The 144,179-nt window shown below is 37.5% G+C and overlaps 5 protein-coding genes and 2 long non-coding RNA genes across 42 annotated transcripts; 3 read left to right on the forward strand and 4 right to left on the reverse strand.

Annotated features, from left to right (window-relative positions):
- Nucleotides 1-2,082: 2,082 nt before the first annotated feature.
- On the reverse strand, nt 2,083-5,035 carry LOC108174853 (uncharacterized). Of its 4 annotated transcripts, none has more exons than XR_011583862.1 (6): nt 4,812-5,035; nt 4,560-4,671; nt 3,679-3,848; nt 3,056-3,174; nt 2,342-2,894; nt 2,083-2,256 (listed from the first exon to the last, which is right to left on the reverse strand). It is a non-coding gene; the product is annotated as an uncharacterized lncRNA (long non-coding RNA). The 4 variants fall into 4 exon arrangements; XR_011583861.1 differs by having other exon boundaries at nt 3,056-3,188; XR_011583860.1 differs by having other exon boundaries at nt 2,342-2,752; nt 2,832-2,894; nt 3,056-3,848.
- An 8,658-nt stretch (nt 5,036-13,693) lies between these two features.
- LOC139198036 (uncharacterized) lies at nt 13,694-15,415 on the forward strand. Its single transcript, XM_070826275.1, has 4 exons — nt 13,694-14,364; nt 14,465-14,696; nt 15,093-15,166; nt 15,271-15,415. The coding sequence occupies exons 1-4, from the start codon at nt 13,694-13,696 to the stop codon at nt 15,413-15,415; spliced, it is 1,122 nt and encodes a 373-aa protein (XP_070682376.1).
- Nucleotides 15,416-30,236: 14,821 nt separating this feature from the next.
- Nucleotides 30,237-32,773, reverse strand: LOC103414477 (uncharacterized). Of its 15 annotated transcripts, none has more exons than XR_011583727.1 (8): nt 32,523-32,773; nt 32,385-32,415; nt 32,230-32,293; nt 31,995-32,063; nt 31,820-31,863; nt 31,566-31,647; nt 31,035-31,194; nt 30,237-30,394 (listed from the first exon to the last, which is right to left on the reverse strand). XR_011583727.1 is itself a non-coding variant. In XM_070826891.1 (6 exons), exons 1-5 carry the CDS (start codon nt 32,748-32,750, stop codon nt 31,574-31,576), a joined length of 441 nt encoding a protein of 146 aa, XP_070682992.1. In that variant the 5' UTR covers nt 32,751-32,773; the 3' UTR covers nt 31,128-31,194; nt 31,544-31,573. The 15 variants fall into 15 exon arrangements, 1 of the variants encoding a protein (XP_070682992.1); XR_011583731.1 differs by having other exon boundaries at nt 31,995-32,097; XR_011583722.1 differs by lacking the exon at nt 31,995-32,063.
- Nucleotides 32,774-55,247: 22,474 nt separating this feature from the next.
- On the forward strand, nt 55,248-56,768 carry LOC139198037 (uncharacterized). The gene is made up of 3 exons (XM_070826276.1): nt 55,248-55,743; nt 55,900-56,058; nt 56,401-56,768. The coding sequence occupies exons 1-3, from the start codon at nt 55,248-55,250 to the stop codon at nt 56,766-56,768; spliced, it is 1,023 nt and encodes a 340-aa protein (XP_070682377.1).
- A 6,909-nt stretch (nt 56,769-63,677) lies between these two features.
- LOC139198334 (transcriptional corepressor LEUNIG-like) lies at nt 63,678-67,802 on the reverse strand. Of its 12 annotated transcripts, none has more exons than XR_011583741.1 (8): nt 67,568-67,800; nt 67,447-67,474; nt 67,292-67,360; nt 66,610-66,887; nt 66,461-66,508; nt 64,987-65,139; nt 64,318-64,528; nt 63,817-64,136 (listed from the first exon to the last, which is right to left on the reverse strand). XR_011583741.1 is itself a non-coding variant. In XM_070826899.1 (7 exons), the coding sequence occupies exons 4-7, from the start codon at nt 66,718-66,720 to the stop codon at nt 64,427-64,429; spliced, it is 414 nt and encodes a 137-aa protein (XP_070683000.1). In that variant the 5' UTR covers nt 66,721-66,887; nt 67,292-67,360; nt 67,447-67,474; nt 67,568-67,800; the 3' UTR covers nt 63,678-64,426. The 12 variants fall into 12 exon arrangements, 2 of the variants coding, with proteins under 2 accessions (XP_070683000.1, XP_070683001.1); XR_011583742.1 differs by having other exon boundaries at nt 63,989-64,211; nt 64,322-64,528; nt 67,292-67,351; nt 67,447-67,471; nt 67,568-67,802; XR_011583739.1 differs by having other exon boundaries at nt 63,989-64,211; nt 64,322-64,528; nt 67,292-67,354; nt 67,447-67,471; nt 67,568-67,802.
- Nucleotides 67,803-75,224: 7,422 nt separating this feature from the next.
- LOC103423317 (transcriptional corepressor LEUNIG-like) lies at nt 75,225-86,795 on the reverse strand. Of its 8 annotated transcripts, XM_070826893.1 has the most exons (20): nt 85,669-86,795; nt 84,785-85,020; nt 84,462-84,577; nt 83,893-83,990; nt 83,605-83,714; nt 81,881-82,300; nt 81,717-81,805; nt 81,262-81,340; nt 81,107-81,182; nt 80,836-80,885; nt 80,214-80,516; nt 79,856-80,059; nt 79,440-79,685; nt 79,213-79,357; nt 78,511-78,620; nt 78,163-78,312; nt 77,722-77,877; nt 77,501-77,617; nt 75,900-76,106; nt 75,225-75,651 (listed from the first exon to the last, which is right to left on the reverse strand). In XM_070826893.1, the coding sequence occupies exons 3-20, from the start codon at nt 84,491-84,493 to the stop codon at nt 75,508-75,510; spliced, it is 2,736 nt and encodes a 911-aa protein (XP_070682994.1). In that variant the 5' UTR covers nt 84,494-84,577; nt 84,785-85,020; nt 85,669-86,795; the 3' UTR covers nt 75,225-75,507. The 8 variants fall into 8 exon arrangements, 7 of the variants coding, with proteins under 7 accessions (XP_070682994.1, XP_070682999.1, XP_070682998.1 ...); XM_070826898.1 differs by lacking the exon at nt 85,669-86,795 and having other exon boundaries at nt 79,213-79,330; nt 81,717-81,818; nt 81,942-82,300; nt 84,785-85,157; XM_070826897.1 differs by lacking the exon at nt 85,669-86,795 and having other exon boundaries at nt 81,717-81,818; nt 81,942-82,300; nt 84,785-85,157.
- LOC114826547 (uncharacterized) lies at nt 86,448-87,192 on the forward strand. The gene is made up of 2 exons (XR_011583746.1): nt 86,448-86,590; nt 86,798-87,192. It is a non-coding gene; the product is annotated as an uncharacterized lncRNA (long non-coding RNA).
- Nucleotides 87,193-144,179: the final 56,987 nt, after the last annotated feature.

The raw sequence follows: 144,179 nt of genomic DNA on the forward strand, positions 1-144,179 counted from the left end.
CCACTCATTGTACAATGTGTTTATATGCCAACTCACTTGAATGTATATAAAAGCAAAATTGCTTATCTTATCGACCTCATTCACTCATGTATCCCTCTATTTGTTCAAAATTGTGTTGAATTTAATCAACTTAAATGTGTTTTATTCATCCGATTACGCCTTAAACAGCTGGTTCCTGCAACAACATGCAGGCGTATTTTCTAGTTCATCCTAAACCAAGCGTAAGTAGCTAATATTTGTCAAACTAAGCACCACCTTTAGTTTTGCAGTTCATAAACATCCTAGACCAAGCATGAACAGAAAATACTAGAAATTTGTACCCGTGCGTTGATGCGAGATTGAAAATTGTATGAAAGATTGTATTGCAAAGTTAAATTCCTTAGTTTAACTTGCTTGAAGTAAAAGACATCAAAATCTGAATCAAAAGGAAGGGAAATTCTTATGTAAAACAACCCAGAAAAGATACCATCTTTAGAATCAATTCAAGTATATTAGCAACGCGTTTGCACTCAATAAAGGAAACTAAACGAAAGCAAACCGCAATTCTTCTAGCTCTATTCTTTGGCCTAAAGAGAATTTGTGGGCAACAACCCCACAAAAAAACCCTTTCTTTATTTTGTTAAAAAAGAGCAAACTTTGAATCAATTGACATTTCAAATTCCAGTATATGATAACCAAAACAATAGGAAGCAACTTCATCAAATTAACACACCATGAATTCTAAAATTTTGTTAATCAGTAAGCTAAACTCACATGTCAAAATTAAAATTATAAGAATAATTATATCGTCAAAATTCAGAGCTGCACGTATGGTTGCACTTATTAAATGACAAACTAATGAATTGCATTGTATCATAAGAAAGACAACTGAACTTGTGCAAATGTGAAAACAATTATATAGAAATTAGAGAGAATGACTTATTGGAAAATGGCGAAAAGAGTGGTTACAATAGATTATTAGCAACAAAACTATTGGAAAAAATTGCAAGTTACATAGAGAATTAACATGTAACCTTACAAAATCTAATAACTATTTCATTTGGTTGAAAGCATAAAGATATAGTAAAAGGCACTAACATGAAGTGAGTCTTCCTCTCTTCTCTCTTCGTCTCTTTGACTCTCCCCATGTTCACTCATGCGTCAAAACAAACAAAATTCTTAATATAGAAATTAATCTCTTGAAAACCCAAAACTCTAATGTGTTTATTTATTCTACTATATAATTTCCCTTCTTTGGAAACAAACAAAAGCAGAATTGGATAAATTTTTGTGGAAATTCATAGTTGTACTATGGAAGACGAACATGGGACAAATTGGGCAATAATAATCCATCAAACAAAATGTACACCACGAAATCAAGATTCAATATGACACAAAAGGAATGTCAATGTTTTAAAAGGCTCGCCTCACTGTGCACCTAAGCATCCTCTGAGGCTGGGCGTGGGGGTTGTCGTCTCTGTTTTGAGGGAGTGGGCGGAAGGCGTCGCCGGAGCCGCCTAGGCGCACCTCAGAGGCTTCTTTTTTCTTTTTTTATTTTTATTTTTATTTTTAACTCCCAAACCCAAATTTTGGGTAGGTTTAATTGCCTTATACTTCTTCCTTGCACTATTGTCTCTCTGCCTTTTTTTTTTATTTTGATTTTTTTATATAATGGATGTGTGCGCTGTCTGCATGCATTGCTATATGTGTGCTCATTGTGCTTTTCATCATCTATTTTTTATATGTATATATAATATATATATATATATATATAATATATATGTATGTGTGTGTGTGTATATATATATATATATATATATATAAAATATATGTATATATATATATATATAATATGTATGTATATATATAATGTGTGTATGTGTGTGTATATATATATAATGTGTACAATGTGTGTATGTATATATGTATATATATATATATATATATATATATATATATATAATGTGTACATATATATTTATAATATATGTGTACGCTCAGTGTATATAATAAAAAATTTAGGCCTCGTGAGACTTCGCCTCACGCCTCCCGATGCCGGGCTATCCCTCGGACGCCTCGCTCACACCTCACACTTTTAATACATTGCACAAAAGCAACCATACTTATTCATAATCAGTGGATTTATGTTCAATTATCAATTAACAATTTTATACCTTTTATGTCACGGGTATGGGACAATAGAAATTCCTATGTCTCTTTGTCCATCTATTTTCCAATCTATGATTTCCTTTTCTTCTTAATCATCCTTTGAGCTTCCTGCAAAAAAACACATACATGCAAATGTTTTGAGGTAATAATAACAACCACTGAAGAAAGGAGGAGCACTTTTGTTGTAATTCACCTTTTGGGAAATCGGAGAAAGTGCTAGAAGAATTTGATTCTGATTCCGTCCTGAATAAAGTTGCAGTCTTTTAACTTCTTTTAGGACCCAATCATACCTAAAGAGACATTTAACTAATCAGATTGATTGACAAAATGAATTTTCACATAATCTCAAAAAGGTTTCTTTTAACCACAATTTTAAGAAACAGATCAATCAATATATACGCAATCACAAAGCTTGATCACTTAAAAAATGTAACCACAGTAGAGCAACAAAAATGAGAGAGAACAAAAATCGGGAGTTCCATTTAAATTTTAATAGCACGGTCAATGATAGCTAATTATAAATTATCGAACTCTGTAATACGATGGATACTTGGAAAACTAAGAGCAAGACCAGTGCAACATCCAGCTACTCCAGCATTAATGACTGCATAGGAAGAAAAAGTGAACACGATATAGTGAAGGAATAACGTAAAAGTACTATTTCTGCATTCAAGTTCCCATACCATCATCCTTTCCTCGCAACCTCTTCAAATTGCATACAACCAAAATGTGCACTCCAGACAAAACTGCAAATGTTCAAAAAGGGAAAAATATAAAAAGAAACCTTTACAACTGAATTCAAAGAAACATTCTGACATTATAAATAGCATTTCACATAAAAAAAAAAAAACTAAACTAATTACACTCAGATTGCAATGATATCATTTAATAATAGGAATTCCCATACCTTGGCAGAAGATCCTGCATTTGCAAAGGATCCTTTAAAATCTTTTTTCTTGAACAGCCCTGCACTTGCAACATATCCAGGCCAGGTAAACCAACAGCACCCTCATGTTGAGCTCTCCTCTGCATATGTATCCCTTGTAAGCAATCTTAATCAGTCAGTTATCATGAATATACAACTTATATTAATTTTCTACAATATAACAGAAGAGGAAACTTTTACTTAAGCAGCACAAAATGATATCATCTGCATTTCTTTCCAAAATCCACCACTCTTATGCCTTTGCCTGCACAGTTTTTTCTCCAACATAGCCTTCCATGATGATAGCACTATCAATAGTTAAGACATAAAGAAAGGCTATCCTAGCTAGGCATTATCGTTGGAGTAAACCAACAACACCTAAGTAAAGTAGCAGACCAAGTTTTTTTTAGAATTGATATCTTAACATGTTTAAGTAGCGAAGCGAAAAGATTACAACACATTGGATGCGTTAACACATCCATAAGCTAATGACTCCCTCTCCGATTTACCCCATCATTCTTAATATATTCAAAAATGCAGTTGCAATTAAAAGTCCTTGGAAAATGCCAAGCTACTATAAAGACATGATGAAAACTATATCTCACCTTACCCTCTTGTTGGCATAGACAGTATATCCGTCCTTGTTGTTCGAGGTGAATGATAATCCTGAACTCCATTATCATCATCGTCGAGAATGTCTTTGGCTTTTCTAGCAAGAACACCCCAAAACCCATGTTTGGATTCATTAACATTCTTCAATGATGTATACTCGTGGCTAAAAATCGAATGGAAAGCAGCAAAATTTAAGTAATGGGTAGAACAAAAATCAGAATTAGATACAACAAAACATACAATTCACGAATGAAATAGCACAAAACAAACCCCTAAAAAATTTAATGAAGAATTCTTTATAACAGGCATGTTGATAATACCACGAAAAATTCCACTTCATTATACATGCCTATTGTTTTCTCTGTCCAAATATGAAATTGCCATCATCTTTTTCAAAAGCACCAACCAAAATCACTTTTCAAAGAGTTTATACACAGAAGAGAGTGGAAGCTTATCCAAAGCCAATTTCATGTTGTTCACTCCTTCTTCTTCTTCTTTTGGACCCAACAATCTGTGGGTTTGATTGCAGCATAGTGATTTAGTTTAAAATTTCAAAATTGATTATATATATGTAGATAATCCTAAACACTTAAATTAAACATGAAATTGAAAAGAACACTTCAATCTGACTAAAACTACACAAAGGAAAAAACAAAGACAGCAAAATGTTCAAACCAATCTATAAGCCAAAATGATCCCCCAACATCAATAAATTAACAATAAAAATCTAAACCTATATAAATTCACAGGAAAATCAAAACGCGCGAAAAAATAATTGGATCACAACCGGTCAGGTACAAAAGGATAAATTACAAATCCAAAAGAAAAAAAAATTCACAAACAAACTAAAACTTCAAATCGGTGATGACCGTACCTTGAAAAGGGTATACGCACAAAGCTCTTCGAGACTGATCCCAATTCCGACGTCGGAGACTAAAATAGAGTCCGATTATAAAGGTTTTGCAGCAATGATCGTATAGATCACCCTGTAAGTTAAAAAAAAAATAAAAAAATAAAAACAGATCACCCTGTAAATTATAAATAAATAAAAAAAACACAAAAATCAAGCAAAACCCAATAGGCTAATCGGATTAAAAAGCTACAAAATGTTGGGAATTTTACAAACCAGGACAAAATTGAAGTCCCGATCCTTGAAGTTCTCGAGGATTTCGGACTTTGCTGGGCTGGAGAGGGTAGTTTCTCGGACCAAAAAGTAGGTGCGATGGCTGGCCTTGGCACTGGCCTAGATGATGAACTTTTCGGTGCTGCCGATGAAGAGGATTTTGGACCTGGATCGAAACCTTCTTCTCAATAGTGTTTGACAAAAAAATATAAATATATAAAAAGCAATTAAAAAAAGTGGACGTCAAATACGTTCATTGTTGAAATTTTAAGATGTAGAATACATACCTTGTTGAAATTCTAACCAACAAAAATGAATACATACTACTAAAAAGGTTGGTGTGGAAAATATGAATTATTAAAACAACCCTACAACCAATTTTGTCTAGGTTATTGAGAGTGTGAATCTTATACCGGAAATAAGGGATTTTGCATGTTGTTATAAGTAGTGAGGCTACTTCTCATATTGTCCATTATTTTTATGGAGGAACTTTAACTCTCTTCATAGTATGACAGTAGGTTAATCCACTTGTTGAGCTTCCACATGTCCTCACGTCAGTCAATATGTATTATCAACGTTGTGGCTTAAATGACTCCAGACGTGAGGGAGCGTACTGAAAACGTGAATCTCACATTAGAGAATTAAATGACTCTACATGTGCTTATATAAAATTGAATTACCCCATATATTATCAATTGATTTTATGAAAGAATCTCAAATTCCTTCGTAACCTTCACGTCTTTGTTAAGAGTTCTTATAGTTATGATAAAGTATAAGTAGATATAAGCCTATTGGTGTTATCTCAATTTGTGAAGGTGAGTGGGAAAATGGGTTATGACTAAGTTAGCACTTCAAAAAGTTAGTAGAATTACGTACAAAGAAAAATTAACTACAAAGAAAGAATTACTAGATCGATGGTTAAATTTCCAGTTATGCAATTAAGTACAAAGAAAGAATTACGTACAATTCACAGTTCTCTAAGTTGAATTGTTGAAAAGTAAAGAGTTGTTTTTTTTTTCTTTTTTTTTTTTTTTGCAACGGATCATATCATAAACAAAGCCAGAAGGCAGAGGAAACATGGAAAGCTGGCAACCGGCAAGCAAAAGTACACAACCATGAGGAGATGGGGCCTATTTACCCAGACAGAGTTGCGCATCTCCGGAACCTGGTGCGATGCAAAAAAAACCGCCTATTCATTTCCCGATCTTGGTATCCAGGACCATTTGCATGTAACTATTGAGGCACCAATGTCTACCACACGGGTTAGCACAGGGAAAGCCTCCCAAGTTGCTTTGCTAATCGATTCCTTTAACCAAGTGATGATAGACAGAGAGTCGGATTCCATAACAACCTGGGTAAAATTTTCTTATTTAGCTAGAAGACAACCCTCAAGCACAGCGAGAGCCTTAGCAGCCTTCACACTTGACGCAGAAACCTCCCTCCTCTTGACCGCAAGACATCATCCAAATGAGTCTCGAATCACCACTCCAACTACACCCATTAATTCCCCCTGCCTCCAGCATGCATCAACATTAACTTTTGCCATTTGGGAAGGTGGGTGTCGCCGCACTGGGGTTGGCCATACCACACAAACCCACATCCAACGCAATTGAATTGACCGTTAGTCCTGGATCAGGTGGCTTATGGTTAAAAACAGCTCAACAACGACCCTTCCAAATATGCCAGCATGTGTATGCTACTCTTGTAAAGAACAACTTCCTCTCATCCTTGTTTATTGGGCATGCAAGCCCCACCATTTTAATCCAATCCGCTAGAGTCGATACCTCGGATCTTTGCACCCTATAGTTCAGAGGGCCCCCCAAACCAAATACGATTAAGCCACAGACAGAGTAGTAAGAGATGTTCAATTGATTGCTCACCACAAATAGGACAGATTGGGGACTGAGCATATCGCCATCTAAATAGACTTAATTGTGTAGCCAAAGCCCCCCGTAACCCCTGCCACAAGAAATTTTGAATCTTGGAAGGGGCATCAATACTCCAATAGCTGGAAGAAGAAGAAGGTCGGCACGACCTTGACCGATGAGAATTAGCATGCAGCCACCAATAGCTGGATTTGACGGTATAAAGGCCCCTAGGATGAGCCTGCCAAATAAGGCGATTGGGGCAACTGGGTATCCCCACATGAGTGGCAGCAATGGCGTCGCAATCCTCATCAGAGATAGTAGACCTGATACTATCTAATTGCCACCACCGAGTCTCCAAATATGATGGTAGTGACCTTTTGATTAGCATCATAGCTGGTACCATTTGTTGGTGTAAGGTGACCCCTTGGGTGTTGCGGCAGCCATCGATCACACCACAACCTGGTTTGATCACCACTTAGGATTTGCCACTAAGTCCCCTTTAAAATTAAATCCCTGCCTTCCAGAAGACTAGACCAAGCCCAGGAGGCTCGGCCCCCTTTTTTTGCTTCCAAAAATGAGACATTTGGGAAGCATCTTTCCTTTATCACCCTAGCCCACAACGATAAAGGTTCATTGATTAAGTGCCAACATTGCTTGGCTAGTAATGCCATGTTAAACTCCTTCAAATTTTGAAACCCCATACCACCCTCATGCTTTGCCGCACCCATAGCCTCCCAATTGACCCAATGAATTCTTCTTTCGTTCTCCTTTTGGCCCCACCAAAATTGAGCAATGGCAGCGTCAATTTCATTGCAAAGATTATTTGGTAGCTTAAAAATGTTCATCGGATAAGTTGGGACCGCCTGCGCCACTTCCTTAATTAAGATTTCCTTCCCGGCATGTGACAGAAATTGCTGCTTCCATCCATGAAGTTTTGCCATAACTTTGCCTTTCACATTGGCAAGCGTATTTCTCTTTGACCTTCCCCATATTGTCGGGATGCCCATTTAATTCCTAGGGTCCTCCACATTTTCCATGTTCAGAATGGAACATAATTCGTCACAAAGCATCGTCGGGGTATTTGCGCTGAAGAACACCTTGGATTTTTTTAGGCTAACTTCTTGCCCCTAAGGCCTGGCAATACGCCTCCAGCAACTTGACAACATTGATGCAACTGCTCATATTGGCATTCAGAAATATAAGGGTGTCATCGGCAAAAAGGAGGTGGGAAAGAGTTGGACCATTTTTACTGATTTTTACGCCCTTCAAGAAGCCCAAATCTGCAACATTTCACATGAGTAGCGACAAAAGTAGGGTAACAGAGGGTCTCCCTGTCTTAGACCCCGGGTCAGCTTAAAATGCCTTCCAAGTTTGCCATTAATTAAGACCACAAAATTCACAGTTGAAACGCAGTGCATTACCATGCTAATCCACTTTGTATCGAACCCCATTTTTGTCATAGCTGCCTAAAGGAAGTCCCACTCCACCCAGTCATAAGCCTTGTTCATATCTAGTTTAATGCCCAGCTCAAATTTCGTCTTCGTCTTCCTCATCTTTAAAAAATGAAATGCCTCATGAGTGATTATGATGTTGTCCTGGATCAGTTTCCCTTCTACAAAAGCGTTATGGCAAGGTGAAATAATGGCTGGGAGATATGGTTTTAACCGATTTGCCAGAATTTTTTATAACACCTTGTAGGAGTAATTACACAAGCTTATGGGCTGGAACTGATTCACAGTATCAGGGTGATGGGTCTTCGGGATAAGGATGATGTGGGTGTCATTTAAGTCAATCGGGCTAGTACTTCCATTGACAAAGTTTACAGCCAATCCCCTAACCTCTGGAGAAATAATTTCCCAGAATGATTGAAAAAAGACACCCTGAAATCCATCAAGGCCCGGGGCTTTGAGGTTGCCCATCTGGAACACGGCGCTCATCATCATCGACTGGCCATGTGAGAACTTCATTCATCTCTGCTGTAACCACTTGTTTTACACAATCAAGAAGACAACCCCAGTCACGATGTCCCCTTGTGGTGAAAAGATTCCTGAAGTATTCCTCAATTGTGGATCGAATTCCACTTTCACCTTCCACCCAATTCTCATTAGATATCTTGAGCTTCTTGATTGTGTTGTGTCTACTTCGCTGCACCGTTGAGTGATGAAAGAATGCCGTGTTTGAGTCTCCCACTTGGTGCCACTTGATCGTCGATTGTTGCTTCCAGAATTTTTCCTCTTGAGCCTCAAGTCGATCTATTTCAGCAGTGGTCTCCCGAATTTGATCCGCATTGTTTGCCCAATCCATTTGCAGATTGTCAAGGGCCTTGGTCAAATTCGATATTTCAATTTTTCTCCCTCTAGACTTGCCTCTACTCCATTCCTGCAAGTTCCTTTTGCGGTTATGAATTATCCTCCGCCACCTTACATATGAACTCACATGAGCACAGGGTAGGGTGCAGATCCTCAAATAAAAGATAGGAGAAAGATTTTCTTCCTTCTTAATCTCTCTTTCATTCTCTTTCTTTATACTTGAATGGTTACGATTAAACCACATCAACATCTTATTTTGATTTTTTTTTATAAAGACAATAAGACAAAAAGTAAAGTGTGATGGTTGAAGGGGAGAAAATGTGATGAAAATAGAAAGGGAGAAAATCCTATTAAAAAAGTTGTCCCAATTTAGTTTAAAGTAAATTCTATCATTTAAAAATGCATCAGTAAAATAATTTGAAAAAATAAAACCATTTTACAATCAATGCTTAATTTGTTCTTATGAACTATGAAGTGGCTCCTCCCTTCCGCTCTTTCGTCTATAATTTCTTTTGGAAAATTTGAAAATGATTAGTGAAATGAATGCGATGTACTATAAGTTGGAATATATATGAATAGAATGAAGATATGAATATCCGAATTAGAACCCACAACACCACACAAAAAAACTTCAAAGTTTCCTGATTGATAATATGAAAGATAACAAACCTAATGTCCTAGAGGTCCTATTCTAAATAGAAAAGATTTTAAAAATTAACAAAATACTATTAGCGTCTCTAAAATTAATTTTTTTTTAACAAAATACTTAAACGATGGTATTTGATCAAAAAAGCCATACATCACGTCAAATCGGTGAGTTTAATATCCATCAACATTTTCTTCCAAATAGTGGGTCATGAATTCAATTCGAACACCCGAGCCCAAATCAGCACTGGCTGATATATTTTGGAAACAGTGAAAATGATTAGTGAGTTTAACGTGATGTACGTACTATAAGTTGGAAATGATACGTATGAATAGATTAAAGATGCATAGTAGATTCAGATGATTCGACATGCACCAAGAACTATATATGTATGCATGACTCAACATTCGACAAGTCGGCAAGTTACACATAGTTGTGTATGCAACATAAATTGCTCTATTAAGGCTAATTGACACAATGAATTTGGTTTTCAATTCGGTCCAACCACCATGTGCTATGGAGCTCACTAAATTTATAGGTAATAGATTCATTTTAGAAAGTCCATTCAATTTGTGGACTAAATTGAGATTTAGCTTCCAGGTCAATCAATCAAGGTATTATTCTTGAAAATCCTTGAGCTGTGAACTAAATGATGGAACCTAAGTATTCCTTGGTGCGTTCACTTTTTGTTAGGGTTCTTGGTCATTTAATGTTACAATTAAATGACATTGATATCTCCCTCATATATTCTAGATCAACAACTCAATTTGCTGACATGCATGTTAGGCCATTTCTAATATATTAAAAAATTTAGACTCAAATCTTATTTAGTTTAACCGTTTAAATATACAAGTTCAAACATTTTCAATGCTACAAGGCCGGTACTACGGACAATCAGATAAGGCGACTGCTTAGGACCTTCGATCTCCCGCGGGGCTGTACGTATAACATAAATAAATATAAAAAATTAGCCATATTTAACAAACAAGTAGTGGTTGACAAAAAAAAAAAAAAACAAGTAGTTGGGGTGGTGGAAATAAAGTGTGTAATATTTCTTGATGTTTGTAGTTTGAAACCCAGGGTTGTGCTCTACTTTATTATATATATATATATATATATATATATATATTTCAAATTTATGACATACAAAATAAAAGATCCAACTTTAACGAATCGAGCCTATCCAACTATAATTAGGAAGCGTAATCCATCGAAATACACTTAAACCTCCATAAATTATTAGCATGGAGAATAAAGAAAATCGGTTAATTTAGCTAATATTAAATAATTGATAAATTAATAGTTTATTAATTTTTCGATTAATTCATAACTTATTATTTTATCAAGGAAAATAAGTTACTATTTTATCAAGGTATTCTTTATTTTCTTAAATATTGTACATTGTATATACTCATTTTGTTTTACTGTCACAGCCCGTCCCGAGATTTTTTTTATCTAGGTTGTGAAATGACGAAATTATCCTTGACGGGTGCTAAGGTATGTCTGTGACATATTATTGAACAACGCATATTTCCCTAAGTTTTGGAAAGTTTGAATTTTGATTAAAGGTTGTATGTATTTTGTGTGGTTAGGGACTTAAGAAAACTTGATGGTGATTGTTTTGGGATGGACCACACACACGGGACGCTTTCTCCTTCCCCGTGCCCTCTCTCTCTCCTCCTTCTCTGTCACTCTTATCTCTCTCTTCCTTCGAAATTGAACGAACCACTCCCAAGGACCATCAAAACTTCATGGATCGAAGTGGAGATTAGCACCATTGTGTTCGTGAGTGCCCTACGAACTCAAAGGTACCATTTTCAGGTAAGAAACCCTTCGTTTTCACGTTCAAAACTCAAGGTCCGAATTGAGTACTATTCATGAACTTTGTAATGGTTGGTTTTTAGGACAATCCAAGCTCATAGTGAGCTCTAGGAAGTTCCCACGAACCTCAGGGATGTTCGTTTGTAAGTTTTGGACGTCGGGACACCCTAGTTCGAAGGTGGCCGGTTTTGGTGAAGTTTCCCGACATGATTTTCGAAGGTTTTGAGGCTCCAAAAAGGTATAGCCTTCTTCCCCTCGTGATGTAGGACATTTTGGTAAAAATTTCATGGAAAATGGTTGAGAAATGGCGGAGAACAAGGAGATTGAAAAGTCTCCAGTTTCTGGCGACCGAAAAAACCAGTCCGGCACTGGAGGAAGAAGATGACGCGCGTGGGGCGCGTGGGTCCGTGCCTCTCCTGGGGCGTGAGGGCGCGTGTAGCCTCGAAATTTTTTTCTAAAAATACCTCAACGTCCATAACGTCGAGTAGGTCACTGTGGTATATTCATATACCCAAATTGAGCATCGTATGAGAAGTTATTACAAATTGTTGGTTATGTGCTTTAAATAACGTTGTTTTAGTTGTTTCGCATATAGGTGATACCTATCCTGAGGACGAGCGCATTCAAGGACGTCACAGGGGTTATAACCATTCGACTTATCAGTGAGTGGGCAGTTATTTTCTGTTATTACCTATATACTACTAAATTTCCCAGAAATTGAATTTAAAAGAAAGTGTGTTTTTAAAATGCCATGCATGCATATTATGAATTATATGAATTAGTAATTGATGCATATATATATGAAATGGTGCTGTGGACGCACATGTGAGTATCAGGTGAGTTTTATGTTATTGATATGATTTATTGTTGAGGTGAATTGTGTTGAGAGCTCATAACCTGCATCCCTGGTGTTAGTGCTTATAGTATTCATCGCACCGCATGCTTACCTTGGATCCAAGTAGGTGTATGTCGTACAGACAATGAGAGGGTTCCGACATGCTAGTCGTACAGATCATTAGAGGTGGTTCTGACTGGTAGTGACCTTAGATTATGTGCACAAATGATTGATGAGAGAAGCACTAGAGCGTATTATTACACCATTCTTGTCGTACAGACTATTTCAGGTCGTTCCGACTTATGTGTAGAGTAGTGTCGTACAGGTCACCGTGGTGACTCCGGTTGGTTTGGATATTGAGCTATGGAATTAACCGTACAGGACCAACTGCAGGGTCTCCGGTTGATTCATTATGTCACCTGTTATATTGATGCATTCTTAATTTGTTATTGACATTTATGGCATGGCATATTTTCTGAGTTTTGTTAAAGATTGGTGATTTGAAATATTTGAAGAAGTATATGCATATTATGTTATTTTCTGGGAAAGTATACAGGTTTTACAGCGAGGGGTTAGAAATGTTTTAAATGAAATGTTTTTGAAAAACTTTGGTTTTACTGACCCACTCAATTTTGTTTTGCGCCCTTCCAGGTTCTAGTTAGCAGCGTTGGTGGCCCACGAGGATTCCCACGGCGTACTGACAGACTACATAAATGTAGGACTCACCTGCGGGTGTTGTAATTTAGTTATGGTCCTACTGGACTGCACCTAGTACTTATGCTCTGAATTTGTGTGTTTCACACTTAAACTTACTCTAGCATGTTACTTGGTTATTATTGCTAGTATTTGGTTTTTGTTTGTTCGTATTTCTCTTATCTATTGCTTCCACGTCGCACTTTTAGTTACGTCACACCCACATGACGGCCAGCACGCCTTGATTCTAGGATCGGGGTGTGTCAGTTTGGTATCAGAGCCTAGGTTGCAATCCTGTATAAATTGTTAATGCTCTAATGATCTTTTGGTGTCTTTTGTCTAATGATCTTTGGGTGTCTTCTGTCAGAACTATGCTGCCTCGTAGGGAAACACGCCGTGCTTTTGAGTCTAATTTCCCTGATATAACTCAATTAGGGGAAGCGATGGCCCATATTTTTCAGAATGCAATCCGTCATCCTCATTCTCAGAGAACACCCTTGGAGACTATGTATAATCTGAAATTGGACCGTTTCATGGGTAATGAGGGTCATGAAGGGGTAGAAAAGTGGTTAGACCATATTGAGAAGACTTTCCAGGTGATGTAGAGTCAAGGGAATTTTCCTGCTAATAGATGGGTTGAGACCACTACTTGGTTTTTAGGATGAGAGCCAGCAGCTTGGTGGGTAAATCAGACTAAGTTTATGTCACCTGAGATGGCAGCTGACTGGGAAGTATTCAAAGAGAATTTTATGAAAATATTTGTTCCTCCGGAGTACATTGATCGTAAGAAGCAGGAGTTCGCTCAATTAAAGCAAAAGAATATGTCGGTGCATGAGTATTACAGGAAATTTATAGACTTATCTCGTTATGATCCTGATACAGCTGGTAATCAGGCAGAGATGCTTCGCCGTTTTAAGCTGGGAACTAAGAGGAAATGGCGGACTTTTGGTAGTGCGCTTCCTTGCACCACTTATCATGAGTTTTATGAGATTTTGGTTTGGATGGAGGATTCTGACAACCTTCCTAGTAACAGTGAGGATGATGAAGATAAGAATGATAATCAGAAGAAAGATGATAGGGGTAAAGGTATCTCCACTCAGGGACCCCGTAAGACACAGAATTTCAAGAAAAGTGGAGCGAGCTCGAGTTTTTCTAGTGGAGGATTTAGTGTCACAGGCCCGAGGAGAGGTGGAAGATTTGCTGGTGGACCCAGGTTTCAGAGACAGAGAGATTTTGGTGGTGCTGGTGGTTCTGGTGCTCCATTGTGCCGCCTTTGTAACTTCAGACATCATGGAGAGTGTAGGAGAAGTGGTGGTGGTGGTGCTTGCTACACTTGTGGACAGTTGGGACATAAGGCTGCTCAGTGTCCCCAGAGTCAGCAGAGGTCTCAGTAGTCTACTATGCCACCTTCAGCGCCGATTCAGCAGAACTTTGGATCAGGCAGTTGTGGTCAGACGGGTCGTGGTGGTGCTTACCACTATCAGGGTGATGCTGCTCCCTATGCTTCCGGACAGTATTAGTATTCCCAAGATCCTTATTCTCAGACTGGGTATTCCCAAGACCCTGGAGGTTATACTTCTTATTCTTCCATGCCAGCTAGTGGATCTCAGTGGCATCAGGGAGGTCAGCCCCAACAGGGAGAGGTTGCTGCTAGCAGTGCAGGACCGTCTAGGCAATCTAGCCAGTCAGGATAGGGACGTACTTCTCAGGGGTGAGGTAACCAAGGCAACAGAAGTCGTGGTGGACGATAGCAAGCTCATGGACGTGTTAATCACATATCACTGCAAGATGCTCAGAACCATCCGGATTTGATTATGGGTACGTTAAATATTCTTGGTTACTTTGCTAGAGTATTGATTGGTTATGGTGCTACACATTCTGTGATTTCTCATACGTTTGCTCAAATGACACAGCCTCACCCTACACCTCTAGGATTTGATTTAGAGTTTGCTATGCCTAGAGGAGACAAATGTTATGTTGATAGTGTTTATCCAGGGTGTCCAGTGATGGTAGATGGTGTAGTTATGCCAGCTAATCTTATCCCGTTAGATATTGTGGATTTTGATGTGATTTTAGGGGCAGATTGATTGCATTATAATCGTGCCCATATAGATTGTTACGGGAAATCTGTTACTTTTCATTGTCCTGGATTACCAGAGGTTACTTTTGTGGGTGAAAGCAGTGGGGTGAGACATGGTGTTATTTCTACCATGAGAGCAAATAAGTTGTTATCGAAAGGTTGTCAAGGATACTTAGCATATGTGGTATTAAATGATGTTGTTCCTAGCAGTGTGGAGGAAGTTGGAGTAGTCAGGCACTATCCTGATGTATTCCTAGAAGATTTTCCTAGATTGCTGTCAGACAGAGATGTGGAGTTTTCGATTGATTTGCTTCCAGGTACGGATCCTATATCTTTGACTCATGGCTCCAGTTGAATTGAGAGAATTGAAAATTCAGTTACAGGAATTAACTGATAAAGGTTTCATTCAACCTAGTACTTCACCTTGGGGAGCTCCGGTGTTATTTGTAAGAAAGAAAGATGGAACCTTGAGATTATGTATTGATTACAGGCAATTGAATCGGGTGACGATTAAAAACCGTTATCCATTGCCTCGTATCGATGATTTGTTTGATCAGCTTAAAAGTGCGTGTGTGTTCTCTAAGATTGATTTGAGATCTGGCTATTATCAGTTGAAGATTAAAGAGGATGATGTACCTAAGACGACTTTCAGGACCCGTTATGGACATTATGAGTTTTTGGTGATGCCATTTGGATTAACTAATGCACCTGCAGCTTTCATGAGGCTAATGAATGAGGTATTCCAGCAATATCTTGATAGATTTGTCATTGTTTTTATCAATGATATTCTGGTATACTCTAAGTCGAAAGCAAATCATATTCGACATCTTAACTTGGTATTAAAGAAATTGAGGGAGCATCGGTTGCATGCCAAGTTCAGTAAATGTCAATTTTGGTTGAATCAAGTGGCATTTTTGGGGCATGTAGTATCGGCACAAGGAATTCAAGTAGATTCTCAAAAGATAGCAGCAGTGGAGAATTGGGAATAACCACAAACCGTCACTGAGGTAAGGAGTTTTCTGGGTCTAGCAGGTTATTATCTACGGTTTGTTCAAGATTTTTCTATGACTGCTTTGCCACTAACGAAATTAACCAGGAAGGATGTTAAGTTTGAGTGGGACGAGAATTGTGAGCAAAGTTTCCAGCAGTTGAAATATTGCCTCACTCATGCTCCAGTATTGGTACTTCCTGATGATAACAGTAGCTTTGAGATTTACAGTGATACTTCTTTGAATGGTTTAAGATGTGTTTTGATGCAGCATAATAGAGTGATTGCCTATGCTTCTCGACAGTTGAAGATTCATGAAAGGAATTATCCTACTCACGATCTTGAGTTGGCAGCTATTGTCTTTGCTTTGAAAATTTGGAGGCATTATCTCTATGGTGAGAAGTGTAAGATCTTCACAGATTATAAGAGTCTCCAGTATCTTTTCACTCAGCATGATCTTAATCTTCGTCAGCGAAGGTGGATGGAGTTACTAAGTGATTATGATTGCATTATTGAGTATCATCCGGGTCGTGCAAATGTGGTAGCTGATGCACTGAGTAGGAAACCTCAAGGTCGACTCAATGCTTTGTATGCTTGTCGTGTTCCTCTTCTTGCAGATTTGAGAGCTACTGGAGTAAAGTTGGAGTTAGAAGAACGAAGAGAAGCTTTTCTTACTAGTTTCCAAGTCAGGCCAGTTTTAGTCCATCGTGTACTTGAAGCTCAGATGGTTGATGAAGAAATCCAAGAAATGATTCAATTGAGAAATAAGGGAAAAAGAAAGACCTTAGGATTCGAGAATCAGATGGCATGCTTATGCAGGAGAATAGAATATAAGTGTCGAATAATGAGGAATTAAAGAAGGAAATTTTGGATGAAGCACATTGTTCGACTTATGCGATGCATCCAAGAGGGACTAAGATGTACCATACCATTCGACCATTTTATTATTGGCCGGGTATGAAGAGGGAAATTGCAGAATATGTAAGTAGGTGCATTGTTTGCCAGCAAGTTAAAACTGAAAGAAAGAAGCCTTTTGGTGGGATGCAACCGTTTCCTGTTCCTCAATGGAAATGGGAAAATATAACTATGGATTTCGTGTATAAGCTTCCGCATACACAAAATGGATTTGATGATGTTTGGGTGATTGTAGATCGACTTACTAAGTCAACACACTTCATTCCAGTGAGGGAAAAGTATCCTCTGAATAAATTGGCCAAGTTGTTCATCACGAAGATTGTGAAGTATCATGGAGTTCCAGTGAATATTATTTCTGATCGAGATCCAAGATTTACTTCTAAGTTTTGGATAGCTTTTCAGGAAGCTTTTGGTACAAAACTACTTTACAGCACTACTTATCATCCTCAAACCGATGGGCAATCAGAGAGGACTATTCAGACGTTAGAGGATATGCTGAGATCTTCAGTGTTACAGTTTGGTGATTCTTGGCATGATCGCCTAGACTTGATGGAATTTGCCTACAATAATAGTTTTCATTCGAGCATTGGTATGTCACCATTTGAGGCACTTTATGGTAGAGTTTGTCGTACACCATTGTGTTGATCAGAGGTTGGCAAAAGAGTGTTAGAAGGCCCAGAGATTGTGGATGAGACTACTCAAAATGTTTAGGTGATTAAGTCTAACCTGAAAGCGGCCTAGGATCGACAAAAGAGTTTAGCAGATAGACATGCTACTGATCGAGTATATGATGTGGGTAATTTGGTATTCTTGAAATTGTCACCTTGGAGAGGTGTAGTGCGGTTTGGAAAGAAGGGCAAGCTAAGTCCTAGGTACATAGGACCTTATGAGATCACTGAGAGGATTGGTGAAGTTGCTTACAGATTGGAGTTGCCTCCGGAATTATCTAAGGTATATAATGTGTTTCATGTCTCGATGCTTTGACATTATGTTTCAGATCCTTCACATGTGATTCCTCCTCAACCTTTGGAGATTAATCCGGATTTGACGCATGATGAATAACCAATGAATATCTTGGATTGGAAAGACAAAGTTCTAAGGAATACGACAGTGAGCTTGGTAAAAGTATTGTGGAGGAACCACTCAGTAGAAGAAGCTACTTGGGAGACAGAAGATCGAATGAGAGAGATGTATCCGAGGTTGTTTTATGAGTATGAGTGTGGTGACTGATTGCATGAATTTCGAGGACGAAATTCTATAAGGAAGGTAGATTGTCACAGCCCGTCCCGAGATTCTTTTTATCTAGGTTGTGAAATGACGAAATTATCCTTGACGGGTGCTAAGGTATGTCTGTGACATATTATTGAACAATGCATATTTCCCTAAGTTTTGGAAAGTTTGAATTTTGATTAAAGGTTGTATGTATTTTGTGTGGTTAGGGACTTAAGAAAAATTGATGGTGATTGTTTTGGGATGGACCACACACACGGGACACTTTTTCCTTCCCCGTGCCCTCTCTCTCTCTCCTCTTTCTCTGCCACTCTTCTCTCTCTCTTCCTTCGAAATTGTACGGACCACACCCAAGGACCATCAAAACTTCATGGATCGAAGTGGAGATTAGCACCAATATGTTCGTAAGTGCCCTACGAACTCAAAGGTACCATTTTCAGGTAAGAAACCCTTCGTTTTCGCGTTGAAAACTCAAGGTCCGAATTGAGTACTATTCATGAACTTTGTAATGGTTGGTTTTTAGGACAATCCAAGCTCATAGTGAGCTCTAGGAAGTTCCCACAAACCTCGGGGACGTTCGTTTGTAAGTTTTGGACGTCGGGACACCCTAGTTCGAAGGTGGTCGGTTTTGGTGAAGTTTCCCGAAGTGATTTTCGAAGATTTAGAGGCTCAAAAAAGGTATAGCCTTCTTCCCCTCGTGATGTAGGACATTTTGGTGAAAATTTCATAGAAAATGGTTGAGAAATGGCGGAGAACAAGGAGATTGAAAAATCTCCAGTTTCCGGCGACTGGAAAAACCAGTCCGGCGACTGGAGGAAGAAGATGACGCGCATGGGGCGCGTGGGTCCGTGCCCCTCCCGGTGCGTGGGGGCGCGTGCAGCCTCGAAATTTTTTTCTAGAAATACCTCGATGTCCATGACGTCGAGTAGGTCACTGTGGTATATTCATATACCCAAATTGAGCATCGTATGAGAAGTTATTACGAATTGTCGATTATGTGCTTTAAATAACGTTGTTTTAGTTGTTTCGCATATAGGTGATACCTATCCCGAGGACGAGCGCATTCAAAGATGTCACAGGGGTTACAACCCTTCGACTTATCAGTGAATGGGCAGTTATTTTCTGTTATTACCTATATACTACTGAATTTTCCAGAAATTGAATTTAAAAGAAAGTATGTTTTTAAATTGCCATGCATGCATATTATGAATTATATGAATTAGTAATTGATGCATATATATATGAAAAGGTGTTGTGGACGCACAGGTGAGTATCAGGTGAGTTTTATGTTATTGATATGATTTATTGTTGAGGTGAATTGTGTTGAGAGCTCATAACCTGCATCCCTGGTGTTAGTGCTTATAGTATTCACTGCAACGCACGCTCACCTTGGATCCAAGTAGGTGCATGTCGTACAGACCATGAGAGGGTTCCGATATGCTAGTCGTACAGATCACTAGAGGTGGTTCTGACTGGTAGGTGACTTTAGATTATGTTCACAGATGATTGATGAGAGAAGCACTAGAGCGTATTATTACACCATTCTTGTCGTACAGACTACTTCAGGTAGTTCTGACTTATGTGCAGAGTAGTGCCGTACAGGTCACCGTGGTGACTCCGGTTGGTTTGGATATTGAGCTATGGAATTAACCGTACATGACCAACTACAGGGTCTCCGGTTGATTCATTATGTCACTTGTTATATTGATGCATTCTTAATCTGCTATTGACATTTATGGCATGGCATATTTTCTGAGTTTTGTTAAAGATTGGTGATTTGAAATATTTGAAGAAGTATAAGCATATTATGTTATTTTCTGGGAAAGTATACAAGTTTTACAGCGAGGGGTTAGAAATGTTTTAAATGAAATATTTTTGAAAAACTTTGGTTTTACTGACCCACTCAATTTTGTTTTGCGCCCCTCCAGGTTCTAGTTAGCAGCGTTGGTGGCCCACGAGGATTCCCATGGCGTACTGACAGACTACATAAATGTAGGACTCACCTGTGGGTGTTGTAATTTAGTTATGGTCCTACTTGACTGCACCTAGTACTTATGCTCTGAATTTGTGTGTTTCACACTTAAACTTACTCTAGCATGTTACTTGGTTATTATTGCTAGTATTTGGTTTTTGTTTGTTCGTATTTCTCTTATCTATTGCTTCCGCGTCGCACTTTTGGTTACGTCACGCCCATGTGACGGCCAGCACGCATTGATTTTAGGATCGGGGTGTGTCATTTACGAACTAACACTTCTATGTATTTGTTTAACTAAGTAAAATTCATGAATCTACTATTTTCTCAAAAATAGATTGTACATTATTTAATGTACCACACTATATTATTTTATGAACATTTAACCCAGTAAAAACACTATGTATCAAGAAATTATTAATTTATATATTACGTGAGACGGATTTCTTATAATGTATTATCTTATAAATTTAATGAATTATTAATTTATCACATTATCCCCAAATCAGGACAGGCCAAAAATATTATTTATGCGAGGTTATTAATTTATCGGGTTTTAAATATAGAGGTTCTACGATACATCTAGGAAAAGGAGACGTGTTTTCCTTTATCTCTCCCTTTTTTAATTCTTTTAAATCTTGCCTTTTTTACTTAACAATTAGGTTTCTTGAATGCATACATTGCTTATAGAATATTGTTGACCATATCAATTACGTACAAGTGCCTCTAGAAAGAAGCTTTACAAAGTTGGAGTTCATCAAATCCTACCTTTGGTCAACTATGTTACAAAAAAAAAATAAAAAATTAAACAAGAGCTAGCTGATAACCTTGACTTTGTAAACTTAATTAGTACTTTTGTGGCTAAAAACGCAAGGCAAATAATATTTCAGTGATGTGATACAATTATCAAATTTATATTTTCATGAAATTTATGTTTGGTGTTTTATTCTTTGTTACATTCTTGCATTATCCCAGCGTGATATAATAATCAATTAGTAATTATTTATCCAAAAAAAAATATCTATATGAATGTACAATGCATTATAATGCCTAAGAGCTCAAGGGTCATTTTTTAGGTCCCTTTTTAATGGCTCGCATTGGGCACTGAAATTTCAGGGTTGGTCGTGTTAATGCACCGCAGACTTAAAACTCATATATAAATCTTAAAAAGTGAAACTCAAATTTGGATTTCAATATGAAATTGAGGCCCGAGTAGAGGTCAAACAAGAAAAATATGGCTTTTAGATGACGAGAGCAATGATGCTGAAATTGCTATTGACCTAACGACTCAAATGTTTATAATGTATTGACTCAAATTTTAAAATTCAAAATATAAGAATACAAGTCTAAAAGTATAATAAGTGTTCGCATTAGAAGAGAAACCCAAAAACTCAAACCTACCACCTTTTCTGAACTCAATTATAAATTTAAAAATATAAATCTTGCACTGTTGGCTTGTTGGCTTGTCAGATATATATTAGTATTACTCGCAATTTGTAAAATTTATGTAAATTTATTTTTCTTTTATTATTTATTGGGAATAGTTTTGGATACACTTGACAATTTTTTACACAATCCATTAATACGACATATAAATGATACGAAATAACGGGGTTTGGGTTGACACAATAGCTAATTAGGTCGTTATCGGATCACACGATAAGGACCCGTTAATAACGAGTCCTTAACAGATTTACATAAGGATGACACGCGAGTAATCAGTTTCGACACGTTAAAAAAAATTGCAATTTGATGATTTTGACATTTTAAACTACTACAAAAAATTTACTATAAAATACAATAGCCATAGTGTATATGTATATATTATATTTTAAATATGTATTATTGTATTATTATTCTATATAAATTTAAAAATTTTAAGTTTTATTTATTTATTTATTTTTATAGTATACTATAGGCAAAGAATGAGATTTAAAAAATTATAAAACACATTAAAGATAAAAATATCAAGTAATTTTAAAGTACCAATCACATTAAGAATTATAATAATTAATTTACAAGGGCGAAAAATGTGTAAAATTAGGCAAACGCTCGTAATCGCATCCTCTACACTTTGAGGATGGGTACATCACCGTTTGCATTTTTTGGAACCATAAAAACCCACATGATTCGTATTTTTATGGGAGTTCAGAATAAATAAAATTCATAATCATTAATGTACAAGTCTAAAAAATGTGAAGTATATATAAACACTCATGATTGCATCCTCAACATTGAAACGCAGCTTCCTGCATTTTGCATATCCTTGAACATTAATGTACTAATGTTTTTTTTTTTTCATTAGGCTCTTTATTTTAGGGTATGTAATACTTGAAAGACAATTTATTTTATTTTATTTTTATTTTTATGTTTTTCATTTTCATTCGAATCAAATACTAATGAGTGTTGTGAATAATGAGTTCAGTGTGTTGGTTGACAGGGTAATTGATTCGTCGGTAGTGCATCATGGACAGTTAGAGACAAATGCAGACGTGTTGATTCTAGAGTTACAACCAAACAACAACAACAACAACAACAACAAAGCCTTTTCCCACTAAGTGGGGTCGGCTATATGAATCCTAGAACGCCATTGCGCTCATTTGTGTCATGTCCTCCGTTAAATCCAAGTACTCAAGTCTTTTCATAGGGTCTCTTCCAAAGTTTTCCTAGGTCTTCCTCTACTCCTTCGGCCCCGAACCTCTGTCCCGTAGTCACATTTTCGAACCGGAGCGTCAGTAGGCCTTCTTTGCACATGTCCAAACCACCGGAACCGATTTTCTCTCATATTTCCTTCAATTTTGGCTACTCCTACTTTACCTCGGATATCCTAATTCCCAATCTTATCCTTTCTCGTGTGCCCATACATCCCACGAAGCATCCTCATCTCCGCTACACCCATTTTGTGTACGTTGATGCTTCACCGCCCAACATTCTGTGCCATACAACATCGCTGGCCTTATTGCCGTCCTATAAAATTTTCCCTTGAGCTTCAGTGGCCTACGACGGTCACACAACACGCCGGATGCACTCTTACACTTCATCCATCCAGCTTGTATTCTATGGTTGAGATCTCCATCTAATTCTCCGTTCTCTTGCAAGATAGATCCTAGGTAGCGAAAACGGTCACTTTTTGTGATCTTCGCTAGATTGCTCCGGTCATTAGTGTGGATAAGTACATAAATGGATAGAGATAGGAAAGCAAACACAAGATGTACGTGGTTCACCCAGATTGGCTACGTCCACGGAATAGAGGAGTTCTCATTAATTGTGAAGGGTTTACACAAGTACATAGGTTCAAGCTCTCCTTTAGTGAGTACAAGTGAATGATTTAGTACAAATGATATTGGTAATACCTCTGTTTCCCCACCTTGCAATTTGAATAATACTCTTACAGGTGAGATTGGAGATAAGGCTAGTGAAGGAAATAATACTGACCTTGTTGATTCTGATGATGATGAGGATACCCTACGTGGTTTTGGCTTGACGACAGAGGTTAATGTAGTGGATACAGGTAAGGATCCTAATGACTTTACCCTAGTTCTTAGTAAATCACAGCAGAAGAAACAAAAGAAAAAAATAAAAATAAAAAGCTGATGCAGCTAGGCAAGAAGAACCTTATGTTACTACGGCAAGAAGACAAAGTTCTTTCAACCTCCAAATGGAGCCAATTTACTGGAATATTCATGGTATTGGTAATTTTGATATGCGTACGGAGCTTTCCAATGTTCCCATCATCCGAATTTGGTTTGCATTTCTGAACCTATGGTTACTTTTAATTCTATTCCTTCTATTTATTGGAATTCATTAGATCTTTCTTTGCTTACTGCTAATAATAGGGGTGATTTACTGCCTAATAACATGGGTGAGTTACATGGAAAGGCGTCTTGACCACTCTCTTTGTGACACACGTTGGTTACAGTCTTGGCCTTATATGAGTTGTTCAGCTTTGCCCATGGTAGTTTATGATTACAATTGTCTTGTTTTCTCAGCTTATGCTACTCTTCTTGTTTACATTAAGGCTTTTTTGATTTGGTTGCTAAGTGCTGGCAGTCAACTATTGCATACGGGTGTCCCATGTTTGTTATGTTGGAAAAGCTCAAGGTTATTAAGCATTGTCTTCAAGATTGGAACTCTAATGTTTTTGGTGAAGTCCATAGAAATGTCACTATTACTAAGGAAAGACTTCATAATATCCAAAATATTATTTCTTTTAATTGGAATTCTCAAGAGAGGTTTAATAAGGAAGTTGCGGCTAAGGCAAGTGTCCTAGATGCTCTTCATATGCACGAAGCCTTTAGGTGCGATCATGCTCATGTTAATTGGCTTACAGAAGGTGATCGTAGTGTTTTTTTCCATGCTTATGCTCAAGGTAGGCTTTCTTCTTCTAGGATTGTTACTCTTTTGGATGGTGAAAATGTGCTCTCTTCTCCTATTGATATTGTTGGTCATATGGTAAACTTTTATCGGTCTTTATACAACTATATGTTCACTCCAAGTGGAATCGAGGATGTTTGTGGTGTAATTCCACCTATGGTTACTGAAAAGGAAAAATTTGCTCTTTCTTAGTTTACCTTCTCCTGATGAAATTAAAAATGATGTTTTATTTATTTATTTTTTTCATGGGTCCCTCGAGTGCTTCGGGACTTGACGGCTTTCTAGGTTCTTTCTATCAGTCATGCTAGGATATAGTGGTTTAGATGTTATTACATTTGTATAAGATATTTCTAAGCGAGGCTGGCTTTATCCAAATGCTAATTGCAATTTTGTGGCCCTTATCCCTAAAGTAAAAAGGGCTGCCACAATTGCTCAGTATTGGCCCATTGCTCTTGCTAACTTTATGTTCAAAATTATTCCTAAGATTCTCGCTGTAACAACCCGTCCCGGATTTTATGGTTTTATAATTTTTAAAGCGTGAATTTACAAAAATGCCCTTCGAGGCAAAAACATTGACTTTTGTTGATCGTCACATTGTGTTGCATAAGGCTCTTTTCCTTAAATGATAAGGGCATTTTGGTAATTTTACAATTTGATATATTTCTCCATCATGGACCATTAGGGGCCGACACATGGCAAATTACCCCCATTTTTTGGGGTGTTCCATTTTGTCCTGTGACCCTCCCCCTCTCTTATTTCTCATTTTATTTTTCTTCTTTCTTTTTCCTTTCTTCTTTTCTTCACTCTCGTCTCTTCCTCTTTTGCTGAGACACACACACACACACCCATATACACTTACAACCCCTGCAAGATAGCACCCCCACCATCATCCCTTGTAATCCTTGTGAGCCATTGGACCTGGAAATTGGAGCAAAACACCTTGAAAACTCCCTCTCTGCGCTGCACAATGCCATCACTATGCAACAATTTTCTCCGGCGAATTCTCACCCTTTTTTACCAAGGTAAGCCTTAAAATTGGTCCTCATCATTGTAGATCATGCCTAGGTTCACGATTAGTAAGTTTTTATGTGATTTTGGTGGTGTAGGAACTGGGAAAACACAAGGGAAGTCAATGTGCAAAATCTGGAATGTCAAAACCACGGTCGTTTGGCCACCTTCCAACCATTTTTTTTTACTAACTCTAATCTCTGCTGGGCCTCCTAACTATATTTTGGCTTTTGAATCACTCTATTTAGACTTGTATCGAGCTCGGAATGAGCTCTTGAAGTTTGACGAAAAATCTGGAAAATTTCCAAAAATTCGAAGGTGGCGAGTACGAGCATACTCGTGGTGTGTGGGCCACGTGTGGGTTATCTTGGGCTGATGAGTGGAACGCAAGCGCCTCCATCGGAGGCACTGTGCTTCGCCGCTATCCACAATGGTGCCGGTGACTTTTCCGACGACCCATCTTGACACATGGTAATGTGTGGGCGTGGCTTCTTAGGTCGCTGCCCCGTGGCGGCGCGTGGGGGAACCCAAGGTCTCTCCTTAGGTTTTTCAATGTGCCAAATTCGAATCCACTATCCATTGTCCTAAATCTGCTGCGTTTAGGTGCGTCGGTTGGAAGTGATCCCGTCCTCCCTAGTTTGAGCGACTCCTTGGAAGCAGAATATTTGTGAGTGGACCCCATCTCAAATTGCATATTTTATAAAATATTAGGCTTGCATGCATTTCATATTTCATGAATTGAGCATGTTTTATATTATGTTTTACGGATTTCTATATTTAAGGTTTACGGAGAATTTATGATTTATTTAAATTGCTTTTATGAAGTATTTATGGTTTATCTATTTATTGTTTATAAAATGGCATGTTTATAGAAATCACGTTTATGGATTTATTATGATTTCGGATGATGAGGTTTCGGTATTCTACACTTGGTATGAGATTTTGGCTACGTTTTTCAATGTTTATCTAGTGGTTTATCATACAACACATACATACAACACAAGTATGTAGACGTCTATGGCCATATGACACAGTTGAGGATATTTACAACATACTCCCAGCTTCACTGGCAAAACTAGTGTTAGACAACTTTACTAGCCATGGCTAGTGTCAATGTGTTATGTATATGTTTCTTCTCTGCTTAACCCAAAGTCGTATAACTTCACCTTCGGGTGATAAGACCTACCATATTTCTTTAGTAGCGTAACCTAGTGTCGTACAACTTTACCTTTGGGTAATGGTTATGCCTTCGAGTGTCTATGATACCCTTAGTTGAATACATCATTGATGTGATTTACGTAGGTGTTATGGATTTGCCTTCGATCGGCCATATTACCATTAATGAGCATTAGTTTATACGTACGTGTTTTATGAATGTTTTTCATGGCATGCTAGAGTTTTCAGAAAACCGACTATGTAGTACTATATGAGTTTTCAAAACAGGGGGTTAGTATGTTCTGAAAGAAAATGGTTTTCTTATTATTAGTATTATTATTATAAACTTTGGTCTACTCACCCTTTGTTTTGTGCCCCCTTCAGGAGTTAGAATCGAGGCATATGACCCCGACATCAGGGCATTTCTACATAGCTATCTTCGAGTCTTCTCAGTGTAGGACCCATTCCTTTGTTCATACCTTTTTATAATAATTCTTTCACATTATTCTTGATTAGTTGTATGCTCTGAACACATTTCTGCATTAGTATATTTCTTTCTAATTACATATTTTATTTGTATGCATGTTTGAAATGGCTTCATCACTATCGGATGTCGGCCAATACGTGCTTGTCCTTGTATCTGGGGATATCAGGGTTGGGGCGTGCAGTTTGGTATCATAGCATGGTTTGTTCAGATATACTTAGGATCTTTTTCTACTCTAGTAGTGTGTCACATCTTATTTGAAGCATAAGAAATTCGTGTTGAGATTGTGCCTCAACAGTGACGTTTTGGAATGATTGACGACTCTCAACAATGGACCGATACTCTATGTCATGCGCTCTCTAGGAATGGCGGGCATAGTTGGATTTATATAGAAGTGACGTGAAATAGAGAAATCTTAGTGGGATGAAGTCTAGTTGGGACCAGCTAAAGATCTAAAACGATGATGGTACTCTGGGACTTGCATTCCCTTGGAATGGCAGGCAGAGTTATACCTATTGGGAAATTACTCAAAACGTCGAAGGTTTGTATTGGAGAAATTGGGGAAACACTAGTGGTAGGCGAAGTTAACAAGTGTTTGTTGGGTAGATTGAATCAACTTCCTTGGACTTGTTGTTTCCATTGAGGGAATTCACGTAAACCCTCAGAAAAATTTCTCATTGATTGTTTTACCGATAATATCCTTGTATACTCCAACCACAAGGTCAATTTATTAAACATCAACAACCAACTTTATACCAAATTCCTCAAATGTCGACCTTGCTTAGATTACATACCTTTCTTGGGAGATGTGAGCATAGCAGAAGATATTCTTACCAAATCCAAGGTTGTGACAGTTGAAAATCAAAAAATCCTCTCGAGTGTCGTGAACTACGAAATACCATTAGTCGTGTTGATTTTATCGGCAGTGATTAACAATTCTTTGACCATTGTCCTATTTCCATTTCCTTTGGCTAGGAAAAAGTCAGTTTTGTTACGATGTCGCATGTGAACGAAGTTCCTGACAACTAAAGTGTTGTCTCACTTGTCCATTGTTCTTACACCTTTCGATGATGTCAATTAACTTTAAATCTTGCAGTGATGTCTTACTGAATTTATAGTTGTACGCTAACGCAACATGATTGAATGATGCTTATACCTTTAGATGATCGAGACCACAAGATGTGAACCATCCTATCTACTACCTAGAGTCAACGGCTACCATCCTGACTTGAAAACTGAATGGCACCCTCTCCGGGAAGTAATGTGTTAAATCCTTTTCAACCTCACAAACTTCTTAATTATCTTCACTCAAAACTAGCTAAATCTCAAAGAGCGGTTGGTATAGTATATCAATGTCTACGATTGCACCATTGCATACCACGCCGATTGTGCAATTGTAGTTACTAAAGACCGCAGTAGAAAACACAAAAGTACCTGAATGCTCTTCAATTTGTTATATTTCCACATTATGCTGAACTCCCAAATACTGTTGTAATGTTATTTCTCAATCATTAGGAAACTGAATTAGCCAATTTTCAAGTTCAACCATTTTAATTGTTGTTACCCAATCAAGTTAGGTACTTGTATGTACTAAAGCATCAGAGTTGTATATTCAATCTAGATATCTTGTACTCTAGATTTAATGGAATTATTTTGATACTTAAACTCTTGATTGTTCTTTTAGCCTTCTCGACATGGTTTCTCGCTAAATCTGTGAGGAATTCACGATGGATCTACTTGGATGAAATGTGTGCCCAAATTCATATCGGTACCAACAGGAACATTAGGAGCATAACATTTTCACAAGCCTACCAGACTTACCAGGAATAGTTCCAAGTGGTCTTGAGGATTGTGCAGTATTTTAGTAAGGAATTGGTGAAGGTAGAACTGTAGGTTCCGAGCCTAGTGATTATGGGGTCCGTTTCTGTGAATGGTTTGAAACAATAACCATTATTTGAAGGAAGTTGTCAAAGTGATAGTTCTTCTAATATAGGTTTTGAATCTTATACCTAGACCTGTAAACGGATCGGGTTTATTGGGTTTCGGTCGGGTTCAACCCGACCCGTTAAGTTAACGGGTCACCCGAACCCAACCCGTTAAGCTAACGGGTCACCCGAACCCGACCCGTTAAGCTAACGGGTCACCCGTTTCACCCGTTAACACCTGTTAACAATTATTTTTTTTTTTTTTTTGCATAAAGTTTATTTTTTGTTATTAAGACTTTACTAAAATTACTAAAATATCCTCAACTAACGGGTGTTAACGGGTCCTAACAGGTCTAACGGGTTGACCCAAAGTGACCCGTTATTTAACGGGTTGTTAACGGGTTCATCCGTTAGCGACCCGACCCGTTAAGCATCCATCCAAATACAAATATTAACGGGTTGGGTCGGGTCGGGTTAACGGGTTGGGTCCAAAATGCCAGGCCTACTTATACCTCTCGATCAGGAGAGCAACCATAGTAGTTAGTCATGGAGGAAATGTTTTACGACAAATATTCACCTCTACGCATCTTTCAAGTATTTTGCTATAGGACCTTATTGTTTGTATGTATGTGGATGTCGAAACACTTCTAACAGCTTTGATTGGTGCGGTTTAGGGTAGTGCGGAAGTGCGATAGAGGCATGAATCAGACAATCTAGGTACATTCTCACATTGAGGGGCAAAATGGTAATTTTTGCACAATTGGGAATTTCTTACTTGCTTACTAAGACAACGAGTTATCGGCATTACGGATTGCAAACTGTAATATCAATAGCTTATTTGTTGGGTTTGCCAAGCAAGTGAGCAAGTCGGCCATCTACTACAGTAGTTACTAATTATTTATAGCTTGGACGCGACCCAAGACACACACACACACCCATTCTTGAAGTAGGTGACGTTACAAATGCTTGAGCAAGGCCCATCTTCATTTTCGGTTTTGATTTTCAGTTCAAACTAGCTAGTAATGCCCGCGCGTTGCTGCGGGATTACAAATTGATCTTATAGCAGTGTATAAATTTGAGTTAGTATCAGTGTAACATTAATTAATCTAAACAAAATTACCATAGTGAAGGAAAAAAATTATTTGCTATAGAAAAATTATAGTTTTGATACCTTACAAAGGTAATTTGTTTTAAAAGATTGAAAGCCAGCGGTTTTCAATCTTGAAATTCCACAGCATCCTTTGAAAAATAGCGACCATCATCGGATAGAACTATTGTACCACCTACAGGAAAGAAAAAACAATGAGTACCTGAGATATTCTCATACACAAAAAGAAAACACTTGACACTGAATGAACAAAATATTCAAACATGGAAAGCACATCATGAGGGATAATCTATCGTTTTTGGCCAAGTGAGGAATGATATGTTGAGTACCGAGAGAGAGAAAAAAGTAGTTCTACATTATTTTATAATACCTGTTGGGTTAGTCTTGTATTTCACTTTATTTATAAAATCGACTACTGATATGGTTACAACCCTGACAACATCACCCGTAGTATTGGATGTCCATCTAATTTAACTTAAATTTCTTCTTTAATCTTGGATATACATAATGTTTCAGTTTATGTTTTACCACACAAAAAAATTGTGAGTCTAAATGGGTTTTATAAATAGATGATAAAACTGTAACTCAGTAGAATCTAAGACAATGAAAATTGAATATTATTTACCATAAACTGACATGCAAATTTAAATGTAAGAATGCAAATGAAGAGATTCACTTCATCATGTTCAGCAAGGAAATAAATAGCAACGAAAATAGTATGATTTGGTGACCCTTACCTTTAACTTATTCCGACAATTTTCAATGGGCAAAACTAATGGTTTATTAATTAAAATCATTACATAATGATTGCTCACCTTTTGTCAACCAGTTTACAGTGCAGACTTGTAATTTTATTAGTCATTCATGAAATTCTCGGTCTCCACATTCTACACACGTGGACTTTAATCTTTGTTGCCTTTTTAAACGGTTGTACCTGATTGATAGGTGTTGGAATTGCGTCTTCCATTCAAGCTACTGAAATTAAACACAAATTTTGTAAATTTGCAAACAGTGATTGCAGTAAGTTTAAAATAAACGCTGGAACAACCTTTCAATCCCAAGTAGTCATTGCATAGAAATCCCCATTAATGAAACCTTTATACACAAACCCTTCAATAAAATTATGTGCAAAATAATATGAAAATATCCTCTAATGTAGAGGGAATTGCACGTATAGAGATTAAAAAAAATATATTCTCTCTGAACCCATATGTGGCCTCTCCCAACCTTTCAATCCCAAACACCCTGTACTTGTCCAAGCAATCCTTTATAAACTCAGTCAAAAACAAAACATCGATTCCACGAAAAATTAAAAAATTCCTACTTCTAAACAGAAGAATCCTCACCGACAGCTTCAAAGGTGTTTTGTAAACCTCTCAGCATATCTTTCCCAATTGTATTTCTCACCTCCATCCTCTCCTACGTAACCTGAGCAATCCATGTTACCATACAAACAAAACCGAATTTGATACCTGGGTGAAAGCAAAAGCAAGCACTAATACATTCAAGTAAAATAAGGAATTTCAAAACATTATAGCAGAAAATCAATTACATACAATTTTTCTTTAAACACTCTTTAAATGCAGAAAAGAAAACTAACCTCTTGTAGAAGTGATGAGAAGGAATGACAAACCAGAACACCACCTGTTCAAAAATACAAAAATCAAAAATCAAAATGAAAAAAGAAAAGAAATCAACTTTCAAAACTCTGTGCAAAATAGTGAATTTGTGTTATCATCATAGTATCCCCACCATTATCATTTATCACTACCCACCTGCAATTCCTTGCTCTCCGTTTTCAAATCACTCTAATTCTCATCCCAGTTAACGGTTTCAAATCGCCACTATCCCAAATCATAAAATTCTAGTAAGGGTATGCTGAAACACAAAATTCAATTTCATTGTGTATAGATCAACATAGAGATTGAGACAGGCTTTAACTTCTACAATTCTACACATTTTCAAGCCCTAAATTTTCCCAGAAACAAAAGAAAATGAAAGAAGTTGTACCTGGTTTGAAAGAGCGGACGCAAGTTTGGTGGAGCAGCCATGGCAGAGATCTCTAGTGAGAAAGCTAAGAAGATGGAGCAAACCATTGAACAAAAAAACCCAGATTTTTAAAATTAAAATCACAAAAATTTCAACAAATATGTCGTAGAACTCACCAGGAAACCAAGCTTTCGAATTGGCGATTTCCTGAAAATCAAGCTTTTCTAGGTTAAAATTTCTTCCCAAAGGCAACAGATCCAACATTCATTCAAACAAAATTCGAATTGAATAAAAAAAAAGTGAGAGACAAATACCTTCTTGCGGAGGCCAGCGATTCGGAGCTTGAGAGAGAGCTCGAGAAATCTGTGGAAGCAAATGGAAGAGCCCACTTTTCCATGTTTCTTCCCTTCCACGATGAGCAACACGTGTATAACACTATAGGAGGAAGAAAATCCAACGAAAAGTTGCACGATGAGGACGCGGGGAGCAGCAAGGGAAATCGATATAAAACGGAGGGGCAAAACAGTCCGCCCACTGGTCATCCACAGTGACCAGGGGGGTTGAGTTTTAGTATATATGATATTTTAAATTACATTATTATATGTATTTTTGCCATTACAAATTTTGGGTGAGTCATTTCTAGTTTCTATTTTAAACTTAGTAAAAGTATTTGAATCCTACGTTAGTATATATCTATTTTTGTCGTCATCTTATTATACGCATATATTTTTTACCTTAGGTTATTACATAAGAATATGTATGTTCAACTTTATACTTTTATATAAGTATTATGCTATACTATATTATTGAGGAAGGAAGAAGGTATGAGCTTGGAGGCATAGAAAATGAATCATTGCAATCCGATCGCGACGGAATGGCATTCTCTTTTATGCAACTCTAACTTGATTTCTTCTTTATATATTTCTTCCTATTTTCTAGTATTTTTATGTATAGCAAGTTAGTTCAAATTTCGGGGATGAAATTTTCTTAACGGGGGTAGATTGTAACGACCTGTCCCAGATTTTACGGTTTTTATAATTTTAAAGCATGAATTTACGAAAAATTCCCTTCAAGGCAAAAACATTGACTTTTGTTGATCGTCTTGTTGTGTCGTGTAAGGCCTTTTCCTTGACATATCCTTGTAGTACTTGTTGTTACAAATGCGTGGGCGTAAGCGGAATTGAATTTAGAGCTAAAACAAAGAATTTACAGGATTCAAAACGATAAGGGCATTTTGGTAATTTTACAATTGAAGATATTTCTCCATCATAGACCATTAGGAGGGCGACACATAGCAGGTTGCCCCCATTTTCTGGGGTGTTCCTCTTTGTCTCGTGACCCTCTCCCTCTCTTATTTCTCATTTTATTTTTCTTCTTTCTTCTTCCCTTTTTCTTTTCTTCACTCCTTTCTCTTCCCTTCTTGCCGAGACATACACACACAAACACACACACACACACACCTACAAACCTACAACCCTAGTAAGGCAGCACCCCACCATCATCCCTTGTAATCCTTGTGAGCCATTGGAACTAGAAATAGGAGAAAAACACCTTGAAAACTCCATTCCCGCACTGCACAGTGCCATCACGGTGCAACACTCTTCTCTGGTGAATTCTCACCATTTTCGGCCAAGGTAAGCTTCAAAATTGGTCCCCATCATTGTAGATCATGTCTAGGTTCACGATTAGTAAGTTGTTGGGTGGTTTTGGTGGTGTAGGAACTTGGAAAATGCAAGAGAAGTCACTGTGCAAAATCTGGAATGTCGAAACCGTGGTCGTTTGGCTCATTTCCAGCCATTTTCTGGCCAACTCCAATCTCTATTGGGCCCCTTAAGAGTATGAACTCTTATCCACATTCCTAACTACATTTTGGCTTTTGAATCACTCGATTTGGACTTATATTGAGCTCGGAATAAGCTCTTGAAGTTTGAAGAAAAATTTGGAAATTTTCCATAAATTCGAAGGTCGCGAGTACAAGCACACTTGCTACTCATGGACCGAACGTGGGTTATCTTGGGCCGGCAAGTGGAGTGCACATGCATTTGTCAAAGGCACCGTGCTCTGCCCGGTCCAAGGTGGGAACTACGACGGTGCCGGTGACTTTTCCAACAATATTGCCCTCGACCTATCTCGGCGTGTGGGGTGGCACATGCGGTGGAGTGTAGGGGAACCCAAGGTCCCTCCCTGGGTTTTTTGACGTGCCGAATCCAAATCCGCTATCTGTTTTCTTAAATTCGATCGTTTTAGTAGAGTTTTATTAAATGATCTCTATTTGTGTTTAGGTGCATTGGTTAGAAGTGACCCTCATCCTCCCTAGTTCGAGCGGCTCCTTGGTAGCGGAATATTTATGAATGGACGCCTTCTCAAATTGCATGTTTTTTTATAAAATATTAGGCTTGCATGCATTTCATATTTCATGAATTGAGAATTTTTTATATTATATTTTACGGATTTCTATATTTATGGTTTACGGAGAATTTATGATTTATTTAAATTGCTTTTACGAAGTATTTATGGTTTATCTATTTACGGTTTATAAAATGAAATGTTTATAGAAATCACATTTATGGATTTATTATAATTTCGGATGATGAGGTTTTGGTATTCTACACTTGGTATGAAATTTTGGTTACATTTTTTGGTTCTTATCTAGTGGTTTATCATACAATAGATACACACAACACGCGTATGTAGATATCTATGGCCATAAGACATAGTTGAGGATATTTATGACATACTCCCAACTTCACTGGCAAAACCAGTGTCGGACAGCTTCACTAGCCACGGCTAGTGTCAGTGTGTTATGTATATGTTTCTTCTTTGGAGTAACCCAGAGTTGTACTGCTTTACCTTCGGGTGATGGGACCTCCTGTATTTCTTCATTGGCATAACCCAGTGTTGTACAACTTCACCTTTAGGTGATGGTTATGCTTTTGGGCGACTATGATACCTCTAGTTGAGTACATCATTGATGTGATTTACATAGGTGTTATGGATTTGCCTTCGGGCGGCTATATTACCATTAATAAGCATTGGTTTATATGCATGTGTTTTACCAACGTTTTTTATGGCATGCTAGAGTTTTCAGAAAACCTACTATGTAGTTCTATATGAGTTTCCAAAAAGAGGGGTTAATATGTTCATAAAGAAAATGATTTTCTTATTATTAGTATTAGTATTATAAACTTTGGTCCACTTACACTTTGTTTTGCGCCCTTTCTGGAGTTAGAATCGAGGCATACTATCCCAGCGTCAGGGCACTTCCGCATAGGTATCTTCGAGTCTTATCAATGTAGGACCTATTCCTTGTTCTTACCTTTTTTCTAATAACTCTTTCACATTATTCTTGATTAGTTGTATGCTCTGAACACATTTCTGCATTGGCATATTTCTTTCTAATTACATTTTTTTTTTGTATGTATGTTTAAAATGGCTTCGTCACCCTTGGGTGTCGGCTAGCACGTGCATGTCCTTGTATCTGGGGATATTGGGGTCAGGCCATATCACTAGCTGATCTACTTGGCCCTATTGCCACTCACATAATTTCACCTCATTAATCGGCATTTTTGAAGGGTAGACGTATTTCTAATTGCATTGGCCTAGTTTCAGAAGGGTTTAATTTTATGGATGAAAAAGTATTTTATGGTAATGTGTGCAAAAAAGTTGATATTGCTAAAGCTTTTGATACTTTGAATTGGAATTTTCTTCTTCATGTGCTTTCTAGCTTTGGGTTTTCTCATATTTTTGTGGATTTGGTGCATGTTTGTTTTATTACAGTCAGCTCGCCTTTCAATTTTGGTAAATGGCATGCCACATGGGTTTTTCTCCTGCTCACAAGGTGTCCATCAGGGAGACCCTTTTTCTCCACTTTTTTTTTTTTTTTGGATTAGCAGAGGAAGCTCTGAGTAGAGGTTTATATTTGCTTTTCTCTATTGGACGAATTACTGCTATTTCAGCTGCCCAAGGTTGTTGCCCTCCAACTCATTTGTTATATGCTGATGATCTTTTTATTTTTTTATCGTGGGAATGTTCGATCTCTTTGTTCTCTTCAAAAAATTTTGGATAATTATGGTTGTGCATCGAGACATCTTGTTAATGCAACTAAGAGTACTTTTTATCTCGATTCAACCTCTGCCCATCATAGAGTGCATATCTCAAGATATCTTGGCTTTCATATGGGTGTTTTTCCTTTTACTTATCTTGGGGTTCCCCTTGTTTTGTGATAAGTCAAGGAGAATTCATTTCCAAGCTTTGGTGGATAAGGCTATAGCTTGTTTTTCAGGTTAGTCACTGTTGATTGGAGTATAATGTGTGTGGACCTAAGTATGAAGGTGAGCTTGGCCTTCGTGATTTGGCTTCTTTGAACTTAACAACTTTACTTAGTTTTGGCTAGGATGCTTTACAATCTTCTTCTTTGTGGGGTTCTTTCGCTCGTCAACGTTTTCCTCTTATGCCTTACAAAAACCAAGATATCTATTTCCGGTCTTCTGTGTGGCATGGTTTGAAGCGTGCTTTGCCTATTCTAAATAATAATAGTTGTTGGATTAATTGGTGATGGAAGGTCAGTCTCTTTTTGGTTCCACAAATGGTTGGATGGACTGATTATTGGCCCTTCATTATCTTCGGTCATTTCACCTACAATTCTTCCTCGGGTTTCAAATGCTATTAAAGCTCAAAGGTGGCCTTTATTCCTTTCTATGGTCTAACAGATTCTTCATTTACATTTGCCTTTAAATGTAGAGAATGACAAACTAATATAGGAGCCTTCGTCGTCTGGGAAATTTTTCTTTTCTTCTGGTTATCATCTTATTCGGAAAAAAAACATAACGATTGTGCTTAAGCTAAGGTTAATTGGCAACTGTTTATTCTGCCTCAATTATCTATTTTGGCTTGGCAGCTTTTCCATGACAAACTTCCTACCGAAGGTGCACTACAAGGATGTGGTATCTTTCTAGCATCCCTTTGTTGCTTAGGTCATAGTTATGAGGAATCTACTTTTCATTTTTTCTTTGGGTGACAGATATCTAGGTAGCTTTGGAGGTGCTTAGCAAGTTAATTTGGTACCTCTTTGCCTTTTTAGATTACCTAGCTGCTTTTTGATATGCTTACGCATGAAAGCCCTTTTCCCAATAGTTGCACAATCTCTGGATTATTGGAGCTCTTTCTACTATTTAAGCTATTTGGAAATCTCGAAATAAGTTTATTTTTTAGGGCTGCCCAATATATTTTCGTCGTCTTTGCATGTCTATCAATTATGGGATCGTTCATGGTGGGAAGTTTATTCCTGGCTATTTTCACGGTTTTGATGCTAGTATGATTTCTTCTCTGGGAATCCAACCTATCCATTGCAAGGCACCAATTATTCTTCCTGTGCTTTGGTCTTCTCTCGGTTTCCTTGGATTAAACTTAACATAAATGGTTTGTCTAAAGGAAATCCTGGTCCTACTGCTTGTGGAAGAGTTTTTCAGGATTGCCATGGTCAATTTCTTGGTGGTTTCTGCCAAGGAATTGGTCTTCCCAACACTTTTTATGCAAAATTATCAACAGTTATTATTGGTGTATAGTTTGCATATCATTGGGGTTGACATAGCCTTTGGCTGGAAAGTGACTCTTCTAGTGTTATTTCTACTCTCCAATCGACTGATTTTCATCCCCCTTGGCCTCTTCGTACACAATGGTCTATCTGTTTGGACCGCATTCAAAAGATGACTTTCTATGCCTCTCATATATATTGCGAAGGAAATGTAGTTGCAGACAATTTTGCTAACATATGCTTGTCTTCTCTAACTTTGGTATGGCATGATTCCACTTCTATGGTTGTTCATGTCACTTTATTTGCATCTTTGCATACAAGTTTGTCTCGCTTTCTTGTTTTATTTCTTCTTAACTTTGTGATGTTACTTGTTTCTGTTTTGCAGGTTTAGACCTTTAGGTTTGGGTTTAGAGGGGTTAGGTTTCATGTCCCCCTTCTTTTTCTTGTATCTTTGTTGTTTACCATTGAGGTTTTCTACAAATAAAATAAAATAAAATCCTTTAACTGGTAACGGATCAGGTCATAATACCTGATAATATTAACAGGTCGATTTCGGGTTGGGAAATATTGCTCGTTTATTTTAACAAGTGTTTCATGACACAACCTATTAAGATATTGAATATGTCATGAAAACGATACAAACATGAAAAAACACGACACGAATGCCATGTCTAATTTTGGAGTAGAGTATTAGGATTTACTAGAAAACAAGCCTGCACATTGCGGCGGGAACCAACTATTTCAGGTGTAACTGCATGAATAAGACACATTTAACCTGAATAAATTCAACAATCATGAATGAACAGAGGGACACATAAGTGAATGAGGTCGATATGATAAACAGCTTGGCTTTTATATACATTCAACTTAGCTGACATGTAAAGACATTGCATAGGAAGAAACTGAACGTTCTTGATCACAAAGACATGGTTGCCAAAAAAGTTTTGTTTCCATAAGAAACAAAATAAACAGAAGCAACATGCAGTTCACACATATTTTCCCTTGTAGTTAAGACGGCAAACTATGTGTCCTGCACGGCAGGCACCGATTTGTCACTCACAATTTTCTTTTCTCTTATCTTCCTCACTCACAATTTTAACCTAACTATAAAATGGAGCCTTATAACACCACAATTAATATCATTTTAACCCAACTAAAAAGAAATTAATTCCATGTCATAAGTTTATAAACACGCATAAAATATATAACCTTTCATAAGTAATCAAAAGCTTACAAATGCCAAGTAAGAACATAGTCACAATAATTTATTTCGCAGTACATATTTCAATTAACAAATCACAAATAAAGTGGATTTCAAATTGATAAATCGGCAGAGGAAAATGCATTAACATTCCATGCTATCCGCCTTGATGACAATATTCATGAGTATGAGATATTATAGAAATAGATAATGAAATGAGCGAGAGAATAACAAAGAATGTTCATCCTTTTTCAACCAGAAGAGCAATCCAAAAACAAAAACAAAAAACAGAACTAGAAAATAACCTATCCTTCAATTTTAGCTCTTTGACACCTGTAGACATGTAAATTTCATTGCATGCAAATGATGCATCACAAAGCTCCATGTGGCAGATGACTTATAACAAATGGACAAGTCATCAATCACATGTGGCACAAATCAAAGGAAGCTTAAAACTTCCCCAAAATTCAGCCAAAAGGAAGAAATCTCCTTAAAATCGGCAAGGGGCCCAAATTGCTCCCAAAATTGGAAAGAAAGCTAAAGCATCTTCACAAAACAAGCAAGAATTGAAGATTGCTAACAAAATAGGCAAGAAAGTCCTATAATTCGGCAAAGCAAGGGAAAGTGGCTAAAATTAAGACACCAAACATGCCTAAATTCTCCCATGGGCGAATCAAGACACAAATCAAAGCCAAATCCATCCAAAAGCAAGCTTTGAGAAGTCTATAAATACAAGGTCTCAAGACAAGCATAAGGTCGACAAATTTTACATTGAAAGGCCGAAATTCTCATAAAAGGAGAACCTCTGCCAAATTTTTGAAGACTAATACGCTGCCAAAGCTTTCTTTAAAGAACGTACAACCAAAGCCGAACCTTTCTTTCGACCAAAGATGAAGCATTCCCTTGAAAAATCAATAAGCATTTGTGCTGATTCCTTCAAGACTTTGTTGCAAGCTCAAAACTTGTAATGACGTTTGTTTCAAGATCAAGTCGCCAAGACCCTTGAATTAATGAAATCCTACACCAACACTACCTTTGCTGCAGCTTTGAGATGAAGACCATCCAAGCATCGTTTCAAGCTCAATAACTTGAAGTAATCATTCAATGTTTCGTCCGAGATCAAGTTATTGCGACCTTTGGATCAACAACCTACTCATCTACATCAAATTTGAAGATTGAATCATAGGAAAATTGTAAACAGAGATTGTAACCTACAAATTCATTAATACAAATCTACTTTGTATACGTGTTCTCATTTCATTCATTATAAAAAAATTTGTGTTTACAAATTTGGCACGCCCGGTGGGATCTCTCTGCCTTTCATCTTTGTCTTCAAATCCACAAGAAACACATATGGCATCAAGAAATGATCAAGCTATTCCCACAACCAACATGAAGAACAAGAACACCTTTGCTACAAGTGGTGGCACTTTGGGCAGCACAACCCGAAGCAAGGTAATAGCTCTCTTTACCGTGCCTACCACCCCTTCATCAACTCTACCGAATAAGTAAGAACATCCAGGGCTTGAGCCTGTGATCACCGTAGCCTTGCTAAGAGAACTAAGGGAAGAAAGCCCAATGAGGTACTCCGAGTCGTTGACTTTCGATGCCAACTCAAGTAGCAGCTCGTGTCTTGTAGCCATGCAAGTCATGACTACTGGTGCGAATTTAATCAAGAAGCAGCTGGCACAAATAAGTGAAGCAATTGCAAGGCTGACAAGGATCGTGGAGGAAAATGACTTGTAGATTGCTACACTCGTCAACCATCTGGAGGCACAGCATGACGAGAAAGTTGGCTCAAAGGTTGATCTAGCAAAGGAGGAAACCAACGAGGATAAGGAGCCTCCGATGGAAAAAGTCGAGGAGAAGCCGAACCAAGCAACGACGCTCATGGGATCTCTCTCTATCCATCAGCTGCAGGAGATGATCACTAGCACGATCAAGGCACAGTACGAAAGAAGCTCACATGACTCCGTGCTATACTCAAAACCCTACTCCAAAAAGATTAATGCCTTAAGGATGCCAAGGGGTTATCAGTCACCTAAATTTATGCAATTCGATGGAATGGGCAATCCTAAACAACATATTGCCCATTTCATTGAAACCTGTAATAATGCTGGGATGGAGAGAGACTACTTCATCAAGTAGTTCATGTGCTCACTGAAGGGTAACGTCTTTGACTAGTACACCAACCTCGAGCCCGAGTCCATCAACAACTAGGACCAATTTGAAAGGGGATTCATCAACTGCTTCTACAGCACCCGCCGCACCGTAAACATGTTGGAGCTGACAAGTACCAAGCAGTGGAATTATGAACCTGTCGTCGACTACATCAATAGATGGCGTTCATTAAGTCTGGATTGCAAAGATTTCTTTCTGAAACCTCTGCCATTAAGATGTGCATTCAAGGCATGCATTGGGTGTTACATTACATCCTCCAAGGCATAAAGCCGAGAACATTTAAGGAGTTGGCAACTCGTTCCTACGACATGGAGCTGAGTATCGCCAATCATGGGAAGAATGAGCTAATCACCGACTTTAAGAAGGATAAGGTGTTTGCTCCAAAGGTAGACAAGACTAGGAAAAGGCCCACCAATGAAGCTTTTACTGTCAACACTACTCCCATCAAGACCTCATATGCGCCCGTCAAGATTTCCTCCAAGAACAAAGCAAATGAGATGAAGAGAGGTGAGCCTTCTCGCACCCAAGATAGGTACAAAAACACCTTGAGGGACCTGGAGCAGAAAACGTACACTTTTCCTTACTGTGACGGGGTGTTCTAAAAAACAGCTTAAGCGGCGCCTAGGCGCTAGACGGTGGTGACCCGAGGCGATTTCTTGCAAATCAGTTGGAAAAGTCAGTCAGGCTCTAGGCGGGCGCCTAGATGGCCCTAGGCAGCCTAGGCGGTGCTAGGCAGTTCCTGACCCTCATACATATATAAAATAAAAAATAAAATAAAAAAAGCATGTGTTAGTCTTCTTATTTTTTCTGTCTCAAATCATCAATTGGACACATATTCAACAATGGTAGGGGCGATGTTTACCTCTGTGGGAAGATTGGAACTTCATTGTGCCATAATTTCCATGGTAAGACTCACTGGTTTTGGTTTTTGCAGAGAAGATTGACTATTGTGAGCAGCTAAAGATGAGTGGGTGTATTGAAATGAGAGAGAAGGGTCAAGCATTGGAGCGAAAATGGTATATGAGGAGCAGCTAGGCTTCTTCATTAAAGAGAAATAAGAGCTATTTGTTTTTTTTTTTCTAATCTTAAAAGAGAAAGAGATGTCTGAGAGAAATGGGAGAAAAAGTCGAGTGAAATCTGAAATGAGAGGGGTCCTGCAATTAAATTGAGAGATATCTCTCATATTCTAGAAAAAGAGGTCTAGAATTTCTAAAAAGCAATCAGAAATGTGGGCACATCTTAGCCTTTATTTTGGAATCTTAAGAAATTCACCACATGGATGCATGACACATGTGCATGCCATGTCTGTTGAAATGAACGTTTTGACATGAAGAGACAGGGAGCCGTTTGGGGCTCTGGGCTTGAGGCAAGACAGAAAGTGTCGCAGATGTTAGGGTTTTTTTTTTAAAAGAACATGAAGCTGCTAAATTAGCATATATGATAGCTGTTGCTAAAAATTGACATTAGTGTGGACTTGGACGTGTTGGTCGGTGCATCCTCACTAGCTCCCAGGTCTCCAGTTCGAACCTTGCGCCCATCATATTTTTCTTTCTTTTTAACGAGCCTTTCTCATGGCTCCAGGTCTTGGTTTCGAATCTAGGTGCGCCCTTTCCTTTTTCTTCTTTTCTTTTTGTTTTATTATTTGTTTATTTTTATTTGTTTGTGTTTTTATTAAAGTAGGACATAAAATCAATTATCTCAAATTTCTATTTTACAATAATTAATTGGAATTTGGTTTACTTCACATTATTTAATAATTCATGTGGAGAACGACCTTGCGAGATCCGTTTATACTACAATAACCTTGTCATTCTTGCAAGTATTATAGGAGTTTTTAACACTTTTGCATATCTTGTAAAAGTTACATTACTATATTTCTTTATTTTCCTCCTATTTTTCATTTTATGTGGTTTTAAATTGTGAACTTGTTGTACATGTATCATCCTACAAATACTCCTTACTATGGTTATATGGCATATATGCTTAATGTGTTTTTAAATTTTGGACTTGTTGGATAGTTTTTTTGCATTTTATCATCATTACTATGGTTATATGGCATATATGCTTAATGTGTTTTTAAATTTTGGACTTGTTGGATACTTTTTTTGCATTTTATCATTATTTTATCATCTTATCCATGGATTTCATACAAGCATAATTTTTTGTAAGTGTCAATATGCACTTATTTACAAGATATACAAGAAATTTACCTAAATCTGCCTAGGCCGCCTAGGCGACTGCCTAGACCTCGCCTAGCCGCCTAGGCGCTAGGCGCCAGCTCACTGCCCGACTAGCACCTAGCGGTTTTTAGAACCTTGCTCTGATGTGGTTGTAATGTTAGACGACTTGCTGAAAAAGAAGGTGATCGAGCTACCCAAATGCAAGTGCCCTAAAGAGATGAATCACGTTAACGATCCTAGGTACTGCAAATACCATCATATTGTGAGTTATCCTGTTGGCAGTGCTTCGTCCTCAAGGAGCTCATCATGAAGCTAGCACAACAAGGGTAAATTGAACTCGACTTGGAAGACACGACCACATCACACACTACCACGATTGTGTTTGGGTCCTTCAATCCCGTGCCTCTCCAAGCAACTCATGACCACTCTCGTCCATGCTCAAGCCACATGGCACCTTTCGTACAACCATCACTGGGGGCAAGCTACCAAAATGTGCCTACTGATGATGAAGAATGATGGACATTGGTGACCTACAAAATTACCAGGAAGCCAAGACCATAAGCCATAAGGCCAAAGGCGGAACAATAGAGAAAGCACCACCACCGCAACAATAAGAAGCCCAAAAGGAGCGTAAGAATTGCCAAGCCAATATACGCTGGGGAACCTATGGAGCAAGAACCATGTATTCCTGTCTCCTTGCACGAGTACTTCCTGAATGATTTCTTCTAACAATGCACTACCGTTGCCTATCACATGGTTGAAATAGAGATAGAAAAGCCTTCAAAAGGCAAAGTTATCGCCGTTGAGGAAAAGAAGACCATCACGCCCAAAGAAGGCCTGCCAACACACTTTAGCCTCGAGGAAGCACTACGATTGCCCAAGGAGATGCTAAAAGTACTAGTAGCGGTCTTGGCGAGCCTCGACGACCACGAAGTGCAAGAAAGCCAGAACGAAGTCTTGAAGCTTCAACCACACGAATATGCCGCATGTTATGCCACCCATAACACAATCTACTTCACTAACGAAGACTTGCTGCTGGGATCAAAGCCTCACAATCATCATCTCTTCGTCTTTGGGTACGTGATAGAGAACAAAATCAACCATATGCTTTTGGACGGCAGGTTGGCCATAAGCATCATACCAAAGTCAACAATGGCCACAATCGGCATCAAGGTAGATGAACTATCCCGAAGCCGCCTCATAATCCAAGGTTTTAACCAATAAGGACAAAGAGCAATAAGTGTAAGATCCCACACCACCCAGGGGTGAGGATCCTGTAAGCCTTATATGTATATTCCCATCTCTACCTAGCACAAGAACTTTTGGGAGCTCACTGGCTTCGAGTTCCATTGGAACTCCAAAGTTAAGCGAGTTCGCGCGAGAGCAATCCCATGATGGGTGACCTATTGGGAAGTTTTTATGTGAGTTCCCAGAAAAAAAATCGTGAGGGCATGGTTAGGGCCCAAAGCGGACAATATCGTGATACGACGGAGTCGAGCCCGGGATGTGGTGGGGGCTCGGGTCGAGATGTGACAATGGGCATGATCCAAGTGGAGATGACCATTGGCAAACGCAAGTCAAGCACGCTATTCCATGTGATTGATGCAAGAACTTCATACAACTTGCTCTTTGAAAGGCTTAGGATCCACAATAATATGGTAGTGTCGTCCACCATTCACCAATGCTTGAAGCTCTACCGAGAAGGGGTTAAGTGTTGGAAATGTGCCCTAAAACCAATCATATGATGATACTTTACGGACATTTCACATGTTAAACTAATCTAGTTTAATATCAAGGGCAAATATTATTGTTTGAGCCGTCTCATATAAATGTTATATGCTTAAACGATAAGTCCAAGGAATATGTGATTGGGAGAATGCAATCTAAAGAAGTTAGATTCATGAGACCATTCTTTCATAGACACATCCTAAACGTTCCTGATTATAGGATTGCCAATTGGGCATTCACAGTCCGTTAAGATCAGTACGTGCTGTGTCTTCTCTCAGGGAGAGTGACTAGTCTCGAGTCATTGGTGTGTGTGACATCAAGACAAGTACGTAGGTGCTCAATAGAGAATGAGTCCACTGAACACGATCAACGAAGAGTTCTCATATTCATGTCACATGAGAACTCATGGTTGGGATAATGCAAAGTAGTCATTTGACCTGAGGCATCATAGTTGTCTTGTGGTTAAGTCCTTGATCTTTGATTATGTCAAAAGGCACTCCAAAAGGAGGGTGTCCACGGCATCGTTGGGGTTAAGCCACTTAGCCATGGAGACAAGTGAATGTGCAACAAGGGATCTCTAACCTTCAAACCATTTGAGGGAGAATACTCTATGATATGATTTGGAATCTCTGGCCAGAGTATGAATGAGATTTAGGAAGTCGTTCCAAATCACATTCAAGGTAATCATATAAGCACACGAATCACATTGGATAGTAGACATGAATAAATAAACTATCAAACCAAACAATGTGGTCAAGAGTATTGTATTAGAGAAAGACCGTATTGCATTTGTAATCCTAAACTGAATAGGTTCTCCACCTCTTCTGATTAGCTTGGGTAACCATGATATGCTGCTAGGTGTTACTCATGGTTTGTGGAAGCCCTAAACGTGTATAATCACTAAAGGGAGAATTGAAAGTAAGTTTCAATTCACAATCGATGTGAAATGGTTTTAATCGCCCACTGCCTCGCTAAAAGGAACCTAATGGATCGTACGCCGTGTAAGGTGAAGATTAAAGAAACAATGGAGATGAGTAAGAATAATTAAATGGTTTAATTGTTTATGGCAAGGATTAATTAATATGTTAATTAATCAAACGAATAAGTTCGTTAAAGACCTCGGGATAGTTTTAGACCTTAAGGCCCAATGGGCTTCGAACGTCAAGCCCATTGACTTAAGTTGTATGACAATTTAATGAATAAAGATTCACAAAGGCCCAAAAGCCCATATCCCTTATATGGCCGGCCATGTGTATTGAATTAGGGTTTTTGGTTCTTAAGTCATTTAAAGAAGTGACTATATAAAGAACTTTATAGCCTAAAATTCATTATGGGTTCTTTTGGAGAAAATTGGAGAGAATATGTCTCTCCTTTTCTCTCTAGGAGGCCGGCCCCCTTGGAGGGTGTATCTAGCAATCCCACTACTCCAAGGTCACTCATTTCTTCTCCAATCTCTCCTTGGTGTGGAGACTTAGAGGTTCTCAATTTTGGGAACTTGGAGAAACCTTTTCATCCATCCAAATCCATAGATTTTAGATGCAAGGAATGAAGGCCCTCTCTTTGGGTGATTAGTCTTTGCTTATGCAAAGAGGAATCTACAAAGGTAAATTTCAACTCACTTTGATTTTGAGTTGAGTCTTGGTTCACCAATCTACTAGGCTTTGAATTTCATGGTTAATGTTTTGTTTTTGAATGCATGCAAGTATGATTCCGCCTTTTAATTGTTAATTGCATGCTATAGATGTTATTCAAATGAACATGTTTTCACAAAATCATCCTTCATTAAGGTGATACCAGGTGACACCAAAAAAGAATGAGTGGCAAGCCGTGCCCAAGAAGCAAGAAGGGGAAGCCGTGCCATTTTCAAGAAAATACGATGATGAGCCTGCCAAATGGGGTAGAACTAAGCTCTCTTTCGACCAAGAGGACTGAAGAAGGTTTCGACCCAAACGCCTACAAACTCACGTCAAAGGCTGGGTACGATTTCACCTCCTTTTCAAATCTTGGAAAGAAGAATGCAAACACCGTCAACAACAAAGAACGTAACCTCATCGAGACTCAAAAGAAGTTGAAAGAGCATGGTTACAGAGTTGACAACAGCAAAGCTAGACTTGGTTTCACACCAAATACGCCTGTGAAGATTTCAAGAAAAATGAAAAACGCTAGCGCTCAACACATCAGTGTAAGCATTAAAAAAGGTCAAGATGAGCCTAAACCTACCCCTCGAATGTCCGTCTTCGATAGGCTGAATCATTCAAAACCCAAAATTTCGGCACTTCATCACATTGGTAGTTAAGACCGAACTTCCGTCTTCAAATGGCTTAACACGCCAACACCCCAAAGCTCTGTTTTCGAAAGGTTATCAAAACCTAAGAAATAAAGCAACACGGCTAGCTCTCTTCTACGATGGTCGACCTTAGAAAGACTTGAAGAAACCAAGAAGCTTTCTCAGAAGAGGAAGACAACGCCAAATGAAGAAAAGCTCGACGATCTAGCAGAAAACAGACGACGTTCAAAGCTTGATTCCTTCAAGGATGAAGCGCCAAACAACCTTGAAAGTTGACACAAAAGGACAATTAAAGGTAAAGAGGCGCACCATCATCCACACGGACCAATCTTCACACCAACAAGCCCAAGAGGACGGCACTGAAGAGGAGATCCAAGACATTTTCTACATCACAATCCAAGAAGACAAAGAAGATGAAATCCCCAAGGAAAACGTCACAGTTGTGCCACCATAACTCGAGGATGAGGGCAAGCCACAGTCGATGAATTTAAGGAGCTCAACTTAGGCACAAGCGAAGAGCTAAAACCGATCTTCGTAAGCGCACTACTAGGCGATGACGAGAATGAAGAGTACTACTAACTGCAAAAGGAGTATAAAGAAGTCTTTACTTGGACCTACAAGGAAAAGCCTGGCCTTGACCCTACCATCGTTGTGCATCGTCTTGCAGTCAAGCCTGGAACGTGACTGATAAAGTAAACTCAAAGACGCTATCAATCCGAGCTCATTCCACAAATTGAGGCCGAGATTGACAAGCTAATCGAAGTAGGCTTCATTCGAGATGTGCAATACCCTAAAAGGATCTCTAACATTGTTATTATCCTTAAGAAATCTGGACAAATACGTGTTTGCGTAGACTTTCGCGACCTCAACGATGCTTGCCCGAATGATGACTTTCCATTGCCAATCATCGAAATCATGGTAGACGTGACCACTGGCCACGAGGCACTATCATTCATGGATGGCTCTTCAGGGTACAATCAAATCTGCATGGCTCCTGAAGACGAGGAACTAACAGCCTTTTGCACTTCAAAAGTTATCTACTGCTACAAGGTAATGCCATTTGGCTTGAAGAACGCTAAGGCTACATATCAACGTGCAATGCAAAAGATCTTCAATGACAAGCTACACAAAGACGTAGAATATTACATAAATGATGTAGTTGTCAAAACCAAGAAGAGAACCGATCACTTGAAGGATTTACGAATGATGTTCGACAAACTACAGCACTACAACCTCAAGATGAACCCATTCAAGTATGCATTTGGCGTCACTTCCGGGAAGTTCCTCGGATTCATTATCAAGCATCGTGGCATTGAAGTGGACCAATCGAAGATTAAGGCCATTCAAAGCATGCCCGAACCAAGAAACTTACATAAGCTAAAAAGTCTACAAGGGCGGCTAGCCTTCATCAGACACTTCATCTTTAACCTCGCTGGACACTGTTAACCCATCAGTTGACTCATGAAGAAGGACATTCCGTTCATATGGGATGACGTATGTCGCAATGCCTTTGAAATCATAAAAAGGTACCTAGCAAGCCCACCAGTCTTAGGAGCTTTTGTGCCTGGAAAGCCGCTCATCTTATACATTGCCGCACAAGAGGGTTTCATTGGAGCACTCTTGGCACAAGAAAATGAAGACCAAAAGGAAATAGCACTCTACTACCTAACTAGAACTCTCATTGGTGCCGAGCATAACTACTCACTAATCGAGAAGATGTGCCTTACCCTAGTATTTGCCATCCAAAAGCTAAAATACTACATGCATGCTTACACCATCCACTTGGTTGCTAAAACTGACTCGATCAAGTACATTTTGTCCAAACCGGTTCTGACAGGGCGACTAGCTAAATGGGTGTTACTTCTCAACTAACACGAGATCTTCTATGCCTCAACTAAAGCCGTCAAGGGAAAAGCCCTAGCGGACTTCCTTGCTAATCATCCAATCCTAGCTGATTGGAAAATCTCAGACGACTTGCCTGACGAGGAGGTGTTCTACATTGACATCTTCCCGACATGGACAATGTTCTTCGACGGATCCGCACTAGCAGACGGAGTAGTATTCATGTCACCACAAAGACAAGTACTACCCTATTTCTTCCGATTAAGCGAGCTAGGCTCCAACAATGTCGCCGAGTACCAAGCACTGATTATTTGACTCCAAATGGTGATTGACATAGAAATCACAATGCTAGACGTGTATGGCGACTCCAAGCTCATAATTAATCAACTTTTGACTAAATATGAAGTAAAGAAAGATGATCTCGTCCCATACTTTCAGCTAGCAACTCAACTGCTACAAAAGTTTGAGGCCGTGATGCTAGAACATGTGCTAAGAAAAAAAATCAAATGGCGGATGTTTTCGCTAACTTAGCCTCAAGTATGGGGTTAGGAGAAGACGAAGCTGCGGACGTGCCAGTTTGCCAAATATGGGTGATCCCGCTTGTCATTGAAATGTTACTAGATGATACAAGTGCCAACTCATTACTTCCAGTCAACACTGAAGAATGGAGATAGCCACTGATCGACTACTTGGAGCATGGAAAGCTTCCAGATGATCCTAGACACCTGTCTGAAATACGTCGACGAGCACCTCGCTTCCTCTACTACAAAGAAACACTTTACCGACGCTATTTTGAATGAGTACTTCTAAGATGACTAGGTGAGGAAGAAGTCGATCAAGCTATAAAAGAAACACACTTAAGCTTATGTAGAGCACATCAATCTAGACCGAAGCCACACTTCCAGCTCAAAAGAATGGGTTACTATTGGCCAAGCATGGTGAAAGATTGCCTGGAATACGCCAAAATGTGCCAAGCCTGCCAATTTCATGCCAACTTCATACATCAACCCCTTGAACCATTACACCTTACGGTTGCTTCATAGTCGTTTGGTGCATGAGGATTGGACGTCATAGGACCAATCACACCAAAGTAATCTGTAGGAGAATTTTACATCTTAGTTGCAACAGATCACTTCTCAAATTGGGCTGAAGTTGTACCCCTAAGGGAAGTCAAAAAGGAAATTGTTGTCTATTTCATCAAGGAGCATATCATCCACCGATATAGTGTGCCTCGCTACATCATCACTGACAACGAAAAACAATTCTCCAACCGACTCATGGATAAGCTCTGTGAGAAATACAAATTCAAGCAGCACAAGTCTTCCATGTATCATGCTCCGGCCAACAGTCTCGCGGAAGCATTTAACAAATCGTTGTGCAACCTCTTGAAGAAGGTAATCGGTTGAACAAAAAGAGACTAACACGAAAGAATAAGCGAAGCACATTGGGTATATAGGATGACACATAGAACTCCTACCTAAGCCACGCATTTTTCTCTCGTATATGGCGTGGAAGTTGTTCTGCCACTCGAAAGTCAAATCCCCTCACTAAGGATGGCTATACAATGAGGCTTGACTAAAGAGGAAAATGCAAAGCTATGACTTCAAGAGTGGGAAGCACTTCACGAAATGAGGCTCAAAGCTCAACAATACTTGGAATGCTACCAAGCACAGCTATCCAAAGCATGCAACATGAAGGTCTGCCCAAGGTCTTTCCAAACTAGAGATCTTGTCTTGGCATTACGAATGCCTATCATCATAACTCACAAGACAAAAAGTAAGTTCACATCAAAGTGGGATGGACCTTACGTAATAGAAGAGGCATACACTAACAGCGCTTACTTAATCATAGAGGAAGACAGCTTAAAGATCAGCCCCATCAATGGCAGATTCTTGAAGCATTACTACCCCTAAACCAAACAAGCAATGCTCTTCGCTTGCATGAGCCTAAACTACATACGACACAATGCTCCTCGCCTTCATGAGCCTAAACTGCATACGGCACAATGCTCCTTGTTCGCACGAGCTTAAAAGGTGACACCCAACGCTCTTGGTCTCCAAAAGCATAAACTGTGTACTGCAAAACAAAAAGAAAAATTACCATCAAAATCACCATAAAAATAAAATAAAATAAAAAAATCCATCATTACGTCATGACTTGATCCCTCCTCAACCGAGGGTATGTAGGCAATTTGAAACTTCAAAAACTTCAAGTACAGTCACATCATCAACAAAAACATAAACACTTTGAAGAATAAAGAGCAAATTCAAAATATGAATACTTTATTTCTTTAAAGGAAGAATTGGGCTACAAAGCCTTATTGCAGAATGAGCAAAAACAAAGAAGGCTTAAAGTACAAAAATGGAAGACACTACTTGAAAGTTATGTCCCTAAAACTATGGCAACGATTTTCAAGCAAGCCTTCCGAAGTCTTCAAAGTCTCCACATCAGTGGGGGACAAGGTGGGCACTTCCATGGCCGCGTCTTTCTCTTGCTATAGGCGTGAAATCTCATCTTGATACTGAGAAAATATAACTTCCTGCTCCGAGAGAACACCTTAAAGTCGTGATGCTTCAATTGCGAACTGTTATTGTTCATGCTCCAACGCTTCTAGACACACATAAACGGAAGCTAAAGAAGTCCCTATGACTTGATAACCTTCTGAAGTAGCTTGCTGTGAAGACGAACCTGGGCAATTGATAAGTCTATTGCCACAAGTTGCTTATCTCTAACCTCTAGATTCAACTTCTTATAAGAAATAGCATGCAAGGAAGAATACTCAGTTGAGGCAACCATAAGTTTGGAAATCTTGACTCTCAAGAGTGAGGAATCAACGTTAAGGTTGTCAATCGAAGAAACAAACTTCGACAAATCCTCCTTGAGCAACGCAAGGTCCTCCAATGGGCACTTTGAAATCCTCTTCTCAATATGGCTCTTGATATCCATGGCCGCACGAAGGTTGATGCGATGGATAAGCCGCTCAGTGCCACTAAGGTCTGGCCCTCTAAGAAAGATCTTGGAGCTAGCTGGTAAATGTATGGGACGCATGACGGGCTCTTGCATACCTACACCTACACACGGCAAACTTGGGCAACTTGGCGGATTCGTACCAAGCTCTGCACCGTGCGGATCCCCAATCTCCTCGTCTATAGGTAGATTACCTCCAAATAGCATCTTTGTAAAAGAATGAAGGCCCATGTTCGCCAAGTCAAAAGAACGAGAAGGCCCAGCCTAAAGAAGACAAAGAAAAGTGTTAGAAACAAAAGCTAAACCAATGAAAGAATAAAAAATCATAAGAAATAAGGAAATACATACATCTTTCTTAAATGACACACGGCCATCAAACTGACGAGGCCTAAACACTTTCTTCTTCTTATGATAGAAATTAACAGCACTGTCATCCAGAGCACCTTCATGGGTCGCTTATTCAAAACTTGTTGACGCTGCTGCAATTCATCTTCATGCGAATCAACTTCGTCATCCACCTCTTCAGAAGTATCCGAATGATGAGAAGACAAGTTTGGGCATTGAGGAACTAAAGTCACAGGTCCATCTTGCAAAGAAGCTACAGTCGTACAATCAAAAGGTACCAACTGTATAGGAACCGCAGAACAACCCTCTCTCGGCGTATCATTGCGTGAACGAGAAGAATTGGTGCCACTTGGCGTCCCCAAGTCTTCATGGTGTACCTTTGACCATCAACCTATGTAGACATGGATCGCTGGCTTGCTCTTGAACTTGCCCTTAGCCGGTAGAGTGATAAAAGTATTTGTGCATGCACAGGTATAAGACTCCCAATGCATATACACGGCTTGCAAGAATTCCAACTATGCATTTTTCTTCAGCTTGCCTAGACATGTTGGACAAAACCAAATTGCCTGCTGAAACGGTGAGGACTATACGACTGAACAATACATCAGTCTCCTTGCCGCAAAGAAACATACCCCTAGTAAAGACTTGTGAGATAAGACAAGTCTGAGAAACGAAGGTGATCTATGAGACATCTTCGCGTCGAGCCAACTCTCGCTAGATGGTCCATCCTCAAACCATCCCAGCTGCTAAACAACACTCGCGCTTGCAAATCATCAAGGCTATTTGCAGAAAGCACGTTATAGTACTTTGTCATCAAAAGCCCTAGGTTGACTAAAGTTGTTGAAAAAGACCCCGACTTGTCTAAAGTTGACAAAGAAAAATGAGTGCCAAAATACTCACCCAACCAACTGTACATATAGTGGTAGGGAAGTACTGCAGCATGATCTTCGATACTCGTCGAGTTCGAAACAACACTCAAGCCATCATAAATATTGGCTAAAACTGGAATAGCAAGGCTGAAAGATTCACCTGTAGCCATCTTGAGAGCCACTTTGAAGACTTCAGGGCAGATAAAGTTGACGTCGTCTTTGGGGAAAACAAATTTACAAAGCCAACAAGCTAAGAAATCAGCTAGGTAAGATTCTTCCACGTGCTCTAACGCTACGCCATGATCCTCAAACGCTTTCAACTTGGTAGGGGCATGACACCTAGTTGAACCAAAATAATCTCAATGGCCTATTCCTCTTCTACAAGTCCTGAAGATTTCAAAATTCAGATCTTGGGTTCATTTGGTTTTTGCAAAATATGAATTCATAAGCACAAAATCTCAAAACTTTCCTAAAAATTCTTCAAATGATGATTTTTTTTTTTTTTTTTGAAAAATAGAGAACTAACTGACCATCTTCTTCCTTGATGAAACAATTGAGAAAGAAAGCGAATCAGCTTTGAATATGATGAAGACTTTGTTCTTCCTCCCCAACTCCTCCATAACTCCCAGAAGAGAAATTTTCATGCCACCTCTTTCCAGCGTCTGCAAAAAAGATATCAAATTTAAAAACGAATTCCAAAAACAAAGCAAGATAGTGCATTTGGATGTTGGTTTAGGTGCAGAGGCGGTGGAGGGACGGTGGGTCGGTGGAGTAAGCAATGATGATGAGGATGGATGGTGACAGGTACGGGTGGGCTGCCAATTTGAGGGTTTGGGTTAGTTTGGTCGAGTTGCGGCCAGCTAAAGCTAGAGACTTGAGAGGGGATGTGGGTGTGTTGAGAAATATGACAAATCAGATGGGGAAAATCAGGGTTTTGATGGAGAAGAAAAAGATGAAAGGAGATAAACCTAGACCCACCCTTTGTCACTCTGCATGCCCTCAACCCACTCTGATACTATGATGAGACTAATGGAACACCCTTTCTACGATGGCTGACACGTGCATGGGAGAAATGGTGGTAATTTCGTAAATAAATCAAAATTTCCAATTTGAAGTGAAGAGGCGGTGGCAATTTTGTAAATAACTCAAAATCCATCACAAAACACTGTTCAATTGGACAGTGCAATTAGAATCCCTTCTTTAGACAAAAGTAATGTGTAGCCCACAAAGGTAATTAGGGTTTCACGTAGCTGCACATGTACAAATTGTTCAGGGATCATCAAGACGTCCAGTAAATTAATAAATTCATTGTACATTTATATGATAACACGTTTATTAATTAGGATTTACGTGAACTTACATAATATGGAGCATGGAGTCAAAGACGTAGGTTGGCGGATTTGGGTGTGGGTGGTGTTGAATTATAAGTCTATAGCTGATTAGAAATAAGTTGTGATGTTAATATGTGTATGCACTTAGATTAAATACTAAGTGAGAAGGTATATAAATGTAAAGGCCATGAGTGCCATGTGTGATGATCTTAGCTATTGGCTAAATGAGTGGCTGAGATATGTTTTTGAATGTTTTGATCCAGCTCAGTTTTTTTGTTGTAAAGCTATATCTCTCTTTGCACGTTGTGTGTGAGTGGTGTGGCAACTAATGAGAAATCATTCCTCTGTGTCTTTGCAGAAGGAAGAAACCACCACGTTCTTCTCTCCCTGTTTTCTCTGAAACTTCATATTCTCTTCTCTCCTTCAAATTAACTCAATCAAACGTTAACATGGCCTCAGAGCCGGTTTCGATCAACTAAGTCTGGGCGTGAAGCTGTGAAATCATTGAGCTAAGTCAAAGCTCGGTGGAGGTCGCCGGAGTTCCATTTGAGGAGAAAATCAATAGTCGGAGCAAGATGTCTGGATCTGGAAGCTTGGAGGTGAGAACTCCAATTTTCTGGAGGATTAAGATGGTAATGATCTTCAAATCGCTTAGGTTATGGAATCTGGTGGAGAAAGGGATTACAACCCCTGACTCGAAGAAGAAGAAAGAAGCTGAAGGGTCATCGGACGATGCAGTTGATGAAGAAATGACTGTTGTGTTCATGAAGGATGCGAAGGCTCTAGGAATCATCCAGAATGCAGTCTCGGATCAAATCTTCCCACGAATCGCCAATGCCGAGTCAGCTAAGATGGCATGGGATTTGTTGTACGGAGAATATCATGGTGGTGATCAGGTACGATCTGTGAAATTACAGAATCTTAAAAGAGAATTTGAATATGCTAGGATGCGAGATGATGAGTCTTTACCTAGTTATCTTACAAGGTTGAATGAACTAATTAATCAGATGAGAACATTTGGTGAATCTCTTTCAAATAAGAGACTCGTCCAGAAGGTTCTGATTAGTCTCAGTAAACCTTATGATTATATTTGTTTGGTTATAGAAAATACAAAGAGTTTAGAGACTGTAGAATTACAGGAAGTAGTTGCAATCTTAAAAAGTCAAGAATAATGGTTTGATCTGCATACTGTTGATACTACTGGGAAAGCATTCTCATCTTTCTCAGTGAGTCCAAATGAGCAAAATAGGGGTGGAGTTCAATCTGGTTCATCTCAGTTCCAGAAGAATTGGAATCATAAGGGTAATAAATGGGATCCAAAACTCAAGTTTCAGCAGAAATTTCCTGCTAATTCTGCACATAATGCACAATCAATGGGTCAAATAGGTACAAAACCATAGTGCAGGGTATGTTCTAAGTTTCACTTTGGGGAATGTAGATATAAGGAGAACCCTAAATGTTACAACTGTGAAAAATTTGGACACTGGGCTAGAGAGTGCACAGTAGGCAAATCAGTGCAAAAGGCAAACAGTGCTAATCAAGTAGATGTGACAGGGAATCTATTTTATGCAAATAATACAATCACTAAATCAAAGGTGAATGGAGAATGGTATGTTGACAGTGGTTGTAGCAACCATATGACAGAGGATTCAAAATTATTAATAGACATGAAGACAAATGTGGTTGGCAAAGTTCAAATTCCCATAGGAGAACTAATGAATGTGGCAGGTTTTGGTACACTTGTGATAGACACAAGCAAAGGCAGAAAATATGTCAAAGAAGTAATGTACTTACCTGGGTTGAAGGAAAACTTGCTAAGTGTGGGTCAGATGGATGAACACGGTTACTACCTGGTGTTTGGGGGGAAAATGTGTAGCATCTTTGATGGACCTTCTCTGGATTGTCTGGTACTCAAAGTTGAAATGAAAAAGAATAGGTGTTATCCTTTGACACTGGTACCAAATGATCAGGTTGTACTGAGAGCAAGTATTTCTAAGTCTACTTGGGTATGGCACAAGAGACTAGGCCATGTGCATTTTAGAGGTCTTCAACAGCTCAAGAACAAAGAAATGGTGCATGGACTGCCAGTTTTATAAGAAGTGGATGAAGTTTGTGAAGGTTGTCAGTTTAGGAAGCAGCAGAGAAAGTGGTTTCCAAAGAATCAGGCATGGAAAGCAAGCAAACCTCTAAAGTTGATACATGTAGATCTATGTGGTCCTATGCAAAATGACTCTCTTGCGGGTAACAAATACTTTATGCTTCTTGTAGATGACTGAATAAGAATGATGTGGGTTTATTTTCTGAAATACAAGTCAGATGCTTTGATCTATTTTAGAAAATTCAAATCCATGGTGGAGTTACAAAGTGGTTTTAAAGTAAAATGTCTGAGAAGTGACAGAGGGGGTGAATTCACATCCAGTGAGTTTAACAAAATGTGTGAAGATGTAGGGATTCAAAGATAGCTTTCTATGGCTTATACTCCACAACAAAATGGAGTGGTAGAGAGGAAGAACATGGCTGTAGTTGAATTGGCAAAAGCTATGCTTCATGACAAAGGATTACCTTACTATTTGTGGGCAGAATCTGTACTCACAGCTGTTTACATACTGAATAGGTGCCCTACAAGAGCTCTTGGAGATGTAACTCCATTTGAAGCATTCAGCGGTCGAAAACCTGGAATTGCACACCTTAGAATCTTTGGTTGTTTATGTTATGTACACACACCAAGTGAGTTGAGACAGAAACTAGATGCAAAGAGTGTCAAGGGCATATTTGTAGGTTATGCAACCTGTGAAAAGAGGTACAGAGTGTATGACCCTCTTAATGAAAAGCTTATACTCTCAAGAGATGTAGTGTTTGATGAGAATGCAGCTTGGGAATGGAAGAAAGCCTCTGACAATTATGTAACTGTGTTGAGTCATGATGAGTTATTTGAGATGCCTAAAAGTATTTCATCAGAGACAACTCCAAAAGGTCGTGACTATGTTTAACACCAAGTTTGGTATCTTCTCATGAATCAGTAAGTGATGTGAGTAGTAACATGAGAAATACTCAAGCCTTTGATCACACTCCATTGAGATGGAAGAATCTGGATGATGTTCTAGCACAATGCAATCTCTGCATTATGGAACCTAAAAAGTTTGAAGAGGCAGGTAAAGATGAATCATGGATGAAGGCTATGAAAGATGAATTGTCAATGATTGAGAAGAATGAAACATGGGAGCTAGTGAACAGACCAAGTGATAAACCTATAATTGGGGTTAAGTGGGTGTTCAAGACCAAGCTTAATCTTGATGGGACAGTGCAAAAGAATAAGGCAAGGATGGTAGCCAAGGGATATGCTCAGAAACCAGGTGATGATTATAATGAAACATTTGCACCTGTAGCTAGACTTGATACAATTCGGACTCTATTTGCTTTGGCAGCTCAAAAGAGTTGGAAACTATACCAACTAGATGTGAAGTCTGCTTTTCTAAATGGACTACTTGAAGAAGAGGTTTATGTAGAACAACCAGATGGGTTTGTGATTAAGGGGAGTGAAGACAAGGTGTACAAGCTTCATAAAGCTTTGTATGGTCTAAAACATGCACCAAGGGCCTGGTATAGTGAAATTGATACCTATTTTGCTCGCTGTGGATTTGTGAAAAGTCAAAGTGAAGCTACTCTTTACATCAAGGCAAGGAGATGAGAAATTCTAATTGTTTCAATCTATGTGGATGACATAGTGTATACTGGAAATAGCAATAAGATGTTGAAGGAGTTCAAGGAGGACATGATGATAAGATATGAAATGACAGATTTGGGACTTCTTCACCATTTTCTTGGTATGGGAGTCATTCAAACTCACACAAGCATATTTATCCACCAAAGAAAGTATGCAGCCTCCTTGTTGGATAAGTTTGGTTTGAGTGAATGTAAATATGTGTTCACACCTCTTGTTTCATCAGAGAAGTTATGCAAAGATGATGGCAGTGGTTCAGCAAATGAGGAACAATATCAAAGAATTGTGGGAAGTTTGTTGTATCTCATAGCCACTCGGCCAGATATAATGTATGCCGCAAGTCTTTTAGCCCGATTCATGCACTTTCCTTCAAACAAACACTTTGGAACAACCAAAAGAGTGCTTAGATACATCAAAGGAACATTAGATTATGGTCTGGAGTATGTAAAAGGAAATCATGCAATGCTAATCGGATTCTGTGATAGTGATTAGGGAGGATCTGTTGATGACAGCAAAAGCACTTCTGGTTATGCATTTTCTTTTGGCAGTGGAGTGTTCTCATGGGTCTCTGTGAACCAAAATTTTGTAGCACTCTCTACTACAAAAGCAGAGTATATCAGTGTTTCTAAGGCAACTGCTCAAGCTATTTGGCTTCGGTTTGTTCTTGAAGATTTTGGTGAGTTACAAACTGAAGCAACCCTAGTGCATTGTGACAACACTGCTGCAATTGCAATCACCAAGAATCTTGTGTTTCATCAGAAAACTAAACGCATTGACATGAGGTATCATTTTATCAAAGATGCATTACAAGAAGGCATCATTGATCTGATCTATTATCCCACAGAAGAACAATTGGCAGATATCTTCACAAAACCTCTCACCAAAGATCGATTTAATCTTCTCAGAAGCAAACTTGGAGTGAAATCAGCTTTAGACTTAAAGGGGAGTGTTGAATTATAAGTCTATAGCTGATTAGAAATAAGTTGTGATATTAATATGTGTATGCACTTAGATTAAATACTAAGTGAGAAGGTATATAGATGTAAAGGCCATGAGTGTCACGTGTGATGATCTTAGCTATTGGCTAAATGAGTGGCTAAGATCTGTTTTTGAATGTTTTAATCCAGCTCAGTTTTTTTGTTGTAAAGCTATATCTCTCCACATTGTGTGTGAGTGGTGTGGCAATTAATGAGAAATCATTCCTCTGTGTCTTTGCAGAAGGAAGAAACCACCACGTTCTTCTCTCCCTGTTTTCTCTGAAACTTCATCTTCTCTTCTCTCCTTCAAATTAACTCAATCAAACGTTAACAGGTGGCAAGGGATTCGGCAGGCTATTGCAGATGGCGAGAGGTGAGGGTTGTTTGGTTTTCGATAATGAAGTGATAGCGGAGGCTGCTGCAATCCACGGCGCCTTGCTTTTCAGCAACGCTGGTTGTCACTCTGGAATTTGGTCCCTTGCTTCGCATTTGAGAGAGAGAGAGAGAGAGAGAGGGGGTTGGATGGGATTTGGGGTGAAGTCCGCAGGGTGGCAATCTTGCTGCTTATGCGATTGCATCACACGCTGCCTTGCATGGTGTCTCTTTTTTGTGGGATGCTATTGGCCTCGAATGGGGATTGGGGGTGGGGATTGGTGTGAAGTTATTGTTTGTGAGAGATTTTTCAATGCGATCGGTACACGAATATACACCACTTGTCATTAAACAAATGGTGTGATATGTGTACTAAAAAAATTAATAACTTAAAAAATAAAATTTCTCACCATTCCTATTAAAACACGTGGTGTACCACTTGTGTTCCCATCACAACTAAAAATTTCTCCTTGTTCATCCCATAGGGTGGCAATCTTGCTGCTTATGCGATTGCTTCACACACTGCCTTGCATGGTGTCTCCTTTTTGTGGGATGCTATTGGCCTGGAATTTCTGTTTAACACTCTAACAAAAGGTTCTAAAAGATGTTAAACTCTAGTTGGGCGGCAGGTTGGGGCCTATCATCTATACGGCTAGATGGGGCCTAGGCGGATTTAAGTAAGTCTATTATATTTCGTATAAATAAGTGTCTGCTTATACTTAAAATATATATAGTTTCATCATAAACTACAAAATAGAATGACACATATATTATGAAGTATTGGAACATAATGAAAACATGGGAAATAAGCATATAATGTGTGTTTATCTAAGTATTGAACAAGTTTCTTACAATTTATTGAAAAAATAAAATGCAAAATTAAAGTTATCTCATTTTTTATCTAAGTGAATTGTAACCTAATCAGGTGTGTATTAATTAGTAGAAAGGAAAGACACTGGTGGAAGAAAAATAATAATCATTAAACTAATCTCATGGTGTGTACTAATTAGTAGAAAAAATAATTATGGGAGCTTTAAATATAAAAAAAAAGTAATAAAAGTTTTATATTTTAAACTTGTCATGTGATCATTGGATTGTAGTGCAACTCAGAAAAATCTAGCGGCAAGTAAAGCCCTACACAAGTTTTTCTCCGTAACGAGAGAGGGGCTGTTAATTTATATTTGGTTGCCAAAAACATGTGCAATATGAAAATGTTCTGTGCATCTTGCTATGTCTTATGGGTAATCATGCAATATGGCACTGTGGCTTTATTTAAGTGGTCCAAAAAACACACGACGCAATCTTTTGCTGCTGTCACATTAGATCATAAGGAAACTGGGGGATAGTTAAGTGGTATGGACCATGATCATCGGTCACAAACTCATAGCCATGATAGGGTTGCACCCCATATTTAGAACCCTTTGCCATCCTACCAAAGTATATTCATAAATATATATTCAAAAGCTTTACTAATCTTCGAGGAATCTTTGACATGATGCAAAAGAAGAACAAGCAGAAAAAGAACATTAATTTAGACAAAATATTTTACACTTGGGTGCCAAAGTTATTCTTTTACTTTTTTTTTTTCCTTCTTTCTTTTCCTTAATGTTTTCTCTTCTAAGCAATTTGATGGTTTTTGTGTGGACCAAAGTCCACTCATGGCAATTATATATCATACTGTGACATAATATAGAGGCATAGTCTATGTCGAAACACACCAAAGCCTACTATGGTGTCACTCACTTTGGTTGAAAAAATATCCTCCAATTTGAACTATTTTTTAACCCTTTTGCTGACCACCTGGTCCGATTTGAAGGATTAATTACTTTGTGGTACAAAGATTATACATTAGCATAAATACTATAAACAAAACAAAAGGTTGTTCTTTGTCTTTGAAGGTGATTTTAAGATCCGCTTGTTAGGCTGCTGGGATGGGATCTTTCTTATTAACATGAGAGCTTGGAGTGTGTTTAATTTGACCTTAGCAACAAAGCTTAGCAAAATGAGTTAAACGCACGGTAAAAAGTTCCACTTTCTTAATTTCCTTGTACGCATGCGCATGGCCAAAGATTTTTGTGTCATACGCGAGCGGATTGATTAGTTTGTTGGGTTTAAAGTCAATGGATGAGAGTTGCTAGATATGTTTTGTACATTAAGGATGTGTTTGTTTGGACTCACCAGCTTTAACTGGTTTGGATCGGACTAAATGTCACTGTAATCACATGTTTGTTGCACACACGGACTAGCTTTAATGAGACTAGCCTACACTAAACCCGACTAAACGATTCGCTAGCGAGACCCCCCAAAATCGGGCGGGTTGCTCAAACAACCTATGTTCCACTTCGCCCCTCCCATTTTCAAACCTAGATCCCGCAAAATTTGAAAGAAAAAAAAATGCAGTCATTCCACTTTTCAAAACCATATCCAACCCCCAAAATTCGAATCCAAAAAACTAAACCCAAAAAACACAAAACATAAAACTTCATGATCGCAAACCTTCCCCATCTCCTACCTTTAAGCCAATCACACATGCACCCTGCTCCCAACTCTTAAATTTTCACTACATTTCTTGCTCTGTGTTTTGATTTTGAAGATTTGCAGTAGATTATGAAGTTGTGAGAGGAAGTGAAGAGGGAGAGAGGGGAGAGGGAGTTGGACAGGAAAAGAGAAAGGGATTGGAGAGGAAGAAAAAGATGGGGAGATAGTTTGACCACAAAAATAAGGAGAGAAATAGTTCTAAAAAATGGAAAACAAAACGAAAAATTTTAAAAATAGAAAGTGAATTTTTTTTTCTTTGAACAAACGATATTATCTACATTGAGACCATCTCTAATCCTTGGAGTAAAACCTAAAATTTTTAACTCAGAAAATTTAGGTTTTAACCCATAAACAGTTTTTCTCCTCCAACACTTCTGGTTAAATTTTTTAGCCCAAGGTTATTAAAGAATAAATTTAGGCTAATTTCTTTTAAGTAAATATATATATATATATATATATGTATGTATATAGCCTAATTAAATTTTATGAACATTTTAACCTAAAAATATTTAAATTCAGATAAATACTGAAAAATCACTAAATTTGATTGAATATTAAGTTAAATAACTTTTTAAATTATTTTAGCTGTTGAATTTAAATTTGGATCATTAGATCAGTTTTTATACCATTGAGTTTGATCATTTGAATTTGTGCCCTTGGATTACGCAAAAGAGCCGTTAGGCTCATTCTTCCTTCCAACAAGTGGCTAACATGGCCGCATGCGGGGGTTGGGAGACATGTTAGGCTTGGCGCGTGCCGCACGCCCTTGCCTGGAGGGTGAGCTTCAATACCTCTTTCTCACTCAGTCAATTTTGAGACTTACTCCGAGGGTTGGAGTTGGTCTAAGAGGATGGGAGGAGTGGGCTAAGCTACACAATAAACTAATAATAATGTGGTTCAAATTCTCCTTTGACGATAATTGAACCTAAGACCTCTCACTTACAAGTGAAGAGGAATACCACTGGACCTAGTACTAAGTGGCAAAAAGTGAATTAATTTTTATTATTTTTATTATCCTACTCTATAGACCGATCTTACACCAAACTTCACTAAGTTAGTATACCTTAGTCTATTCTAAGCCAATCCAGTTTAATCCCTGAAACTAATCTAGTCCGAAATAGTCCGGTGCAACATACACATCCTAAAGGTATGTTTCAGGACCAAAAACCTCTTCGCTTTCCAAATTTATCACATTCACCATCTGCATGGTTGCTAAAAGGTAATGGCAGATACAAATACAAACTGTAGAGAGCTGAGAGTGCCTTCTCTGTATGGCAACGTATGATGCTTAAATTGTCAAACTTTGAATGTAAACCGATGATTAGGATAATTATTATCATAATGTATGTTTCAGATTCACAGTCTGACTACATAATTCTTTGTCTAGCAACAAAATATTTCTCGGGATATATAAGAAATTTGTTATTGAAAATTTATTAGACCAGAGTAGTTCTATGAACCTTCCAACAATTAAAAGCTGGAGGCATCTTCAAGGCCAAGGTTCTCATACAAGGGAGCAACTGGATCTCTCCACTATAACCATGGAAGACTTTGGATTTATATTCTCCTTCTAAATCAAATTCAATTACAAAGAAAGCATGTATCACAAAGAACATGGATCAATGGCCGAAATTGAATGTCATAGGCTATTCGATGATCAAAACTCTTGCTCGGCGAGTGTCTGGTTCAAGGCTCCAAATTAACCAAATTTTAGAGTAACAATCACTTCCAGATCTTGACAACTTATCGTGACTAGCCGAAGCTTGTAACACTTGACACAGCCAAAGAAGAAAATGTCCTTCATGTGATGGTAGAGTCATCCTCTTGTTCTCCATCATGTTCCATAACTCCAGTGTCTGCAATTCTTTTCCCCAAATAATATCAAATATGATATCATGCAGCAACACTAGCACCAGTAAAGGATTGTTTCTCTGGTACGTAAAATGGGAACAAACATCCGAACGACTTAAGAGAGTAGTGGTCTCCAAGCAAATAATGTAACAAACATTACATAAGCACAAATAGAGTAGAATTGACCTGCCTGGAAACAGCCAATGACCAGCAGTGAAGTATATATAGGATGGAAAACGCAAGAATGAATTTTTTTTCCGTTGCAGCTCAATTCATGAACACATTCACCTTCGCTTCATGCTCCAAGTGCCCAAACTCTAACAGAATCATCACTGACAGATGAGAGGAACCTAACAGAAGGATCCCAGCACACAGAATAAATAGGCTTAGTGTGCCCCTACATATAACAAATGCTGTTAGGAAGTTGCTAAAATACATAAACCTAGGCTACAAGAATTACAGTTTTGCAGAGAAACAAGCGTCTCAACGTCCAATAGCATTTGCAGGACTTGTAATGACCCAAAGGCTCATCAATGTTGCATATAGAGAACTCAAAAGATAATGTTGCGTGCGCAAACAATGTTAATGATAGCACAACTGTTAGAATGATCACACAGAATATATGGTGAAAGAAAATGTAAAATTGATCCGTAAAGAATGCCGACAGGGTTGTCTCCACATGTACAACATACTCTAAAGCTGTGGCAAGAAATCTTCCTAGACGGGGTTCAAATCTCACCTGCCTATTACCACCCTAATATGTTCACACATTATTAAAGAATAATACCAAACTGTGAACAATCTAAAAAACCCCCACTACCTCACCCCAATCAACTTCTGTACACAAGATTTTACCTTAAAACACTCTTGAACAAAAGCCACTGTAATTCTCCAGTACCGTATCTCACTACCCGCATCACACGAACAGATGTGTTCATCATTGTTTGGGTGAAAATATACTGACAGGACAGGAGCAGAATGTCCCATAGAGGTGCAAAATGAAACAGGCTGCAGATTTAAGACATACAAAAAGTTTTACAAGGCAAGATTACAGAATATACTAGCAAAAGAGGCCGCATGTTGCTGCGGGTTTAAAATTCTGTTTAGACATTAACAACAATGTTTACATCTCTATTTGCATATATATGTACATCCATATTTACAATCCTATTCACACAAACATACTATTCAGAACTTCCGACTCTCTTCATTGAAACTTCAGAGTTTTTTCCCCCCTTGCTTACAAATTGGAATAAACTGTAATTATTGAGGTAATTTTTTTTTAATTGCTAAAAAATTGGATACTTTCTTCAGTTAGTCTTCAAATACATTTAATAAGAAATGTCAAAAACAAATATTGCTGATCTACAAATATTAAGTATGCCATGAAGAGAAAAATAATAATTACAACTTACACATGTTAAAGCAAACATATGAGGAGAAAGTAGACTCTTCAAATTGCTAACCTCACATTTTCCTCTAAGCTAACCACAATAAACTCTTCTACCACAATTCTTAGCATGCACGTATGAATAAAGGTTAGAATTCACATCTTATTGTAAACAGAAATATACTCTCATTCTGCTAAATTGTGAACTGAGGGAGATAAATGCATAGATGTAGGAAAAGAATTATAAACCTTAAAAAATGCAAAAAAGGGTAATCATCCTTTTATAAATGCTTTATTATACTTTGTACCTCATGTTTTCAATACAAATTTAACTTTTGGTCTCAAACCTTTCATTGGCAACCATTTTTTTTTTCCAAAGGTTGTACTGTAGTAACGTATTTCAAAATATCTTGCAATTTGACAATTAGCTTAGTAAAATTTCTTTAAAATGTTTAAAAAATGTTGATAAGCACATGTTGTCAATAAATGGGTCTTTGTCAGGGATATGTAAATTATTACATGTGAGAATGTTGTTCTTATCAATGAGAGACAATAGTTGGGAACCGAGAAAATAAAACTGAGATCATAGAATCTGTTGATGAAAATCTGACAACTCCTTGGAAATTGTTCTGCTCTGCTATTGAAGAACAAATGAGCGGCTAGTAGGACAATTTTGTGTGATGTTTTACTTCGCCCGTATAGAAATGTGAAATCTCATAAACAAATCCATGTTTTATCTTTGCAGCAACTAAATTATAATCATCTTTCTACATGATTGAATGAAGATGGAAAAAGTTAGTAACAAACAGACTATTAAGTTAAAAGACTGGCGACATGTTTAAGATTGCTTATAAAATGGCTAAAAGCTTTTTCTATCAGCGAAAAGCGATTCTAACAATATTTCACAGAAAAACTTAAAAACTCGACCAGTTTTCTAACCTGAGAAAGAATTATAGGACCTCCTTGAGTTTGAAACAGCTTCTCTGCCTTCATCATAACAAATAATTAGAAATTAAATTTAGCTTCAAAATTATTTATTAAAAAAATTAAATTGTATTGGAGTAAACGGAAGATTTATCATATCATACCTTGAAAGGCTCATTGTCCTTCGAAAAACGATTCTGGAGACATATTTCAGCCAAACTAGGAATCCCCTGTTTCAGAAACAGAACAAAACACAGAGTAATGAATATAACCATATTTACATAAGATAAAAAAAAAATCACAAAATATTCTTAACAAAAATAATTATCCGAAGTTCCTTTCAGCGCAAACATAAGGGCCAATCTGGAGATTAACAAATAGGCTTGCTTGTTGCACCATCTTGATGAACTTGACCAAATCATATTCGTCCCTCAAAATAATACTGCAAATTTGAAAAAATAAAAAACCATTGAATTAGCATAAATATATTTGCATTAGAGAGGGCAAAGAAAATGCAAATTTTAAATGTGAATTGCTGATTGCATTACTTTTCCCGGAGAATGTTCATGGCCATTCCAAAACACAAAGGATGACAATCCCAAAACACAGAAGAAAAAAAAACCCTAATACACAGTCCTAAATTTCTTGTTAGGGTTTATCAGAAATTTGTGAATCAAATTCAAATTCCTATCCAAACTCAATAACCAGAAAACCAAACAGAGAATACAAATTCAATAATCCCAAAAGTTATTGAAATCAAACCTATTTCAACTCTAATATAATCCAAAATACCAAATTCGCTCACCTTCAGTCAAAGATTCAGGAAAAAGAAAAAAAATTATATACCTTGATGATAAAGAGTTTGGAAAGCCGCAGAGAAAAACTGGAAAATTCGAGTAACAACTTCTGCTGCAACTAAAAATCAAAGCAGATCAGAAAAGTACACCCAAAGCTTGAAAAAAAATTTAAATCACACACAATCAGAAAAATAGAAAACTCACCAGTAAACGTTTGATCGTATCCTCTCTTCTTGAAGTCAAAAATCAAAACATATCAGAACCACGGAAAAAACAAAAAAAAAAAAATTAAAATCCCATGTGGCAAGAAAACCAAATAACTCACCAAAGAACTTTAGATCGCATAGGCCAAAAAAGGATTCTAATTAAAACCAGATCGACAACCACAACAAAAATTACAGAGTCCATAAATAGAAGGAAAAGCAGATGGAAAATTTTCCAGGAAGAAAACGACCATGGGTAAGAGCGATGTGAAGCAAGAAAACCGCCGTAGTTAATCGGCGAAAAAACCCGACAACGACGGGCAACATGAACAACGGCCGTGTGAAAGAGGAGAAAAAACACCCAAGGTTCTAGAATAAGCAAAAGCTGAGAATGGGGAGAGAAAGACGAACGGAAAGAAAGGGTAATCAATAGACCAGAAGCACCATCGTTGATAAGCACGTGGACAAGATGGAGTTGAAGAGTCCAACACGTGTAAAAGACGATTAACCCTAAGTGATCCTAAAAACTATCAATCCTAAGTGACGTACAGGCCGAGTAATTAAGAACTAACTATGTCCTTCTTGTGATTGACGCGGATGTGCCAACTCGCCATAGAGGTTAATCGAGTGAGTAAGATGAATGTAGTGGTGGTGCAAATTGTGCTTTTGACTTCTAGACCGAGCGACTGTGGCTGAGAAAAGAACATTCTCAGCCTAGGGTTCTAAGAACATGAAGACAAGGTTGCTAATCTCATTGGGAAGTTCAGGAAACTGGGTTCGATGACTTCAACTATGTGAAAATATAAGTGCTTTGAATCAGTATCAGACTGTAAGGAAAAAGATACAAAAAGGAAATGAACGTCTTTATGGTAAAATTGAGATGTGGCAACTCACAACCTTGCTTGCAGTTGCTCTTGCTCTAGCATAGTTTATTTCCGTAAATGTGAACCCTAGCTAAGTCTCACTATCCATGTTTCATTTGGAGTCCGTTTAGTAACCATTTCATTTTTCAGTTTTTAGCTTTTAGTTCTCTTTGTTAGAGATAGAGAGGGAATACACGGGAGAAAAGAGATGAAGAACAGTGGAGGAAGGATGCATGGTGGGTTGGAATGTGGAAGAAATGTATATGGAACGGTACACAAAAATGAAAACCAAAAACTCTTAAACAATTTTAAATAGTTTTCAATTCGAGTTTTTTGTTTCATGCATCCATTTTGCTACCACATACATCCTCTATCGCTAGCGCACAAAATAAAAAATAAAAAATTGTTATTAAACGGGTCCATAGAAAATAAATAGAAAAAGAAAAAAGGAAAAAGAATTATACCCCATATTTCAAGGACAACTAGATAACAAAGTCACTAATGTACCTGTACATTGTGCATCATCAAGAAGTTCATCATCTTCTGCATCGTCTGCAAATTGATCCATATCCATCTACAATCGAACATATTTATCATCAAGTTGATGCACAAAACCGGAAGTCTTGGAACAACATAAATCCGACCATGAATCTGCATGAAATGTAAATAACACAAGATGTATCGTGGTTCACCCCAATGTTTGGGCTACATCCACACTGATTATGGTATTTCTGAGAGGATTGTGAGAGAGAGCTTCTGAGGGTGAGAGGACCTAGGAATTGGCCTCCCCTAATTGTGAGGGTGAGGAGTCCTTTTATAGAATAAGGGCTCCTCACTTATTACACATTTGCCCCTTCCTTTATTACATAATTACATTTAAGTCCCCCGAGTATTTGTACGAGATCTAAATACGGAGACCCTAAGTATGGTATAAACAGTAGTCTCCCAAATTTTCAGTCAAGAGAGTCTTTTGGCTGGAGACTTGAAATTTAGTCCATGTGTGGGCCGAAATAACTAGATGTCGTCTTGAACTGATACTTGATATGAGGCGGTGCTCAAAGCGAAATGATGCTCAACTATTACGTGTTGCGAGGTTGCTCGGCTTATGGCTTATGTTGCCTTGGTTGGCTTGGCTTGTGGCGTTGGAGGTGAGGGAATCCCTTTTATAGAATAAGGGCTCGCTCCTCAATACATAAATGATGGTTTAGAGTTGATGCTCGCGGCGAGGCGGTTGCTCAGTAGGCGGCGATGCTCTCTAATGATGGCGAGGGAATCCCTTTTATAGAATAAGGGCTCGCTCCTCAATACATGAATAATGGGCTAGAGTTGATGCTCTCTAATGATGGTGAGGGAGTCCCTTTTATAGAATAAAGGCTCGCTCCTCAATACATGAATAATGGGCTAAGTCCCCCAAGTATTTTTCATGAGGCCCAGTTGAGGCCCAATATATGATACATAATGTAGTCCCCTAAGTCTTCGGTCAATAGAGGCTGTTAGCTGGAGACTTCAAATTCAATCCATGTATGGGCCGGAGTGGCGGTTGTTCGGAGGCGGTATTTGTATACCCTGCACTGAAACTTTGTAGGTGAAGCTTTGCAAGTGAAGCTTTTGAAGCTGAAGCTCTGTAAATTAAGCTTTTGATACTAGAGCTTTTGTAAATGAAGCTTTTGAAGCTAGAACTCTGTAAATGAAGCTTTTGAAGCTAGAGCTCTGTAAATGAAGCTTTTGAAGCTAGAGCTTTTGTAAATGGAGCTTTTGAAACTGATTGACATGAGTGATGCTCATGAATGTTTATGTTGATTGACATGAGTGATGCTCATGGATGTTGATATGAGTGATGCTCATGGATGTTGACATGAGTGATGCTCATGAATGTTGACATGAGTGATGCTCATGAATGTTTATGTATGATTGATATGAGTAATGTTTATGAATGTTTATGTATGATTGATATGAGTAATGCTCATGTATAATTTGAAGTACTGGGCGTACTTTTGATCACCTGGTTAGTGATAATAGCGGTAGGCTGCTGAATAATTTGGAGTACTGGGCGTACTTTTGATCACCTGGTTGGCGATAATAGCGGCGAGGTGCCGAATAATTTTTTGTAGTACTGGGCGTACTTTTGGTCACCTGGTTGGTGCTATTTTAGGCTTATGGGCCTTCGCCCTCCATATGACATTCCAACCCATTTATTTTGGGCTTGCCATTTTTTTTTATTAATTTTTTTTATTACCCTCTGATGGGGTTTATACAAATGTCTCCGAAAGATAAGAAAAATAAATTACATCAATCAAAAACAAGAAAAGTAAATCTCATCATTCTGGTGGGGTGTTTATTCCTTGCTTTTGCTTTCTGCTTTTTCTTTTCCACTGCACCTCTCTCTTTGTCGCTGTCTCTGTCTCTGTCTCTGTCTCTGCGCTGCTGTCATGCATGTGCTCAGTCAAATCCCAATCTCAGATTTTATTCTCTTCTCTTTCCACTGCGTCTTATTTTTTGCTTTTGCTTTCTCCAGACATCCTTTGCTCTTTCTTTTCATTTCCTCTTGCTCAATGGCCATCCCAATATGAATAGCAGCTTGAACAACCTGCACACACCCATCTTGATTCCGCACCATAACCAAGCCCATCATCTTATGCATAACAATCAGCGCCATCTTATCCGGCGGGAGCAAATCAATGTACTGCACCTGCTGCTCCCTCGCAATCGCCTCCCTCAGCGGCTCAAACCACCCCAAAACAAGGTATTCACGTACGGCAAGCTCGGAGCCAGTTTCTTCTCCCGCATTACTCGCTCCAAATCCTTGTACTCCTCCACCATTCTCTCCCACGCCTCCGTCTCTGCCTTTATCTGCCACCGCCGAAGCAAATTATACTACCGCCGGTCGATTTCCTTCGACTCCAATTTCAAATCCTGGTTGGCCTTCTTGTACATGCCTTTCAGAAAGAGTGTGGCAATCCACGGTGGGTCTTGGATAAAAATCCTCGGCACCGATTCCTAGGGTGTAATCAAGTGAAATTCTCTGATGGGTAGTTGTAAATTCATCGAATTTTTGATGAGATTGTCTTGGACAAATTCTCGGAACAGGTGGGAGAGGATCGGTTCGGGAGGGGGCTTGAGGCTGAGGGGGAAAGGACTGAGGAAGAGAGCAAGGGCTTGAAGAAAAGGCGGTTGGAGGCTGAGCTGAAGAGGAACTTGTGGCTCAGCTTCGGCGGTTTCCGCCATGTGGAGCTGTACATTTAAGCCTGCGAGCTTAGAGAGAATGAGGCTGTGGAAGCCATTTTTGTGAGAGAGAGAGTTTGTGGTGTTTTGTTTGAAGAGGTGAAAAAATCAGAAGCAAGAGAAAGGCAGAGAGAGTTTTGGTTGTCTCTTGGGTTTTGCAGATCCACGGCGGAGGTGAAAAATTGAGAGAGAACCGACGTAGCTTTTTTGTGTCGTTTCCCACAAACGGCGCCAAATGTTGATGCACAAAATCGGAATATGCAAGAAAGTAAATAACACAAGATGTATCATGGTTCACTCCAATGTTTGGACAACGTCCACACTAATTATGGTATTTCTAAGAGGATTGTGAGAGAGAGCTTATGAGGGTGAGAAGGCCTAGGAATTGGCCTCCCCTAATTGTGAGGGTGAGGAGTCCTTTTATAGAATAAGGGCTCCTCACTTATTACACAGTTGCCCCTTCCTTTATTACATAATTACATTTAAGTTCCTCGAGTATTTGTACGAGATCTAAATACGGAGGCCCTAAGTATGGTATAAACACATCCCATTACCAAAATTATCAATTCCTTGTGATACCAAGGAGATGAAAAGATTACTCACCAACTGAACTGGTAGTGAAAGAGTAGCATCAGCACCAGTCATCATCAGAGGCTTAAGGAGTTGTGGATGTTCTCTTAGGAGAAAAATCTTTATCTTCTCTTCTCAACTCTTTTCCTTTAGGCTAAATAGCCAAAATGGTCCATGAGATTTGCATAACTCATCACTTTGATCCCTAACATTTCAAATCGATCAAAGTGGTCCCTGAGATTGTCCACCATCCATCATTTTGGTCCTTCCATTAAAAACTCCGTTAAGTGTCCCGGAGATCCTAGCCGGAAGTTTGGACAATTTTCAAAGCTTCGTAATTCAATCGTTTCTTAACCAAATTCGACCCATAATATATCAAAATGAAGATAGGAAAGTGTAGAATAAAATTATATCTATTTCAAAGCCCAATAGCTGCTGGAGATATCCAGAAAATAGTCTCAAAGTTGACTGGTCCGAAAGAAAACTGGAAAACTTGCTGGAAACTAGGTAAATTTAAACATTCATAACTTCTTCAATACTCAACGAAATCAAGTGATTTAAAAGTTAAAATCATATTTCTCGACGAGATGAAGAGAATGGTATCTTTTTCAATGGCTAACGCATCATGCTTTGGCAAAAGAAAAGCTCGAAAGTGGCTGTATTGGTCTCGAGTTGGCCACTTTCGAGCCGTTTTCTGGGAAAACCACTGTGATTTAGCCATCTAAAAAGATATAATTCTCTTCGTATCATTGAAAAGTATGATTTTTGTTTGTGAATCACTTGATTTCGTTGAGTATTGAAGAAGTTATGAACGTTTAAAGTTTACCTAGTTTCTGGCAAGTTTTCCAGTTTTTCCTCGGATCAGTCAACTTTGAGGCTATTTTCCTGCCATCTATGTCAGCCATTGGGCTTCCGAATAGGTATAATCTTATTCTACACTTTCCTATCTTCATTTTGATATATTATGGGTCGAATTTGGTTAAGAAACGATTGAGTTACGAAGCTTTGAAAATTGCCCAAACTTCCGGCCAAGAGCTCTGTGACACTTAACATAGTTTTTAACGGAATGACCAAAATGATGGATGGTGGACAATCTCAAGGATCACTTTTATTGATTTGAAATGTTAGGGACCAAAGTGATGAGCTATGCATATCTCAAGGACCATTTTGGCTATTTGGCCTTTCCTTTATCATCTTTCCACTTTCTAATAATTTCATGTTTGCTGGTGGAGTTGACGCCAAAGTCCACTTGACATTATTTTTCAAGGAAATAGATCCTCTCCAGATTCCTTCCAACTAATCATCCTCATTAAACAATCCGAACCCTTGAAATTTGATCCAACGGCTAAAAATACTAGCCTACATTAAAAGTTATAATAACTTTAACCGTTGGATCAAATTTCAAGGGTCTTGATTGTTTGATGAGGAGAATTAGGTGGAAGGGATCCAGATATGATCCCTTTCCATTTTTTAAATGCTTAATAAGGGTGCTTTTGTTGAGACTAAATTTTTTTATTTATTTTAAATTATAAGCAATATTTATGATCTAAACTAAAGAAGGGAGGGGAAGAGTTTGAACACAAAATACAGTGAATTAAAGAAAAAAATTCTAATTACCAAGACACTTCACCACTTGCACGGCTCAATATATAGTTAAATTCACTCAATCAAAACTTTTGATCTATAATATTCCAAAATTATCCTGACAAAATGTGGAAATAAATTGCGGTTGTCTATGTTGGACTTTACAGAAGCCATCCAAGCTTGTTTCAGTTTTATCCGTAACTGGCGATGAAATTACAATTACCAACATCCCACGTGAAATTACCATTACATCAAATAATTTCTTCGTTTCAAGCATGTAAACCCTTATGTTCTATATTTGAACTGCGAAACTGGATCTTGATGACAAAAGAATTATTATCTCAAAGAGACTCGGCTGAAACAAAATGACACGGGACATGATAATCTTTCCCTTTTTCTCTACGTACACACCCCCATTTAATTCGGGTGGTGCTATCAACACACCTATGTTCACCTCTCACACATCTCTTATTAATTATGCTCTTGGATCTTTTTCAGTTCATTCGATCAAGCGGCTGTAAATTGAAAATGGTGTATGAGAGGTAAAATGAGATGTATGGATAGCTTCACCCTTTAATTATGTCACTTGTTTTCGTTCGATCTTAAGCCCATATGTGGAACATAAATGGGCTCCATAAGTCTTTTTCATACAAATGGTCCCTGAAAATTGACCTTGAAATTGAAAATTGAAAATCGATCAATAGTCTGTGAAAGTAGGTGTTATAATGGTCTTTCTGTCACAATTCTGTCAAAAATAAGTTATATGTTGATGTAGCAGATAAAAGATTTATGAGTTTTTATCACAAATTGTCCTTGAAATTCAAAATCAATCAACATAGTCCTTGACAATAGATGTCGCATATCAACATCGTCATTCTATCACAATTCTGTCAAAAAATTTGTTATGTGCCAATGTGGGCTTAATAATTTCGTAATTAATTAAAAAGATTGACAGATCTTGCAGTTCTTAGCATCACCAAGATAATCAGGAAACGCCCAACTAGTTCTTCAAGATTAAGGTTGTGAGGATGTCGATTGCCCAAATGTTAACAGAGATGTCATAGAAGTCGCCGCCAATCCAAGCCATCACCAAATATAGTCTCAATTCTTGTTCAATTTGGTGAAGGGTGTCAAATGATGTAAAGATGGATATCTTGATATTTTTTTTTTCTTTTTTTTTTTTCGGAGAATAGATGACAAAGGATGCCATAGATGAAGGTAGAGGAGTGTGGGTTGCGATAAGATAAAACAAACTTGTGGGACCCATGAATATGTCAAATCAAAACATAACAGAATTTTTGACATAATTATAACGAAATGATCATATTGATCAGAAGCACCTATTTCTAGAACTACATTTATTGATCTGTCACATCAACACCTACCAGAATTTTTAATAGAATTGTAACAAATTGACATTGATTTGCAACACATTTTCGAGGACTACTTTGATAGATTTTCAATTTCAGAAATCATCTTGATGGTGTGGATCAATTTCAAAAACCATTTTATGATAAACCCTTTTAAGATTGAAACACAATGAGAATGATAAAATTTTCTATTATACCGTTCGAAAAACGTTACAAGAGCTCCATGAAGCATGTAAGAGATCTCAGAGTTTTAACTGTAGTAATAGGCGTACAAATACAACAATAATATTACAAGGTCAGTTTCCGGGGGTCATGGGGAGGCAGTTCGAGATCCATTAAAAGCGAAAGACGATGAATCCAGCAAACCAAGAGACAAACTACAAGCGTTGGACCAATACTGGCAGAAACCTAATCCTACTCTGTGAAGTTCAGTTAATCAGAGTAACGACCATTTCATTTCCAGAGCTTGACAAACTTGTCGTGACTAGCCGAAGCAACCAAACCAGTACCGGTTGACACAGACAATGCAGCAATAAGTCCTTCGTGTGCTGATAGAGTCATCGTCTTGTTCTCCGTCATGTTCCATAACTCCAATGACTGTAAATATTTGCTCAGCTAAAATTATCAGTAAGGATCTTTTTTCCAGGATGTAAAATGGGAACGCACATCCTAACGGTTTAAGAGAATAGTGATTTGCAGGAAAAGATGTAACGAACATTACATAAGCATAATAATGCAGAATTGACTTGCCTGATAACAGCCAATGAACGGTTTAAGAGAATAGTGATTTGCAGGAAAAGATGTAACGAACATTACATAAGCATAATAATGCAGAATTGACTTGCCTGATAACAGCCAATGACCAGCAGTGAAGTATATGTAGGATGGAAAACGCATGAATGAAATTTATTTCCGTTGCAGCTCAACTCATGAACGCATTCCCCTTCGCCTCCAGCTCCAAGTGTCCAAACTCTTACAGAGTCCTCACTGACAGATGCGAGGAACTCACCAGAAGGATCCCAACACACAGAATGGATAGGCTTAGTATGCCCCTGTATTCAAATCCGAATTCCAATTAATGCAGTTGACAATGCATATAAAAATAAAATAATCAATTTCAATCACAATTATGAAAAAAATTGGTGGGGTAAATTACATAGTAGCCCCTCAGGTTTGAAGTCTATTGCAATCTTATACAACATCTTTAAAACATTTCACTTTCATACCTCAAGTACCATTTTATTTCAAAATAATACATCCGTTAGATTTTCCGTCCATTAATCCGTTAAATGCTGACGTGGCTGCCACATTTGTGCCACGTGGCTGCCAAATGTGAGCCACGTGGCAAAAATAATAATTTTTTATTTTTTTTAACCTAAATCTTCTAAATTAAAAATAAAAATAAATAAATAAATAAAAAACTGAAACTTTATCCCTCCTCTTCCTACTCTCTTTTCCCCTCAACCCCCACCATCTTCATCTTCTTCCCTGCAACCCAGGAGAGAGAGAAAGAAAGGAAAAAAAAAAGCCCTTCAGTTTGTCTTCCCCACCCCTCATCCTCCTCCTGTCTTCTCCCCCATTTTCATATTCTTCCCCCGACCCCCTACCTGCAACCCAGGAAAAAAAAAAAATCAGATCCCGTCATCGCCGGGTTCGTGAGGTGGGAGGAATGGGTGTGGATTTAAGGAGTGGGGGGTGTATAGAGGAGGGAAGAAGGTGGGTGCGGAAGGGGGTTGAGTCGCAGGGGGAGGGAGGGGGTTTTTTCTTTCTGGGTTTGGGGGGGTTCGCGGGGGCAGGGGGTGGATTTTTTCTTTCTGGGTTGGGGGGTTCACGGGGGTGGAGGATGGTAGACGATGCATGGGATCTTGGTTCGCGCAGGGGGAGAAGGGGGGATCTGGGTTCGTGCGGGGGGAGGGGCGGATTCTGGGTTTCACGGGGGGAGGATATGGAGGGGGGTTAATGGGATCTGGGTGTGGGGGGGATATGGGATTGGGGTTCTTCGTCTTTTTCTTTTTTTCTGGGTTTTGGGTTGAAGGTGCAGGTATGGGTTTTGGGTTGAAGGTGCAGGTATGGGGGCGAGGAGATGGGAGGAAGAAGAATGAGGAAGAAGAAGAAGAGAAGAAGAAAGAGGAGGAGAAGAAGAAGAAAAAAAAAAAAAAAAAAAAAAGATATGTGGCAGACAGGTTTCTAAAAAAAATTAAAAAATTATTATTTTTGCCACGTGGCTCACATTTGCCAGCCACGTGGCACAAATGTGGCAGCCACGTCAGCATTTAACGGATTAATGGACGGAAAATCTAACGGATGTATTATTTTGAAATAAAATGGTACTTTATGTATGAAAGTGAAATGTTTTAAAGATGTTGTATAAGATTGCAATAGACCTCAAACCTGAGGGGCTACTATGTAATTTACCCAAATTGGTGAGACAATATGTTAGACTGACCTGTAATGAATGCCGACAAGTCTGAGTCTCGACATCCAGTATAGACACAACATTCTCAGCGGCTGCAGCAAGCAATCTTCCAAGACGGGGTTGAAATCTCATTTGTGCTGTACCACCCTAATACATTCAAGCATACAAGAATTTAACAAAACGTAAATAATATGAAACCACCACTACCCCACCCCCATCTACTTCCTGCATCCCAGAAGACAAGATTCTACCTTGAACACGCTCGAGCAGCTGCCATTGTTAATACTCCAGTAGCGTATCTGACCATCACTGTCACAAGAACAGATGAGGTCATCTTTATTTGGGTGGAAATCTAATGACATAACAGAGGCCGAATGTCCCATAAAGGTACGGAGAGAATAACCAGGCTGCAGATTAAAAACATAGAGAAGGCTTAATACAGCACATCCACAGCATGTCACGGAAGAAAAACAAAAAGATAAATCATCCTTTTAAGAATAGAGCCACCAACTCAGCACCCAAGCAATGAAAAAGATTATTACACCATATACATAAACTTATAACGGCAAAGATTACAGAATATATGACAGAAATTAAACTAGAAGTAACTCAGTCTTCAAATCTCGAATCAATAGGTTAAAATCAGAGTATAAGCTAAGTAGATGAATAGGACAGAAGAATTTTCAACTAACATTGTCAGCATCCCACACCCTGACAGTCTTGTCGAATGAAGATGTTGCAAGACGTGGCATGCTCGGACTAAAACGAACATCAGTTATCAAAGCTGAATGTTCTTCTAGCGTACTTTTTGGCTTTAATGTATCTGTGTACCATAAAACAGCCTGCATAATACACAATATCAAGAACACACTAAATAAGAGCAAGCATCACAAAAAAATAAACGTTAAAGCTTTTAAGAATTAAACTAAACAATAGATTTCACATGTAAATGTTCTGGAAGAATCAATTAGCCAATATGTAGCAGCAGTTCTTAATCCTCCCACAGAAGTTATTGGCAATTTGAACATTCATTCCCTCACCTTCTTATCATGGCCCCCACTAGCAAGAAACTTTCCATCTGATGAGAAGTGACAGCTTGTAACCTTGCTTGCGCTTGCTCTAATAGAGTTTACTTCCGTAAATGCGAACCCTGCAGTCAAATTCAAATTATGAGCTCTTAAAGTAAACAATAATATCTACAAATAACCAGGTTTACTTATTTTAATTATTTCAAAAAGAAAATAAATAAAAAATAAATAACTATGATGAACCAAATAACACTTAGAAATGCAATTCCCTAAAACCAAGTACACAGCTAAAAAGATGTAATTGAATAGTAACGTTGCAGAAAAACAGGTTGAAAAATCTTTGATTAGTTGACCGTATGCTATTTACTTCCTATGATAAGTTACATCTACATTCTCTCTATTGAATGCTTACGAAGATAAGAAGAACGAGTATTGACAATGTTTGTGAGTTTGTGGACAACACAATTACCAAAAACACGTGGTAGTTAATATATGTGAGATAAAAATTGATAAAAGTAAAATGACAAAGATCATTGATTGAGACTTGTAATTCAATACCTATGACTTGCACCATCCTGGTTTTTATGAATGTATATATCTACCTAACATTTGAGAAAATAAGAAAGAATTGCATCGCAGTTAAGAAAATACTGGCAGATACTACGTTCAGGAAATGTAAAACGAAGAATTTATTCAACATGACATCCACCGCACCTTTGCTGACATCCATACATCGACCAACAGCATCTCTATGATCCACATCATCAGGGGATAAAAAAGACTCGACATTATCATCAAGAGACCCATCCTCTACAAATCGGTCCATATCAGCCTGCAATTCAAGATCTTTATCATCCCACTGCCAAAATGGAATCCCAATGAGAATCCGTGCAAGGAATTGCCGATTCCTTCTAATACAAGAAGATGAAGAAGTCACTCACCAACTGATGTGCTGGTGAAGTAAGAGTACCAGTACCATCAGCGCCAAACATCATCAGAGGCTTGGAGGAGCTACCACTATGGGGCAAGGCAGGCATTGAGATTACATCTCCAGGAGTGTGAGTCGAGGGAGTTGAAGGGGCTGAACTCGGGGAAGGCCCAGCTGTGTTTGCTGTACCTGTGCTATTGGCAGGCCCTGAAGATGACACTGGCTGCTTTCTCTTTCTTCCTGCCTGGTTTTTTGAAACCTTAAATTGCATAGGCAAAACTGTATCAGGAGCTTCACAAGAATTCTAAAGAACATGTAAATAAAAAGTTGAAAAATAACTACTCTACAAGGTTGTAATTTTATAAGCATTACAAGCCTGAGTTAATTGACCAAGAAAAGTTCACAAGAAATAACCATAAAAGGACAGACCTGATCATTTCCTCGAAAAGAGTTTGACATGCTACCATCCATAGTGATGCTGCCAGCACCCCCCATTTTATCTTGCTGATGGGGATTGAGATTTGAATTTTGCGACTGCTGATTAGAAAGACCATGCTGTTGAAGTTGTTGAAGCTGTTGCTGCTGCTGTTGGGGATTGCTGTTTTGTTGCTGCTGTAGTTGAGCCATTTTTACCTACAAACAAACAAACAGTCTCAGAAGCCAAAGAGAATGAACTGTTTGATAATATGTTGAAGTACAGATGGGGTAAACACTGCCACCATAACAACTACAAGTGAAATGAACAGAGATTAACAACTACAAGTGAAATGGACAGAGATTGGAGCACCTTAATCAGCATATCTGTGTCTCCACGAGGCAAAATAGGGCCACCAGCTTGAAGAGGTGATCCCATATTTGGTACCACGTCACCAACAGAATTTGTTAGGCCATCCTTCCCAAGACTGCGACTCATTAGCATTCTTAGTCGTCTACTTTCATCACTGGCAGCAGACGGTGATGTCATATTTTGCTGAGCAAGCATAAGTTGCTGGTGTTGTGGTGTCAACATCTGAAGCTGATGAAAGGGCTGGGGAGCTTGTATGAAAGGTTTCTGTTGCTGAAGAAGTCCAGAGCGAAGCTGCTCCAAACCCTAACAAGGAGAAAAACAGTTGTAGAGTATTGATGAGTGATACTCCAATCTTCAGAAATGCAATGAAACAAATGATAGAGATTTTAATTTTAAACAAACATTGGTCACTTTGAGATTCTAAACTTCAGAGACGGACAACAAACAAACTAATAGAGTTTCCAAATTCAGAAACAATGTAATTCTGATTCATTTAGCACAACTACTACCATTGTTTTAATACAAGATCAGAAACTCAAGAAAAGAAATGGTCCAGATAGACATTAGAATTCTCTAACAAAGGCTAAGAAGCAAAAAAAGTATCCAGCCATCAAAAACTTACAGTGAGCGGCCATCCTTTTAAAGTCAAGTTGTTTCCACCCTGATTTGATCCTGAAATCAAAGAATCTTACATGTAAGGTACAAGCATCATTATAAAATACCATCAAAACTTACAAAAAAATTTAACTCTATAATTACTAAGTTACTAACTCACAATTAATTTGGAATAGCAGGCTTCCAATATAAAAATAGAAGCAGACCAATATGCAAACAATATTTCAAAAGAATGAGACATGGTCAATCAAACATCGAAACAGACAAAACAAGAATACCAGGAATTCCTATCAATGATCCCTCAGGACATGCAGCTCTGGGATTCAACACTGGATTGATTTCAGTCTTTATGTCCTGATTCCATATACAAGTCAGAACAGATAAACATGATTCAAAAGACATGTAATGGAATTCCACATAAAACTAAGCATACCGGTGTAGACCCTGGCAATTGCTGATTTCGCGCTTGGACTTGTTGAGTCATCCCACCAGCTGTACCGTGCAAAACTTGCCTGCAAAAAAGAGCTCACTGTGTTATATATAATGTTGATAACAGGATTAAGTAACAGCTTCCACATCCAAAACCCTGAATGAATGAGTAGTTATGCGGGCACAGCATACGAACTAACATTTTACAGTTTTCCGAGATATATGCAGGGCGACCGGGGTCGCACTTTACTCTAAATCCTAAAAATACAATATCAGAGCAATCCCAATTTTCCTATCATCAATATGAAACTGTTTTCTGCTAGCCCTAAATTTCTGTGCATTTAGTAAATTAGAAGAAAAATTGCTTAGCATAAACAAGTCCACATCATTTCTCAATGTATCCAGAGGCTAAGCAAGCAAATAAGAATAGTTGAAAAATATAGTCTTAGAGAAACGCACCCTGAAGGCTGGCCGGTTGCTGCGGCTGACTTCAATATTGAAGCATGATTTTGATCCAAAATCTGGCCCACATTATCACCAAATCTCTGCTGCAGATTGTTCCTAATATGGTCAGAAAACTGTTAAGGTCATTCTATTCAAAATAATAAGGATAATTCACCTACCTTCATAGATGCATCATCCATAGAATCTCTCTGAAGAGGAAGTTTTAATCTTTCCTCATACATCTTTGAAGCCATGGCATTTGCTGTTCCAGGATTTTGTCGCATGAGAAGATCATTTCCAACAAGCCCATTTGTAGGTCCATTGTGGAGATGTGCCCCATCTCTTCTCTGATGCGGCTGTGGCGGTTGCTGTTGCTGCTGTGGTTGCTGCTGTTGCTGTTGCTGTTGCTGCTGCTGCTGCTGCTGCTGTTGTTGTTGTTGTTGCTGCTGCTGCTGCTGAACATGCCTTTGCAACATGAGTTGCTGCATTTGCAGCTGCTGCTGCTGTTGTTGTGAGTTTTGCGGTTGCTGGGAATGTTGCTGTTGTTGTTGTTGTTGCTGCTGCTGCTGTTGCTGCTCCCTTGCTTTAATCAACTGAGTCTGCAGTTTGAACATGTCATGAGCTTCCAAAAGGCACTACCTTGTTTATAAGAACTATAAGAAATACCCTTGTAAAGCTTGTGATTATCGGTCCATATCACAGGAACCACAAAGACATCAAATTAATATGGCTAATTCACTATAAGTAACTTTTGTAGAAATATACACGTAGCTATAGTAGACAAACAAACAGTATTCCTCACGACTATTTGATGCCTCCGCTGAAAAAGATCGTGCTTATTAGTTACTATCAAGCATGAGGTTGAGTGTATTCATCCAACTTAGGCATTACAGTCAAATTAAGAGGCTCTACCGATGTCATGTCATTAGTGTTGAAGACCAACAGATATTCACCTTGGCCTACACATGAGGTTCAGTGAAAACGCACCAAAACAAAAAGAAAAAGCACCCTTCTCCAGGCCAATACTGTAATTATAAGCTCAACAAAACAACCCATAACGCAATTAGAAATTTGAAAAAGTGGTTCAAAGATACAAAGTACTTGTTACTCAAGAATGCAAAACAATCAAAAGCTGTAACACTCATCTGAAATTGTACAGGCCAGCATATTTTCAGCTCACATACAACCATCAGGGGTTTAAGCCTTACGACCATCAAACAAAATGTTAACATAAAGTTTGGTGATGGGCTGAATACTTGTACATTGTAGCATACCTAGAACCTTTGAGTTCTAATAATTGTTTGCCAAAATTATAACGAAGGAATAAGAAGTCTTCATGAATATATGATAGAACATAAAGCAGATGGAAAATCAGAAGCAAATAAGTCAATACAACTTTTTCAGTGATTCAAACTATAAAGGATAACGACATAGATCAGAAATCCAGGGGGAAAACTGAATGTTATTATATAAACAATGGTCACAAGAATCGGAGTAAACTTTTATCAAAAGAAGAGTCAGAGTAAAACATGTAAGGGATTGACTGCAGCAGATTTGGAGAATGATGTAACTGAGGATATAACAATTCACATATAAACTAGAGAAAGAACAAGCAAGAATAAAAAACTCAAAATCTACTCCAGCATAGGATCTCCATTTAGTTCTGTGAAAAAAAAATAAGAATGAGACTCCCCTGACATGAGAGTAGAAGTGCATTCCATTAAATTGGCTTGTGAAGAAAACATAAAGCATGAAACAAGCTCAACATTAACTATTCTATTTAAGGCTGGGAACTATCAGCTACACAAAACACACCCTTTTCTTCTCTCTTAAAACTCTCATTTCAAATGATATATGGCCTACAGTATATACCAAGCTAATACATAATAAAGCAATCTCAAACCTCAATGTACGATGCAGCAACCTCTGAATGCTTCTCATTAGTCCTAGCAATGAATATATCCCAGAAAACCGACCACCATTCAAACAGGAAACCTCCTGGTGCATCAATAGCTGTAAACCCATTTCTCAAAAACATTAATAAAAAAACGAGAACGGAACTTATAGCCAAAAGAAAAATCAAAATGCAAGTTCAGCTAAGGAAAAAAAAAAACTCATTTAAAAAGTAGTAAGAAATATAATTTCCATTACAAGGTTTTTGTGCCCCTTAGGTCAAAATTTGTGTGCTTACCAACCGGATCTGAGGATACTTTTCCTTCAGCTTGGAAAGCTTGTGCAGAAGCTTTTAAATCCCTCTTCACTAAATAATCATGGATATACACATCCAGCCTGTTAATCACAAACATTATCAGTCACACGAGTCGAAGGAGAAAAATCGAAACTTCACAGAGAAAAACAGTGAAAGACTATATTTTGGTTAACAAAAACCCAAATATTACTAAGAATAACAGAAATTATAGAGAGCTAAGTGATGTAATAGACAAGGCTCAGTCCAGAAACCCAATTTCTGCTGTAAAAAGTGAAGTAAAAGATGGCCCAAATTCATACCCGTTATAACAAACAAACCCTAGAATCCACACACTAATTGAAATTAACATACAAAACAAAAGAAAACAGGATAAAGAACCCAACTTTAATCCAAGCTCTGCAAAAACTAACAAACCCCAGAAAATCCCAGAAACCCAGAACCTGAATCGACCCAGAAAACAACGAGGCCAGTAAAATAGAAAAAGACAGAAACCCAGATAGGGAACTAGGGCAGAAAATGAAGAACTTTACAATTTACAGCCCAAAACTTACATTTTATCAGCTTCCCAATTGGTCTGAGACATGCTGCTGAAAAGCAAAATCTCACCCAAACACTGAATAATAATGCCAGATTCGCAAATGGCAACTTCTTCTGCTACGTTTCAGCTCTGAAGCAAATCAAACCCAGAAGAGAAAAGCAATCAATTATTGGTACAGAACATGGAAGTACATAAATACAAAAAGGAATGTGCAGAAAGAGCTATAATTTTACCAAACGAAAAATACAGAGACAAAAAAAAAATTGCAAATATATAATTTTCAGCTGATGTCAGATTTAATAAATTAATATAGAAAGGGAAAGATGATAGGGATACCTTCAAACCCTTTTTCCTTTTGGGAGTTTATCTTTAATGTGGTTGTTGTAATTCTTTTTTCTTATTTTTATTTTTTCTCTTTCTTCTCAGGTGACTAGGAATTTTTCTGAAAGTGTTGAAGTTGGAGTTGGACTGTTGGTGGAATTTGAGCTGCCGTTGCAGATATCACAATGGTTTTCCCGATTGAATTTACTTAATCAGCCCTCAAATCCTGTCAAATTTTCAACCTAATACCACTGAGATCGTGCAAAGCTTTTTGTTGTAATGACTGAATTGCCCTTTCATGTTGTCTTAAAAGTAATGTGTCTATCAAATATAAAAAAGAGTTAATTTCAATTTATTAGCTGAAGTTTTTGGTTTTTAATATTTGATACATTAAGATCATCTCCAACCCTTGGGCTAAAAGCCAAATTTTTTAGTTCGGAAAATTTAGCTTTTAGCCCAGAAACATCTTTTCTGCTCCAACCCTTCTACCCTAAAATTTTAGCCCGGAATTATTAAAGAATGAAATTAGCCTAAATTTTTTTCTTAAATCAATTTTTTTTTTAAATAAATATGTAGATTATTGTAAATTAATTTTATAAACATTTTAATCTAAAAAAATTTAAATTCCGATAAACATTTCGCATTTAGTCCGGGGGGAAACCTGGGGGGTATTTGGCCCAGAAATAGCATTTGGCATTTAGACTAAAATTTTAGCATGGGTTGGAGAGTGTTTGGGGGGTAATTTGGGAGGTAATTTGGGGGGTAATTTGACTTTTAGCCCAGGGTTGGAGATGGTCTAAGGTTTTTAGAATTATTATCAGCAGATATCACAATGGTTTTCCCGATTGAATTTACTTAATCAGCCCTCAAACCCTGTCAAATTTTCAGCCTAATACCACTGAGATCGTGCAAAGCTTTTTGTTGTAATTACTGAATTGCCCTTTCATGTTGTCTTAAAAGTAATGTGTCTATCAAATATAAAAAAGAGTTAATTTCAATTTATTAGCTGAAGTTTTTTATTTTTAATATTTGATACATTAAGGTTTTTAGAATTATTATCAGCATTTTTAAAATTTTATTTGGTATTTTAAATTTTTTATAATTAGAAGAAGAAAAAATATGCTTATAAAAAATGTAAAATAAAATTTTTAAAATACTAATAACAATTTTTAAAATTTTTACATAAAATTCATAATTCTGAAACAATTTCTTAAGTTGTCTGTAAAAACAGTCTATGACGTGGAACTCGTTGCGTCATGTATTAATATTAAAATTTTAAAATAATTAATAAATAATAAAAAATATTCTCTTCCCCTCCGCTTTCGACTGCCCGCAAATCCCAGATCTTGGTCTCGATTTCAATGGAGGAGGCGTCGGAAGGAGAAAATCAGAACAAAAATCATGATCCAAACCCCCAATCGAAGACACGCACCGCCGCCGTCCCCTCGTCCATCTTACACCGACCCACCGGTATCCGATTCCGACCTGACCAGTACCTCCATATCTCATACAGCTACGGCCCCCCGCCATTTCAAAGACCTCTTTCTAATCCTCTTCCTCCTCTTCGTCCTGGCTACCTTCGCCATCGGAATCTTTGTAGTCGTCCACCGCAACCAAAATTACTCTGCCATCTCCTCCGCCTACAACTCCGACTCATCCTCCTGCGTCAAAAACGAAACTTTGACCCGTCTCCCAAACTGGGTCGGACACACTTTCTCTGCTTACTCGTCCTCTCTGATCAAAGATTTGACATGGACCCAAGCAAGTCGTCTATGTCTTCCTCCCCTTCATCGTTTTCCCAATTTTCTTCAACGCGTACTGGTTCGTCGCCTACACTCTCAGCTCGACCTGCAGCGACGTTCTTCCTTTAGCTTACAAAATTTTGCTTCTGATTTTCGTGTTTTTGGTAATTGGGGCCCTTGTGTGGATTCTTGTGGTGAATTGGCACCGGATTGAGCTCACTGCCGTGTTTGATACTTGGATTGGTGGTTTACTACGCACTCATTGTTGTGTTATTGGTGTATGCAGGGTTCAACGGGAAGATTGCTCCGCGTGAATCGAAGGGAATATATAATTTGACAATTCCAGTGAGGGGCCGAGCAAGCCCAAGCGCCGGATGAAGGGCTGGTTTAGTATTCATGGTTTTGAAAAAAACATATTGCGAGAATAAACGGTTATGTTGTGAGAATAAACGGTTGTGCTGTGAGAATAAGTGGTTGTGCTGTGAGAATAAGCGGTTGTGAAATAAATCAGCAGAGTGTTTGGTAAACTTTTTTGTAAAAGTGCTTTTGGAAAGAAAAAAAGCAGTCTGATAGTGGATCTTTTCATTAAAGAAGCATTGTAGCTCCATGTGCTTTGAAAAAAAAACTAGTTTTCCAAAGCTGCAAATAGCAGCTTCAGCTTTTTCCTTTGATTTCAGCTTATTCTCACATCAGCTTCCAAAATAAGCTATTTTTTTCTGTTTACCAAACACCTAAAACATTCACAGCTTTTTTTCATGGGTGTTTTTTTTTTAAGCACCTCACTCCCAAACCACCTCGAATACCCCATTTCAGCTCGAAACCCTCGAGAAAGCATATGCCTGTAAGTTCGATTCCTTCAATTTTTTTTTTTTGTAATTTTTTTTTTGGATTTATTGTAAAATCGACGATGTGCAATGGAATAAATAAAAGGAAAACTTGATATAACTTCAATTTTTTAAGCCAATAATATGAATAGTTCAGTTTATTAAAATAAGTCGAATTCTTTAAATTTAATTATTTTATTATATATAATTATCTCTTAAAAGAAAAAACTTATTGTAAAAATCATATTTCTTCCTAATTATCTTTTTAATTATTTTTTTTTTTTTTTTGTTATTTCTTGTTCTTCCTCCTGCTTTAACCCATTTATAGATTTTTTTTTAATTTTTATAAGGAAAAATTAGTATCCGATCTTTAATTTTTACTGTTCATTGACTAAGACCTTATTAGTTCTCAAATTCTGATTCAAGTCCCAAACATTAATGTGATAATGAATTTACATGTTTATTATATAATTTTTTAATATAAAAATTGGTAATTAATTTAGGATTTAATACTCACACCTCTATTAAACTTCTAATTAATTTTCAATTCAAACATTTCCAAAATAATAAAAAATTAAATTAAATTAAGTTTGTACCTATTAGTTTTTTTATATATATAAAAGGATTCTCAAGACAGTAGCAGTGCTTTTATTTATAATCTGAAGTTATAAGATTACAAAGATAACTCTCATCTCTCTTTTCTCCCTCTCTACCATGAGCCTTGTGGCTTCTCACTTCTTCCTCTCTTCTTCCTTTTATCACCTATAATGCTCTATTTATAGAGCATACATTATGAAAGCAAACAAAAACTTCACTACTTAACTTGTGAACCTTTACTAAATACATGTGGGCAAACATACCCATTGTTTTACAACACTCCCCCTTGGATGCCCACGTGTCAACATCAGTTAACTTGTTAAAATTTTAATTTGTTTTTGGATGCTCCCCTAATGAGTATCTCCCCTGATTTCAAATTCTTTAGGCTAATCATTGATCATTATGCTTTAGTCCCTTAGCGAGGAGAGTTGCCAAAAGAGGTATGTTACTTGTTGTTAACTTTCCACAGGCTTGTTCTTGAACTGGGTTGGAGGGCCTTATGCTAGACTTCCTCTAAATGTCTGAATTTACTCATTTTATCTGGAGCTAAATTTAATTCAAGGGTGGTGGACACTTGATCTTGAATCAAACTTGTGATTTCTTCAAGGACCTTCTAGGCTTGATCTTGAATGAAATTTGACCATGAGGAGCTTCACGGAGAAAGTGATCTTTGTCTTTGTCGGGGATGAATCAGCACGTGTTTGTTGCGCTTGTCTCCACATGCTTCAATGTATCATTTTCACTTGCCTTGTTCTCATTGCATAAATGGTATTTTTCCTGGATTTCCCCCATGCATGTGTGGCATCTTCTCTTCTAGGAATTGTCCACTGATGCAAGAGTGGAATGCAACCCTTGCATTTGAATGGTTCATCACTTCTTGGTGACTCATCCATGTGTGGCAGCAGGAGTTTGAGTGGAGGTTCTGACATATTACTTTTTTTATCATTGTCTTTGCAGGTAAGAATAAGGACAAAGGAAAGGACAAGAATAAAGCATGATATGAGATACTCTTTCTTTCGACTCTGATGATATGAGATACTTTTGCTCTGGTGTGATTTGTTTTGAAGAGGTATTCTCGAAGAGGAAAAAAACTGAGTATTTCAAGATACTTTGTTGAAGATGCAGTATCGAAGATGAGGAAAAGTTAGGTATTCTTGCAAGTCTGCCTTGTTATAGAGAACGGCGGTTGACATATATAGAGATTTTTCAATAGCACATAGTGGTGTTATGCCTTTACTCTTGTCAGCAACTGTGGTATAATTAGAACAGTAAGATTTACGCATTTTCAACTTTATCAGAGATCTTTGACAAAGTTGCACTCGATATCCGAAAAAGCTGAGATTGCATCTGAAAAATGTCAATGAACTTTATTCAGGAAAAACTGGCTTTTGAAATTCGAAGAGCGGTGCTTCTTTGATCTCTAAACGAGTGGCTCTGTTGCCTCTTATTTTATATAGACCTCAATCGCGTTCAAAAGTATGCTCAGAAAGTTGCTGCCTGTAGAAATTTTCCTCTCCTTGCACTTCTGATATTTTCTTTGACCTCATTTTTCCTTCATCATTTCTGAAAATGATTTGTCCATCTAACATTTGCTTAGATTTGAGTCTTAGGAGTGATACAGACGAGCAGCGTCAGGATAACATATGGCGCCCGTCCTTCTTATCTTATAATGGTCATCTTACAGTTGGGGACTCTGTGATGAAGAATAACATAACCGCTACTATGGTAGTTAGGAATCTTCTCGCTCCAAATGATAACATAATCATTTCAAAACGATCTAATGAGTCGGTTGTTCAAGACTTATTAGCTCTCAATGTTCAGTGTGTTGGCTCTGTTTCCAATATGGGCCAACGCCTACTTGCTCAAACTCGCCAAGTTGAATCATTGATGGCTGAGGTGGCAAGTCTTAAATAAGAAATCAGAGGGCTAGAGCAGGAGAATATATTGTTACACGTGCTTACAAATAATTACTCTACGAGCATGAAAAGAAATCTCAACCAGCTACAGGAATCTGAAAGTCGGATTTAAAGTGATCACCAGAGGTTCGTTGCTAGATTCCGAATGCAATTGATGTCTTCCCCTTCTAGTGTTTTGCCAAGTACTGGGGCCCCACATGATCAATCTCCAGTGCCTCTTCCTTTTGGGGTATTTCCAAGTACTGAGGCTTCACATGAGCAACCTTTGTGAAGGCTCCATCCTGTTTGTTTGTTTTAACTCATGTGTATGCACATATCTGTAATTTCTCAAAGATATTAATAGATAAGTTTTATTTCATTCAGTGTATTGTGTCAAATACAATAAAGTATATATTTCACTAAGATGTGGTACTTCTGGACAAATATTAATTTATCTTTACCGTCACGAAGATAATTGATATTTCTCTTCAATCCATATGGTTGTTTTAATATCATAAACATCATGGATAAGATTCGTGTTGGTAGATTGTTCGATATGCAGCTCGAGACAATATTTCTCTGAACACTTTATATTCTTTCTTGACTCTTCAAGAGTCTCAATTTAATATCATCAACACTTCAGGAGTTCTAATCTAATGTCATTGACTCTTGCAAGAGATTTTAGTATGTTGCAACAATATCATAATGATAGTACTCACTAAGGCAATTTATACCATTTATTGGTATTGAGTACATATTTCATGCCTTACCCTTCGGGGGCTTACTTCAAGCAATTTGAATTCTTCAGGAATTTTCTACACTTCATGACACATTTTCCTTTGGAATTTATACAAAACAATTTGCTCCCATGTAAACTTGAGGGATTTACTTATGGAGATATGATGTGGGTGACTCAACCCTTTGTATATAATTATCCATTCATATGAACTCGTTTACAATAGTATAATTAGTAACCTTGTGTCATATCATGTAAGTATATTTCACTATATTACAAATGCCCAATATAACCTCCTTAATTCAACATCTTTTGGCTATTTGTATTGTATTCAAGTATATAGGTTCATTTTTCCACATTCTTACAAAATTATAATCGAATTGCCTTTCTCCATTTTTGGCCAATAATTTTCCTTTTGTCGATGAACAAAAGAACGTGACTCAATATTAATATAGCTCATTGATGAATTTAATAGCTACTTGTAAAAACCAAAATTACCATTGGTTATCATCAATCCGTGATCCCATATTCTCATGTGCATGCGCATGCATAAAAGCTTTTCATTTCTTTTGGATATCCATTGCCTCTTTAAGGGCATTACACTATCTCTTCCAAAATAGTCGTAATTTAGAAAATGCGGATCATAACCTCTTCTTGAGCGTCATAGAGCTTGGATTTTAATCTCCACTTCTCAGAGTTAAGTCATTGGAACCTATACATCTATCATGCTTCATGCATAAGACATTAACATTCCCATGTCCGCGGATTGTCCTTTCTAGGACATGTATCCATGAGGCGACTGTCATGCTTCTGGCATGCAACAATTATGCTTCGGGAATGCAATAGTTCAGTAGTGCCATATTCTTATTCTCTCGAATGGCTGAACCTTTTGAGTCTAAAGGTCTGCCACGCTTCAGGCATGTAACTGATAATCATTTACTGCCTCACTATATCGTCCAACAAGGACATCAATTCTTGTAAGCATATTTGCAGCAAGTATATGTGATTTCATCATTTTCGTTGCATCATTAAATGCATCTGGCATTTGATTGATATATCGTTGCATCATTCAATTATTCTTACTTCATTGTCATGTTGATTGCTTTGTGAATTAAAATAAGGCAAATTCTTCGTTCTTCTGGAACAATCTTTTCTTATCATTCTTCTGGAATGATATTTTCTCATCGTTCTTCTGGAACAATGTTGTTTTCTCTCCCTAACAGCGGGAAAATTGTCTTATCAAAAAGTATGCAAACCATTCGGTAAACATATCCCCAGTAAAAGGTTCTAAATATTGAATAATAGATGATGTTCAACATCAATTCCCAATCGGCGATGATGCCTGATTTCAGTAAGTTGTGGCAGTGTAATAGGCACAAACATAACACAACAAAAAACTCATAAATGTATAATGTTTGGTTGGTTCCCAAACACGAGTTGTACTGAGAAGTATTGATGGTTGGTAACGTGTCTCAACTGAATTAATAATGCATCATGTAAAGTTTACATGTCCCCATGTAGAAAATTGGCAATTTCGTTTTCATGAGCAAATCGCGAGTAATCAATTTCATTTTCTTAATAAATACTTCTGTTAAATCATTTTGAGTATGGACATGAGGAACTTCTGGTCCTTATTTAATAGTCTGTAGACTGTGACTCTTATGTCCTTTATTACAATTAAGTTGAGCAACTGCAGCACTTCAAACTTATAGTATTCATCAAGGAACTTCATGTCTCGATCTTGAGGATCAAGGGACTTCATGCCCGATCTTTTTGCATGATAGAACTTCAGGTCCAATCATTTTTATATGTTGAGGATCAAGAAACTGCAGGTTTTGATCTGATCAAGGAACTTCAGATCCTGTATATACTCATCGTAACAAAAGATAAGTACAATAAATAAATTAAAGCAATAGGCGGTAATTCCAACCATAATGAATAAATTGCATTTAAGTAAATAAAGCTTGTAACAAGGGCTTTAATTAAGCATCATTCACATAAATCAAAACTTAAAACAGTAGGCGATAAAACCGTCCATAGTAAATAAATTGCTTTAAAGTAAATAAAACTTGTGACAAGGGCTTTGATTCAGCATCATTCTCATAAATATCAAAGCTTTAAAGCAAAGGGTAATAATTCTACCCACTGTAAATAAATTGCTTTAAATAAATAGAACTTGTGACATGGGCTTTAATCCAACATCATTCACATAAATATGTCAAAACAGAAAATGCAATGATTAAGTTCTCATCTTTTGCTTTTTCATTTTCTTAGTCTGCCACTTCCTTTTTTTTTTTTTTAAATTTTCATTTCACAACTCTAAAGTCATTTTGGTTACTCAATAAATAATAGTAACAATAAGTTCCTCCTCTGATGAGTTTCGAAAAAGTCGAAACAGATCTCATAAGTTTTAGAGTCAAGAGTGTCTGCAACTTATGAGAAGATCAAACCCTTAGATTTAGTTCAAATTTTAGTATGATATGGATAAGAGGATACCAAACAACTTTCGTGAAGAAACAATTTCGATTTGAGCTACAGAAATGAAGTTGTGGTACTTATAAGGTGGCTGTCCATTTTTCTGCGGAAATTGGAAACTGGTTTGGTATTTTAGATATCTGCGACAATCGCACCGTTAAAGTTTTCTAACATTTTGATATGTTGTAGATACTGAGCGGACGAACAACTTTGAAGAAGAATATATTTCAATCCGAGGTCCCCAAGTTGGAGTTCCGAAGCTGTTTACATGGCTATCAGATTCTCAACGAATTTTGAGTCTGTACTCTTTTGCTCCTGCAAAGGATGATATACAGTCATACAACAATATATATATTTGCTTCAAGAAAATCAGTAGTACAAAGATTTTAAGATGAAATAAAAAGATTTTCTTATCTGTGAGATTCCAGGCAACAGAAGTGAACATGATTTGTGGCGTTGTGCTTTCCACTGACATGAGAGCTTCTCGTGCTGATAACGTGTTGTAAAATCGACGATGTGTGTAGTGGAATAAATAAACAAAATACAAAATTTACGAGGTTCCTCTACAGTCAGTGTGACTAGAGTACGTCATCAGGGCAGCAACAATGCTTTTATTTATAATCTGAAGTAATAAGATTATAAAGATAACTCTCCTCTCTCTTTTCTCCCTCTCTGTCGTGAGCCTTGTGGCTTCTCACTTCTTCCTCTCTTCTTCCTTTTATCACCTGTAATGCTCTATTTATAGAGCAAACATTATGAAAGCAAACAAAAACTTCACTATTTAACTTGTGAACCTTTACTATATACATGTGGGCAAACATACCCATTGTTTTACAACAGTATTTGTTTTGTTTTTGAGTTTTTTTTTTTTTTTAAATCAGTGGAGACCTACCCGTGTGGTTTGAATTGAAAGAGGAGGGTGGGGAGATGCGGCAGTGATGGAGGTTCCCAAGAGCTTCCCTAAAGCTACTACATTTGAAGCCTCTATAAGGCTACTACATTTGAAGCCTTAATAAGAAATTTCATCTCTAATAAGTCAGAAAATAGAGATAGATCCACCATTGGGATTAGCAACTTCATTTTTTGGGTAACATAAAATTGGGATACATCTAGGGGTGGTATTGGTACGATTACCGTACCAAAACCCATGTACCAATTACCATACTATACTTATGGTATGACAAAATATATTATTATTACCGTGTCAAACTTTCGGTATACCAAATTTCGCATGCCAAAAGTTCTGTTGGCATGGTATGGTAATGGTAATTACCACTTTGTTTTGGGCCATTCTTTTGGGCCAAAATTTGATTTTGTTTTTCCAACCCAATTCAAGGCCCAAGCGTGTTTTGGCAACTCCCTTTGGGTTTCTAAAACTTTTTTATTTAATTATGAAAATTTTATAGAGATTTATTTACAAAACAAGAAGTAAATAGATTGAAGAATTGCTGAAAGAACCCAATATCCCTAAAAAAATAGAACAAAGATTCCTAAATTCCATCCCTACATTCTTTAAAATTGTACAAAAATTAACTTGATAGACGAAACCAGGGAGAAAGACATCCCAATTTGATGAAGGAGAAGATGAGATGGACTCCGGAGAGAGAGTCGTCAAAACTGAAGCAACAGAGATGAAGTCGGTGGTTAGATGAGTGAAAATATGAAGAGTCGCAGCACAAGAAGGCTTAGGTTTTTTTCATTCGGAAAGTAGAGGTAAGAGGGTGAGATGATTGGATAAATGACTAGGAAAAAATATAAAGTACATATATAATGATAATAATACCTAATTATAAATAAATAAATAAATGATATAATATTAATAGTAGTGGTACGGTACGGTATACCACTGGTAATGGTTTTGAATTAAAAAAGGAGGATGGGGAGATGCAGCAGTGATGAAGGTTCCCAAGAGCATCCCTAAAGCTACTACATTTGAAGCCTCTATAAATCTACTACATTTGAAGCCTTAATAAGAAATTTCATCTTCAATAAGTTAGAAAATAGAGATAGATCCACCATTGGGGCTAGCAACTTCCTTTCTTGGGTAGCATAAAATTGGGATACATCTAGCCCTAGAAAATAGTGAGTCTCACAAAAAAATAGCAACTCATGTAAGCAAAATTTTATCAATCTTCCTCCACTTTCGAATACTCGTATACTCTCCTTTATTCTTTTTTTTCACACATTTTTCTTGCAATTTGGCTAATTAATGATTGTTTTATATATCATAAGAATTAAAATTTCAAATTGATTTAACATTCACAGGCATTAGTAAGTGAAATTTTCAAATAATTTTTTTTTTCAAAATTGCATAACGCTAATTTATCAATTGGTGCTAGGTAAATTATTGTGTCGTACGTGAAATCAAATTATTTCAGGGGATGAAGTTGGAGTTTTTATCTTTCAACAGATGAGATTGAGATAAGAGAATATAAACAAACGAACAGTTTATAAGTGATGAAATCTAACTTTATCACAATTTTAACTTTTTATGTTGGAAGGTTCATTAAAAAATATTTAAGATAGCACGTCCAAAAATCAACTTAAAAAAAGTTAACACAAAAATGTTTATCGCATAAAATCAAATTACCACATAAATAAATTTATCGCATAAAATCAGATTACCACATAAAAAAATTTATCGCACAAAAAAAGTTAATATAGCCTTATATAGAGCTCGAAAGAAATGGCTCATCATTGAGAGAGATTTTTTTTAGGAAACTTTAACGAAAAGCTCCAAATAGTCAATTCGGGTACTATTAACTTTACTCTTTATTTTGTCCTTATAGCTAAAACTCAAAGTTTTCAAGCCATTTTTATTAGTTTTTTTTTTATAAAGCCCCAAAGATTCGGAGCTCTAATCCACTACTTTTCTAGCTTCATATAGAACCCGGAACTTTAAAATAGGTTATATCCACCACTTTTTCAGCTTCGTATAGAACCCTCACTGGATGCTCTAAGGAGGAACAATTTTTTTTTTTGTTAATTTGTTTAATATCCACATGGACTTAGATTGACACGTGGCGTCCAGTTATTGTCCACTGGGCTCCACGTTACGGGTTAACGACTGTTTTAACATACAGTTTAGCGGATGTATGCAAGTGTCACAGGATAATGACTCTTTTTAGGTGTCAGACTGGGACAAAAAAAAACTTTATGTATGAAATGAAAATTAAGAAACTTTAAGGTAGTAACTAAGATTAACAAAAAAAAAAGGATAAAATTTGGGAACTATTATTAGCACTCCAAAAATCTCATTCTACACTTCAAACTTTCTATATTAGGAAAGAAAAATACACTTGTAAAAAGTGTTGAATGAGATTTTGGAGTGCCAATAACACTTCCCTAAAAATTATGTGGTCAAATTGTAATTTTTTTATAGGTAACCATAAGTAATTTGCAACTTTCATAGGAGTACTATTCACACACATCTTTTTACCCATACACACTCTTGTTAATTTTTGTCCATGTATATTCTTTAATTCATTCTATCGACGGTTGAAAACTGTAAATTGAGATTAACGGAAAGAAAAAAAAGGTAAAAGTTATGTGGTCAAAGTGTAGTGATGTTCATAGGGTAGTGAGGTTCACACACTTCTTTTTACCCCTACACACCCTTGTTCATTTTTGTCCATTTATATTATTGAATTCATTTGATCGACGGTCGAAAATTGAGAGGGTCGTGTGAAAAGTAAAAATGAATGTGTGAAAAGCACTACCCTTTTCATATATGGATGTTTTGATATAGGCGTCTCGTTTTTCAATTTCGTTGATTAAACATTTGTTCCTTTTAAGAATTTGATTAAGCATTTTTTTTTACAATTTTATTAGAGGTACGTTTGATTATATTGGTACGTTTGTTTATCTATAATATTGGTACATTTGATTTTATGCTACATTTGGATTTCTATACATTTTGTTTCTTGGTACATTCAAAATGGGACAACCCGTCCCTAAGTTTACAATTTTATTAATTTTAAAATAGTGAATTGATGAAAATGCCCTTAGAGGCGAAGATGTTGACTTTCGTTGAACAACATATTGTGAGATGTATGAAACATTCTTTAGCGTATCCTTCTAGTGCTCGTCACTAAGAACACGTAGGCGCAAGCGGAATCGAAATCGGAGCTACGGTTACAATTTTACGAAACTAAGATCGTAAATGGTGTTTTAGTAATTTCACGTTTACGGGAGATAATTTGATTTTGTCTTTTTGGCCATGGGCTGTATACCACGTAGGGCCCACGCCCCATTCCTCCATCTCTATCTCATGTCTCCTTATCTCTTGGGACTATCTAATTTTTTTTTCAAATCTCCCTTACCTCATTTCCTCCACTCTCTGGTTGCGAACTCACCTCTTTCTCTCTAACCTTCTCAGCTCTCTCTCCTATCTCAACTCCTTTTTCTCCCTTAGCTTTTTCATCTACTTGCAACATTGATCAGTCGTGGGGCGAGCCACCACTCACCAGGACGGCGAGCCGACACCTTCACCATGTTTTCCTTCTCTACCATTGCTCCACGCTTCCTCATCTCAAACTTTCTCACTCTCTGTAAAAACCGGTGTAGCTATCTGATATGAAGATTTCTAACACTCAAATTAAACCTTATTAAACATGTAATTGTAGTATTAAGCAAGTAGGGATCGTTCTAGACCGGAGATTAACTAGGGTTGCTAATCTACACAAATATGACTCAGAAATACCAAACTAGACTTAGAAACACTCAACTAGACTCAAAAACACAAAACTAGACACTATAGACTCAAAATTGACGTAAAACACTTAAAACAGCAAAACTAAGTTAAAAAGACTCAAAACAAACTCTAGGGAGTTATTTGGACGAATTTAAGACTAGTAAGACTCAAAACACTAAATTGGACAGATTTAAACACTTTTCTAACTAATCTAAGACACTTAATTAGAAAAGGGATTGATTTGGACGAAATTAATTAAACTTGTTTGTACCATACTTGACCAATCCCGAAACTACTGAGCACAGGTCAACGTTATATCGTCAAGGACCCAGAAGAGTTTCCCTCCAACTAGGAGGCCAATCACAGCGCGACATGTGTCGACATCAGAAGCCAATCATAGGGCGACACGTGTCAACATCAGAAGCCAATCACAACACGACACGTGTCAATGTCAGAATGAAACTAGAAACTCTCTTCTATAAATAGAGATCATTCTCTCACAATATTTCCTAATGTCATTTGTACTAAATCATTCACTAGTACTCACTAAACGAAAGCTTGAACCTATGTACTTATGTAAACCCTTCACAATTAATGAGAACTCCTCTACTCTGTGGACGTAGCCAATCTGGGTGAACCACATACATCTTGTGTTTGCTTCCCTGTCCCTATCCATTTACTTACTTATCGACACTATGACCGGAGCAATCTAGCGAAGGTCACAAACTTAACATTTTCTGTTGTACCAAAGTCCTTGCTGATTTTGTGCATCAATATTTGGCGCCGTATGTTGGAACGACACTTATTCCCACTCTCTTCAGCTTTGCCAAGCTGGTTTCCACCATTCGTACACTCTCTTTTGACCAGGCATCCCTCTCCAACATGGGGAGCGAAGGAAGCCACAACACACAGAATGACACCCCTCTTGTACCTAGTGCGAAGCAACAAAAGAAGGAAGGAAAGATGGTTGCTCTTAAAGCTAAATTCGATGAGTTAGAAGCTCAGAACAATAAGATAGCAATGAAGAATGAGGTCATCCAAAAGCAGTATAAGAAGCCCTTTGAGACGCTCCACGAAACTAGGCGTACTCAAACACGCGAGCTCGTTGCCCATGTGGACATTAACTATCATTTGGGTGCCCCCTAACACGGAGGGTCACCTCCCTTCGACATGGGTATCCCTGATCAGGAGCAAGCTAATCATCAAAACATTGATCAACATGAGACTTCTCTCAACTCAGATGCTTCGACCCGAAGTAGAAGAAGTGGAGGAAGACACCTCCTTGCAGAAGGGTTGGAATGATCGAAAGCCGTTTATTGTGACTGCCGAGACTTCTTAAAGCAACGTCAAGATAATCCCATCCACATATGCTCAAAGATCAAAGACCCAAGGGTTTCTGAAAGACTCGGTCCCCTCCCACGACCTAGGCCAGCTGCCAATCTAGGGAAGGAACGACATGTCCTAGAGGAACATGAAGGTACATGGGACTCTAAGGTATTCCGACAGACTCGCCCTAGAAGTCAGTACGAGGAGTCCAAGAAAAAACCACCCGCATTTGCTCAAATTTTCCTACTTCTAAAAGGCGATGGAGACTTACGAAAGAAAATTTCAGTGGTACATGACTCCACTCAGGACCCCCTTGTCCTACAGCTCCTTGATGAAGTAAACAAGTTGAAGGCCGAACGTCAAACCGAGATACCTGACTGAAGACAACCCAGGCCTGGCCCTCTCACAAGAAGGATCATTGACACCCCCTTCAAGCGAAGACAAAACAAAAGCTTAGTTTACAACTCTATACTGGAAGGGAGGACCCAATTGAACACCTTAACCTCTTTGAGTCCACCATGGCATATCAGATGCACATCGACGAAGAACGATGTATTCTCTTCCCCTTCACCCTCTCTGGCGGAGCTCTAAACTGGTATTGCCGTCTTCCACCTTAGACAGTAGACTCATTTGAGGAATTAAGGAAATTGTTTGTCTCTCAACACATCTTTCAGACTGATCACTTGCATTCTGCAGATGACTTGTACATTATTCGCCAGAAGACGGACGAGTCACTACGAGAGTATGCCGGTCGCTTCAGCCATGAGTATTCTCGCTGCGCTGAGGTAGATGACAAGACCGTCATCAAGGCCTTCACGGCAGGTCTACGTGATTGTTTCTTCAAGTACATGATCAATGCCAACACTTGGAAGACTTACTCTGAGGTGATGGCACATGCTTACAACCACGCCTCCGCCGAAGCAAGAACATACCAAGGGAACCCTCATATGGTTAACCCCTATCAATAAATGGGAAGTGGAAGTCAAGTTCTACCAAGTGAGGAGATATTGGCCATTCAGACACCCATTGCATAATCTCCTGCCTTATTTAGCTACTCGCTAAGTCACCAAACGTATCTGTCTCCAGGTAAGAGAAAGGATTTTTACTCTCAGCAAGCCTATTACAACAAGAAGGATAAAAGTTCATATCAAGACAACCATGGGTGAACGTACCGTCGACTATTATAACTATGGGGCTAAGCCTCACTCTTTCAAAGTGGAGGACTAGGTACTGAAGGAAATGCTATTATAAGAACGTATACACATTACAAATGTTTTGACTCTCAACCGCTTGAGATCTTTTGTCACACAAGCCATTCGGTAAATATTTAAAGAAGAGGGAATTCAGACAACTTCTTCTGAGTCTTTTGCATTCCTAGCACTGGAACACTTGGTCTACGCTGACCTACCCTTATACTCCAACTCAGAGCTTTAACATGCATACGTTGACACAAAGTATGTGATACTAAGTGTTACAACCAACATGATTCACATATCAAAAGCATGGATCCCTTCATGCATAGCAAAACATTCATAAGCATCACTCATATCAATCAACATAAACATTATACATTCCAACACATTCATACATAGACATCATACATTCCAACACATCCATACATAAGCCAACTGTGCTTAGAAAGGGCTCAACATACTTTGTGTCTTTGACACTTGCTGCAATGTGCCTCGACACCTTACCCTTATTTCACTAACCAGGTGATGAAATGTGAAGAAGAAACTCATCTTCATGCCACCAACCAGGTGATGAAATGTACAACCCGTACTCTAATATCATTTGGCAACTTGTTATTCATGCCACCAACCAGGTGAAGAAGGAACTCATCTTCGTGCCACCAACCAAGTGATGAAATGTATAACCCATACTCTCTTTCATGCCACCAATTTATGGTGCCAAAAAAAGCTTCATCAAAGGAGTTCAACCACAATTCTCAAAAGCTTCACACACTCTTGATCAAGATAGTGTGAAGCAAAACCAATTTATGGTGCCAACAAAAACTTCATCAATGGATGACAACTACAATTCCCAAACCTTCGAAGCAAATTCAATTTATATGGTTCATCCAAACCTTCGACTACTACAAGGTATGGCTTGCATCACAATCTCTTGCTCAACAGTGTGGAAGCAAAATTTGTATATGTTGTCTCTCCCACATTTTCAAATTTCTAATTTCCCCAAAAAAAAAGGGAAATTCAACAAAGCTTCATCAATGGAGGACAACTACAAATTCTCAAAAGCTTCATACTATCTTGATCAAGATAGTGTGAAGCAAAATCAATTCATGGTATCCAACAAAACTTCAACCTCAAAACTTCAACACCAAAGCTTCACCTACAAAGCTTTAAAATATATATTTTTTTTTTTTCGAAAATTTGAAAATTTGAAAATTCGAAAAATCGAAAAAAAAAATTTCGAAAAAAAAAATTGCCTACTCCTCCTCTTCTTTGGGCCTAACAACTTTCATAACAAATATATATAAAGAAGGAGTTTTGGGCTGCCACTTAGAAAGGAAATGCCTTATTCGTCAACTCCCTCGACCATAAATTTGGGAGACTCCTACCATATGCTACTGCACCTTGATACTCGGAAGTCTCACGACCACTCAGTGACTTGGATTTTTAAAGTCTCCAAACGAGAAGTTTTCCTCACTCGGGAAATTAAGAGAGCACTACCTCAACCTACATGCTTCACTCACAAAGCTTCAACATACAAGCTTCAACAAAAGGAAAAATTCAAAGAACTTAGTGAAGAAGGCCTTGGTGTATATAACACAATACGTTGAAATGAAGCAAAGCTTATTTATTGATATTTCCGATAAGTTACAAATATGTACATATACATGAATCAAAATAAACAAACAAGAGGGAGCCTTCACAAAGGTTGCTCAGGAGAAGTCTCAGCAGTCTGTAGAGCCTCAGAAAAAAGAGGCAACAGAGGGTGATTATTCGGAGCCTCAGTACTAGGCAGAACCCCAGAAAGATGAGACACCAAAGGTTGATCATTTAGAGCTTCATTACGCGGTACAGCCCCAGAAGACGAAAGCAATAAATGCCTTTGGAACAAACTCACAAACCTTTGATGATCAAGTAAAATCTGACCATCAGATTCCTGCAACTGGTCGAGCTTCCTCTTCATGTTTGTAGCATAGTCATGTGCGAGCCTGTGCAACTGTTTATTCTCATGCTTAAGCCCTCTGATATCCTGTTTGAGACTTATCACTTCAGCCGCCAATGATTCAACTTAGCGGGTTCGATCAAATAGGTGTTGGGCCATATTAGACACAGAACCTGCACACTGAACACTGAAAGCCATATAATCCTTAACAGCCAACTCATCAGACCGTTTGGAAAGTAGTCTGTTATCTTTGGGAGTGAGGAGGTTCCTGGCCACCACCGCAGCGGTCATATCATTCTTCATCACAAAGTCCCTAACGGTAAGAGGACCAGTAGGGGATAAGAAGGATGGGCGTCATATGTTGTCTTGAGAAGGCATGGCTGCCTCTTCACCAAAGTTCAAGTCAAAACGACGGTCGGATGAGCGGACATTCTCAGAAATGATAAAGGAGAAATGAGGTGTAATAAATCTCTGAAGTAAGGGGAAAATTCCTACAAGCAATAACTCTTTGAATGTACTTCTTGCACACAATTAGTGCCCTTATAAAAGAAATGGCAACAGGGCTGTTGGTTCAAAAAAAGAAGAGGCATCACTTTCCACACGCAACATCAGCTCATCGGGTACCACAAATAACTTTATCAAAGATCTCTGACAAAGTTTAGACACATAAATTTTGAAGGTCTAGCTACCCTACTATTACCCACAAGGGTAAAGGAACAGCACCACTGCTTGATAACTAGAAAGTCTTAATGTGTGTCAACCTCCGTGCTTTGTGGCAAGACAGACTAGCAAAAATGCCCATCCTTTACCCACATTCGAGAAAACACTCCCAACAAGATTGCTTGCTCAAAAATCGAAGAGGCACCGCTCACTGAATCTTGAGAGCCAGACTCCCAACATGATTACGTGATAAAAAATCGAAGAGGCACAGCCCTTCGAATCTCGAGAGCCAGACTCCCAAAAGGATTACTTTCTCAAAAATCGAAGAGACACAGCTATCTGAATCTCAAGAGTCAGACTCCCAACATGATTGCTTTCTCAAAAATCGAAAAGGCACCGCTCTCCGAATCTCGAGAGCCAGACTCCCAACAGGATTATGTGCTAAAAAATCGAAGAGGCACCGCCCTCCTAATCTCGAGAGCCAGACTCCCAACAAGATTACTTTCTCAAAAATCAAAGAGACACTGCTCTTCGAATCTCAAGAGTTAGACTCCCAACAGGATTGCTTTCTCAAAAATCGAAGAGGTACCGTTCTCTGAATCTCGAAAGCCAGATCATCGACAGGATTGCTTGTTCGAAAACTGAAGAGGCACCGCTTTCCGAACTTCGAGAGCCAGATTTCCTTGGATAAAGCTTGTCTGCAATCTTCACACACAACATCAACTTTCCAAATACCACAGACCACTTTTTCAAAGTGCTCTAACAAAGTTAAAACACGTGAAACTTGCAGCTCCCACTATATTGTTATGACCAAGAAAGGTAAAGGAATAACACTACTACTTGTTGTTAGGGAGACTCCTATATATGTCGACCTCCATCCTCCACAGCTAGGCAGACCTGCAAATAAAAAAAATGCTCAACTTTTCTTCATATCCGAGAGGGCACTTTCAGCAGAGTCTCTCGAAATACTCAGCTTCTTTTCTTCTCGATAATACCTCTGCAAACAAGCCACACCAGAGTAAGAGTATCTTATATCATCAGGGTTAAAAGCAAGAGTATCCCATATCATGCTTTTTCCCTGTCGTTTCCTTTGGCCTTGTTCTTACCTGCAAGACAAGAAGAAAGAGAGCAATCAGTCAGCACTTTGAATCAAGCTTCCAGTCAGGAACTGACTGCTTGGAACCCCTTGCCTAATTACTTACCTGGCATTACTCTCGAGTACTCATCTTCAACATTTTATGCTTCCAGAGAAGATACCACATTTGCCTAAGGAGCATATATGGCAAGTGAGAAGGATACAAGGAAGCATGTGGAGACAAGTGTAACAGAACACGTGCCGATACATCCACTACTTTGTCAACAGCAAAAGTATCTCATATCATCAGGGTCGAACGTACTCTAGATTTGATGTACTTGTTTTGACCCTCAAATTCTTGAGTCGGCCTTATACTCTTGAGGAAACTAGAAAACCCTCTAGCCCAGTTCAAGAATAAGCCTGTGGAAAGTTACTTCTTCAAAAGCAAAAGTATCTCATATCATCTCTTCTCCATTTGCTTCTCCTTATCCTTGTTGCTGTTTACGACACAAGAAGAAGGAGAACAATCAACCGGAAGCCGAAGTCGAACCTCCGATCCAGGTTGCTTGCTTGGCAGTATGATTGCTTACCTTGTCTGATTGCTTGGAAGTCTGATTGCGTACCTTATACTCCAACCAAAGTCCTCACTGATTTTGTGCATCAACAAAACTAAACAGATTGCAAAACAAAGTAAACTAGGCATGAAATTAGGTGACTTGAATGGTAAAAACTTAGCTAGAGGATCATTCTCCACACATGAAACATATGCAACATAAATCGATTTCCAGTATTTTTTCTTTAAACCATGAATGACAATGCCCCAAATTAATTGTGAATGCACTAATTAACTTTCAGATTTCCCTAAATTCATTGAATTGAATGGACAACGCATCGCAACCAAATTATTCTTTTCAAGTTCCCTATATGAACAACATGATAGAGATACATTCAAAGATTATTAAGTTCCATGAAAATCATAAGCATTGACAAGGCTATTGTAACTATGAACTACATGATACTCTTGGTAACAATTTACTTTACGATTGTGACTAGCAATCTCCACTACTTTTAATTATAAGTTCATAACGATTAGGTGAAATTCCCTTATAATTTAGTATCAAATCCCTACATGCAAACTAAGTATGCATCCTCAATCAACACACAAGAATAAGTTCTCAATAACGCAGATAAGTAAATCACATTCATTTTTTACGAAACAATAACTGAAAGTAATCAATTCATATTAAACATATGTCCATGGCTTCGAATTCACCTCCAACTAAAAAGAAATTAGTTCCTCATGTTTATAATAATTGAAAAGCAAAGTAAAATAAACATGGAAACGAAATGAGGGAAGAATGAACTCTTAAAACTCCAATGGTAGCAGGTGACTTGAGGCGCAAGGTCCTCCTCCTCCAATGGAAGCCACGACAAAGCTTCTTCTTCTCCAAGGGTGTGGCTGAATGTGTTTTAGAATTATATGGGGGGTGGTCATCGAAATTATGACTGAAAACATGTATTTATAGACTAGGGTTTGGCAGAATTTATGGAGGAAAAGGCTTAGGGTTTGCGGCACAAGGCTTGGCCCAATCCAAGGGAGAAAATAACTAGGGTTTCTGGAAGATTTTAGGGTTTCTAGAAGGGAAGGGGTGTGGCACTCTTTTAGGCTTCTAGAAAGAAAATGTTTTGTGGCAGAAATTGGGACTTCTAGAAGGATTTGGGGTGCCACTTTTCTAAGGCTTCTAGAAAGGTTGGTGTGGCACATGTATAAGAGAAGGGATAGGCATTCTATAAAGGATTTAGGTCCCCTTGCAGCTGATTACTAATCTTCCAAGACTTGAATTGATTTCTCCATCTCTTTAGCACATTCCTAGCTTCACTTGATCTTCAAAAACGTCCATTCCTTATGCTCCACATGCATGCAATCCAACCCAGCCTAAAATTGCTCTAAAATACTTCAAAATACACTTTCTTGCCAACTTTGCCAATTAGACCTACAAACACATGAAAATAGCTTAAATCACTATGATAAACACAAACTAACTATGAAAATGCAAGAAAACAAACTAGTTAAGTCGCATAAATATGCTCCTATCACTGTGCATTACACCACTATCACTTGTCGACTTCGGCGAGCCAAACCATCAAACCCATACCACACCTTGTTATTCCTCATCTTTGTTAAGCTCAAACCGTGAACATCAAACCCATACATAGAGCTTACACTGCACAGTGGCCATTGCCATTGTTCATCATCTTTTCCGACCAGTTCTCGTCGACTTCGACCAAGGTATGCCTCAGGAACACTCTATTTCCCTTCCTTTTCGATGTTTATGGACGATCTTAGGGTTTTGCACTCGTTTTGGTAGGGTTTGGAGACTGTAGGGACGAAAGGGAGGCTTTCCCCAGTTTTCTGAAAAAGTAAAATTGTGGCCATCCAACCACTTTCAAACCAAATTCTCGGCCAACAACAACAATGATTAGGCTTCCAATAGGTATAGATCGATTCCCTACATTTCTATCTTCAAGTTGGTTTTTGTATCATCGAATTTGGTTAAGAATCGAGCTCAAAATGAGCTCTAAAAGTTAGGCTTTCAACCTAGAAAAATTGCAGGTTTCGTGAAGAAGGCGTGTGGGCACCCGTGGGAAGCCACAACATGGTGGCGCGTGCGGTGCGTTACTACCAGTGCAGCCACTTTGTGGCAACGCGTGTGGTGGTGTGTGGAGGAACCCAAGGTCCTTCCTTAGGTTTCTCGATATGCCGAATCCGAATCCACCGTCCTTTTTTCCAAATTTAACCGTTTTAAAATAATTCTTTTATTAGTCATACTTTGTACGAAAACGTGTAATTACGTTAGTACATCAGATTTATGTAAATGGTTTCATTTCTAGGTGAAACACATTGCAAGGATCTTCGATGCCCGCGAGGCAGGTTTGACTCGACGACATGAATTGTGAGTGGGTCTTTTCTTTGATATACTTATATTTGTTTAGTTTCTATATATACATATAATAATGAATTTTCTATATGACTGCCGTAATTAAATTAACGTTTACAAGAAATGACGTTACGATGAGAATTAGGAAACCATTATAAATCTTAGGGGATGACTTAATTAAATTTACAGCTACGAATAATAATATTGTTGACTAGAATTATCGAATCACTGTGGCATGACTATATTTATGTTATCTGCTCATCATTTGCTGCACCGGTGTTAATACTCGCTGGGGCCAGGGCCAGTCTTTCATATGTATGTTCACATCACATCATACGCTCGCTTTGGATCCATTGTAGGTGCCAGTCTTACCCTAGATTGCTATAAGCAATTAGGACTCGTATGTGATGCGCATAGCGCTAGTCTTCACGTGATTGTAGTATTATAGTATAAATCATTATTACACCCAATCCTATTCATGTCAGAATACCTTTGCATGAACTTGTGTGTCAGTATATATCGATGAGCACTCAATACGATATGTTTATTTATGCAAGAATATGTGATTACAGACGTCATGTGTTTATTTACAAAAGTTTATGATGTATTGCATTTTTGAGATACTGCTGGCTCAAGTAAATATTTTCATACCATAGGTAATATGTATATTTTGGAAACTATACTTGTTTTACGGTGAGGGGTTATAATGTTTTCAAAAAGGTTTTTATAAAACTTTATTTTTAGGCCCACTCACCCTTGTTTTTCGCTCCTCAAGATTTTAGTGCTGAGCTTTCGTGTTGATGAGGATTCTTGGCAAATCTTGATATAGGTGGTTACCTTCGATGGTATAATTCTCATCCTACTTTACTGTACTTTACTTATGCTCTAACATCACGTATGAAATGAGTTCATTCTCACTCACAAGTGCACTCTTATATTTAGGCACTTTATGTTTAAATTTATTCACATTTTCCACATCACTACACTTTATGGCTTCGTCACTCTCCTGGTGTCGGCCAGCACAACTTGATTTGGAGTCCGGGTGGACATTTCAGGTCGGGGTGTGTCACAGAATCTAAACGAACCAAAGTCAGTACATTTATTTCAAATGTACTCCATAATCCACTTGAATTTTTACTAAGAATTGGTTTCAAAAATATTTTTAACGAAATCACTTTTAGTCATTTTGAAAACACTTTCAAATGAGTGATTAATATTTAATATGATGATGTTAAGAAAATGCATACATGTTATAACATTTTATTAATAAGTCCTTAAAGAATGGATTTTCTTAACATTTATACTAAATTTTTCTTATTTTAATTAAAATCCCTAAACTTTGATCATTTTAATTCTTCTACACTCATTCTCTATACTCATCTCATGTTTGGTGGCTTGCCTAATCTACATCCAAGATCTTTTTTCTCTCCCTGTGAAAGATCTTCCCTCTGGTTGAGGGTGATTCTCACCGTTTTGTGTGAGTGGTTCCCAATCGAGTCCCTTTTCTGTTGTCGCCGATCCTAGCTACGGCTGGGATCGGTGGGTTTTTTTTTTTGTTTCTTTCTTTCTCTCTTTCTCTTCTTCCATCCGATGTTTTCTTCCTTGGGTTTCTTGGCTGATCTGCCTTCCTCTCTCCCCTCTACTGTCTCTCATCCATCTTCATCCAATTTCCGAGCTTCAGTCACCTTTGACCGCAATTTGTTACGGTGTTTTTAGTGGGTGTGTATCGATTTGGTGCTTCCACTGGGTCAGGTGTTCCTTGCACCGTCACCCTCTCCTTGCTATTTGCCTTTGTTGGTAGTATTTCTCATGAACTTCCACGAGCTTCTTTCAATTGGTTGCAGGTTCTTGGTGGTCTGTAGCTGTGCTCAGAGTGAAGCTTGGATTGGGCTGCTGGTATTGATGAGGCGCGGCTTAATTTGAGGGAAGATTTTGGATGGATCGACATGCACAACTGCTGTTTTGGTGGTTGCAGTGGCAGTGGTGGCGGATGGTGCAGCAGAATCAAATGTTTATGGGTTTTCTTTTGTGTTGGTCTCAACTTTTGGTTGGGTTGCTGTTCTTTGTTTGTGTGTTTCGTTTTTGGGCCTTTATGTTGTAATGTTTCTTGTTGAGAATATATGTTGCCTTTGTTCCAGAAAAAAAAAAAAAAAAAAAAAACAAACTCGAACTTGATTATATATTAAACTACGAAATATTTGTGACCTCAAAAATGATGAAGTTAGAATATATTACATATAATTGAAGACTAGGGTAGGTTAAGATCATCCAAATGGGTAATCCTAGATTCCAAGTTCCCAAACAACCTTACATTTTCCAATCCTATCTTGTGTCGAATTTCATGATTGAAGAGCTCTCTTCAACAACAAAAATTCCAAAAGTTTTCGGTATTCAAATAGGTACTTCACATGTCATAAAATATGTGGAGAGACATGGAATAATATATCTTTTCTTTCACTTGTATTATGACATGTGGAGTATCGCTTGAATACTTGACACTTAGAAAAATCTCTCCTTCACTGGCTCCTTAAACCAAAAAAACACATATCTCTTCCAGATAATGTATTATCACATTTTGGGCACATTTCAGAATTTTTGTAGGAAGCAATTTTGTTCATGGGCACCTTTTACTAGAAGTGATGATTTTATTATACGTATGTAGAAGTTTCTATTAATAAAAATCCAAGTGCTTTCAAAAGAACAATATATCATGTGCTTCTCTCAAAAAAAAATTAAAAATTTATACTTGTTTTTAAGCATTTCAACTAGGATGTTATTAGCACTCCAAAAATCTCATTTGGCACTACAAACTTTCTATAATTAGAAATAATAATACATTTGTGAGAAGTGTATAATGAGATTTTTGAAGTGCTAATAATTGTTATCTTTCAACTAAACATATCCAAAAGTATTTTTCGTAGTTATAAAGCACTTTTAGTTCTTTCAAAGACAACCTCAAATGGACTTTAGTGAAACTATTAAAGAAAAAAAAATAGATATTAACACTCTAAAAATATCAGCATGCATTCCTCAAAGTTGAGTTTCTACCTGCTTGCAAATATAAAAGTAGGGCAAACAGAATGCAAAAGGGCTTTTGGATGAAATTGCAAGGTAGCTTTTAAATCTACAAGACATTCAATCATTCAATCATTTTGATAATTTAATATGGCCATTACTTTTTAACGGCTTCACGCATTAGATCAGATGAACTTTTTGACTCAAACCAAGTTAAAATTTTGACGTTTCAGAATCAATCTAAGGCAGAAAGAAAAGGGTAAGCACATGGACTTTTGCTACAAGTACAGCAAGACCAACTTGTTTCATCTCATTCCACTAGTACGGTTTTGCTTTTATCTTTTTCATGGGATACAATATTGTTATAGCTAATTTTATAAGTCATATAAAGGCATAAAAAATAATTAGAAATGACCATTGCTTATGTTTCATTACGTTACGACAAAAGGTTACTTTAGCAAATTCTTAGAGGCTTAAAAAAAACATACAATTGAGGCTTATAAAGTTAATCCTATACATGGTATTGTGAAGAGAGGAATTACAAGGATTTTTTTTTTATATTTTTGTTGAAAATGGGGATTATAGCCCAAACGAACTAATTACAAGGTTGATTTTTCACATCACTTGGAAGTTGATTTTTCACATCATTTAGAAAAACATTTATTGTAATGTCTAATGTCTAAATTGCTCATATTATAACAGGGATATTATGATGCATTTGTCGTACCGGACTATTATGGACTTGACTAGCTTCATGATTAAGTTTGACTGACTTAGAATATGCTGATTTAGTGAAGCATTTTGTATAATGTCGAATTCAAAAGCAGAATAATTGACATACTATAATATTATATTATTTCATGCATATCTACTAATATTTTATTATTAATTCACATTTTCCCTTTTGTTTCTATAAAACTCTACCTCCCCACCGAAACTTCCCTCCTTTTCTCTGCCTTTGGCTTCGACCATTTTCTCCTTTTCTCCCTCTTTTTCCTGCAAAACGCAGATCCTTCAAAATGATTTTTCTTGTAAAACGCAGATTTTTCCGTCCAAAACAAGCTCATTCCCTTCACCTTTTTCACACCGTTAAGCATCTCCACCTTCCTCATTCTCTTCTCTCTAAAAAAATTTTTAGATCTCGATTGTGTTGTTAGAGCCCGAGATCGAGGCACTAATCGGTAAGTGAGCGTACCTGATGGTAGTATCTCTTGGTGACACCAGTGATCAGATTATGTAGTGTGAGATCGTCGTCCTGATGGCAGCGCTCATCTTGCACTTATAACAATGCTCGTCTTTTGGTGATTTGGGTTTCAATGGAGACCATCGGCGATGCAAGTCTGTCGTCGATCGTTTATTTGTTGGACAACTACAAGGACGGTGTGAAGGAAAATGGACGAGTCCTAGGCGAAGCGAAGAAGGTGTTGGAGACGGGATTAGCAATCCTCTCCTTTTGTGAGGTCTTGTTAAAACCATCTAGCAAAGCATCTAGTCTACACGAGTCTGACTTAGTCCCATTAAAGTCAATCTCTCCTTGCACCAAATACGAACTAGTAATCCTAACTAAACTAATCCAGTCTAGCGAAACTTAGTAAGGCCAAACAAACGTGCCCTTATTGGATAAACAAACAAATTTTAATTTCTATTACTAGAAAAGACAAATACAAATATAAGAATGATGACAATGACATGTTTACTTAGTTAAGATTAGGGAATTCGTGATTTGGGAAAGTCAGGAATAAGAAATAAAAGGAATGAGAAGGGAGTTATACTACCCTATTTAATTTAATTTGTTATTTTCAAGTATTGGATTATATATTGTATTGTGTGAGAAACATATTTTATTTAGAATAAACTTGCATTCTCCTTACTTGGGGATGAAATCATTCTCTACTTGCAAATAACGTATCTTTATCATAGAAATTTCACAAGCAAAACCATTCAATGTCTTAATATTCATTAAACATTATTCCTGCAAAGAATTGAGGATCATTTACTCATTCAAATGTATTAAATAAATCAATGGTGTAGATGCTAGGTAAAAGTGGCGAAGCCACAAAAGCACAGGAAAATGGTGCCGCACCTCTGGTTATTGGAAAATCGATCCTAAGAGCGAGAATTTGCACCTCTGATTCTTCTGAACTTGCATGGAGTCTCTCTCTGTCTCTCTCTCTCTCTTGCTTTTTTTATTTTTTCGCGTTTTGTATTTTGTTTATCTGTGCGGAGCTTCTTCTTTCTTCTCGGTTAGGACACCCACAAGCCTCTGATGAAGTTTCGTGATACAACTGCGTTTTGGGTTTTTGTTTTGTTTACAGAATTGGATTCTGCTTTGGGCTTTATTGTTATAGGTTGTGTTATGAGCCAAGTCAAATAGCTACAATGGCCCACCATGTTTCTTAAAAAACTTCCAACACGAGTATAAAATGGTTTTTTTTTAATTGAAAAATAATATTAGCAATTCAAAAATGACATCATGCATTCCTTATTTATGAATACATAAGCGAGAAAATATACGTGAAGAAATGCTTGATGACTTTTCTAGAATGTCGATACCAACAACCTTTTCTGTTTTATGATAATGGCACAAAAAGTATTACTCATTCTACCTCGAATTGTTTTATTATGGCCTAAAATACAATATAAAATCCTCCAAAGGACACAAAACCTACATTACATCTAATTTCTAGTAAAAAAAGGATTTGGTTGTTTACATGTTTCTGGGACTTTTTACTCCTTTAAATTTTACCCTTTCCCTCGACAAGTCCTGACTTCACCATTACCAGGTAACATATAAAATATGAATAGTCTATTTATTTGATAAATTTAGAGGACTAACCAATCTCCATTTCGAATGATTTTTTGTAGGGTTGATCTTCAAATGAAAATTGAGACATTGAACAACTCCAATTATGAAATTTGTTACGATGAAGATACATTATTTGCAAGTGAGTGAATAAGTTTATTGTTTTATTTATTTATTTTGTATGTGTTAGTTACACTGTTCTAAAAATCTCCGCCTAGCGTTGCCTAGGCGTTTGGCGGTTGGTCACATCCTAATTAATGCCTAGGCGTTTGAAAATTAAAAAATGACACTTACACTTGCTGAGGCATCCACCTTGACTGCCTAGGCACCCGCCTAGCCTGCCCAGACCCGCCTAAGTTACAACTCACTTAAATAGAAAATAGATAACTTTCTTTTTTTTTTCTTCAATAAATTGTAAGAGACTTGTTGAATACTTTAATGAACACAAATTATATGTTTGTTTCCATGTTTTCATTATGTTCCAATACTTCCTAATTTATATTTTTTAGTTTATGATGAAATTATATATATTTTAAGTATAAACAGACACTTATTTACAATAAATATAATAGATTTACTTAAATCCGTCTTGTCAACGTAGGCCATAGCCTGCCGCCCGACTAGCGCCTAACGTTTTTTAAAAACTTGGTTAGTAAATGCAATAATAATAATAATAATAATAATAATAATAATAATAATCAAGAATCATAACAATTCTAATGAATTGAAATAATTCTAATACTCATTCTTTACATCACCAGTCATTATTTGTATTCTTAAAAAAATGAACTCGAGAACCAAACATTATTGTCACAGCCCGTCCCGAAATATTTAGTTTCGATGGCGTGAAATGTCGATTTTGCCCTTGAGCTTTGGGTCGTGAGTGTGTGAAACGGGCTAATTATTTTAAGTCCTAATTGTTGGACCCAATTAGAACTTAGATTTTCTTTGTTTTTGGTTGGTGACCCAAACTAGACCACACACACACACCCACTTCACTCCCATTGATCTCTTTCCTCCCTCTCGGATCTCCTCCATTGTCCGTACAACTGTACGGACAATCTTTCAAACCACATCAAAACCTCACGGATCAAACCATCTAAGATCACCACTTTGTTCCTTGTGTTCTCATGAGTTGAGTGATACCTTTGTTTTTAAGAAAGGACGTCTGGAACCCTGAGTTTTCATAAGCTCCGGTGAGGTAAATAGTGACTCGATCGTGATCGTGGGTGATCTAGGAAGTTTGAGGACTCAAAAAGGTATTATCCTAACTTCCTTGACATTTTGGAGTAGTTTTAACATCGGGATTGTGAAAACTAGAACCCCGATTTAGAGCACAGTTCACATGGTCGTAATTATGGATGTTTCAGGAGATTTGAAACTTATAGGAAGTTTTGGAACATCCTTACGAAGCTCAAAAAAGAAAAACCAAGTAAATTGGACGTCGGGAAGTCGAGTTTGATGAGTTGCAAGTTTTGGTTAGATTATCGAGGCTTCTCCAATGAAATCCCATGAAATTCAAGGCTTAGAGTGGTAAGGTTTTGTTCCTCTCATCCTAAGCTTCATTTTGGTACAAATTTCACGGATTTTGGTTGAGAAATGAAGAAATTATAAGATTTTTAAAGTTTTCCAGTTTTCGGCGATAACGACGACCGCAGGAGTTCGAAGGTAGGAGACGACGGAACACTCCGTCAAAATTGACGGAATATTCCTAATGGCGTTGGTTAGTTTTAACAGCATATTCTAGTTTTTAACGAAATATTCCTTAACACCGTTAGGGTTACCATCAGTGTGCCTGGCGGCGCTCTGGCCGTGCCTTGGCCGGCGCGTGGGTGGTCGGAAATTTTTTCTAAAAATATGGGATGTTCGTGAGGTTGTGTAGATCATGTTGGTATATTCAAACACCCCATTTGAGCATTGTATGAGAAGTTATTAGCTAGTATTGGTTATGTGCTTTGAATTAACGTTTTTATAGTTGTTTTGCATATAGGAAAGATTTATCCCGAGGACGAGTGCAGTCAAGGGTGACTCGGGGGCTACGACCCTTCGACATACCAGTGAGTGGGCTTTTGGTTTTCAGTATATACTTATATACTTGATATTTTCCCAGAAAATGTGTTTAAATGAAAGTATGCTTTGAAATGCCATGCATATAAATTTATATTCAGCATATGAATTAGTATATGATGCATAATATATAATCGTGGTGCTGTGGATGCTCAGGTAAGTCCAGGTGAGTTTATGAATTGTGAATGTGAATAACGGTTGTGATTAATTGAGAAGCATAAAGCTCATAAACCTGCACCCCGGATGATTGTGATTTAGTTAGAGATATGGTACATGCCTGTTTATGATATCACCTCCCGCACCCTATGCTCACATTGGATCCAATTTAGGTGCACAGTCTTGTCGTATAGACCATCATAGGTGGTTCCGACTCGTAGGTGACTAGCGATTTATCGCATAGCTATCATGAGTGCGTAGCATTGAGCATAACTATATTACACTCAGTCTTGTCGTACAGACCCTTACAGTGGTTTCGACTTGTGTGCAGTGTAATGCCGTATATGTCACTTGTAGTGACTCCGGCTAGATTGATTAATGAGCTATGAAACCGTTTAGACTTCTACAGGGGTTCCAGCTAATATGTTATTTTCCATGAATTTATTTTCAACTTATTTTGTTTTATATTTTTGGCATGGCATATTTATGATTTTGGATATGTGAAGCATGATTTGATATATATTCCATTTCTGGGAAAAATTCTACATGTTTTACGGCGAGGGGTTAGAGCATTTGGTAAATGAAATGATTTTGAAAAACTTTGTTTTTGCCCACTCACACTTTCTGTTTTACACCCATCCAGGTTTTAGGTAGACTTGCTGTTGGTGACATTTGTGGATCTTGGTGGTTCTGACAAAGTATAATATTCGTAGGACTTCTTCTGGTACTGTATAACTAGTACTTGTCCTACTGGACTGCACCTAGACTTCTATGCTCTGATTAGGTGTATTTACATTGTATCTCATTCCTAGCACTTTATGCTTTTTAAGGCACATTAATTAGCTTTCGGTTCTTATTTATTTGTATATTTCATATCATTATTGCTTCCGCACTATGCACATGGCTACGTCACCCTCACGTGACGGCCAGCACACCTTGATCTTTGGTCGAGGTGTGTCATTATACTCTATTGATTTAATTTATTGAGATTTTCACATATAAACTCCTGACAATATCATATTTTAGAGAAAAATACTTCAAACTCAATTGTTAAAGAAAAAGCCAATTTTTTTCTCCAATTTATTCAATTTTTTTTATACAAAAATATATACAATTTTTGGGGTGAGTTTCTAATTATAGTAATTTATTTCTTTATGTGCTTTTGGGAGGAAAATTTAGTCATGGAAACATAAATATAAAACATCAGTAATGGTAGCTATTACCAATAGGAAAAGCTATTTGCATAACAAAACTTACTCAACGAAGCATATTTTGTTGCCCGAGTACGCTTTGCGTGATAAATATTGGGTTTGGTCGCACCAAATGTTCATGGCAAAAAAAAAAAACCAAAAACTTTACGCGGCGAAGAGTTTTCTCATGCAACAGATGTTTGCCCGATGACCTAACCTATTGATTGAGCAAACTCTAAACAAATTTGCGGTAAATAAGGATTTGACGCCAGTTTTTGCATGCTAAACGAAATTTTGTCGCCCTTGAAGAACTAGAACAACCTTCAAGCTTCATCGCACAAAGTCTCTGAAATGGTCGGTGAGACAATAATGGCAAAAAAATAAATACAACGATGAAGAAACTTTAGGCGACGAAGGCTTCATCGTGCAAGGGTTCACAGGGTTCATTAAAGCCTCAAATCTGCATCCTTCTCTCCTCACTTCCCATCTTCCTCATCTTTTTCCCCAATTCCCAATGTCTTTTTTCTCTCCCAAACTCCAAAAATTTCTCTCTCCCATATCCCAAATCTTGTTTTCTTTTTCGTATTCTCATAGTCGACGATCAAAGATTTCTACGGTAAGTCCCTATTTCTTCCAATTAAGAACACATTTTTTTTGGGTTATGAAAATTAGTGTTTGAATGTTTAATCGTGTCTCAAATTTTGTGGGTTTGCAAATTTATAGAAATTATAAATTTGTAGATGTCACGTTTGTCCAATTTCGCATCTGACAATGCTGCGATGAATGATCAACGGAGACACATCAACTATGATTTCATTTGGCAAATAGAATTTGAGAGGAAGGCACACTACATTCTTGTGCACGACATAAGGTCGCTAGTGAGGAGGAAATGTCCTATGGAGTGGTCGTTGATGTGAAAATTAACTTGACACATAAATTAAACCCTATTGATGACAATTGTAGTAAAGATGTAAGTAGGGATTGTTCTAGACCGGGGATTAACTAGGGATGCTAATCTACACAAATAAGACTTAAAAACACCAAACTAGACTCTATAGACTCAAAACTGACTTAAAACACTCAAAACAGTAACAAACAATAAAAAAGACTCAATTCAGACCTAACAAGTGTTTTGGACGAAAATAAAACTTAACTTGACTCAAAAGACTAAAAGAAAATAGATTATGACTCAACTAACAAGACTTAATGAATGGGGGATTGTTTTTGACGAATTTAAAACTTAAAACAGAAACTTTGCATAAAACACTTTAAGAAAACGAATTTGGTGAATTTAAAAGGGTGAAAGGCTAGTTAGAGGGTCCTTCTCCACACATGACATATGCAAACATAAACCAATTTTTAGTATTGTTCCTTTAAACCATGAATGACAACACCCCAAGTTAACTGTGACAACACAAATTAACCATCAGATTTTCCTTATTTCATAGAATTGGACGAGATACGCATCACAATCAAATTATCCTTCTCAAGTCCCCTAACTATGAAAAGTATGATAGAAAACATATCAAAGGTCATTAAGTTCTTTGAAAATCATAAGCATTGACGATGCATTCGTAAATATGAAAAGCATGATACTCCTGCCAAGGATTTACTTAACACGATCGTGACTAGCAATCTCCACTACTTGTGAATATAAGTTCATAACGATTAGGTGAAACTCCCTTATACTCTAGCATCAAATTCATGCATGAAAATTAAGTGTCAACCCTCAATTAACACACGTAAACAAGTTTTAATAACTTAGATAAGCAAACCACATTCAAGACTTTAGAAACATTAACTGGATGTAATCAATTCATATAAAGCATATAATCGTGGCTTCAAATTCACCTCTAACTATAAAGAAATTAGTTCCACATGTCTTTAAAAACTGAAGATAACATTAAATTAGACATTGAAAGTAAAAGATAGAAAACACCTAAGAACGCTCCAGCAATTCAATGTGAATGACAAGGCACGGCAAAGGGCTCCTCTCTCTTATCTCCTTGCAAAGCTACGACACAATGAGGTGTGTGTGGTGAATGATGTAGAAAAATATGGTAGAGGGTGGTGAATCTGAAATAGGCGCATAATGATGTATTTATAGGGCTAGGTGCGGCACAATCCCTAAGGATTAGGATTGGTTTCTGAAATCAAAGTGGGACAAGGTTTGTGTAACCAAAACCCATGTGGAATGGGTTAAAACAATCAGAAACCAAAGGGGATTAGGTTAGAAAGGTGCGGCACAGATTCCTGGAAGGAAAGGGATAAATTTGGCCTAATTCAAGAGGGAAAATGATTAGGGTTGCAGGTTCTAAAGCTTCTAAAAGAGGGGGAGGCTCCAGATTTGTAATGACTTCTAGAAAGGATGTTTCAGCACCAATTTAGGGGTTCTAGAAGGATAAAGGTGCGGCATAAATGTAGGGAAATGATAAGCCTTCTAGAAATCAGATATTTAGGTCCTCTTGCAACTAGATTTAAGGCACAAACTGATTTAGATAAGATAAGATAGGATAAGACTAGATTAGGAGATGATAAAATAAGATTTGATAAGGTTTTGGATAATGTTCCTTCTTTTTAGCTGATTCCTTATCTTCTTTGTCTTGGATTTATTTTCTTCATCCTTTCAGCACATTCCTAGCCTCTTGAACTTCAAATTCGTCCATCCATCTTGCTTCATTCATAAGCTATCCATTTGATGCCCAAAACTGCCTCAAAATGCTCAAAATCGCACTTTATTGCCAACTTTGTCAATTGGACCTACAAACACACGAAAATAGCTTAAATCACTATAATAAACACAAACTAACTACGAAAATGCAAGAAAACAAACTAACTAAGCCGCATAAATATGCTCCTATCAGTCGTTCTAGGAAAAAGTGCCAGAGTGGATGACGAAGTCTTTGTTGAATGACCTATTAGTAAGTGTCAATTAGTAATTTAATAATTATTTTTTATATAATAGGTATTATGATTATTAATATTTTAATATTTTTGTGCATAACAAGTGAAATTTAATATTGATGATATTGATAGTAACATGATTTATTATGAATGTTTTAAATATTTCCTTAATTTGTATTCGAATTATAATATTTTATTTAACTTTTATGGGCGCTTTAAATATTTGTTTAATTTGTATCCGAATTAAATATCTGCTTTAAATAATTTTTTTGCGTTAATGTGATTTAGCTTATAAGAACACTTTGAATATCTTATTTGCTTAATTTGATAATAAAAATTGAATCAATAAAATTTATGAAAAAAGTAAAAAAATGCGCGCAACGAAGATCATGTCATCGCCCAAAGGCATCTTACATGACAAAAGTTATGTTATCGAGCAAATGCACTTTACGCAACGAATGACGTTTTGTCGCACAAACGGATCTTACGCGATGAATACTTCGTTGCCTAAAGCCCATGAGCAATTAGGGTTTCATTTGGGTTTGGGCGAGGATGGCCTACATTTGGCGAGGAAGGCTTCGTAGCTCAATACCTTCGTCATTTTAATATCTTCCCCATCTGCGAGAGGCATATTTTAGAAATTGCTTTATTATTTTTAAATGCTTCTTCCTCCATCTCCCTCTTCATCTTTGTTCCTCCATCTTTCTCTCCATCTTTCTCTCCATCTCCATCACCCTTTCTCTCTCCCTCTCTATCCCCACTCACTCTTAATTTAATTTTGTCCATCTCCATCTCCTATATTTTTTTCATATACAACTCCTCTCCCTTTCTCTATCCCTCTCAATCTGATAAGCGATAATGGTTATTTTGATTTTGCCATTTATATAATTAATTTTGAATTCGAACGAACAAAATTAAATTTGTTTTCTATTGGGTTGTTGTATACAATTATTGTCAAAGAAGAAATTTGAAGGTAATTTCTTCATTAGTTTATTTTGTTGTGATAATATTTTTTTTAAATTTATGTGATAGTTTGATAGATGCCACATCCCTGCTCGACTTCGCCATAGCACGATATTGTCTGCTCTGGGTGTACTATTCCCTCACGGTTTTGATTTTGGGTTTCGGCATGAGAACTTCCTAGGAGGTCACCCATCTTAGGACTGCTCTTGCCCAAACTCACTTAACTTTGGAGTTCTTATGGGATCCGTTCCCAAAAAGCCTCGTGTTATAGGGAGGGGAGCATGTACATATAAGGCACATCACCCTATCTTTGTTGGTCGATGTGGGATCTTACAATCCACCCTACTTAAGGGGAACTCGGCGTCCTCGCCGGTACATCCGCACCGAACGGAAAAGTGGCTCTGATACCAAATTGTCACACCTAGCTTGCTCCGCCGTAGCACGATATTGTCCGCTTTGGGCTTATCATTCCTTCACAGTTTTGTTTTTGGGTTTCGGCATGAGAACTTCCCAGGGGGTCACCCATCTTAAGACTATTCTCGCCTAAACTCACTTAACTTTGGAGTTCTTATGGGATCCGGAGCCAGTGAGTTCCCAAAAGGCCTCGTGCTATAAGGAGGGGAGCATGTACATATAAGGCACATCACCCCCTCTCCGTTAATCGATGTGGGATCTTACAATAGAAGTAATACATGTGTGTATTCAATATTTTTGTGCATCATGTTCAAATTTATTTTGTGTTGTACGAAGTTAATAGTACTTATCTTCGTACGATTTTGTTCAAGCTAGTTTTACATTTATAGGAGCTCTTGGTCGTTGGCTTGTTTGCTAATCTTTTCTTGCAAGTCATCAAGCCTTACTTTCATCTATGAACTCAAACCTTTATTTCAGTTCTCAATTTTTCTTACCTATAATAAAAAATCAATTAAAACATGACATGTGCAAGTCTATAGACTTTGAGTTTCTTCTCCAATTCTTCTTGACATATTTTTGTGAATTTTTTTATTTGTAATGAATGGCTTTTCTGATATTATGTTTTGTGAAATTTTATTTAAACCCATGTAGCATATTTCTATACCCAACTTACTCTTTGCACCCATTTGATTTTTAACTAAACTATTAGATATTTAACTAAACTATTAATAATCTTTAAACCCAAATTTATTACCTAATATACCCCTATAAATCCACTTCAATGTGTGGATTTATTTTTACACCCATTTGATTTTTAACTCTATCTTTACACCGTCTAGAAATGAACACTGAGAATTGGAATGTGAATTCAGCCATGGCTAACAACAAGATTGACACTTTTATAGATGTTGACAAAAACCATGTATCACCATCTCTCTCTCTATGTGGTCTTTGTTTCATGAGCATATGTGTCTGCTACCATACTACCTTCAATGTCCTTCAAGATACTTTGAAGCAGGATGATTATGCACTCCACATGCTACCTTCAATGTCCAATCGTCCTCATGACCAATATTCACATCTTTCAACAAGAATGGACATCCACATTTTTTCGTACTAGAACTCCTAGGTAGTTTTTTATTTATTTTTTGGTGACCGATCTCATTTGACCTTTGACCATATGCTACAACACACTTGTATGACAGATATGTACCATTTCTTTCACAAGCAAGTGTTAGTCGAGGGCGACTAACAATCTTACCTTCACCTCCTAAATCAGACCTTTTAATAACAATTACCATATTATTCAACTTTCCCTGTTCTTGAACCCATCTAATCAATGCATTTTTCCTTTGAATATCTTCATGTAACGCATATTTTATTTAGAAGTAAAATTCTAAAATTAACTAACACGTCAACGACACTATAAATATATGATTATCTCATAAGTTGTAAATTGATCAGTATAATCCACTACACATTCTTGTCCAACCTCGTTGCCTCGATCAAAGGCATCATCGAATTCTTGTTGCTAAAAAAATAAATGACAAAATTATGGTTACAGTCAAAACCTTTAAGTTATAATTAACAACAAGTGGACAAATTATTAGCAATTAGACTACGAATTTGATTGCATCGTCTTTGAAATATCATCCAGTTGTCACACAATCAAATCTCAGTAGTAATCATTCTAATGTTGTAATACATAAAGTAGTAATTTTAAATGTTAGGAGCAGTCTAGGTGGTAGTCCAGTGTTAAGGTGTAAATATTATTAGTTATTTGACTTCAGTTAGTACTCAACAAGAAAAGTATGCAAGCATAAATGTGCCTGACATGGAACTCCTTTTATTTTCTAGGCTTAGTTTTACTAATTTGTTAAAGTCCTTGCAATATTTGCACCAAGAGTAAAGTTATGTCTTTTGCAATATAGGAACAGAAATTACTTGAAAGTAAAGTGATAAGTGGCGCTTTATGAAATAGCTACATTGATGCCAGATTATTTTGGGGTGTAGTCAGACACCAACAGAGAAGAAAAATAAAAATATAATATAAAAAGAAGAAGCAAATGGCATCCAAGGTCCTTGCAATATCTGCAAGTCTTTTTGGTTTTTTGGGGTGCAGATGGACAGTGGGAGAGTAATTGCACAATTTGCTATTGCAGAAAGATAAACAAACTATGCAGGATTGATTGAAAAAAAAAATTAAAACCAAAATACTGATTTTCTAAACTCTAAAAAATTGAAATCAAACGAACAAAAAATTCATAAATTGAGTCATATCTTGGTTGGAGGATTCAAAACTTCAAAATCACCATCCATCAATAAAAAAAATTATTTTTCTCTATGAGAGCTATTAGTGTTTTAGCTGGAATGAACATAGGATAAACAAAAAGTGATCGTAAGGTTTAATTATAGTGTTTGGATTTATTGATAAATTTGAGTTTTATTAGTAATTTTATTTTATGCTTAATAGTAATTATGCAATATGGTAAAATAATCAATTAACATTTAAAATTTAAATTGGATGTAGAAATATGTTATATGGATTTAAATAAAATCTTCCTTATATTTTTTGGGAGTTTTCATTTTTGAAGATTAAGGGCAAGAGCCAAAAAAGTAAAAACTCGAAAAGTGCTAAAGGGTGCAACGAAGTGTTGACAAGTTTGGGTCATCATTGGGTTTGGGAAAACTGGGCCTTCAACCAGCCTTGCTGGTTGGCCCTATTGATTGAGCTCTTTTATTTTGAAATTTGGCCAATTTTTGTTGTTTGCATAAGTCCAAGAGACGACCAGTCGTTTACAGATGATGCGTCAAACAACCCTAATACGAATTGAACAAGTCCAATAATTACAAGTACACAAAACCTTCTGCCTTTTACATTTTACAACTTGAATGTTTAAACTCATATTAAGGGTTTGTTTAAATCAGTTTTGTGTTTGATTTGCTTCCCCGACTCTTAGCCAAAAATAAATAAAAAGCTCTAAGCTTGAAATAACGAACCCAATTAACTTGACACAAAGAACTAGGTATGTTTGCCACCCCCCCCCCCAAAAAAAAACTAGGTATGTTAACAGTTTAAAAACATTACTATATAATAATATGTTTGCCACCCCCCCCCCAAAAAAAAAAACTAGGTATGTTAACAGTTTAAAAACATTACTATATAATAATAGAATATCATCACGTAATATAAACTATTCTAATGTTACAAGATGTGAATAAGTACGTCCTGATACAAATATCGACACAAACCATATTTCACATAAAAAGTATAGCTTAAACAAAAAGAATAAAGGTAAGCCATTGGACATTGTCTCTTACGCCGCACCATTCCTCTGGCCGTCGGCAAAACAAGAAAAAAAAGGAAAAAGGGGAAAAAAAATCAGAATACCGACATTCATAAAATAATAAACAATGGTTCACAAAGACAAAAAAAAAGTAATTACCAATTAACTATATGTCAATATCATAAAAAGTTGAAGTATGAGGTTCAACTTTTACATATAATATTAAATATTACGAATACTAGATGACGTAAATTTACGAGATTAAACAAAAATAATTATTTAGATTAATTCAGATCATTCAATACTCGTAACATACGTAACATGGAATAGAATTTATCAAAAATATGATATATGTAGGGAAATGTTATTGACACTTCAAAAATTTTATTTTACACTCCTCACAAATGTATTTTTCTTTCTTAATATAAAAAGTTTAAAGTGTAGAATAAGATTTTTGAAGTGTTAATAACAAAGGAAAACTAATGAAAAGGGTTTGAAAACTTTGAGTTTTAATGATAAGGACAAAATAAATGGTAAAGTGAATAGTACTAGGATTGACTTTTTAGTGTACAATTTGTGGTTTTTCGTTAAAGTGAACAGTACCGGATGCTTTTCGTTAAAGTTCCCTAATAACAATTCCTTATAGATATTTCAAATAGTGAAAAGAGAACGAATTATTAGGGTATGACTAGGAAGAAGGCAAGAAGGTTGGTCATCGAGACGTCCTCTTCCAACGTCACGATATGAGATTATATATTCCTGTAGAGCTCCTACTCTGTTCTTGTATATTTGTGTGTGTGTCAGCTTGAGCTAAGCTGCTGCAAAAGCAACATGCCACTGAGATCAAGTGGGACCCAATCATCAATTGCACAAGAGAATTTCTATCTGATCTTGGCATCTTGGGACCTTTTGTTTTGTATTGTGTGTGGATACATGTAGAGTACTAAAATTTTAAATCAAATAATGTGTTACTAATAAAAAATAAATACGTTAATTAATATTTAAGTAACAATTTAATTATCAACATTCACATCATTTGATTTACAAAATTTAGTTTGAACTTTGATCTCCCCAGCATTACCCTTTGTAAATTATATGACCTGGTCATTGATGATTGAATTATAACTTAACTGTTGATTACTATGCTTATTTCTTATTGGTTACACATCTCATAGTTTGCAAATTTGGTCTAAAAATTGGTTTATTATATATGAATATTTGTAGTAATTTAGTTATTTATGTTGTCTAATATCCTAGTAGATAGAGTGTTGTTCAAAACTTTCCCCTCTCATAAAGTATTGTAAAACTTTTGAACTCTTCCTGTCCCTTTAATAAAATAACCCTAAAGAACATGTAAATAGATGGTTAGTTTATTACTTAAACATTGATAAGCATGCTCATTTCTATTGGTGATACATCATTTAGTTTGTAAATTTTGTCCAAATTTTGTCTCCCTAGCATTACCCTTTATATATATATATATATATATATATATATATATATGGCTCAGGATTGAGTGACATTTTTTTATACATACAGTTGCATAATGTATTTTAACAATCCACTATCTTTTAGGTATTTTCTTAAAGATTATTTTATCAAACGGTGTATCAAATTGTGTCTCAAATCCTAACTATAGGGTAATGCTAGACATACTTATCAACGCTTAAGTAATAATTCAATTATCAATTTTCATGTTATTTAGTTTACAAATTTTATCTATAAATTTTATCTCTCTAACATTACCCATATATAAATATTTCTATGTGTGTGTGTATATTTAGGAAGCTCTATAGCTTATAGCTTGTCTTTGTGCTTACATATACAGTGGAAACTTAACGCATGGGGCTAAGCTAAGGGGGATGGCATGCATGCACAACCACCAGTTTGTGATTCAGTACATTTGCATGCCATGTCATGCCAACCTATATTTTCATATATACGCCCTCCATCTGACTCTGCTGAGTCTTAGTCGTATTACTTGTGCCCCACAACCCTAACTTCCCCATCCCTACCTACCTATGTATATATAATACGCCCTGCATCTAACTCTGCCGAGTCTCAGTCGTATTACTTGTGCCCCACAACCCTAACTTCCCCATCCCTGCCTACCTATATATATATATATATATAGAGGATGATATTATTCACTCATTTATTTTTAACTTTCACACATATTTGTTAATTTTTATCATTGTTCTTCTTCAATTTATTTGAACTAATGGCCGAAAATTTAAAAAATGTGCGAGAAGTTAAAATCAGTTTGTGGGTAACGTTACCTTATATATATGGAAAAATTAGTATCCGGTCCCTAGTTCTTACTCTTCATTGACTAAGATCTTATTAGTTCTCAAATTTTGATTCAAGTCCCTAGCATTAATATGATAATGAATTTACATATTTATTATATAATTTTTTAATATAAAAATTAGTAATTAATTTAGGGTTTAATACTCACACCTCTCGTAAACTTCTCATTAATTTTCAATTCAAACATTTCCCAAATAATAAAAAATTAAATTAAATTAAGTTTGTACCTATTAGTTTTTTTTATATATATAAAAAGATTCTCAATTTTTAAATCTTAAATGTACCCATTCATATAATTTTTCAATTTTTTTAATCTTAAATGTACCCATTCTTCTCAAATATATCAATTTGTTATATGTAAAATGTACCTTTTTTTTTTAATATAAAATCCATTCAATTTTTTTAATCCATGTTTAAACTTATATGGGTACATTCTTTTTCGTCGATTTGAGAATGCATCCATGTTTTGGTACAATAACTTTTTTTGTTAATTTTGGTTAATATACCCATACATGTATGTACACACACACACACACAATATAATAGAGATTATAATTTATATTTTATTATTTTTAATCCCGTAAATTATGGGTTTTATTTAAAATCTCATTAATATAAACAATTAAAAATTTTAATTTTTAATTTTTAATTTAAAAAATATAGTAACTTACATTATTACATTAATTTCAGGGACCTCAATCAAAAACTAAAAACTAACAAGGTTTCAATCAAAGAATATTGATAGCTAGGGACCGCATCAAAGTGTTCCTATATATATATATATACCCTAGTCCGAAGTGCTTGTATTACATTTGCATGTGGTACGCATATGTATACGTGTTGCTCTTACATACAAGTACATATATAAAGAAAACTTATGCTAACCGGAAGAAATTAAGAAATTGAGTTCAACTTTAAGGTAAAAGATGAATTACATACGTATCAAGAAAACTTATTCATTCAAATTTTCCTCAAAATAGTAGGATGAGAATGAATACACTTCTTTCATTTTAATTTCATCAAATGAAAAATCATTCTCATTTACTTTCAATATAGGAAGTTATCGAAAGCATTATCTCATCCTAGATACCAAACGAAGCCATACTCTTAATTACATATGCAGGACTTTCTCTCTGGAAGACGTCTGGAGTAGAGGGGATCAGTTACCCGGCCTTTTAGAGTTTAGTTATAGAATTGAAATCTCAAGGTAATTACATTAGTTAGATCAGTCGCTTATGCTTGCATGGATGAATTTAATGGTTATTATAACTTTCGTATATATGTTCCTTTCATATAAAATATCAGAACTCATTTGTACACATGAGTAACTAACCGTAGCACAATTTTATTTGGGAAACAGTTTTTGCAATTTCCAAATCGTCATGTGTAGAGAGACAATAAATTCTTAGCTTTTTTTCCACAGAGGAGTAGAAAGGCCAAACAGGGGTGATGGGGTGGGGGGGGTCTCATGGCATCAGGTGGAATGCAAAGTGCATGGTAAGAAATGAATCTAACAAGAGATCAGATTGAGAGAGAGAGAGAGAGAGAGAGAGAGAGAGAGAGAGAGAAGAGGAGAGAGTGTGTGTTCAATCAACCATGCAATTTGCCTCTCAGTTCTTCCTCTGTGCTCTCTCTGCAGAATGGGTCAGTACTAGTACAGAAGAGAGAGGGAGAACAAGAGGTAAGCATGGCGTAAGTTCCTGGCACCGTAACGCGTGCATGGAAGCGTGTGAAGTGAATTTCGAATTCAATACACACCCCGCTTGGAGCTAGCTAGCTTTTCTTTCCATGGACTTTTTCTACCCAGTAACCCCCATCTATTTCTATCTCTTACATCACCATGCATTGTTTTATATATGGCGGCAGAGAGAGAATATTAACTTCGATTTCATAAATCTCATCTTATTTAGTAAAAATGCTATAGTGCTTTGAATTATTTCCGCAAAAATATAGTGCTACATAATATTTCAAATACTGAAGCTTTTAACTTTTAAATATTGATTATTTATTTTTTTACTGACGTTTGAATGGTTAAAATCCTAGAGTATATTTATTTGCTAATTTTGTTATATGTATAATTGGGGAAATGGTCATGCCTGCATGCATGGCAATTTGCATCAGAGAGAGGGGAGAAAGAGAGAGAAATAGATGGATGGAAATGGAAGGAGAGCTGTCAATCGGGTTTTCTGAGAGCTTCGTACGATCGTGTATATGCATATGGGAGAAGGCGTCAGAGCCCCATCATTGTCTCAATTATCGGGTCCTGAGTAGTACGTGAGAGAGAGATTGTGAGATTGTGAGATTGTGAAATTGCATATTGGCTTATCTCATCGACCTAATGACCTACACAGACCTTTTACCTGCTGTGTGTCATATTTATTGACGCAAACTGCTGTGCCTAAGATCCTCTACTAAAACTTGCCTAACCTCATCTTCACCAAAATATTATGTGTATATATCTCTCAAGGAGAGTGGGAGGGTGGGTAAATGAATTAGGACGATTCCTTCCATTGTAATGTGTTTGACTATCTAATAAACCACTTGACATATCAATCTATTCATATTATGAAATGTGTAAGAATATTAATACATAATGCGAGACTTAACATTGTATAGACATGTCAGGATTGTTGAATATCCCTTTAAAAGTGCACGATATCCGATTATCATTGTGTATGAGCAAATTCAATAAGAAAAAAGCTCACCTCCAAATATTTTAGCAAAATGAAAAGTTGAGATTTAACTATCATTCTCATGACAAAAAATACGTGAAGGGGAATTTTCAAATTGAGGAATGTTATTAGTCCAACATATCAAGATGCAAATGATGAAAATATGGACATGGAGACTATAATTTGATGAAAATACTGAATTAAGGCACATAAAAGAATATAACATTGATAATAAAATGCATAGAAATATAAATGAAATACTTCAAAATTAATTTAAAAATATAAATAGTCTTAACTCTCTCTATCCTAGTATCCTTGCTCCCAATATATGCCATAGGACTATCATGATCATCACATATATCATGAATTCAAGGCAGATATTAAGGTAAGGAAAATGATCAAAAGAGCAAGTCTGAATGTTATTTGCTCCTCCTAGACTGCTCGCACGTAACCTTTTCATAGAAACAAAACGAGAAATCTTGATACTGTTGTACAAATATTAGAATTTTAATTGATTTTATGCAACAGGCTACAGCCCCTGTAAATTGCAGATATTAATGGAATTCTAGCTTGGAAGACCGAGGAGCTCATTTGACGATGGACTGTGATGGAAAGCTGGCAGCACAGGAAGCAAGAAAATAGCTGCAGTATTTTTTGGTGTAATAAATCAAAAATAAAAATAGCTGCAGAAATTTCTGAAAGGAAACGAAAAGTATTTTGAAATCTTCCAATTTTGTGCTGAAATTTATTTACAATCACACTTTTTTTTTTTTGAGAAGTATTCAAAATCATACTTGACTTTTCAAAGACAACTAGAAATTTTTACTCAAAATTTTTTGTGCCCAAGTCACAGAATTTGGTGTTTATAATTGAAATTGTTTATATTATAAGTTATTATATAATGATCATATATGCAAAAAATAAATACAAATTAGGCAATGAACTAAAATAAAAACAAATAGACGAATTCAATAAAGTATTACGAACCATCTATCTATTTATTACAGTTGATTAATTAAACGACCTTAATTTTAATTGACTTTTTGCAGATATGATCTTTATAGAGTGATGTATAATATGATTAACATGAAGTTATGTATCAGTCATGAAAACTTTTGAATAGAACTTTCCACTCATCTTTGAGTAGCCAAAATTCAGCATTCTAAAATTGTAATGGGCAAGTATAATGTCCACACTCATTTTATCAAATTTTGCCAAAGTGGGTATATAATTTGTAATTTTTTTTATGGCAAGGAGTATTTGAACGGTACTAAAAATGAATAATTGAAATTAAAAACAAAAATTTAAATAGTTGTGAAAATCAAATTTAATAATTAGAAAGCACTGAATGCTACATACCCATTAAAGCGACACCCATAAATTTGTCCTCCAAAGCCCTAAAACTTGAGAAAGATCTAGATGTGTGGAAGTACAAGGGTTATTTTTTGTGTGGTGAAAGAGAAGATCGAGCGAGCGAGCGAGCTGTTTCATTCATTCACCAAACCTACACTACACGTTTGGGGACTGCCAAGAATGGGCAAAGGAGATATAAATATGAGAAAACGTGAATAAGAAGTGTGGAAGTGTAAGTGAACAGAGAGTGACATGCATTCCACTACATGTTTGTAAGATTTTTTTTAATTTTTTTTCCTAAAAACGGAGACAACACGGTTATCCACTATTTTCGCGGGTCGAAAAGACTCACAGAGGCATTTCAGTTTTCTTTTGACCACAAGTCTGACTTCATTTTTGTAAGATGGATATGTCCCTCATTAATCAATGGACAACCACTTAATCAGTTCGGCATGTGTAAATGGATCAATTTGACCTGCATTTAATATTCAAAACCTCAAAATGGATCATTAGTTATTTGGTTAAAATTCTCTTACCAATTAGTTTCAAAATATGCCGGGTGGATTTTTCTTTTTTTTTAAATCCACTAGCTAGCCACTGCATTTAAGGTTTAAACACTTTCCTTTTTTTACTGTGTAGTAATTGTCACAGCCCGTCCTGAGATATTTAGTTTTGACGGTGTGAAATGACTATTTTACCCTTGAACGTTTTGTGTGATTGTGTGGGTTAAGTTTGGAAGTGAACTAATACCTTACGTCCCTAATATTTGGAACCAATTAAGACTTAAAATTTGTTATGGTTTTGTGATTGTTTGGGAAGTCAAACAATTTGGGGACCACACACACACTCCAACTCCCTCTCTTTCCTTCCTGTGCTCTCTCTCTCTCTCTCCCTCTCTCTCAAACTTTCACGCACGGATCGACGTTCAAACGGTAATGTTCTTGTTCCCTACAAGCTCCTGAGTCCATTCGTACTATTTTTAGAACTTGAAACCTTCGAAAACCCGATAAATCATCACCCCCGATTTGAGTAATGTTCATGTGGTCGTAATTATGGATGTTTCTGGGGATTTTAAGCTCATAGGAAGCTTTAGGGCATTTGTACGAAGCTCGGAGAAGAAAAACCAAGCAAATTGGACGTTGGGAAGTCAAGTTTGGAGAGTTTAAAATTTGGTCGGAATTGTCGAGCTTTCTCAGGCAAGATCCCGTCATTTTTGGAGCTTGGAATTGGTAAGATTATCTTCTATTCATCCTATGCTTCATTTTGGTTCAAGTTTCATGAGTTTTGGTTAAGAATTGACGGAGATATAAGGATTTTAAGAATTTCCCAGTTTCCGGCGATGGCGACGGTCGCCGGAGTTCGAAGGTAGGGGATGACGAAATATTTCGTCATCTTTGACAAAATATTCCTAACAGCTTTGGTTAGTTTAACGGTTTCCGTTACTATTTAACGGAATATTCCTAACGGGGTTAAGGGATTCTGTTAGGGTCCTTACGTGTGGTCGCGCGTGTTGTCGTGCCTTTGCCGGCACGTGGGATGTCGAAATTTTTTTCTAAAAATATGGGGATGTTCGTGAGGTTGTGTAGATCACGTTGATATATTTAAACATCCCATTTGAGCAGTGTATGAGAAGTTATTAGTTAGTATTGGTTATGTGCTTTAAATTAATGTTTTTATAGTTGTTTCGCATATAGGGGAGATTTATCCCGAGGACGAGCCTAGTCAAGGGCGACTCGGGGGCTACGACCCTTCGACATACCAGTGAGTGGGCTTTTGGTTTTCAGTATATATTATATACTTGATATTTTTCCCAGAAAATGCATTTAAATGAAAGTATGCCTTGAAATGCCATGCATATAAATTTATATTCTATATATGAATTAGTATATGATGCATAATATATAATTGTGGTGCTGTGGATGCTTAGGTAAGCCCAGTTGAGTTATGAATTGTGAATGTGATTAAAGTTGTGATTGAGAAACATTGAGCTCATAAACCTGCACCTAGGGTGATTATGATTTAGCTAGAGATATGGCACATGCCTGTTTATAATGTCACATCCCGCACCATATGCTCACATTGCATCCAATTTAGGTGCACAGTCTTGTCGTGCAGACCATCATAGGTGGTTCCGACTCGTAGGTGACTAGCGATTTATCGCCCAACTATCATGAAAGCATAGTATTGAGCATAATTATATTACACCCAGTCTTGTCGTACAGACCCTTTTAGTGGTTCCAACTTATATGCAGTGTAGTGCCGTATAGGTCATTGTAGTGACTCCGGCTAGATTGAATAATGAGCTATGAATTCAACTGTATAGACTTATGCAGGGGTTCCGGCTAATATGTTATTTTCCTTGAATTTATTCTCACCTGAGTTACTTATTCTATTTTTATGTTTTGGCATGGCATACTTATGAATATGATTATGTGAAACATGATTTGAATTGAGATATTTACATATATATTTATGCATATGTTTATATTTATTATTGGGAAAATTATACATGTTTTACGGCGAGGGGTCAGAATTTTTGAGAAATGAAATGAATTTGAAAACAATTGTTTTTGCCCACTCACAATTTCTGTTTTGTGCCCCTCCAGGTTTTAGGTAGACTTGCGGTTGGTGGTGTACGAGGATTTCGGTGGTTCTTACATAATAAAATAATTGTAGGATATTTCTGGTACTGTATAACTAGTACTTGTCCTACTGGACTGCACCTAGACTTTCTATGCTCTGATTAGGAGTATTTACACTTGTATCTCACTCCTAACATTCCCTAATTATTAGTGCACTTTTGTAACATTTGGTTTTTATTTATTTGTATATTTCTTATCCTTATTGCTTCCGCACTGTGCATATGGCTACGTCACCTTCACGTGACGGCCAACATGCCTCGATCTCGGTCCGGGTGTGTTAGTTTGGTATCAGAGCCTAGGTTTGGCAGTCCTGTATATCTTGTGAATGATCTAATCATTGTGATGTCTTCTGTTAGAACTATGTCGCCTCGTTGAGAGCCACGTCACTCAGCTGAGCCTGGTTTCCCTACTATTACTCAATTAGGGGAAGCTATAGCTAATGCCATTCAGTCTTCACTCATTCCTCCTCAAAGGACACCTCTTGAGACAGTGTATAATTTGAAGCTGAATCACTTCATGGGAAATGAAGGACATGAAGGAGCGGAGATGTGGCTTAATCATGTTGAGAAGACTTTCCTTGTTATGCAGAGTCAGAGGAACCTTCATCCTAATAGGTGGGTAAAGACGACTACCTGGTTTTTGGGTCCGGAGCCTGCATCCTAGTGAAGACAGGAGTCATATCAGATGTCACCAGAGGTAGTAGCCGATTAGGAAATGTTTAAATAGTTGTTTCAGAAAAGATTCATTCTTCCTGAGTACATTGATCACAAGAAATAAGAGTTTACGCATCTGAAACAAGGAAAGATGTCAGCGAATGAGTATTACAAGAAGTTCACTGATCTATCTCGATATGATCTGGAGGTTTCTGCTAATCCGGTTGAGATGCTTCGTCGTTTCAGGTTGGGTACTAAGAAGAAATGATGTTCTATATCGACATTGACTCCCTGTGTCACTTACCAGGAGTTTGATGAGGTGTTACTACGGATTGAAGACTCAAAGAACATGCCCAGTGAAAGTGAAGATGAAGCAGAAAAGAACGAGAACCAGAGGCGAAATGATAAAGGTAAAGGTCAATCATCTCAATGACCTCGTAAGACCCAGAGTTTTAAAAGAAGCGGTGGCAGTTCTAGCTCTTCTAGTGGAGGTTTTTGCTCTAATATGTAAAGGAGAGGTGGTAGATTTTCTAGAGGCAAGAGATTTCAGAGGCATAGGGACTTTGGTGGTTTATGAGCTCATTTATGCCACAGGTGTAATAATAGGCATTTTGGGGAGTGTAGGAGAGGCAACAATGTATGTTACACTTGTGGACAGATAGGGCATAGGGCTGCTCATTGCCCTCAGAATCAGCAGAGGCCCCAACAGCCTTCCTTACCACCACCTACGCCGACCCAGCAAGCTTCAGAACCTAGTGGTTATGCCCAAACCGGACAAGGAGGTGCTTATCATTATTAGGGCGACGCCGCTCCTTATACTTCAGGACATTATCAGTACTCTCAGGATCCTCATTATTAGGATGATGACCCTCAGTATCAGGGAAGTTCTATGCCATATCAGCCACATTCAGCCGATGGATCCCAGTGGTACCAAGGAGGACAACCCCAGCAGGTAGAGATTGCTGCTAGCAGTGTAGGATCTTCGAGGCAGTCTGGTCAACCGAGGCAAGGACAAGGTATTCATGCTAGCAGAGTTCGTGGTGGACGACAATAGAATCAGGGACGTATCCATAACATGACACTGCAAGATGCTCAGAACAATCCTGATTTAATTATTGGTAAGTTAAATATTCTTGGTCATTTTGCTAGAGTATTGATTGATTGTGGTGTTACGCATTCTGTTGTTTCTCATACATTTGCTCAAGTGACGCAACCTCATCCTACACCTCTAGGATATGATTTAGAGTTTTCTTTGTGGACTGGGTATATCCAGGATGTCCATTGATGGTGAATGATGTTCCTATACTAGCTAATCTTATGCCGTTGGACATTGTGGATTTTGATGTGATTTTGGGCATTGATTGGTTGATAGATTGTTATGGAAAGACAGTCACTTTTCATTGTCCTGGATTACCTGAAGTTACGTTTGTAGGAGAACCGAACGGGGTGAGGCATGGTGTTATTTCTGCCATGAAAGCCAAAAGATTATTGTCGAAAGGTTGTCAGGGATATTTGGGTCATGTAGTATTGAATGATGATGCTTCTAGTAGTGTGGAGGATGTGCGTGTGTTCAGACATTTTCCGGATGTGTTCCCTGATGATTTGCCTGGATTGCCGCCAGATAGAGATGTGGAGTATTGATCTACTTCCAGGTACGAATCCTAGATCTTTGACTCCTTATAGAATGACTCCTGCTGAATTAAGGGAATTGAAAGTTCAATTGCAAGAATTAGTGGAAAACGGTTTTATTCCGCCTAGTACTTCACCTTGGGGAGCTCCAGTTTTATTTGTGAGGAAGAAAGACAGAACCTTGAGGTTATGCATTGATTATAGGAAATTGAATAGGGTAACGATTAAAAACCGTTATCCATTGCCTCGTATAGACGATTTGTTTGATCAACTCCGAGGTGCCTGTGTGTTTTCTAAGATTGACTTCAGGTTTGGTTACTACCAGTTGAAGATTAAAAATGAAGATGTCCCTAAAACAGCTTTCAGAACTCATTATGGTTATTATGAGTTTCTAGTGATGCCATTCGGATTAACGAATGCACTAGTAGCTTTTATGGATTTGATGAATCGAGTATTCTAGCCATTTATAGACAGCTTTGTCATTATTTTTATTGATGACATTTTGATATACTCTAAGACTAAAGCAGATCATATTCGACATCTTACCTTGGTGTTAAAGAAATTAAGGGAACATCAGTTGTATGCTAAATTTAGCAAATGTCAATTTTGGTTGGATCAAGTGGCATTTTTGAGACATGTCATTTCTGCTCAAGGCATTCAAGTGGATTCTCAAAAAGTGGCAGCTGTGGAGAATTGGGAACAACCTCGAACCGTCACTGAGGTACGGAGTTTTCTTGGCCTAGCAGGCTATTATAGATGGTTCGTTAAGGATTTTTCAGTGATTGCTTTGCCATTGACGAGGTTGACCCGGAAGGATGTTAAGTTTAAGTGGGATGATAATTGTGAGCAAAGTTTTCAACAGTTGAAGTATTATCTCACTCATGCACCTGTTTTGAGGGCTGGAAAAAAATCCCAAAAATCCCAAACCAAACCGAAAAATTCTCGAAACCAAACCGAAAAAATCCCAAACCGAAATTCTCGAAAATTTCGGTACCCAATACCGAACCGATCCCAAAATTTCGGTACGGGAATCGGTCTCAAGTTTTTGGGATTTCAGTATTCCCAAACCGAATCGAAAAAAAAAAATATATATTATTTAATTTTTAAATATATATTTAGATTGACAGAGTCCATAGAAAATGAAGGCTTCAATAGTTGCATATATTTCTGTATGAATGATTTAAATCGACAGAGTCTTGCAATTGTAGCATTTACATTTGAATCCAGATTGGCAGAGTCTTGCAATTGTAGCATCTACATTTATATTGACATAGTCTTGCAATTGGCACATATTGCAACGGGCTTCTTAGCAGATTGCAACCCAAAAGTGTTAAAAGGTTCAATTTTAGCCCAAAAACATAATATTTTAGTCTAAAAGCCCAAAAGCTCAAAATCATTTCGGGATTCCCGATTTGTCTCGAAATCCTGAAACTATTTTGGGATTCCCGAAAATTTGGTTTGGGATCGGTATTGAAATTGGGATTCCTGAAATTTTTGGTTTGGGAATCGGGACAAGGATTTCGGTATGGGATCCCATACCGAACCACCCCTACCTGTTTTAGCACTCCCGGATGATAGTGGTAATTTTGAGGTCTACAGTGATGCTTCTTTGAATGGTCTAGGTTGTGTATTGATGCAACATGGTAGGGTGATTGCTTATGCTTCGAGACAGTTGAAACCCCATGAGAAGAATTACCCTACTCATGATTTGGAGTTAGCGGCTATCATCTTTGCTTTGAAGATTTGGAGACATTATCTTTATGGTGAGAAATATAAGATCTTCACAGATCATAAGAGTCTTCATTATCTTTTTACTCAGAGGGATCTTAATATTCAACAGCGGAGGTGGATTGAGTTACTTAGTGATTATGATTGCACGATTAAGTATCATCTTGGCCATGCAAATGCAGTGGCGGATGCACTTAGTAGGAAGACTCTAGCTAGACTTAATGCCATTTATGATTGTCATGTTCCTCTTCTTGCTGATTTGAGGTCCACTGGAGTAGAGTTAGGAGTGGAAGATCGAGAGGAAGCCTTACTTGCTAATTTTCAAGTTAGGCCAATCTTAATTGATTGAGTGCTTGAAGCCCAGACGAATGATGAAGAGATCCAGGAAATAATTCAAGAGAGGAATCAGGGGAAGAAGAAAGATTTCAGGATTCGAGAAATGGATGGCATGCTTATGTAGGAAAGCAAAATGTATATGCCGAATAATGCAGAGTTAAAGAAAGAAATCCTTGATGAAGCACATATTTCGACATATGCAATGCATCCAGGAGGCACCAAGATGTATCATACCATTCGACCATTTTATTATTGGCTGGGTATGAAAAGGGAAATTGTCTAATATCTGCGTTGGTGTGCCATTTGCCAACAAGTTAAAGCTGAAAGGAAGAAGCCGTTTGGGTTGATGCAGCCATTTCCTATTCCACAGTGGAAATGGGAAAAATATTACTATGGATTTCATGTACAAACTTCCTTGTACACAAAATGGTTATGACGACATTTGGGTGATAGTTGATCGGTTTACTAAGTCAGCACACTTTATTCCAGTGAGGGAAAAATATTCATTAAGCCGATTAGCTAAGTTATTCATATCGAAGATTGTGAAGTACCATGATGTTCCAGTTGATATTATCTTGGATTGGGACCCTAGATTCACTTCTAAGTTCTGGATAGCATTTCAGGAAGCTCTTGGGATGAGATTACTTTATAGTACGGCATATCATCCTCAGATAGATGGGCAATCTGAGAGGACCATTTAGACATTAGAAGATATGATGAGATCTTCAGTGCTGTAGTTTGGTGATGGTTGGTATGATTGTTTGGATTTGATGGAGTTCGCCTACAACAACAGTTACCATTCGAGCATTGGAATTGTACCATTTGAGGCACTTTACGGGAAATCTTGTCGTACACCTTTATGTTCGTCAGAGGTTGGCGAAAGAGTTTTAGTGGGCCCTAAGATTGTGGACGAGACTACTCAAAATGTTCAGGTAATTAAGTCTAACCTAAAAGCGGCCCAGGATCGACAAAAGAGCTTAGCAGACAAGTATGCCACTGACCGGAGGTAAAATGTAGGCGATTAGGTATTTCTGAAGCTATCACCATGGAAAGGTGTTGTGCGGTTTGGAAAGAAAGGCAAGTTAAGTCCTAGGTACATTGGACCGTATATGATCACCGAGCGAGTCGATGAGGTTGCTTACAGGCCTGAGTTACCTCCAGAGTTGTCCAAAGTGCATGATGTGTTTCATGTTTTGATGTTTCGACATTATGTCTCAGATCCTTCTCATGTAATACCTCCTCAACCTCTAAAAATTTATTTGGATTTGACTTACGATGAGGAGCCAGTAACTATTTTGGTTTGGAAAAATAAGGAGCTGAGGAATAAGACAGTGCGTTTGGTGAAACTATTATAGAGAAATCACGCAGTGGAAGAAGCTACATAAGAGATAGAGGATGAGATGAGAGAGATGTATTTATGCCTATGTTATGATTATTAGTGGATGGTATGATTGTATAAATTTCGAGGATGAAATTTTATAAGATGGGTAGATTGTCACAGCCTGTCCCGAGATATTTAGTGTCGACGGTGTGAAATAACTATTTTACCCTTGGACGTTTTGTGTGATTGTGTGGGTTAAGTTTGGAAGTGAACTAATACCTTAAGTCCCTAATATTTGTAACCAATTAAGACTTAAAAATTGTTATGGTTTTGTGATTGTTTAGGAAGTCAAATAATTTTGGGACCACACACACATTCCAACTCCCTCTCTCTCCTTCCCGTGCACTTTTTCTCTCATACTTCTCGATTTTCTTCTGCTTCTGTCAACCCTGTATGGACGAACTTCGAACTCAAACTTTCACGCACAAATCGACGGTCAAAAGGTAATATTCTTGTTCCCAACAAGCTCCTGAGTCAATTCGTACTATTTTTAGAACTTGAAACCTTCGAAAACCAGAGAAACCATCACCCCCGATTTGAGTACTGTTCATGTGATCGTACTTATGGATGTTTCAGGGGATTTTAAGCTCATAGGAAGCTTTAGGACGTTCGTACGAAGCTCGGAAAAGAAAAACCAAGGAAATTGGACGTCAGGAAGTCGAGTTTGGAGAGTTTAAAATTTGGCCGGAATTGTCAAGCTTTCTCAGGTGAGATGCCGTGATTTTTGGACCTTGGAATTGGTAAGATTATGTTCTATTCGTCCTAAGATTCATTTTAGTTCAAGTTTCATGAGTTTTGGTTAAGAATTGACGAAGATATAAGGATTTTAAGAATTTCCCAGTTTCCGGTGACGGCGACGGTTGCCGGAGTTCGAAGGTAGGGGATGACGAAATATTTCGTCATATTTGATGGAATATTCCAACGGCGTTGGTTAGTTTAATGGTTTCCGTTACTATTTAACAGAATATTCCACAGAATATTCCTAACGGGGTTAAGGGATTCCGTTAGGGTCCCTGCGCGTGGCCGCGCGTGTTACCGTGCCTTTGCCGGTGCATGGGACGTCGGAAATTTTTTCTAAAAATATGGGGATGTTTGTGAGGTTGTGTAGATCACGTTGGTATATTCAAACATCCCATTTGAGCAATGTATGAGAACTTATTAGCTAGTATTGATTATGTGCTTTAAATTAACGTTTTTATAGTTGTTTCGCATATAGGGGAGACTTATCCCGAGGACGAGTGCAGTCAAGGGTGACTCGGCGGCTACAACCCTTCGACATACCAATGAGTGGGCTTTTGGTTTTTAGTATATACTTATATACTTGATATTTTCCCAGAAAATGCATTTAAATGAAAGCATGCCTTGAAATGCCATGCATATAAATTTATATTCTATACATGAATTGGTATATGATGCATGATATATAATTGTGGTGCTGTGGATGATCAGGTAAGCCCAGGTGAGTTATGAATTGTGAATGTGATTAAAGTTGTGATTGAGAAACATTGAGCTCATAAACCTGCACCTAGGATGATTGTGATTTAGCCAAAGATATGGCACATGTCTGTTTATGATGTCACCTCCCGCACCATATGCTCACATTGCATCCAATTTAGGTGCACAATCTTGTCGTGCAGACCATCATAGGTGGTTCCGACTCGTAGGTTACTAGCGATTTATCGCCCAGCTATCATGAGAGCGTAGTATTGAGCATAATTATATTACATCCAGTCTTGTCGTACAGACCCTTTTAGTGGTTCCGACTTATATGCAGTGTAGTGCCGTATAGGTCATTGTAGTGACTCCGGCTAGATTAAATAATGAGCTATGAATTCAGCCGTACAGACTTATGCAGGGGTTCTGGCTAATATGTTATTTTCCATGAATTCATTCTCACCTGAGTTACTTATTCTATTTTTATGTTTTGGCATGGCATACTTATGAATATGATTATGTGAAACATGATTTGAATTGAGATATTTACATATATATTTATGCATATGTTTATATTTATTATTGGGAAAATTATACATGTTTTACGGCGAGGGGTCAGAACTTTTGAGAAATGAAATGAATTTGAAAACAATTGTTTTTGCCCACTCACAATTTCTGTTTTGTGCCCCTCCAGGTTTTAGGTAGACTTGCGGTTGGTGGCGTACGAGGATTTCGGTGGTTCTTACATAATAAAATAATTGTAGGATATTTCAGGTACTGTATAACTAGTACTTGTCCTACTGGACTGCACCTAGACTTTCTATGATCTGATTAGGAGTATTTACACTTGTATCTCACTCCTAACACTCCCTGATTATTAGTGCACTTTAGTAGCATTCGGTTTTGATTTATTTGTATATTTCTTATCCTTATTGCTTCCGCACTGTGCACATGGCTACGTCACCTTCACGTGACAGCCAGCATGCCTTGATCTCGGTCGTGGTGTGTCACTAATACTATGGATTTTAATTCTAAAAACCTATCAATCATCAACTATCTTTTTTTTTTTTCAAATCAACTAGCTATTTGTTTGGTGATATCTAAGGATTTCAAAATCGACTGGAAAGATTCACCTTATGAATTAAGTTGGAAGACTAATGCCATGCCCATCTATTTGTCATAATTTTTCACCCAACTTATAACTAAAATATACATGATAAATTAATATAAAGTGAGTGAAGAGGATCTATGAGAAAGTCTTGACATAGTAGCACTCAAGTTGAAAGTCTTGTTAATTAAAAAAAAAAAATTCAAACGAAGAGGATATATTAGAAAATACGAAGAAATTAATTGCACCTTCATAAACGAAACCAGATAATATAAATTTATTTAGAAAGGTGATTTGTATACAAAGTTTTTTAGTTTCTCATCCACTCCTCTTTATTCATAACTATTAGATTAAATAAATCAAATGGAAACAACAAATAAGATTAAACAAGAGTGTGTGTGAGACAAAAAAAGAAAAAAAAAAAGCTAAAAAGGTATGTGTGTGTGTTTATATGATATATATATACACACACACACACATCTATTTCTAAACAACTACAATATAGTTAATCGAACAATAAACATTCAAATATAACATGACAAGTAGCATATAACTTGTATGTTTGTAGAAATTTAAAACTCAAAGATGCATAGACTAGTAACATAACTTGTATGTTAATAGAAATTTAGAACTCAAAAGTCCATGACAAGTGCTACTCCATTAGAAATTCTATGAATTTTTAATAGAATTAAAAATGTAATTTCTAATGAGCTGAAATGTTTGAGTTTTTTTTGGTGAACTGGAAATACATTACCAGAGCAAACACCAAAGGTTACAAATAAAATCCATACAAAGGACTAATTAACCAAGGCGAAAATTTGACAACTCCTATAAAGAAAAAGAGTGTAAGGAAGATACAAGGAGATAGATGACGCAACGTAAGCTAAGGTGCCTCCCCACGAACGCATTGCAGCTTCTTGGTCTCCTCCTGGCTCGGGTTTCATCTAGATAAATGTGGACGCTAGTTGGACTGATAGGGAGTGTGTGGGTTTCGTGGGTGTGGTGGCTAGGGATGATCATGACAGGTTTGTGGCTGCTTGCAGAAAGAATATCAGTGCTTCGAGTGTGGCACTGGCTGAAGCTAAGGCTATTTTGCATGGCGTTTCGTTGGGGCGGTATATGGGGTGGAATGATATTATCATTGAATCTGATTCTTTGGACTCTGTGTCATGTCTTCAGGATCTTAATTCGATGGGCAGTTGGGATGCTTTTCCTTTGCTAGCTAAGTGCACATGTATGGGGAAGGCTTTCCAAGATTGCCGCTGGTCTTGGGTTCCAAGATCGGCCAATAAGGCAGCGGACAGTTTGGCGTCGCGGCACTGTAGGGAGGTATGTGATTTTGTTTGGGTTAACCGACCCCCATCTTCCCTTGTTCATGTTCTGTGTAATGACGGTCTCCCTTGTCCTCATTAGGCTTGTAGTTTTGGTGCAAGGAGTGACACTTTTAGCATTTGATGCGGTGTCGGTTACTTCCTCCTTGTACTTCGTTTTCTTGCTTGGTTGTAGCTGGCCTGTTTGCTTTTTTGTAAGCTTTCTTGTTCTCTTTGGCATCTCTGCCCGGGTAATGCATTATCTCGTTCACCAAAAAAAAAAAAAAAAAAAAAAGAGGGCAAGTCAGGCCGTACTTGTTGAAGATGTTAACAAGCAAAGATGGGATATGTTCACCCAAGTATAGATGCTCATTCCACATTCTGGTGTTTATGTGTACTGTGTACATCAACTTTATTAAATGTTTCTGTTGTATACATTTAAATTCGGAGAAACACTAGAGTGATAGAAGAGTTGCACATCTTGTTTAAAGTGGTAGATGCAAACGTTGAAAAATAAATCCAAAATATTCTAGACCATAATAGAATAATGCTTTGATTATTCAAGGATGAGTAAAAAATTTTACTCAAAATTCTTTTTATTTGAATCTAGAGTTTTGTGTTTATGATCAGAACTAATATATTATGAATCATTCTATAAAGATCATTGTTTGGATCAAAACTTAAACTTTGGGTTCGGGGAAAGTTGGCCCAAAGTGCAGCCTAAAAGAAGAAACCCAGCCGAAGTCCAGAAGACAGGAGAGGCCCGTTTCTGACTAGGTGTAGGCCATGTAGACTACTTGCTCACCTACCCAATGGCCAAATGGTATAGACCAGCCAGCTAATCAGCCCAAAAAGTACTTTTAAATGGCAGTACAAGTAAATAGCTGATGAGTCACTATCCTTCAAACTACATTCGGGGTAAGATTATTGCTAAAGGAGGCCAAGCTAAGGTGTCTATAAAAGGAGAAAGAGAGGTCAGAATCAAGGACACTCAAACAAACAAACAAAAGCACAAACTCTGCTCAAAGCCAGATTTGCCTTCAAAACGAAGCTGTAGTCAGCCCAAACCTTCATCCCTTTCGGGATAAACCCTTTGTAATAGCTCTGCTACCCTGTTCAACTCTTGTTGTAGTATCGATTTCTTTTGTAAACTCACCTCCCAACCCCTTTTCTAAGCTTTCAAACCTTCTGTTAACTCACAAAGATAGGAAGGTGCAAGACGATCAGCCTTGCTCGACCCTCTTTGTTTTTGTCTTTTCATTCATTAGCCTAGCAATATGTTGTATACTACAAGTGGTATCCAAGTTATTTCTAGTAATATGGCTATTAAAAGATTCTCTCAGCACTTGAATCCGATTTGAATATGTCTTAACAGTTCAAGCCAGATCTAAGTTCTAAGCTCCCGGGCATATAAGATTTGATCACCCTAAAAGTCCTTGGCCTCAAGGCATAAAAAAGAACCTGATGTGGACTTAACCCATCCACTACAAGCTTTGATAACAAGAAGTCCGAAGTTACTTGGGGCGCAAGTAATCGACCTGTCACTTAGTTTTATTGCTGTTATATTATGATTACCATATAACGTTCGGGGACGGGATGAATTTTGATGGGAAGCCTTAAGGCCTATTCAAGGCCCCACAAAGGCACCTATTTGGATTCATCCTATTTCTCGGGCAAGAACATTGAGTATAGAAGGGGTTCTGATGGGAAGCCTCAAGGCCTATTTAAGGCCCCACAAAGGCACCTATTTGGATTCATTCTGCTATTTGAGCTTAGGTAATCAGAAGTATGATGGTTATAAGACCCATATAATCACCAAAGGAACCTTATGTGTTTGAGTACTAAGTTAGTTACTTACGGGAAGCCTCAAGGCCTACACCAAGGCCCCACAAAGGCACTTGTCAATAACTAACATAGTCTCTCGAATACATATGATTAAAACTCAAACAACCGTTCTACAT

The sequence above is a fragment of the Malus domestica genome, chromosome 08 (genome assembly GCF_042453785.1).
Source record: "Malus domestica chromosome 08, GDT2T_hap1".
NCBI lineage: Eukaryota > Viridiplantae > Streptophyta > Magnoliopsida > Rosales > Rosaceae > Malus > Malus domestica.

Excerpts from the sequence above, each read along its gene's own strand:
- LOC103423317 (XM_070826893.1), bottom strand. The coding sequence starts at position 84,493 with ATGTCTCAGACCAATTGGGAAGCTGATAAAAT. Across the intron at positions 80,886-81,106 it reads ATCATTGATAGGAATTCCTG|GATCAAATCAGGGTGGAAAC; the intron begins GTATTCTTGTTT and ends CTTTGATTTCAG. Across the intron at positions 80,060-80,213 it reads ACACAGATATGCTGATTAAG|GTAAAAATGGCTCAACTACA; the intron begins GTGCTCCAATCT and ends GTTTGTTTGTAG.
- LOC103414477 (XM_070826891.1), bottom strand. The coding sequence starts at position 32,750 with ATGACCAGTGGGCGGACTGTTTTGCCCCTCCGTTTTATATCGATTTCC. Across the intron at positions 31,864-32,229 it reads CGTCCGCTCTTTCAAACCAG|GTGGTGTTCTGGTTTGTCAT; the intron begins GTACAACTTCTT and ends ATTTTTGAACAG. Across the intron at positions 31,648-31,819 it reads TCTCATCACTTCTACAAGAG|GTTACGTAGGAGAGGATGGA; the intron begins GTTAGTTTTCTT and ends TGGATTGCTCAG.
- LOC139198036 (XM_070826275.1), top strand. The coding sequence starts at position 13,694 with ATGGCAGCTGACTGGGAAGTATTCAAAGAGAATTTTATGAAAATATTT. Across the intron at positions 14,365-14,464 it reads TGTCCCCAGAGTCAGCAGAG|GGTGATGCTGCTCCCTATGC; the intron begins GTCTCAGTAGTC and ends TACCACTATCAG. Across the intron at positions 14,697-15,092 it reads ACGTACTTCTCAGGGGTGAG|ATTGTTACGGGAAATCTGTT; the intron begins GTAACCAAGGCA and ends GTGCCCATATAG.
- LOC139198037 (XM_070826276.1), top strand. The coding sequence starts at position 55,248 with ATGTCTGGATCTGGAAGCTTGGAGGTGAGAACTCCAATTTTCTGGAGG. Across the intron at positions 55,744-55,899 it reads GAAGGTTCTGATTAGTCTCA|TGAGTCCAAATGAGCAAAAT; the intron begins GTAAACCTTATG and ends CATCTTTCTCAG. Across the intron at positions 56,059-56,400 it reads ACAATCAATGGGTCAAATAG|GTTTTGGTACACTTGTGATA; the intron begins GTACAAAACCAT and ends TGAATGTGGCAG.
- LOC139198334 (XM_070826899.1), bottom strand. The coding sequence starts at position 66,720 with ATGGTTATATTCATTACTCTGTGTTTTGTTCTGTTTCTGAAACAGGGG. Across the intron at positions 66,509-66,609 it reads AGGACAATGAGCCTTTCAAG|GCAGAGAAGCTGTTTCAAAC; the intron begins GTATGATATGAT and ends GTTATGATGAAG. Across the intron at positions 65,140-66,460 it reads GTCCTATAATTCTTTCTCAG|CCTGTTTCATTTTGCACCTC; the intron begins GTTAGAAAACTG and ends TTAAATCTGCAG.